General features: G+C 46.9%; 1 protein-coding gene across 2 annotated transcripts; it reads left to right on the top strand.

The window, feature by feature from the left end:
* The first annotated feature begins 42,137 nt into the window (after positions 1-42,137).
* On the top strand, positions 42,138-132,823 carry vri (nuclear factor interleukin-3-regulated vrille). Of its 2 annotated transcripts, none has more exons than XM_089588370.1 (5): positions 42,138-42,260; positions 125,721-126,050; positions 127,843-128,336; positions 129,279-129,654; positions 130,181-132,823. In XM_089588370.1, the coding sequence occupies exons 2-5, from the start codon at positions 125,737-125,739 to the stop codon at positions 130,581-130,583; spliced, it is 1,587 nt and encodes a 528-aa protein (XP_089444496.1). In that variant the 5' UTR covers positions 42,138-42,260; positions 125,721-125,736; the 3' UTR covers positions 130,584-132,823. The 2 variants fall into 2 exon arrangements, with proteins under 2 accessions (XP_089444496.1, XP_089444420.1); XM_089588294.1 differs by lacking the exon at positions 42,138-42,260 and adding an exon at positions 84,966-85,745.
* Positions 132,824-144,179: the final 11,356 nt, after the last annotated feature.

The raw sequence follows: 144,179 nt of genomic DNA, 5'->3' as shown, positions 1-144,179 counted from the left end.
AGAAGCCAAACGACCTGGTAAACCAAAGAAGGAGTACGACAGTGTTATTCAGTTTTGTAATGTTTTGTTGAATTAGATACAATTTATTGAATTAATTTTACAGGCAGGATAGAAACAGACCGCCTGGCGAGCCGAAGGTCGCCGCCGAACCCACGACCTCCACATGTCGCCTATGGATCAAAGCTGTGCGCCCGCAGCGCTCGAATTTCGATGAAGGCGAAATTCTAGAGGCCCGTGTAGTGTGCGATGTCAGTGCACGTTGAAGAACCCTGGCCGGTCGAAGTTTCCGGAGCCCTTCACTACGCCGTCCCTCATAGCCTGAGTCGCTTTGGGACGTTAAACCCAATAAACAAAACCAAAGCTGGGTGCACCGTGACAACAGAGTACCAAAGTGCCCACGCCGCCCCATAGGCAACATGCGGAAGTCGTGGGTTCGGCTTCAGGGGAAAAGGGGAGGTCCTTTCATCGCTTTTCTGGAAAATTACCTCCTACACATGTCTACGCAAACAATTTCCCTCAGTAATCAACAAAACAATTCTTTCATGCATGCCCTGTTTCACTGGACTGCTCGCTCATTTTGCATATTGTTTGCATAGCTGTTTTTTTTTTATCGAATCGCACTCAACTAGGTCGAACACGTGTTCTCCGTAACACCGCATGCGGGGGCGAACAGCGCGCTGTTAAGCGCCTCATCAATTTGCCTATCCCTTCTTCATCGTTTCTAAAGCGTACACGTGCGCTTTTTCTGCTTCTTCTTCGTCAGCTTTCTATCGCTTCGATGCCCCTCGGCGTACCGAGTGGTTTTTCGGCCGTAATCCAACTCCGCCGCTTTCCCGCTGTAGCCAACGCTTTCTACACTGTCGACATGGCATTACGAATCTTTCACTAGCCACCGCGGACCGGACGGAGCTTTGCCGCAGGGCTATCCGCCGCCGCACAGAGATGACTCTTTCATAACACTTTTGTGCGGTGGCAAGCCGGTCACAAACGTACCTCCAAAGACGTTTCGGTTTTTTTTTTTTGTTCTTTCTGACCGGGAACAGAAATCGCATTTCTGCCCGTCTGTCCGTAGGAGGCTTGAGCGCCACGAGCCAGTTTCGGTATTTTCATCTCTAATAACGTTATGTAAGCCGCTGCGACGAGCGTTGTGCAGTAACGAGGACTGTAATGGATCCATTTAATGAGACTGAACGTGGCCGTTCGGAAGCCTCTTTCGGGATTATACCGCTTATTTTTCTTTTTGTACCTTGCTCCATAAGGTAAGCAGAGCCGGAGAGAAACAAAGTTATGAATTGAAGTTGCGCGGTAACATGAATGTGGTTGTTATGACGCGCCCTGTTCGTATCGCCTTTCACGTGGAGAGATAGGGGCAAAACAACAGAGGCCATACACGTGGCGAACGTAATTTGCTTTCTTGGGGCACTTTTTATGCATTTATCGCTTCTTTTCGCATGCATGGTCCCGAGCCCCACTCGTTTGATTGGCTGATACGCTTTCGCGTAGGCTGCTTAAAAGACGTGGAAGCGCCTATCGCGTGCAGTGCTAGCGACGCCCACTTGAGCAGCAAAACAGTATTTTGTGTTGAGATTGCGTACTTCCGGTCGAAAGATGGCGCGCAGCGCGATTCACTGTTTCGCGCTTAGTAATCTTTTTTTGTTGCGGAAGCAACACTACGCTAGGTGAGAGCGATTTCGCGGAGCCCCGGAGAGCCCCAACTGCGCGTGCGCGAGGAGTGAGTGTGAGACAGTTGCTGCGCAATTTCCTTCCCTCAAATACAATATTCATTTTCTTTATTTCGGCCCCTCTTTCTTTTTCTTCTTTCACTCCCACTTCCTCCCTTCCTCTACAAACGAATGAACGGTGTGCACCGAGATATATGAGACAGTTACTGCGTAATTTCCTTTCCCCAAATATAATTTTCATTTTCTTCATTACGGCCCCTCTTTCTCTTTCTTCTTTCACTCCCACTTCCTCCCTTCCTCTTCAAACGGATGACGGATGTGCCCCGAAATGTGTGAGACAGTTATTGCGTAATTTCGTTTCCTCAAATACAATTTTCATTCTCTTCATTGCGGCCCCTCTTTCTCTTTCTTCTTTCGCTCCGACTTCCTCCCTTCCTGTACGGCTCGGTTCAGGTGTCCACCAAGATGACAGAGAATTACTGCGGCATTTCGTTTCCTCAAAAAGCGTTGCGTTCAAAGGGCAAGGCATCGCGCCGAACAGGTGGTGGCGTTCCGTGGACTCCCTGGCAGCGCTACATCACGCTGTCCCGTTCCACACCTAAAGGCGAAGCTTAAGCGCCATTAATTAACAGCTAATTAGTATTCAGTAATTAATCAATAATTAGACATAAATTAGTAATGTGTCATTACTTGTTAATTAATACTCAATTACGTGTGACGTCATCCAGTGGTGACGTCACCAGTGCCACAGAGGCAGTCACAGTGGTGCGGAAAACGCTTTCGCCTCTACGCACTTTCGACAAAGTGCCCCCTGAGATGCCGCCGCCGCTGCGATTGCCGCGCCGTTGCTTCCGCAATTCTACTCGGGATGGCCATTGGTCAAACCACTGCCAATCTTTTTTTATGGTTTGTGGAAGTTTAACGTCCCAAAGCGAATCGGGCTCTGAGGGACGCCGTAGTGAAGGGCTCCGGAAATTTCGACTGGCCGGGGTTCTTTAACGTGCACATACATCGCACAGTACATAGTCCTCTAGAATTTCGCCTCCATCGAAATTCAACCGCCGTGGTCGCGTTCGAACCCACGTTTTGAATGAATAGGTTTTTAATGAATAGGCATGGGACAACTTAGTCTATATTAAGGTGATAGTGCTAGCTAGCCATTTAATTCATGTTGAGTGCCGAGTGCTCATTGCGCCGCACTTCGGCCGAATAGAGGAGGTGCTCATACTGTTATACTTTGAGCGCCTCGAGGGTGCGCGAAACACACACACGCTAAGTTTTTACTTACTTTTCTCAAGGACTGTGAAGTGCATTGCTTATGTTTAGAAGCGTGCGGCTTTTTCACGTATCGTTACACAGCTCTTATTGCGAAAGCAATACTACTCCCAAGAACGGCCTTTAGCGCAGCGGCGGCCACTTGCCACTTTTGGCCTTTAGAATGACCCCTGATGTCATACCATGCCTAGTGACGTCACAGCGTGACGTCATTCCAGGAGCGAGAGACGGGCTACCAACTCGGCTCGTCGAGTAACGGCGGCCGCTTGTCACGGCGCGCCACGCTCCTCCCGCTAGAGGCGCTAGTGACGTTATGGCGTGACGTCATACCAGGAGCGAGAGACGGGGTACCAACTCGGCTCGTCGGGTAACGGCGGCCGCTTGTCACGGCGCGCCACGCTCTTCCCACTAGAGGCCCTGCATATGCAGTATAAAACACCTGTTTTCGCAACCTACCAGGCTTAACCAAAGCTAAGCCCCCGCCAATTGTTTTTTTGTTGCGAAAGCAACACTACTGGAGCTCAGCTCGGCTCGTCGCGTGTGCTCGTGGCGGTGCGGCTACCAAACGACCTTGAGTCGCCGTTGCCTAGCAACCGCTTCAGCTGCGCTCCAATCCGAGTTACTCCCCGAGCTCACTCGGGTAAGCTCGGTTAAGTTCGGTCAAGTTCGGAGCAGTGTCGCGCCAGTTGCGTGAGAGGTTTTTGCTTTCTTCGTGTCCTCCTACACTGTGTATGTATACTGGGAGCAAATAAAAATACAAAGCAAGTCACGGTAACAACTACGTAGCCGGTGATGTAAAATAAAACAGTATATGGCGTGCATTAAAGAGCACTAGCAAACAAAAGAACAGAAGGCAGCGTTCACTTTAAAAACGAACATGCTTGTACGGTGGTAAAAAGGGAGTAAACTGTCCTCTAGCACACTTCCTTTAATAAAAGGAACACAGCTTACTGCCTTTTACCCCTTTCTGTTAAGAGTGTAGATTGAGGAGCGAGCGCGAGACGAGGATATATTAGATGAAGTATGAAATTATTAGAACCTGGGAATGCCGTGAATATAACAGGCGGAAATGAAAACACGATGATTATTGAAGTGCCGCGGGGGATAATAAGACAAAGAAAATAAAGTCCAAGGTGTGTAGGAGTGGAATGAAATGACGAAATTGCGATATATGCTGGAATAACATAGCTGCGTCTGGCCAAAAATAGGGCTAACTAGCGGTTACTTGGAGGTAATTTTTGTTTCTGCCCAATCTCCCTCTAAAGCCTTTTTCTCCCTAAACCGCCTCTCCAGCATAAACTGATATGCCGGAGACCGTGATAGCCTGGAAAAATATTTGGAGGACACTTAAGCGCCGTCTGATGCGAAAGCTTTAATGAATCCCGCCAGCGGCTCCTCATGCCCACGCAGACACGGTCATTGTTTCCATACTATGTGAAAGACCACATGACATGCACATAGGGCCCCGCTTTAACCAATCCGTACAAATATGTCCGCGTCGCCTTTTAGTAGCGTGTCTCACTCTGAGCCCAATCGTCAGAGGTTCGACTCCCAACTCATAACCCGAACATTCTTTCTAGTTCAATTCATTTCCTTTAAGTACACATGTTCTAATGACGTCTAAGTAGTGTTAAGACCTTCTGTAGTAGGATACAACTTAAAAAACAGCAGTTGCTAACACTGGGCCGTGGTCCTCGCTGTCCTGTATTACTCCGCTGGCCAATCGCAACTGTAAACGAAATCAGCTTTTTAATGTCTGACTATGTCAAACAATCCGCGTATCAAAATTCGAGTGTTCATAATTTTTTTTCTTGTGATAAGCTTCTTGTTTCAGTAACAAGAAACGTTTAAGCAGCGGACTACTTTTCAGTCGTGGAGGAATCCTGTGCGCGGAGGCCGAATGTGGGCGGTGCTTCACGCCAGACTTAAGTTGTATCCGGCTATAATCACCAGTTTTCTAATGTTTTATCACTTTTCATTCCAAACCTCCTCATGTGACGTCACGACCCTCTCAACCAATCCAGCTTTTCCGCCAAATCGGCGACAACGCCATTTGGCTACGCCTGGTTCTCCGTTTAGCGGGATTCTTAACGATATCGCGTTAAACGTATTCTTATCCATTATAAATTCTCTCGCTTTCCCTATATTAACTATAAGCGAGGCGATCTGAGGCCAGAGTTGCTTTTTGTTATAGCTCTAATTTTACGGTTGCAGTGCTTTCGACTAGCTATTAGTAGGGGGTTGTGTCGTCAGTTCTATGCAGTTTTCTCCGACGAAGCAGAAGCAAGATTTGAATACTCTTCTCAATTTCCTATATTGCCTGGTTTGCCACGAGTAGCGGCGTTCATGATTAAGACTGAAAGTTCACTGACCCGCGGCGGGGGCTCAGTGGTTAGAGCGCTCGGCTACCGAGAAAAAGTTTTAGGTAGCTTGGGTTTCATTTGTCACCTCTAGCTGCCGTAAGCTCCTCACTAGACAGTTGAAAAGCAAACCATGGCGCCTAAAACTTTTGGGCCAGTATACAGACATAAGCCTCTCACTAGATTGTTGAGAAGTAAACCGTAGTACCTAAAACCTTACGCCCAGTATTGGTCAAATGTTTAGGGGAATCCCCCAAGGTGGAGTAGATTTGTAATAAGGGAGTAATTACTCATTGGCATCCACCCAAGCGCAGCCATACGGCTACAAAGGAAAGCTGTACAGCTTTCTCAGAAACTTCGTAGTTAAAGAAAAATTCGTCCTGGTCTGGGGTTCGAACCCGGAACCACCGCCACACCGGAGCAGTCGCTCTACCAATTGAGCTAACCGGGACGGCAAGCTTATGGTAGGGCGAGAGCGAATTGATCAGTAACTCAGTAAACACTCTTCCCACTTCGAGTTACTGATCAATTCGCTCTCGCCCTACCAAACACTCTTCCCACTTCGAGTTACTGATCAATTCGCTCTCGCCCTACCAAACACTCTTCCCACTTCGAGTTACTGATCAATTCGCTCTCGCCCTACCAACACTCTTCCCACTTCGAGTTACTGATCAATTCGCTCTCGCCCTACCATAAGCTTGCCGTCCCGGTTAGCTCAATTGGTAGAGCGACTGCTCCGGTGTGGCGGTGGTTCCGGGTTCGAACCCCAGACCAGGACGAATTTTTCTTTAACTACGAAGTTTCTGAGAAAGCTGTACAGCTTTCCTTTGTAGCCGTATGGCTGCGCTTGGGTGGATGCCAATGAGTAATTACTCCCTTATTACGCCTAGTAGACAGCCATACGCCCCTCACTAGATGGCTGAGAAGCAAACAATAGTGCCTAATACTTTTGGGTCAGTATACGCATCACGCACATCTTAGGAGCTGTGTGCGTGGATAGAGACCACCTATGCTCAAGACCGTGGTGTGGCAAGTCAGCTCACACTTGCACGCTGCAACACACCCTGTGCACATCCTAGACCTACACGATCTTCGTTGAGACATCCAATGACCTTTGGGCAAAGCTCTCGATGCTCCTTTACAACTGCCCGACAACGATGCTTGGTGGCAGTCAACTAAAACCAAACCAAACCAAACTAAACCATACCGATAGCTACCGTAACTACGACTGTGCAACACGGCCGCGCTGTTCTCAGAAGCAGCGTCACATGTACAGGGTCCTTCAAAATATGTGCGAACACGGCGAAGCGTGCCCGCGCTCCGCGGAGCGTCAGCGCATCCGGCGTGGTCGCGCATCGAAACAATGTGGCGCATGCGCACAGCAGACTGGAGGCGGTGCTTCGTGTCGTCTGCTACAGCACGGCGCGCTTCCGTGCTGTAGCAGACGACACGAAGCACCGCCTCCAGTCTGCTGTGCGCATGCGCCACATTGTTTCGATGCACGACCACGCCGGATGCGCTGACGCTCCGCGGAGCGCGGGCACGCTTCGCCGTGTTCGCACATATTTTGAAGGACCCTGTACATGTGACGTTCCTCTTATATATATGTGTATGTGTCATGTATATGTCGGTCTGACGTATACAGAGTGTTTCAGCTAAATTTTGCACATTTTTTTAAAATAAACTTTTTGAGTAAAAGGAGAGCTCTTTTCCGCATAGGATTATCAGCGGTGAAGTACGTCATAGTACAGCTCGGACGTGCTAACTAGCACACTGGTTAACTAATATGCAATATCTAACTTTTTAACTGTTACTGTTAGATTAATTAATTATTGTGGTGCGTGCAGCCCACTGTAAGTAATGTCCGTATCAGTTTTTAGAGTTTCGAAAACACGGCTACCCTCGGCGCTGTGGTCCAACAACTTTTGGCTATTTCAGCGGGTTGCGTGCACTGGAGGGGTTGTTTTCCCTGCAAGCTTCTCGAAAGCGCATGTATTTTGGGGCAATGTAGAGAAAATGTGATTGTCCACAGTGTCGAGGGTAACCGCGATTTCGAAATTCTAAAATCTGATATGCACATTACTTACGGTGGGCTACACGCCTCTCGATAATTAAGGAGCCGAACAGTAATAGTTAAAAAGCTAACTATTCAGTTATAGTTCACCAGGCTGCTAGTTAGCATATGTTAGCTGAATTTATCGGATACTTAAGCTCTGTCTTTAAAGGTTCGGTAGCGTTAACCGGTCTCTTCAGCAGTTCCTCTTCACGTACTACTCCGCTGACATTGCTGTACCGAAAAATGCGCTCTTTTAACTCAAAAAGCCAATTTTTAAAAACTTTGGAAAGAGTTAGGTGAAACACCTTGTATATGACGCTGCTCTGATTCATACATGTAGGGTTCACATCAAAAGTGCTTTACAGCCACACCCAAAAGCGTAGATTTTCCGGCTCTGTGGCGCTGGAGTAGTTGTGTCACTCTGATTTGTCAGCGTGCGGTGATGTAACGAATGACGTCACTGCATAGTGCCACGTTGAGTAGTGCGATCACTGTGCCATCACGAGTGACAGCATCTGGATGTCATACGCAGTCTGCCATTGAACAAGACAAATAATAGTGGCCAAACATCAAGATGTTCCCCACTGCAAACAGCTGCCGTTAATCCTCGCTTTACACAGCGCTTACCGCTCATTGAGCTTTTATGTTCAGTGCATGCAGTCCAAAGAATTATGATCCAAATACCAAGGCAGTTTATTGCAAAGAAATTTGACATCGGATTCCGGAGTTTTTTTCGAGTGGCTTAATGTTCAGTGCTGTGTAAATAAAGGATGATGATGGATGGTGGTATCGAAAGAGTGAAGACAAAATAAACTTGGTGAAAGAAGGTTGCCAAAATCGAAAGAAGTTGAACAGAGAAGGTTGCTAAGAACGATGCCGCATAAATACTTAAGTCTTGAATGCTAGAAAATGCTCTGCATGTCGTAAAAGCCCAAGGGGTGGAAATTGATCCGGAGGCCTCGAATGCACCATTACTCAAAGAGCACACTTCACCTTTGAAGCAAACAAACATCTAAACTCCTTTATTTTTCACGTACATCTCTTCACCGTGCGACATATGTATGCATTCCGACTACCTCAATGCCACCTAACGAGCTCCTGACAGCCCCGAATGATCTTTTTGATTTTTGAAAACGGCACGTGGATGTTCCCAGAAAAAAAAAAAAGCCGAACTCTGCTGAATCGTGAGAGCATAACTAATCGCTAGGGTCTAAGCCACCGGTACGACATTGACTTCCCTCAGCTTCCTGGCGTCGTTTTAGCCAAACCAACCAGTGGTTCTTAAAAACCACTCCTCTTCACTTGATTCCAGCATAATGGTTCTTTTTTTTTCTGTGCATGCAGAATTTCGCCCCTGGAAAAAAATTTCAACTAGAAGGAGCGGCACACTAAGCCGCACCGCGCGCAGCATGTACGCAACAGCGTCTATTCGACACGTGCGGCCAACGATCCTCTCCTCCATATCTCTCTCTCCCTCTTCCTCTCCCCCCATTTACTCCTGAGCGCTCTGTTGTCCCACTCGCACCGCGACTCGGCGCTGAGACCTTGATGCCGGTTTGGTTTGGTTTATGGAAGTTTAACGTCCCAAAGCGACTCAGGCTATGAGAGATGCCGTAGTGGAGGGCTCCGGAAATTTCGACCCCCTGGGATTCTTTAACGTGCACTGACATCGCACAGCACACGGGCCTCTAGAATTTCGCCTGCATTGAAATTGTGCCGCCGCGGTGGCTCAGTGGTTATCGTGCTCGGCTGCTGACCCGAAAGACGCGGGTTCGATCCCGACCGCGGCGGTTGAATTTTGATGGAGGCGAAATTCTAGAGGCCCGTGTACTGTGCGTTGTCAGAGCACGTTAAAGAACCCCAGGTGGTCAAAATTGCGGAAATAAGTGGTCTTTTAACCTCTGGTGAATTGGAAGATGCAATTGATTGATTGCAGCTTTCGAAAACCCTGGGACCTTAAGGCCTCTCAGGGGGATTTTACAAGATATTTAAATCTCCTTCATCCCCTCTCCTATTCCAATTTTTTTAGACCAGTATTGATGTTGGATTTTTTTCCATCTGTTTATCAAGTCATACTGCCTTAATACCAAAAACTGAGGTTAGTGAACTCCAATTTGTAGATGGCTAGAGACCTATCATGACTCCTTATTTTGATTATAAGATTTTGGCCAGAGTACTCTCAGATTGGCTAGAGCTCCATTGTATACTTTGATTGGACTTAATCACACATGTTGGTTTGGTTTCATGGGGTTTAATTTCCCAAAGCGACTCAGGCTATGAGAGACGCCGCAGTGGAGGGCACCGGAAATTTCGACCACCTGGGGTTCTTTAACGTGCACTGACATCGCACAGTACACGGGCCTCTAGAATTTCTCCTCCAAAAAAATTCGACCGCCGCGGCCGGGATCGAACCCGCGTCTTCATCAAACATGTGGCTTGAGGTGCCGGTCAGTACAGTCTAATCTGCGTGCAGCGCGTACGCTGCTGCAGTATTGCTGTTAGGCTCATGAACAATTAGCACTGCTGCAAATTGACCTGGTAAATGTATTTGATCGACCGTGCCATTCGTTCCTTTTTTTCTCCCTTTTAAATCACCTCAATCTTGGTTCAGTTCTTTCTGTTCGAAAGTACCTTTGTTACAAAAGCTTGCACGCGCTTGTTTAAAAATGGCTATCTTTCACAACCAGTCTACATTCAGTCCTCTATGACACAGGCTTCCATTGTCCCCGCTCCTCTTCGCACTATACTTGGAAACACTTTGCATACGTGTTATATATAGTAGAGCCTTCAGTCTTTTTCGTATTGTGCGTGACGAACTGAAGTTATTAGGTCATGCAAATCACCTCGCGTTTTTCGGCGCTGATATGCCAAGCATCGATGACGCTATTCGTTTAGCGGAGGAGTTTGGTCGAGTTTCAGGAGCTCCGATTAACTATTCTAAGAGCAGTGGTCTATGGTTTGAAATGTGGGTATAAACACCTGCAGAATGTGCTTGCATGGCGTAAACATGCAGGCACGCAAGTACCTTGGAAAACGTTTGAGTGCCTGCAAGCATTGTGCGTATGTTCTGGGCTACTAAGCACCCAAAAAAATCGAAGCCGCATGAGATAACAGTACAATATGCATCAGTAATTACCCAAATTAACCTTACCGTACGACACCACAGCATTCTGTACCATACTATAAAATACTGTGTCATAACATAGCTTGTCATACCATGTCTTACCATGCTTTACCGTACCATACCTAGCCGTACCATGCCATGCCATATTTTACTATACAATGCCATGCCATGTCGTACCTTACCTTGCCATACCGTGCCATACCATTCCTTGTGCTTGCCCTATCTGCGCTGCGTTTCGGTGACGAAGTCAAGCTAAAGAAAACGTCACTAACTACGTCAAAACTTGTCTTGCAAAAAAATATACCAGAAAGAGCACCAGGTTAACCCCTAGCAACAATCTAACACGCGAGCACACAAAGTTTTACGAGTAGTCACGAGGCAGGCAGTCGTGAGAGGAGAGTTGAGAGTAAGTCGAGCTGTATTAGTGGGCACGGCAGCTCGCGTAAGTTAACGTACGAGCAAACGTCGATCCCTACGCGACACACGCTATACTGCGAGCAACCACGCGAAAAGAGATGTGCGTAATTTTAGTAGTACAAGGCAAGGACAGAAGGAGAACAAAAAGAAAGAAACGAATGACAACACACGGCAACTGGAGCAGCATCGTGTTAGGCTCTCGGCAATCCCGCCTCCCTACAGACACACCACGCTCTACACTGAAGCAAATGTTTTCCATTGCTCTTCCTATCAGTTTCCGGTTCTTCCGCTGCCATGTAATGAAGATCTGTTCACATGCCCTGAGGAATATTGTTAGTGTCGCTTCAGGGTAAAAAGTAACACGTCCCATAATTCAACTATACGTGCACCTTCAGCATACGTCAAACTGTCCAAGTGCTAAATTGGGTCTACAAGAAACAAGCCATTCCTATCAGCGCTCTTTTCCTGATAAAAAAAGAAGAAAGCAAGGAGCTCAGCTTTACAGTAACTACATTGAAGGCACGATGTATTTCTGCGGCGAGAGCCGTTAATGGGAGCCCACCCAGAGCCGTCGGCGGGCTGACCAGTAGGCCGGTGAACTAGTATTGACTGGTTAAGTTTTCAAGTATTTCGGTCAGTCTCATTTATTTAGAGGCTGTAGCCCACCTTAATTAATATTAATATTTCTTAAAATTTCGAAAACGCAGTTACCTTTGGCTGCCTACATCGCGCCAAAAAACACACGCTTTCAAAAAGCTTTCAGGCAAAGCAACCCCTCCAGTGCACTAACTCGTCGCAATAACCAAAATCTGTTGGGCTTCACCACCGATGGTAACTGCGCTTTCGGAATTCTGACATGAATATTTCTTACCGTGGGCTACGCTACTGTCAAATGAATAAGGTGTCTAACGCCCACAATAAAAAGTTCACTATTCAATATTACGTGATAGCGTATACAGCTCGTTTGGTCGAAAAGCCGTCGCCGTGACCTAGGACTGACAGGAAGGCCTCAGAAACGTGACGGATACATTCCGAGAAACAAAATAGCTGGCTTTGGCGTTTGAACCCAGGGCTCCCTGCGTGGCAAGCGGGCACGCAACGCATATGCAACAAGAATATTTTTTTTTTTGTAGCGAGAGCTACACTACGCGAGCTCTTGGGGCCTTCAGCGTGGCACCCCTTGAACACCGTGGCGGCGCCGTGGCCTTGAGTCGGTTGGTCACGTGGTGCGAAGCAGCTGCTGCTGCCGGCGGCCCCGGCGCGCCGGCGAAACCAAGTTGCAACAGCTGTGCGCATGCGCTGTGTCGAGTGGGGGGGAGCGGTAGTGGAGATGGGGAGAGGTGTCGCTGCTGTATAAGAAAGCGGCTCTGCGGAGCTCTCGTGTCACTCCAGGTTTAACCAGAGCTAAACCACAGCCATTTTTTTTCAACACGGCATTTACTACACGAGGTTATGTATGAATAGTAAGAGGCTATGTACAGATTATTTACAAAGCACGCAGCTAGTGACTGCAGTGCACTAGGGTCGTTGGTTCAAGCGTGCTTGAAGGGGCACGAAAGGAACGCAGCCGCCCTTCTATCTAAAAAAAGACCATTTTTAAAAATTGCAAAACAAGTTCAGCGAAACACCCTGCATATACTGCTGCTTGTTCGGAGCCTGCGATAGCCAAAGCAAGCAATGAAGGTATGAAGAGCGGGAAACCGGTAGTGCGATGAAAGTGGGCGTAGGTAGATAGGAGGGAGCTGTTTACTGCGAAACCGGTAGCTTTAGTGCCACCGTCACTGTGTGGCTAAAGTCAGGGGTCAGCTGTGAGAGCAGCGTTCGCGAATTGTGAATGAACTCGGGAGAGGCATGTTTTTGTTGCACACTCAGGAGGTTACGTAACATCTAATTTAGCCTAGGAGATATTGAAGTTGAGACGAACCCACCTACGTCGTTTTTGTACAAAGTTTCGAAAACAGCTCTGATGAAAGAGTTAATTATTGGCTTGCCATGAATCTTCATTTTTTTGTTATTTTGTGCATAAGGACTCTTGTGGTAATTACAGAGGGGGTAATTGATCAAAGAAAAACACAAGGTATATACGTTGAATGAAACACAGAGTATTGGGAAAACAATTAGCATATAAAGAAGGCGGGTACATGGTGGATAAATAAATAAAAAAGTGCGATCAGGTTTGTGAAAAATCGAGAGGACTTTTAGCAAGCGCAACAAGGATGAAAAAAAAATTACACTGCGGCGACCCGCAGTGGGAGAAAGCGAAAGCACTGGTGCCTCATTCACACTCGTCGCCTCTCTTTGCTTCACTTTAAGCAGTTTGACTCTCCTCTCTTTTTACTTCGTCCAATTCTGACGTCTACGCTATTTTCACGTCCTCGCACTATATGCACGTCTGGGCCTATTTTGACATCTAAATGCCCTTCTGGCATCTGATTAATTACTCCAAATCAATCAAATTTGGTGTGCAACGACATTTTACCATCCTCTGTCACGTGGTTGCGTTTCTTTCCCGTAACTTTGACGTCTAATACTGTTTTTACGCCCCCGCGCTATATCGACGCCCGACACTATTTTGACGTCTATGTGGAATTTTTGCCTCTAATTATTTTTTTTTATTTTTACAATACTGCAGACCCTCATTTGCGTATAGGCAGGGAGGGCAGAAAAACACATTCACACAACAGTGTAGCACATATACAATCTAAAATAGCTCACGAAGTGCCCTGTCAAAATCAACAGCCGATATCACTTGTAGAGGCAGGGCGTTCCATTCGTCAATAGTTCTCGGGAAAAAAGAAAGTTTAAAAGCGTTAGTATGCGCGAAGTATGGTGCTAAAGTGTGATTATGATGACGTCGAGTTCGCGTTTCAGAAAATTGCACATAGGGGGCTGGAGAGATGCCTAGTTTTCCTTGGAGTTTTTTTAATTAACTAATTAGTTTTTAATTAATTAACTAATTACTCCACGTCGAACAAATTTTGACGCTCATCATTTTCACATTATCCTCTATCGCACACAATCATTCTTTTTCGCTTAACTCTCACACGAACGGTGAAATTGCTACCGACACGTTTTGCCGACACCAAGTAATTGACATAGCTAAGTAACGCTTTTGCATTTAAAAAAAACAACAGAAGTCGTGTGACACAATAAATGGGACGTATGAAAGCTCAATAACAGCTGGCACAGGAAAATAATTACCTAAGTCTAACGAAGGACGCCTTACAAGGCGCTGCGGCGCGAACAAGTAGCAGTACAGTCCAGATCCAGCTCAGCAGCAGCAGTGATGATGATGGTGGTGTCCTCAGGCTTAATGGCGCATACCCACAGCAGCGATCAGTCCAGAGCACGGACTGTTCAACGTCGGAGCGTTCAACGCTTGTCGTATTCTTCATTAAGTGCCAGCCACTGAAGGTTCCGGGTTCGAAGGCTTGTCTTACATAAGGATATATAACTCAAAAGGAAAGCATGTTAGTGAAAATTAGATGATTCAACAGACATTAATGTTGTTGCTAGAGGGTACATTAACAAGTTTCCAATCATAAATTTCTTTCAGCTAAGCAGACCGCAAGGACGCTAGGTAGCACACGCAAAAGAACGGTTCCTTAGGGGGCCTTTTATTTATTTATTTATTTATTTATTTATTTATTTATTTATTTATTTATTTATTTATTTATTTATTTATTTATTTATTTATTTATTTATTTATTTATTTATTTATTTATTTATTTATTTATTTATTCAATACTGCAGGCTGTTAAGGCCCAAGCAGGAGTGGGATAAACATACAGAGAACTCCGACGACCAGCAGAAGACGACGCCAACAGCAGAATTCAGTAGAAGCGATGTAGTAAATACGGAGCATGAAAATAAAACCAGTCGCAACAAACAACAGACAATATTTAACGGTCAAGTACTTGTTCAATGGCGGAAAGCACATTTTCGGATACAAACACATGAGGGGGTAGATTGTTCCAATCTTCTATAGTTCGAGGAAAGAAAGAATATTTAAAGTTATTGGTGCGGGCAAACAAAGGAGATAATTTATGCGGATTACAATGCCTTGTTACTCTAGTTGTTGAAGGTTTCATATACAATGAAGGGTCAAGACGGAAATGAGGATGGTAGAGTTTAAAGAAGAATTTAATTCTTGCTAGCTTTCTCCAGTAGTCTAAAGGTTTGATGTTGTTGATTCTCATTAATTCAGATGGGGAGTCACGTCGACGGTACCGGTTATATATGAAGCGAACTGCTGATCTTTGAATCTGTTCAAGTTTGCTAATGTTTTTTTTTAGTGCAAGGGTCCCAAACCTCGCATGCGTACTGCAATCTAGATTTGATCAGTGTGTTGTAGGCCAGAAGCTTCACATGGGAGGGGCAGTATTTGAGCCTGTGTCTTAACTGGCCGAGTTTTCGGCGCGCCGAGGAGCAGATATTGTCAACATGAGCGGACCAGCTTAAATGTGATGTGATCGTTACGCCCAAATATTTAAAACAGTCAGTTTGAGTTATGGGGATCTGCTTGATAGTGTACTGGTGAGCAAGAGGAGACTTTTTGTTTGTGATACGCATAAAAACACTTTTATCAGGATTCAGATTAGAGCTGGTTTTTCGTTTTCATTTCAAAGTATGTTCCAGCTTAAGTAGTTCGGTCGTGTTCTTGGACACTTTTTGTTTTTAGACACTTACGTTCTCTGTGAGTGCGTGTGCATAGGGCGACATTAGTTGCCGCAATGTATCTTTGTTTTTGTAGAGGGACGGATGTCCCTTTTTGATCGAGAGTCCAAATAAACTTCTCTTATGTGTTCACACATGAATTTTGTTCCAGTCTAGCAATGGCAACTTATGTGCCAAGAATCAAGAAACGCCTCTGGATAGAGCAAGTAGTAAAACCCTAGTAAGAACATAAAAACCAAGAAGCAAAAGCAAAAGCTAACAAACTGTGTTGTAATAATCGAACATCAGTTCGTCGGTAAAAAATAACGTGTTGCATCAAGGTTTTCACGTAGCCATTCCATTTTTAATAAATAAAAAACAGTAGTACATCTAGGTTTCACTGTCTTGAAATGTTTCAGCGTGGCGGAGCTTGTTGTTCTTCCCTTTCCTTGAGGCAAGATGCCAAAAGAACTGCAATAAAATGAAGTTAAATGCGAGCTCATATATTTTACACAATGTACAAGGATACGTACAGAAAAGGGCGAAAACTGCTTCAAATGCCGCCCATTTAGCCGCGATCGCAGGCCACAGATTAGTGTGCGCGGAGTGCATACTCAGCGCATTCTTGGAAGCCTGTTACTAAGAGCAGTTACACTCATATAACATGCGACCATAAAAAACCTCTGCCCTAATATGTTGCGAGAAAAACTTGGCAACATGCCTATGTATGTTAGTAGCGTCTGCGCCTATATGTTGCGAAGAAACAGTTCAGCAAAACAGGTCTGACGCACATAACAAGAGCCCCTTTTCACGGAAAGCCCAAGCACCTGCTCCAGTCTAACCTAACCATAAGCCGCATTACTGACTGCGTGCCGGTAACCCGCAACGTAATTACCTGTCGAGAGCAATCAGTGATAGGCGCCCCGGTGAACCCACCGCGAGAGGCGTAGTACGCGCGGCGCGAACCCTCCGCTCCAGGTATGACGAAACACGCTGTTCTGGAAGAGCGGGGAAAAAGAAAGGATAAACTGGGAGGCAGGGTGGGGTATGGGGAGAGAGAGGGATGTCTGGGTCAATGTTTTCGTCGGCAGCTCCGACGTAGGACGTGTTTACGGACGTCGGCCCCTCCGCAGTCTGCTTTGTTCTAGTTCTTGGGACACAGCTGGGGAAAAAAGCGGGTGCGAAGTTTTGGGGAACGTGGGGAAGACCAGATTGCGAGAGCTGCGTATCTTGGGGAAAGCGCTTGGGGAAATAATCGGCATGGCTGAAAAATTGGGGAAGATGGTCCTCATGTACCCGAGAACTGAGATTTGAAGAAGCGATGAAATGTTTAGTGCTTAACAATGGCAAAGATGCTGTGTTGGCACCATACGATGTTTCCGTTTCCTGCATTTGTACATAGTGCATGTTGCCACCCTACCCCTATCCTTTCTGACTATAGCTCCCCCCTTGCTTTCCGTTTACCAGTCCTCTGCCTGTCCTTTTTCTCATGCTAGCTGCAGCTCGGGTTTCGATGGCAGATGCCGCAGTTAGCGACATTTTTTCCTTCAATTTTTTTATTAATAAATAGCTGCTAACAACAACACCATACGAGCCCGATACTAATCACGGTCAATGTTTTGGACGCAGTAATTTCTTGAAAATAAGGACGGGATGGTTTGGTTTGGTTTATTGAGGTTTAACGTCCCAAAGCGACTCAGGCTATGAGAGACGCCGTAGTGCAATACGAGTTATATACGGTAAGCACTGTCAAGTTCTGAAGAGATTGCCGAAATCCCTAAAGGAAAATCTGTAATCGTGCCAGTATTCATTTGTTACCATTGGGCGCACCGAAGAAAGCTGCAGAGGTTGGTACTGAGAGGGACGCCCTAGAGATGGGCCGCAAATTAATTTCAATCATCAGAATTCCTTTAACGAGCGCTGATATCGGAGCGTGCAAAGGCGTTTTTGATTTTGGTCAAAATCAAACGCCAACATGCGAAGGACAATGTAAAGTCCAATAAAATTACCTCCAGCGAACTCGGTGTCAATATTGCATTCAGTTTTCATTTCAGCTGCTGAAATGGACGGTTGAACGTAAATCCAGAGCGACCAATTACGTGCCCTAATGAACATTTCACCTCGCGTCTTTTTACGCTCCCGCCCCATTTAATCTGCTCGCCACGGTTGCTGCGGCTTCAATTTAAAGTGCCGTTAAGAATAACAGAAAGAATGTCCCAATAAAACCTGTACGGATCATAGGACCACGAACGGCTCATTGCTAAGGACTTGAGACTACGCCAACGGACAACTACGCTACGAATCAAGAATAACAAGAAGTAATACATTGTTTGTACGGACAACTACGCTACGAATCAAGAATAACAAGAAGTAATACATTGTTTGTATATTTACGCATTTATGCTCAATCCGTTAAACTAGAAATGGGATCATAGCAGCGTGGGAAATATAACCAATGAATGACACAGAAACTGGTAGGAAAACAAAACCACTACATGATGGAACAACATGAATTTCCGATAATAAAATGCAACAAGTTGAAACCAACTTAACACGGCACAAATACAAAACAGACGGGAAAGAAACCACATCATCAAATTAAATCAGCACGTCAAGCACAAAAAAAGACGAAGTGCTACCCGCAAGCCGACAATGAGAGAAAAACGATTGTTCAAATGACTAAGCTTTAATTTTTTGCAAGATTGCTCCACATGTCCACCCTCCTTAGAACAAATCTCTTACAAAAACTATTTTGACAGTCTATAGACTTTCTATAGACAGAAGTCTATAGAAAGTCTATAGACTTCTGTTTATAAGGTCTATAGACTGTCTATAGACCAAAGTCTATAGGCAATACTAATATCATAGACAGCCTATAGATAATCTATAGGTTTATGGTCATATACTTTTAGTAGACTTTTGTCTATAGACAGTCTATAGGCTATGAATAGACAAGAAACAATATCTATAGGAAGTCCTTGGAGTGAATAAGAAGTCTATAGACTGTCTATAGACCATTTTTATAAAGGAAATGTATACTCGACATGTTTATTTCTTGTGAGAAAAGGCTAGAATAAGTTTTCGTGAAGTTTTGCGAGTTAGATTAATTAGCAGCAAGAAAAAAAGATTGAAAAAGAAAACCAAACTGTTTCTTGCGTAGTGACGACTACAGGACGAAGAGGACATTTCAAAAACGAAAAAAAAAACACTGCAGAAAGAAAAATTTAAAAAATCCAAATCGAGGTCCTAACGGCGAGCAGAAGTCAACAGTTATTGCTCAAGTAGTGCGTTTCCGTCGTCAAAGGAAGCCTAGTTTTCATGAATAGTTGATAAAAGAGTGTCCAGTCCTGAAAAGAAGTGGCGGGCAAGCATCCCGATCCGAGGTGAAGTTAAAAGATGCCCCTCTCACCAGACGTAAACAGATTATAATATATACTCTTTTCAAAAATATTTCTTTTCGTCGACGGTCTCCAAGCTTAGCCAACTATCGCTCAGATCACTGAAGGTTTATTGACGCCTCTAGCAGCGATTGGTCCGCTACTCTGAATCACGCGACGTGCTATATTGATGTTGAAGATTTGCAGCGCTATCTCCGGAACTTTGTAGGACCTATCAGAGAGTTCAAGATTGCATTGCTTAATGATATGGATGGTGCAGGTGACTATAATGCCAGCTCTCTGTCCTTGCCAGAAAGGAATAGTAAGCCCACAAGAAAACCAAGCAACCGCGTGCTCACCGTAAGCAACCAACGGCAGCGCGAAGCTGCGTGTCAGCATATGCTCATGAGCTCTGTTTGGGGATAATAGGAAAAGCCAGGGTTGCACATCCACTAAATGAGAATTAAAACAAAGAAGTGGGCCTGTTCGTGGGATCACGTGATGGCAGCGGCGACCAATGGTATTGCGGAGCAGCGGCTGCAGTTATGCGCATGCGCAGTACTTGACCAGACTAGGGAAAGGCGCGTGTGAGGGAGGGGGTGTGACTGTCCCACTTCGGATGTTTTTGTCTGCGATGTGCCCGTGACGTCGCAAGGTGTTTACGGGCGTCGACCTCGTCTTGACTCTTCTTTTTGGCGCCTTGGCAATATGGGGAAAGGGAAGATAAGAGAAAAGGACATCCGGAAAAAGATGGAAGACGTCGTGCTTTCGCCAGTGGCGCCAACTGAGGCCTTGTAGGGCTTAATTAAAGGCCACCGTGCCTTTTATAAAACTCGTTTGGTGAAAACAAGTTTTCGTGGCAGGCTAAGCAGTATTCCACTTTCAGAGAGAGGCCACGCAGGGAGAGGGTGAAACCTGTGAACAGTGAGTGGCAAAAATAGCAGTGCCAACAGCATTTCTTCAGGACTTGAGGCTTCGTTCAATTTTTTCGGGGTTTTTTTTTGCTGCATTTGCAGTTTAAAGAGCCCCAGAGCTATGACTTTTTGAACAGAGTCTCTTTTCTTCTCTAAGAAGATACACGCTACAAGCTATTGACAACATTTTGCCTGCATTGAGGGGAAAAACAGAGCTTCCCTCACTAACCTCAACCATTGACGCCATCTTTTTCAATCTGTCTGTATGTATGTATTGGTTTGGTTAGGTTTATGGGGTTTAACGTCCCAAAGCGACTAAGGCTATGAGAGACGCCGTAGTGGAGGGCTCCGGAAATTTCGACCACCTGGGGTTCTTTAACGTGCACTGACATCGCACAGTACACGGACCTCTAGAATTTCTCCTCCAAAGAAATTCTAGCCGCCGCGGCCGGGATCGAACCCACGTCTTTCAGGTCAGCAGCCGAGCACCATAACAACTGAGCCACCGCGGCGGCCGTATGTATGTATGTATGTATGCATGTATGTATGTATGTATGTATGTATGTATGTATGTATGTATGTATGTATGTATGTATGTATGTATGCATGCATGCATGCATGTATGTATGTATGTATGTATGTATGTATGTATGTATGTATGTATGTATGTATGTATGTATGTATGTATGTATGTATGTATGTATGTATGTATGTATGTATGTATGTATGTATGTGCGTGCGTGCGTGCGTTCAGACAGCAGCTGCGCGAAACACACACACACAAGTTTGTGTGTGTGTGTGTGTGTGATGTCATTCTGTCTCTTTCTCGGTGTGTCTGTCCATTTGTCTGTATATCTGTCTGTTTCTATACTATATATAGACTTCAGCTTGCAGTTGGTCATTTGGGTCCTGTACGTTTGTGCATGCATACGCCAACAGCTCATGCGCCAGCGAGTCGTCCAGCCTCTCTTAACGCGCTCCAATCGTTCGTCCATTTCCAGGAACAACAGTGCTTCGCTAATAGACACTACCGGACCGACCATTAGTACAACTACCCCGCCCCTAAGTCGCCTGTCCGGCTAATTTCTAGCGCGTGCCACTGAAGAACGTTTTCCTTTGTTCCTGCTTCCTTTGTCTTGTTTTCATCAAGCTACGCGAGAAGGCACAGGCGGACGGAGAATAATGTGAAGCAGATAGACTCAGAGTTAACAGCTACGAAGAAAAAATTCGCCGGGTTCTACTGCGCAGTTCCCTAACAGCCGCCAGACCAACAGAGGTGTTGCAACCGTCGTTAGCCGTTCGTCGAGACGGGATCTTTCCCTTTTTTTTTTCATCGACACGTCGCCGACCTCCGGAAACACTTTCGAGGTCAGATCGTGCCCACAGCGCCGATCTACAGCTGGCTCCCAGGAAAAGAGGCGTAGGGGAGGAGGCGAAGGGAAGTAGGGAGGAGAAGGAGAACGTCTGGGTTCGTGTTTACGTCGGCGGCGCGGGTGTCAAGGGCGTCGACCTCGCCGATTCGGGAACACCCGGTTTCGTGGCTGTCTGTCCTCATCGCGCCTAAGAGGGACAGATCTGGGGACGACGGGGCGGTCGAAGCAGCTATTGGGGAAATGGGGAATGATTCAGGGAGAAACGGGAATGGCGAACGGCACTTATTTTTGTATTGTAGCAAATACATGAAAATACAGTATAGCAGACGCGTTTTGATAATACAACAAATTTCCTCAATGGAAAACATCAGCTGTAGATCGGGTTAGTTGGTTCCTACAACTACAAAGCGTGTTTCTCCATGTCCGTCTTTCTTTCTTTGTGTCTATTATTAGCGCTTTTGTAATGAAAAACATGACCACAAAGAAGATAAAAAAATGAAACCCAAATCGTGTTTTTATCCTAGACCCATTGGTTAGTTGCCCGCAATACTGTGCGCGGCAGGGATGTTCACTGATAGCTTTATACGCGAAACTTTATTGCAGAAAAACTACGTTGCTATAGCTATCGTCCCAATATATCGCAACCGAACGCTGAGATTTGCTACACTTTGACCATGTGACGTTCTCGTGCCCGTTTTATTACGCTTTAACCCTTTAAAGCGGACACTGGGAGCAGTTCTATCCAATTTTTGACCGCAATAAAATTCGATTGGTCGGTTCTTTATGATCCTTGTCGCGTTCGTTCGGCTGCAAGAGAGATATTTATTTTTGGGAGGAATTTGAGGTAGTTAAATTTTTTCTCTATCAGATGATGCAGACTGGTGAAGTTGAAAATGACATCGAAGTAATCACAGACTCCGTGATTCGTGGTGAAGGGAATGTTGATGTGACCTACCGTCGCACATCCGTACTTAGTTTTTACGTCGTCGCTGCTTGCTCGCAAAATTTATTTGGCCTTTTCTAGTTTATGAAAGCTGCGGATTTCAGTAAAAGAAGCTTATTGGTGTGTTGGGAGCGGTATTCAATCGATATAGCTGAAGTTAAGTTTCCTACGCTTAAAGAGAGTCACCGCCCTTTTTTGGCCAACTGTTATGCTTCAATCATTTTTAAAATTATCCTCTCTATCTCATTACTTACACCGTTTTTCAGTGCGCTAATGTCTGTGATTTGTCTGAGAATACTGTCTGAGTATTCCTGCGCGCTTATTCAAACCACGTGACTAAGTGCGTTCTTTGTCTGGTCATCTCGGCTGGTTAATCTTGGGCCTTTACTCACTCATTGCGCACCGCTAGCTGTTATGTTTTCGTGCACTTCAGTGACGGTTCTTTCGAAATAACTATAATGCAGGAACGAAGAAGGCGCGCCGACATTAATGTCATTACTAAATTTGGCTATGCGTATCATAAACACTCCTCAGCAGCTGTGCGAAGGGTACTGTACATTGGAACTTGATGAATTATTGGCGCGCGTGTTAGGTATGCAAGACTTGCAGTCCGGGTTATCTTTCTACTTTTGTGTAACTCTTGAGCTCAAAATTAATATTAACTGACTGCCTTGCTGAGAAATTTGCTCCTGAGTCCGTGTTCAGCAGGCAAATAAGGAGAGATAGAGGATGGAACCTTTGCAAGTGGTTTTCGTTTCCCAGTTTTGGTGTTCAGATATGGTCTGAGTTTTTGTCGCCATAATTGGTCAAATGTTTAGGGGAATCCCCAAAGGTGGAGTAGACATTTGACCAACACAGTTTCTACTTCGAGTTATTGATCAATTCGCTCTCGCCCTACCATAAGCTTGCCGTCCCGAATAGCTCAATTGGTAGAGCGACTACTCCAAGGAAGCAGTGGTCCCATGTACTAACCCTGAACCAGGACGAATTTTTCTTTAACTACGAAGTTTCTGAGAAAGCTGTATAGCTTTCCTTTGTAGCCGTATGGCTGCGCTCGGGTGGATGTCAATGAGTAAATACTCCCTTACTGTCGTCATAATTAAAACACTTCTGCATGTCTTTCTCGACTCGAGTAGGAATTACTGTGTCTTATTATTTCACTTCATTTTGAGAAAAAAAGCAATAGTTGACTAGAAACTATAGCGCATTGATTTGAGAAATAAGGTACAAAATATCGCATCTGTCTATCCACTACACGATCTACACAGACAACTACGCTTCTTTATATAGGTTCGCACAAAGGCACACATTTTCGATCTAACTGCCAGTAGAGATTTTCACTTGTGAAAACGTAAAAAAAAATGGTAGAATTTGAACTTAGTTAAACCGAGTAGACGTGCGAAAGCATGTGTACAGGAGCAGTCAAAAGTAAATGGAAGCCTATATTCACGAAAAAATTTAATGATTGGCCCCCACTTTGTGCATCCTTGAATACATATGTGCAGCCTAATTGTGATTTTGCGAATTGCACTATGCACCAACAAGCATGGACCACTATGCTGTAGATTTAAAGAAATTAATTTTTTTTTGACAAAGCCGCCTTCCATTTACTTTTGACTGCACCTGTACAGTCTGATTAGCTAATGGTTTTGCTTTGCTGAGTCGTCGGCACGTCTGGCGACGATAGTAGACTCAGGTTAAGCTCCGATCGAGGTTAAGCTGTCGTGACCAGTTCACGCCGCAGATGGAAGTTGATGAAGACAACGGTCGCAGTGCACAGCGCGTGTGTGTGTCGCAGTTTAGCACGAGGTGTGGTCGGCCCCGGCGATAGCATAGTGCTCTTGTTCAGTGACCAGCGAAGCTGATCTGTTCGCTCTGCCACAGGTTCGGAAGGTAGTCGAGGCAATTTTTTTTTATTCATTCAAGGTCAAATCTTCAGCGATGGCCCTGCCTTTGCAGCGTTGGTTGGGAAGTGAAACTCTCGCTCTAAAAGGCCATTCGCAATATTTTTTTGCCACTGGTAGAAAGAGCTCCTGCAACTTCCATTTTCTGATCATTTTTAGAAGGTTTGGTTTATGGGGTTTAACGTCCCAAAGCGACTAAGGCTATGAGGGACGCCGTAGTGAAGGGCTCCGGAAATTTCGACCACCTGGGGTTCTTTATCGGGCACTGACATCGCACAGTACACGGGCCTCTAGAATTTCGCATCCATCGAAATTCGACCGCCGCGGCCGGGATCGCACTTGCGTCTGTCGGGTCAGCAGCCGAGCACCACAGCCACTGAGCCACCGCGGCGGCCCTTTTTAGAAGAGGCGAAGTCGTATACAAAATGTTTTATATCTACGCAATCTCAAAAGAATTTCAAAGAAATATTTTTATAAAGTGATATTTGTACAAATCAGTGTAGTCATTGATTCATTACATTTTGCTTTTAGAACGGGAGCTCTACCCCTCGGAGTGCAACTTCCGATTTCTATGTTGATGATACAATGACCTTCAATGCCTTACAAGGCCAAACTGAACTTAACTGTGTGGTGGTATATGGCCCAAGCTATGGTAGTATGACCACGTGATCATATGACTATGACCATTGGATGGCTGACCTTGACATTTGATTGAGACAGTGGCACCACATCTACAATGACCTTCAATGCCTCAGAAGGTCAAACTGAACTTAACTGCATGGTGGTATGGCCCAAGATATGGTAGTAGGACCACGTGATCATATGACTATGACCATTGGGGACCTTGCCTTGACCTTTGACATTTGATTGAGATAGTAGCACGTCATCGACGATGACCTTCAATGCCTCACAAGGTCAAACTGAACTTAACTACATGGTGGTATGTAGTAAGATATGGTAGTATGACCACGTGATCATATGACTATGACCATTATGTACCTGACCTTGACATTTGACATTTGATTTGCGACAGTGGAGACCATGCTTAACAGAGCTTTCGCTCGTATAACTAGGTTCAAGCCACGTTGAACCCCAGCCATTTTTTGCCCTTCATTCTTGGACCAGGTCAGCAGTATAATGTAAGAAATATCATATGAAAATAAGCGTGCTTTTTTGCGATAGAAGATCACTTGAAGTCTCATGTTACTCACTAGCCTGTACCCGCTACGAAATGACAGAGCAGAGGGATGAGTCAGACACTGGGACTGAGTTCGAGTGTTACTGCTACTGCAGGAAGCATTCCGCGCTGACATAAGCCATATCTTTGCAAGGACTAGTGCAGCTGAAGACGTAACGTGCGCAGCAAGGCGGCCAGGTAGTGTTCGTTTTACATCGTCTGCTTACATAGTCGTTTTAGGCAGACAGAAAAAAAGGGAAAAGTCGAAGGCTGCCACTTCAGAGAAGTTGGGGACCGGAAAAAAGCATCTAGGGTGACATTGCTCCTGCAAACAAGAGCGCGCATATTCCCAGTAAAAGTTACTGGCTGAAAGATGTGGTTCCAATCACGCGAGACTTTATTCTGGAGGCGCATGCCACCAAAATAATAGTTACCTTCCATGCGGGCTCACTGCCAAGATCCAACAATTCTAAAGCTCTTCTACCAGCGCCCCATTTTTCCTGCTCACCGACTCACTTTTTCCAGGTAAGAGGCTGCAAAGGAATTAACGTTCTTTCGTGGAAAATTTAGTTCTATATTTCTTGTTGCGTTACTCTAGCTCCTGAGCAATCTCGGCCGTCGAGGCCAACGCTGCCTCATAGCACAGCTCACCTGTGCGTGCACACAGGCAACGCAAAAGCAACACTACCACTACTGCACAGTGCGTTTAAACTCCGGTCTGCCCAGGAGATGCAAGTGCCGCCTCCCTGCTGGTTTGGACTAAAACTACAACCCCGAATACCGCTCATCAAACGAGGAGCTCACTCCAGGAAGTGCTATCAATTAAATGCGATTACAGGAGCGGAAGAGATTAGGAGGAAGAGCGAGGGAAGAGAGAAAACCTACGAATGAAAGATAAACTCGATACCTGGGAAGACGAAAATGGAGGCGCGGCAGTCAATCCCCCGCAAGCATCAGAGAAGAATTTGGGGAGAGGGTGGTTAGGAGGTAAGATCTAAATAAAGCACACCACAAATGCTAGGCGGGTATTCAGACGAGCAGAGGAAGGAACGAGACCGAAAGAAGTGACCGCGGCAAAAGTCCCGAACGAAGGGAAAAAAGGAGGTGCCGTGTTTTGGGGAACGCGAGCTAGGGAGTGAGGGAGAGGCGGCAGCGGGAAAGGAGGATAGGTCAGACGCGTGCCAGACCTGTTTTTGCCGCGCCAAGCCCGGAGGGCTCGCGTGCTCGCCCGGCCGCCTATTGCGTCATCGCTACCACCGTCGCTTCCTCTTCTCCATCGCTATCTTCTCCTCTCTTCGTCTCTCTCTTTCCATACTCGGAGCGAGGCCGCTTCGATCGGGCGGCGGCGGCACGCTCTTTCTCTCCTCGCTTCCCTGCTTCCCTTTCCCTAACGTTCCCCTCTGCTGTCTGGGGAATTCGGTGCAATGTCGCCGCGGGCTGGCAGCGCTACCTGTGCAACAATGAGATATACAACACGCGTCCAACTACACTGCCCCCCCCCCCCCCCCCATGCAGATGTTCAGTGTCTAAGCATCACGGCTGGGACCCATATCTTGCGTAACCAAATATAAATCTAGGCTTTTTGTCTCAGAATAGGAGACAAGACTCCCTGTTCATGTTGTCATGGATAAAATAAGAAAACAATTTTTTCTACATAGCACTGAAAGACTTTTTCTCCTTTTCTAGAGTAAAAATAGCGAAAGCGGTACCTTAACCGTGCCTGTCTCTAATTATATCTCACAAGACTAACGTGGCGCATGCCTAAATTGACCACGTGGCTACCGAGAGCACATCGTGGAGTGCTAGTCTCATTGGCCTGTGGGTGAACGCAGGAGTTTCAGGTTACGAGATATTACGATAAAGTTGGCTGCGAAGACATTCACCCTGGAAGCTTTTCGTCGCGGTGCTACTGGAAAAGAAAAATTAATCCATTTGACCTAAATATTGCAGATAAGTTCCTGTTAGGCTTAGCTCTGGGCCAAAATTTCCGGTACCGCAAGCTTACAACGGGCTTTGATTAGAGGGGATAGGATTGAAGCCATCAGGGTATTAAAAGTTTCTGGAGCATCAGCTAAGGTGAACATCAAAGGTTGCTTGTTGGAGGTTTGAGGAATGTGGGCAGTTTGATCCTTATAGACTCACGCAGAATCGCGGTTCCTACTGAAACACAGTTTATCTGGAAACATTTTCAAGACATCATGTTTCAAATTCCGTGCAACCGGAAAGAAATCAAAGAAGCAGCCACTCGAGAGACCTTGTTTGGGCGGGCAGGTTTCGTGGCGAGCACGATTTTTCAGCGCGCTCAACTTCAACTGCAATGCACGGAATTAGAGAATAAGAGGAGTGCGAATCGAGCGCACGCGTCCCCAGGCTGCGCATGCAGTTGGAAACAGTGTTGCAAGCATTCGCGGCGTCCCGCTTTGCTTCGTGCTGTTGCGTCGCTCTGCAATCGCTTCTAGCGCAGAGCATTGTCCTCCCGAAGTGCGCTCTCACTTCGGAAACTTTGTTTACTGTCTTCTTTCCTGTTTCAGTGCTCGCGTCCCTGTCTACGTCCATTTTTTTTTCCTTTCGGCACGCCACTCTCGTGTCGCACTTTCGTCCTCTCCACTTTATGCCTTTGCCGACTGCTTTGGCGGCGTCCCTAAAGGTGCCCGCATTGCTGCAGACCTGTTATCACGGGTTGCTTCCTTTTAATCGTCTCACTCACAAGGCAAACTTCATATGAACTCTTTGTAGCGTTCTTCCCTTTTTCCCTATTTTTCCCCGTCTAAAAAGGTTTGTCAGGCTTGTGACAGCCAGAGTCACGCTTTCGTGCCCACGACATCTTAAAGGGTTTTTTTCTTTTTCGCAACGTTATTAAAATGCAAGTTTTGCATCCCACTCTTTATGGTCGCGACCCTTTTTTTCTCCTTAATTTGTTTTGTATATCTTTAGGGAAGAAAATTCCGAAAACGCTTAACAAGTGTCTCTCAAGTGAAGAACGAGTCAGAACAAACTCGGAAGAGAAGAAAAGGGAAATGGAGGGATGGGGAAGAAGGGAGTAATGAGGGAAGAGGGGAAGGAACGACGGGAGAGGCTGCGGGACTAGTCGCAACGAGCCCGACCGACTGCTGCGTTTCTTTTCCCTTTCGCCTTCCCCACTTTCTGTCTAGACGGTCCTCCTTCTCCGCCTCTCCCTTCTTCGTCTCCCTCAATTCAGGTGCGCTTTCTGTGGCGCCATGCAGCGGGGCGGCCGGAAGCTCCGAACATCCGTCTCCCTGGCAAGTGCGGAACCTTTCATCGCGTGCGTGGTGCTTGTTGGGCCCAGCGCTCGCATCTCTATGGCCCACAAGTGGTTGCGCGGGAGGCTAAACGTTTCCTCAGCTTCTTTTCCATCACGTATGCTTCGAAAGCGGGGCCATGTTTTTGGTGTTTCGTGCGTTAACCCATTAGGGACCAAGAAAAATCTAACGGAGAAATTTTCTTAATTTTTTTTGCTCATAATGCTTCCTTGTAAAGAAAACCAGATTACTGAAATACCGTCACGATTCCTGGGCCCGCCGCGGTGGCTCAGTGGTAAGGCGCTCGCCTACCGAGCCGGAGTACCCGGGTTCAAACCCGACCGCGGCGGCCGCGTTTCGATGGAGGCGAAACGCCAGAGGCGCCCGTGTGCTGCGCGATGTCAGCGCACGTTAAACATCCCCAGGTGGTCGAAATTATTCCGGAGACCTCCACTACGGCACCTCTTTCCCTCTTTCCTCTTTCACTCCTCCTTTTCCTTACGGCGCGGTTCAGGTGTCCGCCGATATATGTGAGACAGATACTGCGCCATTTCCTTTCCTCAAAAACCAGTTTACCAATTTTATTTTACGATTCCTGCTATCGTTCCGAAGTTACACAGATCTGTTTTTTATAGTACGCTAGGTCCTCCCCGTAGCAGTACACGGGCCTCTAGAATTTCGCCTCCATCGAAATTCGGCCGCAGCGCCGTGTATTTACAAGTCGAGAAGATAGCCTCGCAAAATGCTTTTGTCTCTATTGGAGCGTCGTTAACACAGGTTCAACGAGAAGGTACCGACGGCCTATTGTGGTTATCCCACTGCATCACATGAAGCACGGGTAATAAAGGCGTCGCAGGAATTAGTTTTGTAAGCTTATTCCGCTGATTTTGCTTGCTTGTTAGTTGGAGTGGAAGGTAGTCGGCGTTAAAAGAGATCCCTTCTTGGTTGAAAGGTTTATTTGTTTGTTTATTGGGGTTTAACGTCCCAAAGCGACTGAGGCTATGAGAGACGCCGTAGTGAAGGGCTCCGGAAATTTCGACCATCTGGGGTTCTTTAACGTGCACTGACATCGCACAGCACACGGGCCTCTAGAATTTCGCCTTCAAGAAATCCAGCCGCCGCGGCCGGGATCGAACCCACGTCTTTCGGGCCAGCAGCCGAGCGCCGTAACCACTTAGCCACCGCGGCGGGTGTTTCCTTTTCGGAGTGCTTGGTGTTACAGCGCCAGCGCTTAGCAAGCCATATTATTTCAATTCATTTGATTTATTTGGGCCCATTTACAAGCAGCCGGAGGGGGCCGAGGTAAAATCTGCGTGTTCGCAGCTTGAGTGGTCCCTGGCGTCTTTTACACATTGGCGGAGAGGTTGTAAAGATTGCTTTAGAAATATCGACGTCAGAAGAGACAGCCGCAAGTATATGGAACACCGTACAGAAGGGATCCCGATAGCTTAGACCACATGGGATTCTGTAGTTGAAGGGAAGATGGTTGGGCCAGTTGGTTCTGGATTGATGTCGATTATCTAATATTAATATTAATGATTAGTGTACGCTCACATCACACAGCACATGCCATTTTAGTATTTCGCCTTCATCTTAACACGGCTACCGCGGCCGGGGTCGAACCCGCAACCTTAGGATCAGCAGCCGAACCCACCAGCCACCGCGACAGGTACTTTGTAGGGAGGAATAAAGCTGCCGGTTTTTCAGGGCTGGGTGCAGTGAATCGCTAAATGTTGTCACTCTATAAAGGCCGTTGTAACTGTGTCAGCATGCGCGTCCACTCCGAAGACTTTCTGAATGCTGCACCATCATGTATCTGAGAAGTTGGTCTGGTTCTGCCCACTCGCACCATAAGCCGAGCGTAGTTTCTACCTTTACATTTCTTTAATTTACCTGTTTCTCGTTCCCTTTCCCTTTTCAACCTCTCTTCGTTCTCTCCCTTTTCAGCGCGATTGAAATCTCCTCGCAATGACAGACAGTTCCCGCTCATTTGCTCTTGGTAGAATCTCACCGTTCTTCTATGCCGCTGTTATGGTTAAATGTGAAGCACGTTACAATAAAAGTGCACTGTCTGTCTGATACATTAATTTCTGCGAACAAGGTAGTCGCTGTCTGACATGTCTTCAAATTTGTGAACCGAGTTGTATGGGAGCCATCGCACCCAACTCGCCCTTTTAGCTTCGTTTTTATAATCATCATCGCCCGCACTTCAATCCACTAGCTGCAAGCTTTTATTTTTTAAGCTTGCTTCGCATGGATACACTATTACAAAGTACGCAAAGCTCACATGGTTTGCCCTTGAATGCAGTACTCTGAGAAAAGTAGTAATTAAGTACGATTCGCTGATCGCCAAGGAATCGTTAAACATAATGTGTTTAACTTAAACCTTAAACACCATTGTTTAGCCACGTAGTTACAGGGAAATGTGTTTCCATCTTCTTTTCGGGGTTGTCGCTAATTCCTGACAAATGGAATAACACTTAATAATGAAGTCCTTGCGATATAAGAAACACTGCTTTGCTGTCTTCTTTGGGTCTGCTACATTTCGCAATAAATCTTGCAGTATTTCGAAATGCGTTCCGCAGTAATCCCAGTTAGTTAGATTATATATTAACTAGTCAAGCATGCCAGCCCTTCTTAGCGGGTTTATTGTGCGTAGAAAGACTTCAGTTCTGCGGCTGCCATCTCGTCCGTTCGACTGACGCGCACTGGTTCAGTGCCAAACTCTTTAAGAATTGTTAATTTTTCTCCGAAGGAGAACATCGTGCAAAATACTTCGTTTTGTGTTTGATCTTTAGCTCTAGTTTGATTCACATCACTGAATAAAATAAGGAAAGAGTGAAGACCAGCACGAAAGGAAAACAAAAGCAGGTACTCATAACGAACATCTTTGGGGCTTGAGTTAAGCCTACTTGTCTACTGGTTTTTCCTGCTAGTTCCGATTCATCGTTTGCTTACTTTCTTGGCACAAATCGTCTGCGAGTGCGCAGACCACTGAGCGAAATCGCGAGAGCGCAGTTTCTTTGAAGTTGGTTTAATTCAACGATTTTACCGGGTCAGGTTTTTTCTTCCAAATAAAGTTCTGAGAAAAAAAAGGACGTAGATCGAAGTCGATATTTTCGTTTCGTTATAGTTTATGTCTGGCCCGCCAGTGGCGAACTGTGCTTAACTCGGCGCACGCTGTTAATTTGTCTAACAAACTGAACGATTAATTTGCCCTGCTAGACCGGCTGCCAACTGCGCCCTACTTAGAACTGCGCAGTCTTTTTCATTACGGCAAGCGCACCGGTTGGGAGCTTCGACTTAAAAGCGCAGGTACGTTAAGAACACACACATACAGACACACATGCGCGCGTGCGAGCACACACGCACACGCACGCACGCACATACGTACACGCACAAACACGCGCGCGCGCGCACGCACACACACACGCACACACAGAGGCACGCAAACCAAGAAATCAGTTTGTAGCAGTACAAGTTTGCGTTAGTGGAAGAAGGGCGACTTGAGTCATAATGTGCCAAACACGAGGCTACACATCCAAAAAAGAAAAAAAATCGAAGAAATCAAGGCTGAACGATTCGGTAAGAAAGGTTTTTAAAGGCCAACTGGAAAGAAATTTTGCTTTGGCTAGAATGCCTGTTAACATGTCGTGTATGTCATATAACTAGTCATGATAAGGTTCTACCCTCATTGGAGAACCAGTTATGTTGTTATAAGTGCTGAAACTGCTCTCTAGCAGACGACGCGTGCACCTGGTGGCGTTGTGCACTGTTAGGCAGCTTACCAGACATGACGTACGTGCTGGTCCACCAAGAAGCTTCCTCAAGCAGGACCCATTATGATTGAACGGATTAAGAAGGGCGTGCGCTAGAAGACTGGAGGCTGAAATGCGGCTTGACTGTCTTAATGTAGTTGTTACATCCTTTATTGCTGGTGGCAGGGTACAGACAGGCGGGAAAGCCGCCAACACGTGACACATGGTAGCTCAGGGTTGCTTGGCCCTAAAGATTGTCCCGCTATAACACTCCTCCCCCCTACGTCACGAAGTCCTTCAGATACGCAGGGCGGCTGCGTTGGCGCTGTGGTCGCTGGACTTGAAGGGAAGCACTCGCTTCACGGTCCTCACCACAGGAAGCAGATTCGGTACTGGGCGCTGCAGCCTCCTCCAGTCTTTCTCCTTGTTCCCGTCTTCCAGGGTCCTCTGGGCCTGAAGGAATGCCAAGCCCGGAACACCCTGCCGGGGAAGCAACCAGCGGTTCCTCCTCTTCACACATCCCAGAAGCGGAACTGTCCAATGCGTAGCTGGCAGAACGACTTCTGAGTTGGTCAACATGACGTCTCCATCGACGACCGTCCTTGGTGACGACCAAGTACGACACTGGTCCTGTGACAGCATCCACAATGCCCGGCAACCACTTGGGCCCATAGAGATAGTTGCGCACAAACACTCGATCCCCCACATCAAACAGTCGCACTGCCTGGCTACGGCGCTGCATCACCTGCTCTTGTTTCTGCTGCACACTGGACTGCAGGTCAGGATGCAGACGCTCTAACACAGTTGAAAGTTTCCTGCCCATTAGCAATTCGGCCGGGCTCTTGCCTGTTGTAGCATGAGGCAGGATATGCTGGGTCATTAAAAACCTAGCCAGACGTGTGTCGATATCGCCTCCAACCATTCGCTTGAGTACTTCCTTGGTTTCGCGCACCATGCGTTCTGCTTGACCATTCGAAGAAGGGTGATATGGGGCAACGGTCACAAGTCGGATTTGATTTCGGCACATGAAGTCTCTGAACTCCTCCGAACAAAAGGCAGTGCCATTATCAGAAACAACAGTTTCTGGAATGCCATGGGTAGCAAAAAGGAAACGAAGCTTCGCACAAATGTAGCTGTCGACATGGAATTCATCCGGTACACTTCCAACCACTTTGAGTGAGAGTCCACCACAATGAGGAAAACTTTGCCTTGGAAGGGCCCAGCAAAATCGATGTGCAGTCTTGTCCAAGGACACTTGGTGAATTCCCAAGGGTGAATCTTTGCAGCTGCTGGCGCAGACCTGGATTCCTGACAACGTGCACAGTCTCTCACCTTCTGCTCAACATCTCTGTCGATTCCTGGCCACCACACGGCTCCTCTGGCAAGCCCCTTCATCTTGACAATTCCTGGATGAGCTGTGTGAAGAATGTCCATGACATACGGTCGAGCTGGCTCTGGAATGACCACACGACTGCCCCACAGCAAACAACCTTGGTACACCGACAGTTCATGCTTGCGGCTCACAAACGCTGCAAACTCTTCTGGCAGCTTGCCCTCTGGCCACCCATGCTGCACCCAATTGCAGACTCTAGCCAACAGCTTATCCCTTGACGTGAATCTTGCCACCTTCCTAGAGTTCCATGCTACTTCCGGCGCCATTTCCAGCATCCCTACTTCTCCAAGACGCTGCTCCTCTTCCTCTGCCCTGCTGGCTCTCAGTGGTAAACGACTGAATGCATCAGCATTGGAAAGCTTCTCCGCTGGTCGATACTCAATTTCATAGTCATAAGCCGATAACATGAGAGTCCAACGCAGCATCCGTGGTGATGGCACCTGGGGAATGGGCTTGGCATGGTGCAACAGTCCTAAGAGAGGTTTGTGGTCTGTCACAATTTTGAAATGTCTCCCATATAGAAACTGATGATACTTCTTTATGCCAAAGCCGATGGCGAGCGCTTCTCGGTCTGTCTGGGCATAATTCCGTTCTGCCGCACTCATAGTTCTCGACGCATATGCAACCGGTCTCTCGCTGCCATCTTCGCACACATGACTCAACACAGCACCCAGTCCGTACGGGGATGCGTCACAGGCCAGCACTAGGGGCTTGTTGACATCATAGTGCACCAGAACATGTGATGACTGCAGCAGGTCTTTCGCCTGGCGAAATGCTTCTGCCTCAGCTTCCATCCAACGCCACTCGCGACCCTTGTCCAACAGCCGGTACAGTGGCTCCAAGGCAGGAGCTGCTCCTTTAAGAAACTTGTTATAAAAGTTCAGAGCTCCTAAAAAGGCTTGAAGTTCCTTTTTGCATGTCGGCTCTGGGGCCTTGTGAATAGCACGCACCTTGTCTTCTGTCGGCTGCACACCTGCAGAGTTCACACGGAATCCCAAGTAACACACTTCCTCAACACAAAATTGACATTTGTCAAACTTTAGTCGCAGACCGTCTTCATGAATTCTTTTGAGCACTTCTTGTAAACGAGCATTGTGCTGCACCTCATCCTTTCCACCGATCAAGATGTCATCCAAGAACACAAGAACACCATCAATTCCATGCAACAGTTCTTCCATGTACCTCTGAAAGATAGCCACTGCCACTGCCACGCCAAATTGAAGACGGGTTACGCAGAACAGTCCCCGATGTGTTGTAACCGTCAACAAGTCAGCTGTTTCTTCATCAACAGTCTTCTGTTGATACGCCTGTCCGAGGTCTAGCCTTGAAAACTTCGAGCAACCTGCCAGCCTGGCAAACAGCTGCTCCGGTGTCGGCAGGGAATACGTTTCCCACTGCACTACACGATTGACTGTGCTCTTGTAGTCCCCGCAGATCCTTATCGATCCATCTTTTTTGACAACTGGAACGACAGGTGTTGCCCACTTCGAGTGCCGCACAGGCTGGAAAATGCCTTGGCTCACCAACTTGTCCAGTGCATCGTCGACCTTCGGTCTCAATGCAAACGGTACTTGTCGTGGCTTCAGAAATCGCGGCGGAGCTGCCGGGTTCACCTCTATGCGTACAGGAGGCCCTTTACTTGTCCGAAGTCCAGGCTCAAAGACTGAAGAATACTTCTTGAGCAAGGCTGTTGTTCCCCTACTGCCAGTTCGACTCGGCTCGTACACACTGTGAACACCACTCAGACTTATTCCCAAGGACTTGAACCAGTCCCGACCGAGAAGTCCGATACTAGCACCCTTAACCACCACCAATCGCAGGCGATGTTCCTGCCCCTTGAATTCCACCTTCACGGTCAGTTCACCCAACACTCGTAGTTCCTTGTTATTGTAAGCTCGGAGATGAAGATTACTTGGGCGCAACGCCCTTTTCGATATTCGCAGCTTCTGCATAGTCCGGTCGTTGATGACTGAACACACTCCACCAGAGTCCACCTCCATCTCTAGGGGACTTCCGTTGACGCGCACTTCCACTCTCACGGCTGGCTCTTCACCAGACAGATATTAGTGTGGGCTTAAAAATAAATAAGAAAAAAGTGCCCTGACAGCACGAACACGTCGTAAACGTCCGACGCAGCATTCTTGTGACGGCCTCCACTGGCCCGTTTTTTTGTTCTGAGAGCTGGGTTCAGCCGAAGCGCGAGCTGCAGCCTTCCTCCTGCATGCTCTCACTATGTGCCCTCGTTGCTTGCAGAAGTGGCACTGCATATTCATGAATGGGCAACTGCTTGGCGAATGCGCACCCTTGCAGCGGAAACATACGCTTGTGCTCCCAGGCGAACCAGCCTGCTTATGGGTACCCTCCTTGGCTGTCACTGGCGCAGAGACCTTCGCAACACACGGGTCGAAACGCTGCCCGCTCACGCTGCCAACTTCACACGATGCGGCACTGCCGCGAATTTGCTCGGTCTGTCGCTGCGCAGATTCCATTGCAATGGCTTTCTCCAGAGCTGTAGCAAACGTAAGCTCCGGCTCCGCCAGCAACCGACGCTGAAGGGTCTCGCTTCGCACCCCGCACACTAGCCGGTCGCGCAACATGTCATCGAGCGACGCACCGAAATCGCAGTGTTCCGAGAGACGTCGCAATTCTGCGATGTAGTCGGCAATTGACTCACCGGGCTGCTGTTGACGTGTGCCAAACTTGAAACGCTGTACTGTCACCGACGGTCGCGGCGAGAAGTGGTTTGAGAGACGCCTGACGATCTCATCGTAGGCCACGGCCGACGGCGCATCCGGAGAACAAAGGGAGCGAACGATGGCATACGTTGCTGGGCCGCAAACGCTGCAGAGCGTTGCTCGCTTCTTCTCCTTACCGTCGATGTCGTTTGCTTGAAAGAAAAATTCGAGGCGCTCCAAATACAAGGGCCAAGACGTCGCCTCTGTTGGAACGAATTCCCCAATCGTGCCCAGCGCAGTTGCCATTTTTACCTCGTCGCCAATTATGTTACATCCTTTATTGCTGGTGGCAGGGTACAGACAGGCGGGAAAGTCGCCAACACGTGACACATGGTAGCTCAGGGTTGCTTGGCCCTAAAGATTGTCTCGCTATAACAGTAGTACTGTGGAAAAGCGGTTAAACATTCTAGGCGCTATTACCTTGTCGAAACCCTCTGAAGACATCCATGGCACGAATGCGCCCGCTGCTCACGAATGTTAACACTGAATTTGTTTCCAACATGTCCTACATTCTCGGACAGAAATTTTGAAAATTGAGAAATTGTAATGCACTGTTACCGAAATATTGAAGCTAATGGGTCATTATTCTGATATGTAGAACAATCTTTATTTCTAAGTGTTTTCAATCTTTATGCGATCAATCTTTATTGATCGCACAGAACAGTTAAGACTGCCATAGAAAACCAGTTGGGAACGCTTTTGACGATAGCAAAAACGTTCATAGAACAAAAAATGCAAGACTGCCGTGGGGCGATCTGCGGAAATGATTATTGTTGCAGTGAAATGTTACATTACATAAAAAAGTTGCGCTCATAAGCGGTCTCCCGCTCAGAAATGCTTTAGTCCAGACTTTGTGGGTACAAGTGCAACAAAAAGCGAACATTGTGCGGCTACGGCGACCTAGTTTCTTCAACGTGGTGTTTTAGTGGGTACCTTTACCTGATTTAGTCAAAAGAATAGAAAATCTGCATCATATGTTGCGATTCCGGACAAAAAAAAAAGAGGGTTTTGCGAAAGTTCGTCTAGCAGCGCCATCTATTGCCGCGAACCGGAGGACGAAAGCAGATGTCCTGAGCAAAACGTGTTTTTTTTTTTTGGTTTCTTGGTTTCTATTTTTTTGAGGAAAGGAAATGGCGCAGTATCTGTCTCGCATATCTCGGCGGACACCTGAACCGCGCCGTAAGGGAAGGGAGGAAGGTAGGGGTGAAAGAAGAAAGAGAGAAAGAGGTGCCGTAGTGGAGGTCTCGGGAATAATTTCGACGACCAATAATTTCGGTGAAAACATTTATTAAAAACGGACATGAGGTATGTCTGGATCAGCCCTTAAGGGACCGATCCTTACAAACACTAGGTGGAGGTCCCTAGTATGAAACCCCAGTGGCGGTGGCCGCCGGCCGGGCGCGCCCGACTAAGGCTTGTTGGTCCTGTAAGTCGTGGCAGCCCTGACCCCAGTGGCGGTGGCCGCCGGCCGGGCGCGCCCGACTAAGGCTTGTTGGTCCTGTAAGTCGTGGCAGCCGAGCAGGGTCGCCTCCCAGTCCTCCAGCCGCCGCGGTCGGGTTCCAACCCGGGCACTCCGTTCGCGTGCGTTCGTTCGCGGGGCTATAAACTCTTGCGATTGGCGTTTGCATCGCGAACAGCACACGCTTGAAACACGTGCCTGATCGCTGTGGTTTATACGGGAAGCAGTAAGCTCCAGACAGGCCATAACTACGGGGCCAAATAGTCCGTTTTTACGTCATATTCGGCAGTTAGTAACGGCAGTTTATTTTTCGAGTTCCACCTTGAAAAACGACGGTTTCTGCGAGCGATTCTGGACCCATTCACTTCTGTTACGAACGCCGCCTCTTGTTGTTGCAATCCACTGTCGACATAGTACAAGAAAAACGCCTTTTCACGAGAGAAACTATTCGTTGCATTTGACCTTCAAGGGATACCACCAGACTTCGAAACGGCTTGTTGTCGCGCGAAAACCCCATTATCCACCATGGGAAAACCGCACTGCCCCCCATTTTTTGAGGAAGAAAGCTCAAGATGTGAGTGACGCGAATGGGATAACCCCTGTCCCAGAGTCCTTGAATAATGTGTAGGGGGAAAGAGGGGGGGGGGGGGGGGGGGGGGTGTACACGCGGGCCCCGCTAAGCTCGCGAATGCAAGGACAAGAGCCGGTGGCAACTGTCGCATTGCGTCCCCTTTAGGCGCAATCAAATGGGCCCCTTTTAGAGGGGACCATAACAGGACGAAACCTCATCGCCAATCGAGATGTTGCGAAACACGCATCCGACGGTGCACCCTCTGTGAAACATTCGAGAGTATTGAAACGGACCTGCAGATTACGCAAACGCGACTGTTTCTTTCTTTGAAGTGGAAGAGTTATTGGGCAACGCTGAGGGCTTAGGCCGGAGTCGAAATTCGGTTTGGAAGGCACGCGGTTTCGTATATAGCTGGTTTGATTCCTTGTGAAGGTCGGTCGGGCTTTTTAAGGCAGAGGCCTTTAATGGCTCGTACTATCGTCCGTTAATAAAACGTGTCGCACGCGTTTAACTCGGGAACTATTATAAAAGATAGAAGAAAACCAATGGTTGCTTCAGATAAAAGGAGGAAAAAATTAACCTCGAAGCCAAGTTTGATGACTGCAGAATAATTTGTTAATTAACTATAGACAGAAATGTCGAAATGCGTCGAAATAGCGCCGACGTCGATATAGCCACGGGAAGGGTGTGACGTCACATCCACCGGAAGTCGTCACGGCACAGTGTCCTCGGATTTCGCCTCTCAACACTTTAGTTGCCAAAGCATCCTTGCAATTTTTAGAACAATTGCTGCACGTTGAGTTTTCTTTCTGGTAAACTGCCTCGGTACCGGCTTAATGGATCGTGACAGAAAACTAACACCTAAATATGTAGCTAACTTTTAAAACACCACTCGCACCACTCCCACGTTCAAATGGGGGCTACTGAGAGTACTATCCACTTGGGCCGGGAATTGAGCGTTCTAGGGAACGTATTACGTGATACTGGGAAGTGTGAGCCCTTTAGCCAAGTGCATATGTCGGACCACTTTCATCACTGCGGAGTGAGGCGAAGTACCTGAGAGTACTTTTCAGTTTCAACCCATCTTACCGCGTGCACAAAGCGCACTAGTCGAGAATGAGATTCTAAATAAATGAGTTGCCTGAAATGGGCGAAGCAGCTCGGGAAAAAAGTGCTGTTGAGGTATTCGCACTTTTCCAGGCTTAAAACAATGGCAGATATGTCAATTTTTGTGTCGTGGGCCACGCTACCACCTGATGACAGCCTCCATGTCATCAGATGGTGCCATTTCAGATCGGCCAAGTGCACCTAAACCTGAACTTGAGCTATGCGTACACCATGAAGGACATCGCTGCAAAAGCAGGGAAGACAAAGTTGAGAGGCGTAAAAGCGCCCTGGTATAGAAAACAGATGAGGCAGACAGGATGAAGTAGCAATGATGAAAATTGAAAAAAGGGGGAAGAAGGAACTGTCACAGGGGAAACCTTAGTGCCAGCAAGGTAATAGTGAATTCGTCCTTCCACGGATATATAGTATGGTACGACCTGATAAGTTAAGGGATTTTGCGGTACAGTACGATAAATTATAGTATGGTGTGGTTTAGTATCGTAATGTACGGTAAACTATAGTATGGCATGGTACAGAACGGCATGGTGTGGTATGGCACAGTTCAGTATAGTACGGTAGGTCGTGTTGAACGATTATGGACAAAACTTTGAATATCAGAAAACTGTATGGTACCGGTATTGAAATATTGAACATAATATTTCATTATTCCGATACGTAGCAAAACTTTCTTTTTTATAGCTTATATTCCTTATAAATATGGTCTATAGACAGTCTATAGACTTCTTATTCATTGTTTTGACTTCCTATAGACATTGCTTTTTGTCTATTCATAGTCTACAGAAAAAATCTACTAAAAGGTTGGTTGGTTTATGGGGTTTAACGTCCCAAAGCGACTAAGGCTATGAGAGACGCCGTAGTGGAGGGCTCCGGAAATTTCGACCACCTGGGGTTTTTTAACGTGCACTGACATCGCACAGTGCACGGGCCTCTAGAATTTCTCCTCCAAAGAAATCCAACCTCCGCGGCCGGGATCGAACCCGCGTCTTTCGGGTCAGCAGCCGAGCACCATAACCACTGAGCCACCGCGGCTAAAAGTGTACAGCCATAAATCTGTAGATAGTCTATGGACTGTCTATGACATATTCGTATTGCCTATAGACTGTTCTCTAAGATTTGTCTATAGACAGTCTATAGACTTTATAGACAAAAGTCTATAAGCACTCTATAGACTGTCTAAAACTTTTCAGTAAGGGATAGTGCTGCTGAGGCACCCCTTTTTGATGTTATTAAATAAGCCTGCACACAGGCGCTGCTGATGTGTCGAAAACGTGAAATATTCAACGCGAAAAATCCACCTATATATATAAATAAACCCCGCGACCGCCTGACTCGCTCAACTCTCGTCGCTAGTGCACTCCGCAGGCAGTTTCACTGAACCCCGGCGCGTAACTTGTTTACAGCAAACAAGTGACGCTAACCGCGGGTGACGCTCGCTCAAAGTGGCAATAAATTCGCCGCTCCGGAGGACGTACATTATTCGTTCTTTGATGCAACGCCTGCCTTGCATAAGCTTTGAGTAAGGGCGCCAGGTGGCATTGTTTCTTTTTTCGTTTAGCCCCTGCGGAGCCATTTATTGGCAATAAAAAATCTCCGCGCCGTTCGTTCCACGCCGAAGGCTACATATTGATCAAACGGGGGCGTCGTAATAATGCACGTCTCTTCATGGGCAGTGGATTGCGGTGAACGAACTGGTTAAGTCGTTCCTCCGTTATATCCGTTATATGGTATTTCAACACCTAAAGCGACCTGTACATGTGCCCGTTGTCTAGAGGTTTATTTGGGGATTGTAGGGTCATCTGGATATCAAAACGAAATTTCTTTCAGGCATAAAATTTACGTTCTCCTCAGACTTCTTTCCAGTCCGTTAGGAATCTTGCAAAAAAAAAATGCATCAAGGATTGGATTAGCAGGCTGATATGATTGGGTGCATGAGTGTAGAGCGATGAAGGCATTAAAAAGCGATACCTGAAAGATAATTGCCGTGAATAAAAGAAATACCTTAACTGGGTATCAACATTACCGCTCAAAGCACGTCTGCTTCCGGCGCTTTGCCTTCCCAACGTCTGCTTATAATGCTCCTGAACGAAATCTTCATGCTTTTACATAGCAATAAAAACCGTAGCTTCCTGCTCATTAGTTTCAGTGCTGTATTCATATATGCCTTGCGCACGTAATCCTGCAGTATACTCGTAGTTCTGCCGTGCGAACGGGTTTTGTCGTCCGCCGGAACAAATCAAGTACCGCGCTAAGCCTGGCACTTCAGCAAACATGTGGAACATGCTGGAAGCAACACTTTTGCTAGCTGTTCGCATATCTTCAAGCAGCATCGGTCTGTGCTAGCCCTTGCGGAACGTTTAAAAGGTGCAGACATAACACTTCGAACGCAAACAAGCGATATGATTAGTTTTAAGTCGTGAGGAGATGCTTTCAGCAAGTATCAGTCGCAAGCGTTGCGTGGAACATGTCATTTTGAATGTTTTCCGAGGAGGCGCTGGGCATTTCCGCCCACATCGAGTGACGTCAACGTGTACTTGCCCCAATTATTGTGACGTCACCGAATCCACTGTTTGCTCGCAGGAACAGCCAGTGTTTGCCGGCTACGCCCACGTCATCAGAATTGTGGTAGTCCAGGACGGCCCGTCGACTGTGGCGGCAAAGTAGACTTCAGCGCTGGCGCCTACCGAGACTGAAAGTGCCGGTAATTAATTGTTTTTAATTATTTATTCACGCTGCAGACTAGTGTTTTGCGTTCATTTTCATGATCACTAGGCACTAGGCATCTTCAAGGCAAAAAGAAACAGACACCCAACACTTTTCTGCCTGTACCCACTTATCCCTTTACCCTCGACGTGCTACACTCTAAAAAGAAGGCGGTAATAGGGGAGTAAGCTGCCCTCTAGCGCACTACAATTTATAAAAGGGAGTACTTACTGTATTTTGCCTCCATCTAGACGCATTCGTTTTTAGAGCATACAGACTGCACACAGTGGTATCATGCCCGCAAAGCGCTTCGTGCTATGCAACTAGTTAGTTACTGGGAACTGCCTAAAGGCGCTGTGTAAACCTGGCTCGGCTGTGACGTGACGTAAGCACATACGCCTCCCTAACTGCCAATTTCAGTCGGCGATCCAGAGCACAGCTCGGGGGGGGGGGGGGGGGGGGGGACGGAAAATTCCGCGCAGTGTCGGAATATCTAAATCGGCGAATGGAACACAAGATGCGCTCCGGTCTGCGCGGAGCAAAGCGGGGCGATCCGTCGCAGAGGGAGTTGCTACTTATACACGATTGAACCCAGGTTCTCAATGCAAATCGCCCATTGAAACGCTAGTTCTGGTTCATGGAGCAAGAAAATTTGCTCCCGAACGCCGACTGGAATTCGTCATAAAATGTTTAAGAGCCTCGCGCCAACGGCTACATGTAGAGCTCCTGGAGAGGTATAAGGCTGCTTTTCCGACTAGAGAAGAAAGTTGCGGTTGGTTAGAGCTAGTTTAACAACAACTACGGCGTGGTAACTGGCGCGCAAACACAAAAGGCGACAGAAAAGGGCTCCCAGGTTAGGATTAGCGTTGTCGCGTGAGAATGCCGTTTTATATTTGCCCCATTTTTTTTTCATGCTGCTTACCGCGTCGCAGCTCTCACTAACGGGTCAGAAAAGCACGGAGGCGCTAAAGACGACCGATAAACCGTTCTTTCTTGTTGAGGTTACGTAAGCATCGAGATTAGTTAATGGGCTTTACCAGCCGAAGCAACGGCCTGTGAGACACAGCGTACAGTGGAACACTCCGGGATAAATCCAGTTGCCGCTGCGTTCCTTGACTTACAGCCTTTGTCAGAAGTTTAGAGCCCAGGGGGTTTGCTTCTGGGCCACACTGCTTTGCCCGTAATGCGTCCTCAGCGTCCCAAATCTCCTGAAGGCAAGAACATTTTTGGTCCTGCTCCCCAAGATGCATGGGACTTACCTGAGTCCTACAGGAGCGCCACAATAGGGCTCAGAAGCAAACCCCCCGTGCTCTAAACTTTTGACAAAGGCTGTACATGTACCTCAGTAAACTTTACGTTTATACACTTCGCCTGTGTCTAAGTGTGAACGCTGCTTCCCCGACTAAAAGCTTTTTTGTCCCCGTTTGCTCTCGCGGTATCAAAGCTATCACAGAAGCATGAAGCTATACATGCACATAGCTGTTCAGCACGCAAGTACGTTCTCGTACTATTTGCTTGACAGTATGAGCGAACGCTTAACGACCGGATGGGACGTCATTGACTTCGACCGTTCCGTCGCGAGCAACAGGACGCGTCCGAAATCGGCGCACGGTCGCTCCGTTACGTGTCTCGACAGCGGGCCTCCCGCCAACCACAAACAAAGATGGGCGCTTGTTTTGACCGGCCGTCTCCGTCGCAAAGGGCCTCGGCCCGAACGCGTGTCTGTTGCCTTGGCAACCGTCGCGCGCGAAAAACGAACAAGAGCGGAGCGCTTCCTTTCCCTCTCCTTTCTTTCCCTCCTCCCTCCCCACTTTCCCGGTCGGTTCCCCGTGTTTATGGCCTGCCTTCCAGGGCATTTTTTTCCTCCCTGTTTTCTTAATCCCTTGTTTTCACTCGCCGAGCTGTACCAGTTACCTTTATTTCGGCTTCGACCGTTTCTCACGGCCGCTATTTCTTCGCTGAATATTCTTTTCCTTCATTGAAACATTCCAGCCGTCTATGTTTTTCTAGAGAAAGGAAGAAATACACTGAAACATTTCCGCGGGCCCGCTTCGTTCATCACGCGGTTTTTTTTTTCCCGTTGGCGTTCCTGTTTTCGGTTAACAGCCCCCTCACCCTCTTCAGTGTTTTTCTCCTTCTGCACGCTTCCCTTGTTTTCTTCTTTCTCACCGGATGCTTGCACCGTTTGTCCTTTCAAGCTGCTTCTGCTTTTCCAGGGCGGTCTGAAGGAACTGCACCTTCCTCGAGGGCAGTACAGGAACGAAACCGCCTACGCCCGACAACTGGCGCCCAACGTGGGGCTCATTTGTCTCCGTACATTTCGTCACTTCCCTGCTGCCTTTCTCCCTTCCTCCTGTTTTTCCCGTAGCGCTTTCTCTCCGACGAGTGTGTGTTACCTTTTTCGCCGTCTTCACTCCTTCCTTCTCTCTCACTCTCCCTATCTTTCAACCGGAATTTCTCTGTTCCTCTCCACTCTCGTCGTTTTCCCCATTCTCCCTAAACTGTGCAACTCCAGAAAACCCTCTCTCTGCACTCACGCTCCCTTTCCATCCCCAACTGGTATCCTATCCTGCGCCGAGCTTCCCTATCAACCCTTCTATTTCCTCTTGATGGGGAAACCTGTTGTCGCATCGCATCCTCTCTCTCTTTCTCGTTTCTTCTGTGTATCCCTTTTCGACGTCCCCTTCTTCCCTCCTTGCCTTTGTACCATCTCCCCGAATCAATTCTGGTTCTAGCCCAGAATGTTGTCGCTTTTGCCCTTAACTGTTGTCCCCCCCGTCTTTCTTACCGCCGATTTCAGGTAAAGGAAATGGCACGCCGTTGGATTGTTTGTACGGTCTCCCGAAAACCCTAGTATCATGACTGTTACGTATGACTCTGCCTTCTTGTCCCGCAATGTGGCGTCACATATGTCGCATTCCTGATGATTTTGTACTGTTTTCCCTCTGGGAGCTTTTTTGGGGGGAATATAGGCGAAATATAATATCCAGAACACTTGCGCCAGAACGCAAAAGGCCTCTTGCCTGCAGTCAAGGCGGTAGCGGTGGTTAACTGATTATGGCGTTCGGTGGATGAACCCGAGAAGGTCTAGAACACTTCGCGGTGTTTTGTGAGGCTTAGCAATAGTTTTCCTCCGCCAGTCTGCTTGAAGTCCAAGAATACACAAGCTCAGAACAAAAGAATTACTAGCCACCCAGAGCGTTACTATAATCTGTGGCAAAGTTGAAGTTGCTTAGGCTTACTGACTGAGACCAGGAAAGAGTATTCCGAAATGGGGTAGCAGATAGTTGTCGTTGCGCTGCTTGGTAGGTACCAAAATCTGCAATATGGATTTTTGGAAGCTCAAACTGCAAAATTGACAGCCCGGAAATTACACGTTTTTGGAAGATGCATTCTGTCAGTATAGATCGATACATGTAGATCGATACTAGTTTCAGATCTATCATTCTGTATCATAGTGGAGGAGTTGAAACGTCCGTCGCCTTGGTGCCGATTCATGCTGAGCACCCAACGAGGTGCTATTTTTTTTTTCCTTTTGGCTAATGCGATACCACAGCCATATTCGCTGTTTGATTTGTCTCCTGTAGGTTCTGTTAAACTAATAAAAAGGGTCATGACCCGATAACTGTAAACTTTGAAGTTAGTATCGAAAGTTTCTGGCAATTCTTCGGAGCTTTCGCTCCCACACAACTCGACAGCTTCAAGACCATCACTGAGCTTTTTGTACTGCATTTCACGACTCTTTGGCACCGGCGCGCGAATGTATGACCCGCTCACGTGTTCGGGACTGTTCTGAAGTGATCACCGCAAACATTCTAGCCCTTCATGTTTACTTTATTTGTTTGATTATTTGATTGATAATTTGTTTGTTTGTTTGCTTATTTTTCTTTGTTTGCTTGTTTTTGTTTGTTTGTTTGTTTGTTTGTTTGTTTGTTTGTTTGTTTGTTTGTTTGTTTGTTTGTTTGTTTGTTTGTTTGTTTGTTTGTTTGTTTGTTTGTTTGTTTGTTTGTTTGTTTGTTACGTGCCGAACAACGCTGTGACCGACGAGAGACACCATAGAGCAGGTTTTCGGACTGATTGCGAACACCTGGCGTTCCTTAACACGCACCTGGTAACGCGCTCGGGCTGTTTTGCATTACGCCTCGGCCCGTACAAGGCCACCACGGCTTCGTGCTTTCCATTGCTCTTCCTCTGACATAAAACTAAACAGACACCGCTGTAACGCCTCTTGCTACTCGTTGCGTACTGCGGGAACTGGAACCGTTCTTTAGGGCAACAAAGATGGTGGCGCTAGAAGAAATGAAAAAAGTTTATGAAACGAGATTTTCCTTTATACTGTCATCCCTCCATAACCGGCGCCCGACAGACTCACTCGTGAAGGGGGTCACACGTGGTATTCCCCAGTTTCCCCTTCACCTTACAAAAGACGGTCGCGAATAGAGCCCCCGAGTAGCGAGTGAGTCGAAAGCAGGAGGAGGAGCGTCGCCACTGCTTTCGAAACACGCGCGCACCGTAACGTCGGACGGGAAGGGATGGCAACGTGCGACACAGAGCAAGTGTTCGCCGCCGAGTCATACCTCTGAAGCCCGTCTTCGTTGAAGGTCGCTGAGCTCAACCTTCTCTCACTGTGATGTCCTAACGCGAAGCCGCGAACACGACGAACTTACCGCAGTTCCCCTCGCGTGCCGCCCAGACCCCCTGTTTTTAATGCCGCCTCGCCCTCGGCGGTGCGGACGGCTTCGCTCCGGAGACACGTGACAGCCGCCGAAGGCGGCCAGTGCCACGGCCGCTCCGAGCACACGCGTCGGAGCGCACGGGGCCCGCGATGGCACCGTAACCGTTATACAACCCTCTGCCTGTGCTGCCCCCGAGCGCTCAGGCAGCCCTCGTCGAAGGCTGGAGCTTTCTTTCGGGCTTCGTTGTGTTATACAGCGTGAATTGCGTGTGTATGGCAAGCTGACAGGCAGGTCTAGGTACGACCGACCGACCGACCGACCGACCGACCGACCGACCGACATGTCGAATGACTTGATGGCTGATTTATTGCTTGTTTATAACCAGTCTCTATCGGCTGGCTGAGCAACGGATTGAATTTTCGATCAATCGAAGAATCGTCTGATTCAACTGGCCGACCGACCTGGCAGTCGGCCAGCCAATTGATTGATTAATTGATTGATTGCATTGTTCATGCATTAATTCATTGGTCGATCCATATCCGATCAAGGCTTAGCGCTCAACGTTTGCTTGTTGACATTAACGTCTCAGCAGCTGTGCGAAGGACTTCAGGTCTAGGCGGCGACCTCGTCCGCAACGCAGTATTTCGTGACCTAATGCTCCTCGTCTGCTGCACACAGATAATGTTAGAGCCACAGTAATCATGGCATGGACACCTCCATAGGAGAAAATTCCGATGGCGTCCGGAGTCGGCTGTCATAAGATTCGCTGATTTGTCGCCGGAGTTTGTGACGTCATGAGACCACGTGACATCACCGACTTGGCAGGTGCACTTGCAGGTGAGGTGCGCCGGTCGTACGACATGGCCGATCGCTCTGGCGGGCTTGGCGTCAATTGTTAGGTGCGCTTTGTTGTTTTGGAATGCAGCGAGTCAACACCGCGTGTGTGTGCCTTAGTATGTCACTGAAGATGGAGTAACGGTGGCTGCAATAAGCTGAGCGTATGCGGCGAGCAGCAGTGACGGAGGAGGAGAAGCGGCAGTGCGGACTTCATATTTTAATGCTATGACATTCTCAATAAAATTGGCTGTGGCTTAGCTTGGTTAAGCCCGGTAATTGCGAAAGCAATACCCGTACCTACACCATGGTACAGCTGGTAGTGTAGCTGGTGGTGGTGCTTGTGGCTAGACTTGTGGTGATGCATCGGTTATACAATCCAATCCAAACCAATCCAATCCCATCCAATGCATTCCAATGTAATTCAATGCAATTCAATTCACTCCAATCCAATCCAATGTAATCTACTCTAATCTAATGTAATCCAATCCAGTCCAGTCCAATCCAGTGCAATCCAGTCTAATCTAATCCGATCTAATGCAATCAAGGTCAAATGAAGGTCAGTGGTGGTCACCGCCGCGGCACGGCAAAGGCGTGCAAGTGCAAGTAGTATTGCTTTCGCAATAATATAATGTAATTACGTGTCTCCTAAATTTCTTCTTTCATTCAGTCGTCCGTTCATTCAGTCATTCAGTCGTCCTCTGCGCACTCCCTCTGTAACAAGGAGTGCGCTAAATTACTCCCGTTTTACTCCCATATAGGCATATTCGTCTTTATAGTGTATCGACACCTTCTTAATCAACATTTCTAGTCTCGTTTATTATAGCGGACACCTGCTAAGTATCAATGGCTTTGTTAAGAGTGTTTTTTAAAATTTATTAAACTCTCCAGCCTACTCTGACAATTATGTCAGAGATGTGGGAGTTAAAGTTTCGCCCGCATTTTTGTGAGCCTGTGTCCCCCGATGTGAATTCTCGTAATCCTGCAGCCATGGCATTCTTTTGAGGTTATAGGATTACTTTTAAAGGAATAAATATCATAAAAAAACTAGTAAAAATTACTTCCGTTCTTCGGACTCCTTTTGCGTCGATTTAACCGTCGGCCGATTTATTTACACATTCATTATATTCCGCCCTGGGCGTTCATTGGTTGGAAATTTCTTCACAGGTTCGTCGATTATCCAATGAACGGGTTACAAAAAAAAAAAAGCTGAACAAAAGCAACTGCCATTACATCGCGAGCATGAGCTATTTTCTTCCCTCGCCCACGCACGGATCGACATCGCTGATGCCAAAAAAAGCCCCCGCGCAGGATGTTCCAGCAAGCTCTGCCACCCCCCCCCCCCGCACACATACACACACACACACATTTATTTCTGTGCATCACGTTTTTGTGGTGGGGAAAAGATCCCAGCCCGAACACGTGCTGCGGACCACACGTTCGCTCGCCGTGGAGCTTACAGCCTCCGTTTCCCAACAAAAAACACAGTTCGTCGCCTTCGGGGAGATTATTTCCTCGCAAGCATTCTCGCGCCCCTGTCGAGAAATAAAGAAGGAAAAGCGAAAACAAAACGAAGCAATTTCATATTTTTTTTTTTTTTATATCGCAGTTTGTGTGCTTTCTGATGGAATACGTTACGTACCACTCCTTGTTTACCTGGTTTCTGGTGATTGCCGTTCGACGTTGTTGTAAGCGTGCTGTAAGCGACTTGTTGTAAGCGTTTTTGCCGATTTCTCCTGTTATTAACAGTTGTATTACTGATATGAACCCCTTTCGTAACTCTAAGTTCTGGGGTCATACTGCATGCCAACATTGTCCTTGTAACTTCTTTTAACAATACTTTCATTCATTCATTCATTCATTCATTCATTCATTCATTCATTCATTCATTCATCCGTTCGTTCGTTCGTTCATTTGTTTGTTTGTTTGTTTGTTCGTTCGTTCGTTTGTTTGTTTGTTTGTTTGTTTGTTTGTTTGTTTGTTTGTTTGTTTGTTTGTTTGTTTGTTGGACTTCTTTGTGAAGGCAGCTGGCACGTTCGCACTTTTCCTTTGGCGGCATGCGCTATTGCTGCTCCCCCCTTACGAACTAAAAGAAAAAAAAAACTATCTTCTTACCCATTCAGCTGCAATTGACGCACCCCCGTGTAATAGTAATAACAATAAATTCGATCACAAATCAACTATTACGAAGTATATTAATCGTTCACTTTACTGAGCGCTCAGCTTTCATCGTCAATGCAAGAAGGGCGGTGTATGTAACACCGGAGGTTTTGTGGAGCTTGGCTTCGCAAGTGCGTGGGACGTAGAAATATGCACAAGTAACTGTTCAACAGAAACAGTGAATCGAACGCAGCAAAGCCTATATATTGTCTGAGTGTAAATGAAGAGTAAATATTAGACAAAAAAAACGCAGAGTACGCTACCGCAAATTCGCTTACTGATAGGAGTATTGGAGGGAAATTAATCATACTAGTTTTTATATATTTTTATTTTTATTTTTACTTCTACGGAAAGAGGCAGCCGAGATAAAAGGCTCAAAAGCCTGACGAGGCCTCGGCACCCTAACAGTTTGACACCGAAGACGAGTGAAATAATAGACGCAAAACATACATCACAGCACAATTAGTGCATACATGTGTGGAAATGTGCGCGCGCAAGAGACAAGCGCGGTGGGTTACGATGCAAAGACGCCTTGCGGCTGGCGAACGCATTCGTGACCAGTCGAATCTTGCATTCGACTCCCTATCTCCACCTGCGGAAACAGGAGGAGGATGCCCTCGAGGTCATCCTCCGCAAAATCATGAAACGAGCGCTGGACCTCCCGGTCTCTACCTCTACCAGGCGCCTTTTGGCACTGGGGATGGTTATTAACACTTTTAGGTAGCTTCGGGAGGCCCACCTCAACAACCAATACACTCGTCTCACAAAGACAGGGTCGGGTCGCCGCCTTTTAGCCCGACTTCACATCCAGCACACTCAATTCACAGAGGAGAGATGCCGCCTTCACGTACACTGGAGACGCGCCCTCCACGTGCGGCCTCTCCCCACCAATATGTCCAAAGAGGATCATAATGGCAGGCGCCTGGCGCGGGCGGAAGCCTTGGACCGCCATTTTCGGAGCAAACCAGGAGTCTTCTACGTGGACGCGTCCGGCCCGGACCCCAGGGGATGGTACACGGCCGCGGTTGTCCACGAGGGTAAAACAGTAGACGCCCTTACTTTCAAGGTCCAGTCAGCAATTCACGCAGAAGAGGTTGCCATCGCTTTGGCAGCCTCTCACACCTCCTCCAAATACATAATCACCGACTCGCGAGGGGCTTGCCGTAACGTCACGCAAGGGTGGGTTACTCCCCTAGCTTATCGCATTTACCAAAATTGTAGCCGAGACTCGGATCCCGCGCACCGATCTCTCGTTTGGGCTCCAGGTCACCAAGGCGTCCACGGAAATGAGGCAGCCGACGCCGCCGCCCGCGCGCTCTCTCTCCAGGCATTTCCCACCGGAACCGACGCCGACCAGGACACTGATTTCAATCCGATTTATACCACTTTTAAAGAAATATTCGAGTATTACAAATCCACGCACCAAACTCTTCCCACCCCGTGCAAAGGGCTGGGGAAGGTCAACGAGCGGGTACTCCTGCGCCTGCTCACCAACACGATGTTGTGCCCGGCAACTCTGCAACATTTCGATCCTCAATTCGACGGGTGGTGCTCACACTGTGGGGAGGTGTCTGACACTTACCACATGGTGTGGGCCTGCCAGCAGAACCCATCTCTACCCCCTGTCCCAAACCCCACCCGAGAGGACTGGGAGGCGACCCTGTCCGGTTGCTGCACCCTCGAGGCCCAAAGGGCCTTAACGCAGCGCGCCCGGGCTGCGGCAAACGCCAGTGGGGTACCTGACTAGGCATCCCACCTAGTGGTTGTAAGGGCGTGACCCTTCAAGTCACGACTCCCAACACCTCTCCCTATGATTTAATAAATGTTTTCACCACCACCCATGCCGGAACAGAAACTATGCAGCGAGAGTCACATGACCAACATAACCACAATTATATATACAAGCAAGATCAATTGCATGCATGCAATAATAAACTGCAGACGTGGGTGGATCGAGGCCCTACTGTCACCCACGAACAAAGTCATCCGAAGGAAGTTTTAGAGGGAACAAAATTCAACATTGTTGGCAGTTAGGTATTGTTTAATGTTTCTTTTAAATGTAGCATTGCTGACAGAAAAGTCAATGTTCTGTTTGAACCTATTGATAACAAAGGGAACTTCGTAAATTAGTGTTTGTTTGCCATAGTTTGTTCGAAGTTTAGGAATTAACTTTCTGTGGATTCGAAGGTCGTATCCTACTGAGTGGTTATCAGGAATTTCTGCATGTAATTTCTGCTGATGTATATAGTGTAGCAAACGAAAGTGATAAATCTGATTGGCTTTAAGCATACTGTGCTTCTGGAATAGCGGTGCAGTATGCAGATATTGTGGGTTTCCGTAGTATCCTTCAATATCTCTAAGCGCCCTTTTTTGTACGACAATGAGCCGGTTTAGGTTTTTATGCGTTGTCGTACCCCAGTACTAGTACTATCTAGTACTGGTACTAGATACTATACTGGTACCAGTACTAGTATACTACTAGTATACTGCTAGTATAGTACTAGATAGCACTATCTAGTTCTAGTACTATCCAGAGCGATAACAAATTTAACTTCTGATTTCTAAAAAAATTGAGCGGTTTGCTTGTGCTTTTACACGTTTCTATATTTGTCGACGTCTTTGGCCTATCCGTGACGTCAATGGGTGCGTGTGGCGCGCACCCAGGAGCTTCACACTGAAAACTCCAGGGCAAATTCTGGCTATAACATTTTTTGATTAGCGAAGAAATGCTAGGACGTACTGTCATCAACGAATGAAGCGCAGACAGGGCAGTTAAAACACAAATAGCATAATGAGATCTTCTTTGAGGAACAATAAATCCAAGGGTCGTTAATTGCCCTTTAAAGGGGCAAAAACTGGTCATTAGAACTGAAGGAGTGTACGATGGGGGGCTAGTTGGTAATCCATGAACTAAGAACGAAAACCACGCAAAGGACGATACACAGGGAAGAAGTAGACAGGACGAGCGCGGTCGTCCTGTCTACTTCTTCCCTGTGTATCGTCCTTTGCGTGGTTTTCGTTCTTGGTCATTAGAAGTTGTCATGAAACCACATTGTATGGACTGCTAATACTTTTGCGTTTTTTCGTTCACGTTTCAGTTGCCTCTACTGCATTTAATTTGGCTCTGATTGTGCATAGATGTTATCATATCAGTAGCGTCTTCCTTACTTCTAGTGTATTTCGTTGCATTCCCACTCCATAGCGTCAGGGGTTCACCTACGTATGTCTCTTACTGTTTAGTAAATGTTTTAAGGATGCTAGTAACGACGGCTGCCATTTCTTCGTCCCTTAAGCACAAGTCCATCTCCCAAGCTTTGTGAGAAAGAAAATGAATATCTTTAGCGGGAATTGAATATATTATTGGTAAACATGTATATTATGAGCACGGACACACTGATCCTAAAGAGTTAGCACACGAAGTCATAAGGGCCCTCCGGAGGGAGATTTATTAAGTTATTTTCAACTCCTATCATTCTCAATGAAAATTAGCTACAGTATGGCCACACATGAGAACCGCGCAGCCAAATTTGCTTGCGGAAATTTTAAAAGTTCATCGCTCCGTGCGACACACGAGCTAATAATAGTGCTAGTCATCATCATCATCAGCAGCAGCAGCAGCAGCAGCCGAATTGTGTATGCTGCAGGACAAGTACCTCTCCTTACAACCTTCAGTAATTGGTAACTGGCTATTTCAGAAAACCTTTCGAGCTTGTTCATGCCTCTGGCTCTCGGCTACTTCATTTTTTGCCCCGCCGCGGTGGCTCAGTGGTTACGGCGCTCGGCTGCTGACCCGAAAGACGCGGGTTCGATCCCGGCCGCGGCGGCCGAATTTCGATGAAGGCGAAATTCTAGAGGCCCGTGTGCAGTGCGATGTCAGTGCACGTTAAAGAACCCCAGGTGGTCGACATTTCCGGAGCCCTTCACTACGGCGTCTCTCATAGCCTGAGTCACTTCGGGACGTTAAACCCCAATAAACCAACCAACCAACCATTTACATTTTCTTTCACGTGCTACCCATTCTGACACTCCGGTAGGCCGCCGGTGAACGGTTGCTCACTTTCCATTCCCGGTATGAAAGCGCTCGGTGTGAACAACCTCGTCATTGGCTCACATTTTCGACCCGCGCGCCGAGGCGTCAAAGCGTATCGGGTAGTACAACGTTTCCAGCATTCGCGAGGAGAGACGCAGAAAAACGCGAGAACTTAAGGAAGGGGGGGTGGAGGGAAGAGCTGAGGGAAAAGAGCGACGGAAGAGGAGCGGAAAGAGAAAATGAGAGAGAGGGCAGTGTTTTCCCAATTGTTCCGAATGTCGGGCTTCAGCCGCAACGTCCAGGCGCTGCCTCCGCGGCCCCTGGCGGCAGCCGCTCGAACTACGTCCTCTCGCCGGCGGCGATCGCGAGCCCGGACGTTCGGCTTCTCCGCTCATTGAGTGCGCTGGCATTCACTCGGTGAGAGCGCTTCTCCGCGCGACTCCTGTGCTCTCCTCTCGGATAAACAAGCTCGCCTCCTGTAGTCGCCGGCGCTTTGAGCGCACCCCGACGCCTTCGAATTCGGTGGTGAAAGAAACACTCTTTTTCTCTCCGACGTTCTATCCGGAGGTCGGCGGACGTCTCTCATCCTGTGGACTTTGACGGTCGTCGAACTCGACGCCGGCGCAGTAGTTATTGCTTCGTCGACATCGCCGGTCGCGGTGGAGGAGGTCGACTGCAAGACTATCATCCTAGCCGCTTCGGTGAGTGCAATAGACTTGTTCCTGGCTTTCTTCTTGTTTTTAGACTTCTCCAGCTTACAGACTGCTCGTCATTAATTGAAGGACCGAGCTGTTGATTCCGACGGTAGAAATCGTGTTTCAAGAAAACAGATTTCAATCAGCAGTTTCATTTGTCAACAGAAGGATGATGGGGGAGGCTGGAAGGCGCGCAAGAAGAGCTCTGAGGTGACTCAAACCGCGTTCAAGAGGCCCCGCCCCTCCCTGCCCTATTCGATGCAAAGCGTGACAATTTTGTGGTATGACCAGCCGAATGGAAGCGCCTCTTTTATATTTCGGAAAACAGCTTTCCGAACAAAAATCGTGAAAGAGCTCTAACAGCACGCTGATATAGATCAGATAGCCTATAAAAATAGCACCACTCCTTTAAAAGCTGGTCATTGGTTTCAGAGTAAGTCTGACGCCTGTTCAAAACAGAAGTTTCATTGGTGTATCCTTACGTTATCTTAACTGTGAGGGCTAACCTGTGGACGCGCAGCATCTAAGTTCCTCTAGTCACCTTTTGAACCCCAACTGTAGCTATGAAAACTAATAAACGACATTACGACACGATTAACGTCGACACCAAACCAGACTTTTCCCAGCTGCTGGCATTATCTTATCAGTGAGTGTGATGCAAAGTGCGCAGGCCTCTTAGGTCAATGAAGTCGCTATCGAGGCACTAGTAACTGCAGTAACGTTAACCTAGTAATAACAAAGGTTAAGCGTTAGCCAACTGCTGACGCAAGCCTCTCGTGGGCATTTAACGATTACTTGGGTGGAACACTTAATGGCGTCGTGTTAGCTGACGCCGAGACACGATTTCAGTATTGCATAAACGAAGACATTTAGAATAACTGCCTCACCAGCTTGACTGCAATGTCGCCGTGGATACGTTCGGCCGTGTTTTGAACTGTCTCGAGCATTTTCATTCGTCATGACAGTGTGGTAAAATGAGTTTTAATGTTGATAGCAGTTTATATAAGGTGAAGAAAAATTATCATAACGAAGCGAATTACGTTTGTTACTTGCTTCTTTCCATAATGGCAGCTATCACCAAAGTGTACTTCAAACTTAATCCGAAGCGCTTGTAAAAGTGCGAGACAAGTTGGGAAACCTATGTTGAAGCTTTACAACACTACAGTAGAGCTATGTAGCAAACCCCACTGCTAAGGCTGAAGTGGAAGACGACACTAGTTTTGTTAAAGGGTCTCTAGCCTTCATGACTTCATGACACTGAATGAAACGGAGTGACAAGTTTCGAAGGTTTGGTAATGACATTTGAACAGTTGCGAGAACATATGCAAACTTTTTTTTTAATATAATTTTTCTACCACTTCTTTGATGATGATGATGATGATGATGATGAATGTTTATGGCGCAAGGGCCTCTGTAGCCAGAGTGTGTCGTGGCACAGGGTTGTTTTCATTGCACAAAGTGGGGTCAAAGACCCATTTCCCAAGCATTTCACCCTAGAGCAGCCGAGCACCAGACAAGGGAAAAGCTTGTACCCATTGTATCACCGGTGGGTGCCCCGGCTGCACAGGGGATCGAACCCAGCACCACACACATGCTTGTCCCACGTCTTTCATAATCAAGTTTCACAGGTGGTCTCATGTGCGCAATAGATTTTTAAAATTTATTGGCTCACAAACGGTGTTAATGTCATTCTTTAAAAGCAGAGTTCTTGCTACTCATTGACCTGCCTGTGGCACTAGCGTGCCCGTGGTCCTGGTTTCGAATCCGCGACCAAAGTGAGTTTCCTTGCAGCCGTAAACATTTTAAGAATTCGTACAGTTTCCTTTCAAACCGAGCGGCTGCGCACTGGTGGTTGTTAATTGCCGTTATGTCCTCGTTTGCCACATATTCATGCACTTCACAACAAAACTTATCCAAGCACTCAAAATGGAACAAATCAATCGCGTGAATCTGCAGGGAACGATTCTTTGTGCCCTTTCAGCGCTATGTCGGCTGCTAATAAAGCTGGAATTAACAATTCCAGCAAAATTTAACGATAAAGACCTCTACGGTCCAATGTATAAATGTATTCTTATGTCATTTTATTTTTTTGCAATCCATTGTCATATTTTAAAAAGCTTTATTGCTCTTCCATATAGTAGATGCAGGCCTACCACGATAAAAAAAAACGTAATATGGCAGCGATGACGCGTACTCCACAAGCTGTTGCATTGTCCCACCAGGTGCACATCAATCGACGAACCGCCTTCATTTCTATGCACCAGCGGAAATTTGTCTCTTAACGCTTCTCTGCAGACACCTGTGAGCACAGCAACAATAATGCAGACAAACATAGCAACAAATGTACAACTGTCGCTTCCCTTGTCAATCACAAACTAGGCACTTAACCACTCAGTATGACTCACTACGTAAATGCAGGTATCCTCATAAAAAGTCCCAAACAGTAAGTAAAAAAAAAAAATCGACTGACGCTAACATCTCCATCACTTGATGCCGCGGAGAAATAATGGCTTCCCGTTCGCAGCACTTTATTAGAGTATGTGACGGTTGGCGAAGCTGTTCGGTTCTAACGTCGTCGAAAGTTGAGCAACTTTGATCGCCCCTAATCCGCTCGAGCAAGGTTATGCAACGCCGGGAAGAGTGGCAGCACAACGTACAGTTGCCATAATCCGAGTCACACTCCTTCGGTAATGGCGTTAAAGCAACGTTAAGGCCACTAATGCACCTTCCTTTTTACTCAACTGTGACTGTCGGGTCTCTGGATATGCGCCTTCACCGAGTGGTGTTAGGTTGGTTGTCGCTAACTGCAACGAGCTGTCGATCGAAGTCGTCTCGGGGCATAGCGGCGGTGGTGCGGGATCCATGAGTATTTTTATTGCTTTTGTACTGCGTTTCGATCCAGCTTTGACAAAGGCGTTCTTAACGTTACAAAAGTAGCTGTGACGGGGAAATTTTCTGCTCATAACTGTCGCCGATTACTAGTCTGGCAGCAACACCTTTCTTTCATCTTATCACTGGTCAAAAAGGACGCGTTTATCAATAACCACGGCTCTTATTGACGTAAGAGTCGATGGTTGTCTCCCTGTCATGCCACTCGGGGTATTCAGATGAACTGCTCAGCACCGCTCGAAGCATAGTTGTGATGGAGGAAAGAAGTTGGATCGCGCCACTGTAGCTAATTTCGCCAATCATAGGCGGCGCCACCATCTAGTTTCCTCCGAAACAGGCCGCGTGCCATGTCCAGGTTCTGATTCGGAGTTTCTCAACTGAAAGCTTTCAAGAATTTTGTAGTAGCAGTCCGAACTCAATGACGTCGCTACTCTAGCAACACGTGATCCTGTCGTGGCCAATGAGAGTGGAGCATTGCCACGCCCATCAGCGCTGTCCGGAGAGACTGTGTCATGCCTTGTCATGCAATCCAAGCGTGTGCACTTTATATAAGTTGCTGTCCCTGAGGTTGGGGTGGTCAGAAACTTGTGAACCGGACTGCACGTGTGTCTGTTTCCGCTACCATGTAAGGTGCGCCTTTGTTTTTGTGTTGCATACTTCTTTTTTTTTTTTTTTTAGAGAGTTTGGAAATGACACAGATTGAAACAGAATTGACAGGAGTATCCGTCGAAGCCATGGGGCATTGCTCATTGAAGTTACGTTAACCCAAATTCCGGCTGCTAGACTAAAGAAAAACATTTCAAGAAGGCTTAAAAAACACATTACAGATGGGGATATTTACGTTCGGTCTGCTCAGTTCGTCGTACTCAACGCAAGCCTATCTGAGGGCGCTGCATTGTTTATGGTTCACTCAGTTCTGTTCGGTAAATAAGGGATTAAACGAACAGAGAGGCTGCCTTTATCGGAAAGCAAGATTTATAATATAAAAATAACAACAAAATGAGCGGCAGATCTCGCGGCCATTGGAAGTATTCATAAGAAAACTGCGATGGCGTGAAAGCACTTTTTTGGCGCGAATTTTTGAGGTGGCGCACAGTGTCACTGCAGAGATCAGGTTCGGATCCCACCGGTAACGTGTTGTCTTCCGCTTTTTGTCAGGTTATCTGCTACCTGTGTGATTGCTCAGTTCATTTCCTTCTCAATAAATAAGTAGAATAGTAATAATCCTAAAAATTACCCTGTGCTTTTTTTGGGCTCAAAGATTCTTGCCTTCTTTCCTTACCCGACCAGAGAGTTTATGGGAAATCAATATTTGTCACAGAAGTTAATATAATCGCTACCGTTGCATACAACGCGGAATAAATATATGCGAATACAAATACCGCCCCCTTCCCCCCCCCCCCCCCCTCCTGCGCCCGCTCTGCCACTCTCCACCTTTCCCATTCCTAATCTCGCCTGCATAACGACCTGCTGTCCCACCTGGTTGATAATGATGCCGATTCCGATGCTACAGTTTCACCGGCTAGCGTTTTAACGCAGTAGATCCCAGTTACGACATACTAGGACGTTCTTACTCCGGACGACGTCCTCTGTTCAATTATCTCTACGGTATAAACAAGAAGAAAAGCTAACGGAAGTGAGAAATACTCCTCCCGGAAGTGCGATGGCGTGACGCAACGCAACTGCAGGGTACAACGTCCACCAGTTACGAAATGCGGAGCTTCCCGAATGACGTCAGGCGCGGCTTTGCAGATCTCCCTAATATGCGTAACAACGCAATAGCGATGACCAAAGCAGGTCTTTACGGGAGTTCGTCACAGATATTACGGGCTGCCTGTTCATACGCTCCCTCTTGATGACGGGCCACCGAGTGCGCAAGGTTTGCAGGACACCTAAATGGGGCACCATCATCCGTACGCGCGCAATCGCGTTGGATATTCACGTTGTTTCGTAAGGGATATTTCGTAACATTTACTACGCTCATCTAAGGCGCCGATGAGGGCAAGAGAAACTGCTTCTCATGTGGCATATCTGCGTCACGAGGCGTCCACCGCCTCTTCTCAAATAGGACAGCAGAATCTCGCTTTCACGGTTCTATGATGCGAGGCACAAGATCCGTAGCCGTAAACGATAGAACATGCTGTTGAACCGTGCGCGGAATGGACACTGCGCTTTTTGCGTCTGTGTACCACCCTGTCGCGAATCCCGCAGCCCTATCTACTGCGCAATGTGCGTGGCCTTGACAGAGAGGACGCAATACAGGGAGAGGACACAATGAAATTGCTTGTTTCGCGTCTGCTAGGCTTTTGTTATGAAGATTCCTTTACCAACTCAGCCAGCAAGTTGTTTTATCCGATCTCCTCAGTCCGTATAGGGTATGTTGCCGGGCCACCTAGTGGGGATGTAGTCACAACGTTGGCACTTTGAAGCCCTGAAGGAGTGAAGAGGAAACTTCCCCTCACCTTAAGGGTAACAGACTGCATTCCGAGAGAAGTCAAGCGTAGCAGAGGGCGGAAGAAAGTTGAGTGGGCGGATGTGATTAATAAGTTTGCGGGGGCGTAGTGGCCACAGCTAGCGCAGGATAGGTTTAATTGGAGAGATATATGAGAGGCCTTTGTCCTATAGTGGGCGTAGTCAGGCTGATGATGATGACCTTGCAGGCACTCGAAGCCCTCAAAGCGCACCTTGCTACACACAGTTCGCTTAGCTGCCGTTAGCAAGCCCTGCAGGCTTAGACCTGATCAAACGACTTAAACGTCAGAATCAGTCGACTTGTTTGTTTTTTTTCTGCTTACTTGGAGCTTCTGATGATGATAGTTGTATTCGAAGCCCTGTAGGTGCTACACAAGGTGCGATCAGCCGCCATCAGCAAGCCCTGCTATCTTGGAACTCTTGTCAATCACCCCACATACTGACTCACCGATATGTTATTCATATCAAATAGCCGGCTGAACTAATGTTACTGATCTGTTCGGCAGCCCGTGTGTAGGCTGTGCGTTGATGGCGACCGTGAAGATGTGGTCGCTGGTCACTCCGCTGAAATGCAACAGAGTGAAGGAAACACGATGCTTCAAGCCTGGAAGAGGGAAGTACTAGGTTGTTCATCGCGTTCTGCCTCTGCTTTTGATTCGAATATTGCGGTCGTGTCCATGTCATCACATGAGCCATTAGCAACCCCCCCCCCCCTCCCACGTTGACCCCCTTTGATTGGCTCTCAAAACGGCCATGCGTTTCAACTGCGTGACGGTAGAGGTGGGAAGTGCGGACATCAGGGTATCACGGATCACCCTAAGAATAACTAGCGAAAACGTGCAGTCTTGGCATCAAGGCGACGAATGCTTCCCCTTCATTGTTCTTGGATGGGACATTCATGTGTCGTTGCTCCTGACATTGTGCAGTTATGTAAAGTCCATGCCTTAATGTAGGGTTTCGAAAACATATTCCTTTCTTTTCTCTCATTATCGCTCGAAAATCATGCCTTCAGTGGGCCTCGTGAACTGCGGTGGCTATAAAAGCTGGTTTCTCTTTCTGCGCCTGCCCTGTCATTACACTTTGTGCGTGCGTGCGTGCGTACGTGTGTGTGTGTGTGTGTGTGTGTGTGTGTGTGTGTGTGTGTGTGTGTGTGTGTGTGTGTGTGTGTGTGTGTGTGTGTGTGTGTGTGTGTGTGTGTGTGCGTGTGTGTGTGTGTGTGTGTGTGTGTGTGTGTGTGTGTGTGTGTGTGTGTGTGTGTGTGTGTGTGTGTGTGTGTGTGTGTGTGTGTGTGTGTGTGTGTGTGTGTGTGTGTGTGTGTGTGTGTGTGTGTGTGTGTGTGTGTGTGTGAAGTGCAAGTTTATTGCTCTTAACGTCTACAAATTTCATACAAATATGTAACACTTTAGGAGGTCCCAAAGTCAAAAAACTAGGGGGGGGGGGGGGGTACCTCCTGGTACAAAGTGAGTGGTATATATATTGGGAAATCAAAAAAGTTTCAAACACACACTCAAAAACGATGCGCGCGGCTTGTGAACAACTGCATTATCATCGGTTGCCTGCAGAAGCCCCAGTGTTCCATACAGGCTATCTTCCTCCATCTCCTTGATATTTTTCATCCGCTACTTCCCCAGTTTATTCGTTTTCAAGTTATCCCCAATATCATCTCGTTAACACGGATAACCTACTTTCGTATCAACGTGACCATGTATCCATCGAAAGTCCTCTATCATCATCACGCGAGCTTCGATGTACCTGCATTGTAATTGTTATCGACGTCACCTCTTGGAGTCCACACAGAGAAGTGACTGAGCATCTGGTGTACGATCACTACAATGCATTCTTGTATTAAAAACCGCTGCTCCAGATGTTAGAACACGTGCGTTGAATATCTGAAACCCGCAGCGCCATTAGTGAAACACCCAGGGCAGGCCCGGTACACCTTGTCGCCGGGGCACCGGTTACGAAACACGCTCGGACGTAATATTATGTCGCAAATGAGCCTTGATCGCTTCTCTTGGCTCTGCGTTTGCTGCCGTCCCCGCCTCCTTTTTTTTTTCTTTTCATCGTGATTGCGCCGATGTCGTCAAGAAAGTCGTTACGGTGTTACGTAATGCTCTGCTCGCGTTCATTTTGTTTTTTTTTTGCGCTTTATTACTTCCTTTCGGCGCCTGTGTGATGGTAGCAGAGGCTCTGTTCTCAGAAATGTGTGGTGCATTATATGGACCAGTGCAAGCTGGCTATGGCGTTCGATGCCTTACATGCGGGCTTCCGAAGCAGAAACCGGCATTGAACTGAGAAACATGCATAAGGTTTCGCCCTGTCTTCGACGGCAGACTAGACGACTAAACTATCGCAACGCCAAGCTTCCCTACTATTTCTCTGTCGCAGCGCCACATTTAAATACAGTTGAGACGCGCTATAACAAAGTTGAAAGGGCCTGGCGATTACTTCGTTATAACCGTAACTTCGTTGTATCCGTTATTGACCGGTTGCTTGGAAGGGAAATTGTCATTGTTTCGTTATGTCCATTATTTTGTTATAAATCATTTCGTTATAACGAGGTTACGACTGTATTGAGAGTATTATTTAGAGGTAACAGCGCAGAGAGAAATATATTCTAGGTAATCAGCACTCCGACTGCCATAATCACTTCCCACAACCGAAGCTGTCGCAACGGGTCCCATTGCAACAAATGTGAACGTCCGATCAAATTTTATACACGCAAACTGAACTTTCTTTTATGTTCCATAAAAGCACGTGGCCTACACACATAATAACGTTGCTGGTTTCTGCAAATTCTTGGTTTCCACATTCCGACCGCACACTACGAGCTCATCTTTCTCTCCGTCTGATCGCAGTTCCTTGTTCTTAAGCTGTTTCGTGCTGCGACCGCTATGAGGCGCTTCTGTTTTACGTTCAGGCCTCCGACGCGCATGCCCAAGGGAGTGGAACGTACAGCTATAAATGTAAAAAAAAGACGAACACAGAGCTGTGTTCTTTGTTGGCCTCTGGTCGCTGTTGGCCTTGTGTTATTTTATTTTGTTTACTTTAAAACGCGAGAACAGCTATGTACTGAGATTTTGGATCACGTCGAACAGCGTCAGCAGTCACCTGTCGGAATCCGACTAAAGTTAAACAATTACCAATAATTCTGGACAAGCGCCTCTAGTTCACATGGTTGTCACCACGTGGCTCAAAGCTTCGATCATTCACAGATAGCGCGTTGACGACATCCGGGACGTAAGAAAGAAAGAAAATGACAGAGTGGCTGCAGGAAAGACTGTGTTAGGCCGCTAGGCTTTACGGCAGTGGCTCTGCGGAGTCACAAATTACTGGTATAGTCGGATACAACTTAAGTCTGCAGTGAAGCTCCGCCCACATTCAGCCTCTGCGCACAGAATTCCTCCACGACGAAAAAGTAGTCCGCTGCTTAAACGCTTCTTGTTACGTTAACAACAAGCTTATGACAAGAAAAAAAATTATAACCTCTAGAATTCTTCTTCAAGAATTGTTTGATATAGTCAAACATTAAAAAGCTGATTTCGTTTACAGTTGCGATTGGCCAGCGGAGTAATACAAGACGCCGCGGACCGCGGCCCAGTGTTAGCAACTGCTGTTTTTATAAGTTGTATCCTACTATAGTGACTTGTTGTTAGTCTGGCGCGAAGATAAGAAACTTTTTTTTTAATGTAGTTGTACTTGAGGAGGAACCCCTGGCACTTTTGTCCTGGGATTCAGACTGAGCGCACCGCTCTCTTCCTAGTCTGAGATAGTTAGCCCCGCACGGTCAATAACCAGCGCTTTCGCAAGCATGGGGCTGTGCATGGGTTTCAGAAGCATGGGCGTGAGCGACGTCTGAAGAGGCCCATAAGAAGCACCGAGGGAGGATGGGGTATGGGCGGGGACGGGGACGGGGGAGCGCTGGTTAAGAGACATCAAAGCGCGCTGTCGGATGTTTATGGCGGGGAGCGTTGGAGACGGAACACGTCATGAAAGCTGCGAGAGCGAAAAGAAATGGCAGGTTCAACGCACACAGTGGCGGCGTCCCGCTGGCAATGCGCGCGCAGCTCGTGGAACCAGTTTTGGTTCAACATTTCCGTTGTCTGATAGTAGTGCAATGGTTTGCATGTCGTCTTTCGTGATGAAATCATGCCGTGATGCCTAACTGTGTTAAAAAGAAAATGAGGGGCTTCGCAGAGGCTGCAGCTCATACCAGGCGTCGCCTCGCTAGCCCACTGGTGCGCTTCGCCTAACAGCTTTCTTTTAACGCGATAGCGTAAGAGGTCCCGCGTCCCAGAAAACTTGGCGTCGTCGCCGCGAGCGAAAATCCTCTCTGTTAGACGTGGCATGTGGGGCCGGCATGCGGCGGTCTCCGGAAAACCCCCGCGATCTGATGTACAACATTCCCCAACACATGGCGCTCGAGCAGTATAAAGTCTTCGATTTATCAGTGCAGAACCTGCGAAGTGTGATTACTGTGTTGTGATGAATTGTGTCATTGTGAACAAAGAACAATATCTGTGTCAACATTATCACGTCATACCCTTACATATAAAGCTGGAGTGTCCCCCAAATTTTTGTTTTTTTTTTATGGGGGGGGGGGGGGGGGGGCAGCGACAGCTAATATATGACACGTTAGGCGTTTTGGGTACGTCGTTGACTCCACCAGTGGCTTAAATGTTTGAGCATCCGCTTCCTATACTGGAGGTGTGGGGTTCGATCGCCACTTCCAGGTACCCACCGGGGGATATATGTGGGCATAAGTTTTCCCCTGTCTTGGTGCTCGGCTTTTCCTGGAGGAAATGCTGGAAACCGTACCTTGAATAAAGCGAAAGACCTTGTGCGATGGCGCTATTTGTCCAAGCTGCCTTTGCTCCAATAAAATTCCTCATCATCATCATCACGTTGGGAACGTTGTGCGAACGGAAGCTCATCCATCCATGTATGCGCTCGTCCGGCGGGACAGTCGAACCGAGGAAAATAGGGAGGGAGAAGAGAAAAAGACTGAAGGGGGAGGAAAGGGGATAACGCGGACGACACCGACGGGAGCTTGATTTCGCCGAATATGCTACACACAGATCTCGCTCTAAAACGCAGCCGGAGGCGGCAGACTGCGATGGGGAGGAAAGAATGGAAATTTTGGGATGAACTTGGTACAGAGCGGCTGGCCCAAGACAGGGCTAATTGAGATTAATGGGGCACTGAGGACAGCTATATCAGTATCGAAAAACACAATTGAAAATTTTCTGTGGTCACAATAGATTTTTATAGTATTTTGGGGCACGAACTTAATTTTAAACGAGAGAAACTTTTAGTAACAATAAAATTTTTTGCAGTATTGAACTCTCTTGTAGTGACAGAACTAGGGGAAAATATTGCGGAAAAAACCGTAGAATACTCCAGCAAACTACCATAATACTACAGAAAAATCAGTATTTACGGCAGCATGGCAAAACATTTGGTGGTATTTCGATCAAAACCCTCGTTTTTTTTAGAGAAAGTACTTAATTCTCGTTCCAAGTAAAGCTCGTTCTTTGAGCTTTACTTCGAACGAGAGTTAAGTACTTTCCTTCGGAAAAACGAGGGTTGTGATCGAAGTACCACAAAATGTTTAGCTTGATCCAATGGCTTTTTATGGCTTTGTTGATGCTTGGCCGGCATTTCAGTACCATTTCAGTTTATTAAAACTAAAAATAAGCCAAAGGCGTATTTGTTTCCGAGAAATTTGGATATATAATCCCCCCCCCCCCCCCCCCTTCCTCGTTTTTAACTCATGACGTCCATACTGAAAAGGGCTCTATGATCGCCGTTTAGTGGGTAGCGGTGTAGCCTAGCTTCCGAGATCCGTGCAAAAGAAACTGTCTGGACGCACTTCAGTTATTTTCCGTCAGAGGGTAGTGTGGCGTCACCTGTGTGTCACTTTTTGTTCTTTCCTAGCTCATAAAAGCTCCGCTTTGAGTGAAAGTAGGGTCTTTGTTTTTAACGCCATGAATCGCTTCGCGCGGAGAGCCCAATGCAATGCTTGGAAGCACGATTCTCAACCGGCTTCGCCTTATCACACCGTAGCCGCATCATCCATCCATGTTGAGCAATAAAGCGGTTAGCATAAGAACTCGCAAGTGGGAACGCGATATGGAGAATGAGAAGATATTTTTGTTTTTTCTTCTTCTTAAGGCTTGTTTACCTTCTCGCCGAAGTATACACCCCCTCCGGTGCATTACAAAACCTCCAGTAGCCGAGGTTCCGGAGCCAGGGCTCCCTTCTTGCGCAATGATGTCATTCGGCGCGGCCGCCCCACGCGCGGAAGTGGCGAAAGAATTATCGCTCCTCTCGATATGAGCCTTATAAAACTGCAGAGCTGTGTTATCGACTCGCAGCCACAATACGTGGGCCAGAAAGAAAAAAAAAATGCACGCCAAAGCAACGACCGCAGTGCAATGCTAGCGGAGGTTGAAGCACAGGCTGGATTGAAAGCAAGCAAGCAAAGGAGGCGTGGGGTTACACTCACGTGGCCTGGCGTGAGATCTTGCCGACCCTTTTGCTTTGTACATTTTTTTCTCCCTTCCCGCTTTCTTTGTTACCTACCTTTTCTTCTTCTTCTTGCCTTCGACTTTACCCCGGGGTTTTCATCGGAGCCTCTGCGGGCGTTTCGCAACTGGGCTCCGGGGCTCACGTGGAGGGACACACCATCCCGCTGCGGTCACACCGCGGTCATCAAACGATCGTTCACATCGGGGGGTGGTCCCGACACGCGAAGCCGCACGCGCCGATGCCGCAGAAGATTTCTCGCACTCATATAACGCAAAGTTTCGCATTCGCTTGCGCAATGAGCACGTGTGTTGGCGCGCGAGCGGGGACGTATGCGCAATGTATCGACTTCGCCGCGACCACTTTGTTAGCGTGTCGTGAGTGCGCGACTTGTGTCGTCTGCCACGAGAAATCGTTCTCTGATTATCAGATCGCCAAATGGTCAATAAGTAACGCGGGTTTTAAAAAGTCGAATCACTCGAACGTGTTTCATTTTCACGCAGGTATCGATCGGTCGAGGTCTGCGTAGCATTTTGTCCCTGTAGCGTAGTTCACTAATGGCGCTAGCCATCCAAGCCTGGCGAATAAGGGAAGGCAGAAATCTAACAAACTATAGTTAATGACCTAACTGCCCACATGTGGTGGCTGTTTCATAATAACGACGAAATCGCGTCTCGATCGGAAGTTACCTTCCTAGTAGTTTCGGTGTCGTCATCATTTTCGCTTAATTATTACTGGCAGACGAAAAGTGTCATCAGGCTTCGGTGAGGCCGTTCGATGCAGGTATCGTATTTTCTCGTCATGGCTGTTTTCCGACTGCGCCTGACTTTCTCTCTTCTTCGTCTTTGCAAATTGTTGGACGGCAACGTAATGATTGCAATAAGGTTGATGTAACGAGATTTATTTCTATAAACATAAGAAATTGAAATTCTTTTGTTTTTCTTCCCCAAAGCGGTGTGGTGACGTCAATAACTTAACCCCCACCCCCCTCCCCAGCCCCTCCGGGTACCTGTAGAGCCACCTTAGACGGACCTACCCCAGAAATAACATGCCCACAGATAGCAGGCTGTCACTGGTATAGACAGGTCATCAAGCGATACTGGTGTGGTGACGTCATTCAGTAGTCTACCGTTACAAGCTACTATGCAGCTCCGTAGACCCCATTCGATGTGCCCAAGAACCCAGAACAAACGCAGCAGTGTGTATGGGTGGGTAAGTTGGCAGTATTTAAAAATTATTATTTAAACATTTCAACTAATTCCCCGCTGTTTCGCGTGACGCATCACACTGCTTCACGGACTGCTCTTTTCCACAACTGTCCGCGCTGCCTCTCTACAGGAAACTTCCGTAAGCCATTATGTCGGCGACAATTAAGCGCAGTGGTGATTTCGTTTAACAATATACCAGGGCGAATCGTTTCATGAAGGTCAGCGGAATAGAATCAGATAAGCACATTGATAGTTTTCTCTTGACACCATGTGCTTTCGGACGACCTACCGCGGGCTGGTCACTTGCAATGTTCTATCTGCTTCGATTCCAGTATGCGATAACTAATGCTCAATCGCCACTGCCATGCGGTCGTTTGCGTGAATCAATTACGTTGTTTTCGTAATCTTTTGGTCTAAACGGGAATTTCCTATACAGGCTGACGGCACCGTAAATTGCGGATTACGAGTAATCCACACTAACGGTAGCGAAAGCCTCCCGCTATATCGCGCTTCACTGCAGTACTCAACGTTTAAAAAACGTGTTTACAAAACAGAGCCGACGCAGTGGTCGTTTTCGCAGACGGCACGCGCGCCATTCGCTGCGAGGTCGTTCGTCGTCTGCTTTTGACCTTGCAGTGCAGCGCTTCTTTTATTACTATTCTCTCTTATCTCCCCCATCTCGGCGGGTCCGTGCACTGGCTAGGTCAGCTTTACTAATCGAAGCGCGCGGTAAACGCACAAAGCGCAAAATATCCGCTCTTGCAACAAGGTCTCCGTTTTCGCTTTCGCCGCTTTTTTCCTCCATGACCCCAACCGCAGACGGCGAGACCGCTACGCAGCGGCGGCGCTACTGTCGCTTTCCAGACAATGCGTCTGGCAGCGCCGCCCCCAGATGGCGCCAGTCATCCGGATTCACCGTTATTGCCTTACCGCTGCCGTTTGGAACCGCTGGAGCCACCGGCACGCGTCAGTTCTCTTGTACCGGTCGTGTTGCGCGCCTTCGCACGCTTAGAGGGCAACCGGTCGTTTTGTCGAGCAGCTCGTCGTTTGTTTGTGCGGTGGCACGGGGCGGCAATTGTTCGGCCGGGAAAGTGAGGCCTTGGCAGCAACTGTTGCGCTGCGCCTGTGTAAAAGCGATACGCCCCATCCCCCTCGCCTAAATAACAATCCGACACCCGTCAAAAGGTGTTTCAAGCTTGCAAGCAATCGAACTAGCTGCTGATTCTTTACCGCACAAAGGGGTTCATTTTTGGCACGCATTTACCGAGGGAACGTTGTGAGGTCGTTTATCAAAGTAGATTGAACCCTCTGAACCAAAGCCGAGGGTTTACCGCGACCATTTTCTTACGGTTACCTCAGATGATGAAAAGCCTGTGCACTGCAGGATATTTGAAGCAGTGCATGACGTATTGAGCAAAAATGTGGATTTCGGTATGCGTGGATCCCCAGCTTCAGTGTCAGAGACTTCTTTGCGCATGCGCAGTCGCCTATATTTCTGCCATCGCACCATATTGGACCGATTCCTGGCAGTATTCTTTTATTCTTGGCTTGCTGAGTGCTGGCGGGGTGAGGGATTAAATGCTACATTCACAATGGAGTAATCCTCTGGTTACCTATACTCGCAGCTGCGCTTATAACTGCGCATAGATTTATGAAACGGATTCAGCAAAGCGGCCAGTTTGGAACATTACTGCACTTTCATTTTGACACTCAAAATGACAGGCAGAAGTGAAAGTCGATCAATAAAATCATGCAAGAAAAATGTTACGCTCGGACTATTCGTGTCTGCTGATAACGTGTTTATGACAGGAGTCGCTAGTGACGATATTCCAGTAACGTCTGAACATAGGCAAAACTTGCGGCAACGTTCTTCACAGCTACCCCTCGATGTTTGTCCTATTGGCGGGTTACAGAGATATTCCCGTTACTCTAAGGGATCGTCGGACGTCTTCCCTCAACTTTATAAGCACTGCCCATGGCCATTTTAACTTCCTGTTTGGAACTAGATATTATTACTTCACGATTAACACACTCTACTAGTTTCTTTCCTCTTAGTATTTGGCCTGTCAATTTATCTTTCCTACTCCTCCACTCTTTCCTCAGTTTGTTTTCAAGCCTTTCCTTTAGCCTCCGTGTCTAAGCCTAATTGGTAAGTACTTGAAAGCTACAATTGCTACGCGCTTTCTTCCTCTGATCTCAAGTAATGGCGAACACAGAACTGGCCCCATGCCCACCCAGTCGAAAAACATAACATGAAATTTTCTATCGTCACGACAGCTTTTAATAGCAATTTTTCGTCATAATGCAGTAACGACAGAGGTTTCTGTAGTTCCTACAGAAAAATCTGTCGTTACGACGGAAGGACAAAAAGTCTTCGTTCACAAAATACGACAGAATTTCTGTCTGGTCGTAACAACAGAAGTTTCTGTAGTTCCTACAGAAAAATCTGTCGTTACGACAGAAGGAAATTTCTTTGAAGAAAATTTCTTTGTTCACAAAATACGACAGAATTTTTGTCCTGTCGTAAGAAAAGAAGTATCTGTAGTTCCTATAGAAAAATCTGTCGTTACGACGGAACGACAAAAAGTCTTCGTTCACAAAATACGACAGAATTTCTGTCCGGTCGTAACAACAAAAGTTTCTGTAGTTCCTACAGAAAAATCTGTCGTTACGACGGAAGCACAAAAAGTCTTCGTGCACAAAATACGACAGAATTTCTGTCTGGTCGTAACAACAGAAGTGTCTGTAGTTCCTACAGAAAAATCTGTCGTTACGACGGAACGACAAAAAGTCTTCGTTCACAAAATACGACAGAATTTCTGTCCGGTCGTAACAACAAAAGTTTCTGTAGTTCCTACAGAAAAATCTGTCGTTACGACAGGAGGACAAAAGTTCTGTCGTAATTGGTGAACAATTCTGTCATGGCTGTCGACTGGGCACCGATCAGCAACACAGCCTTTTCTGGGAATGAGCTAAAAGCTCTCGCAGTCGGCTACCCTCGATGCTCTCGGCGGCTGAAAAGAAAGAAAGAAAAACCGATTTCTTGCAACACTACCACCACAACCGGACGACCAGCAAGAAGAAGAACAAGTGCGCCAGAGGGTCGGGGGTGAGGAGGGTGTTGTTGTTGCGGAAGGCGGAAGGTCAACCCTGCAACCACCACCACCAGCAAGAGCGCGGTATGATGGTGGTAGGCGGCGCTTACTAGGCCTAGGTCAGAGAGACCCTGGCCGACGCAACGGCGCCGGAGCGCCTTGACCCTAAAATGCCTGCGCCGCTGCAGCCGGGGCTGCTGCGGGCGCTGACGAAGCTGAATTTGCATCGGCGAGCCCTGTTTAGGCACACGTGCGCCTGGCTGGAGACGAGGGAAGGGGTGGTGAGGGAGAGGGAAGGGGCCGTGCCGTGCTAGGGAAAGGCTCTGGATAGTATACCGAACTGGATCGATATATTAGCAGTAACTATACAGCGCTCTATCGATCGAAAGCCGCGAGCTGCGGAAAGATATCAGGGGTATACGGGAAGAGAGCCCAGTGAGACAGGGAACAGACATGAGTAATAGATATCCTAGCTGAAATCAAGAAGAAAAAATTGGCATAGGCAGGACATCTAGGCAAGATAAATGATAGTCGTTAAGGGTAACGGAGTGGATTCTATGATAAGGTAGACGCAGCAGGAGGCAGATGGCCAGGTGAGCGAAGGGTATAAGGAATGGATTCTAAGATAAGGTACAGGTAGCAGGAGGCAGACAGTCAGGTGAGCGGGCCAGGTTAAGAAGTTTTGCGAGGATAGGGTCGTACCAACTGGCGCTAGACTTGGATAATTGGAGATCATATGGTAAAATGCTTTGCACTGTAGAAGACATAGTTTGGCTCATGAATAAGAGGATGATGATGAGACATCATTTCTGCCATTCACTGTGATAGTTCACGATTGCATGTATAGTTCACTACAGATCAAAACATACAATCTACACGATGTACATAGGCACAATTTATAGCTAGTACCACAGCGTTAGTTGCAGTGGTACTAAATGAGCCTGAATTAATAGACTGAGGTCGTCATAGTCTACAAGAGTAGTATTTCTCTTCATAGAGATAGTATTTCTCCTTACGGCTGCAGAGCTTTGCGTTCAGCTCGAAGATTTTAGCAGCAACCATAACTGTGTAGTGGCGTACATTTCAACCTCGTTATAACGAAGTTGAAGGGGCCCTACGATCACTTCGTTATAGCCGTAGATTCGTTACAGCGCGGGTTGACCAAGCTTCCACGGTGAATCTTCAGTCCTTCGTTGTATCCATTATTTCGTTATAAACCATTTCGTTATAACGAGGCTCGGCTGCAGTGCCGAATGTATGGAACGCGATACTGTGTATAGCTGTCGGAGCCCTGCGGCAATGTATCCTGCTATTAGAACGTCCTTCGCCGAATAAAGCGGCAGTACTTTCGTATCCAATGAGTTTGTAATTCTTGCACGGCTTGGTAGGCAAGGGCTTTGCAATAGCCTCTGTGTTTCTTGCAGCACGTGCGTACGTGCGATTGCGGAGCCCTTTGTGGGACAAGGGCGCTCTACACGTACGCAGTCGGTGGTTAACTCAGTGGGCGCCTGCGCAGTCGGGGTTAAAACGGCCGCCAAGGCGTGAAAAGTGACTCGTCTCCGGACGACCATTTATGCAAATTGCGTTGATGCACGTGCATTGCGTGCACTGCGAGCTTTGGTCGAGGCGCGCAGTTCCGACGAGGATGTTGTTAGTGTTGCGACAGCTTCAAGCCATTTTTGGCCGCAAGAATCCGCGCGATGTAGGTGGGAACGAACGTGGAATTGAGCGCGAGCAGCGCGAGCAGATGGGCTGTTTCTTACTGCAATGGGTAGGCACCTAGTGCTTCAAAACTGGCGCTAAATATAGGCCTTTATTCATCCATCGACTGTCCTACAAACCGTGAATATCCAGTCATAAACTCATAATGACCCACTAAAAATTGAAACACCAAGAGGTAGTGCACCGTTGGCTCAAAGGAAGCCTGAACATCGCCGCTGTTCGACATGTGCTCGCTATTTTGTTGTTTGCTTCAATTTTATTAACAGGACAAACAGCATCATAACATCGTAGCTTCAAGGTTATAGCTTTTTAGGAGATAAACTGAATGTTCTGAAGGAACTTTTGTAATCCTCCAATTTTGAAAGCTGTATTATACCGTACACAGTTAGATGGCGGCGATGTTCAATCGCACCATCAGCAGAAGTACATATTGAGCCCACGTGTGAAGAACAGTCGCACTGATTGTTCTGAAATATGGCGTACGCTTAATGTTGTGTTAATTAATTGAAATGTTGCATTCGAAAGCAGTTCAGTGCAGCAAAGCTTTGAGAGTAGGTGACGGACGAGATCATAGGTGGCGCGTTCGTCTGCTGACGTCCTAAAACTAGTTGCATTAGACGCGGTTGCTTTCAGTCTTGGTTTATAAGTTTAGTATGACTGAATGTCTCTGGAAGAAGAGAAGTTACTTAAAAGCTCTGTGCGCATGCGCAATGTTTTTTTTTTTTTTCCGGAAGTCGTCTGCTCCCCCGCTCCAAAAGCTGGCCACTAGGGGGCGCGTTTTTTGTTTTTTAATAGCAGACAGTACTGTAGGAGCCTCATCACAGAACTATTTGATTACATCAGTTGCAAAACTACCCGTAGCGTCCAGGAATTGTAATCATGCGCACTCTTTGACGCAGAACTGCAAAACTCCAAGGTTAACTGACTTTCACGCCACTGCACGGGGTTCAGAACTAGTAAGCACTAGTCGCGACGTGGTCACTGTGGCGGAAAAGAGAAATTGCGGGACTCGATCCACCAATCGATGAGCAGCCAACTCATTGCTCAACTCCAGAGACCTGCCGCCAGGTTATGACTTGCAGTTTCATAAGTGACGTTAGTAACGATGCTCTGTGAACTGATTAACAATGACAGGCTATATTACGCCGCTCTCAATTTCTTCTCTTATTTTGTCGTCCATGATTTGGTCTGCGACTTAACTCGAACGGTTACCGCCGCCCCCGCGAGATGTGCACCATTCCGAAAGCGAGCTTCTTGGCAGGACACGATGGGGGCCTGCTAAATTGCGAGGAAGCCGGCTTGCAGGGAATGGTCGACCTGATCCTTTAAATACTCTACGTCAACTGCAGATCAGAACAAAGCAATGAAATTTGGAGAGTTTCATAACGTATGGAGGATGTAAACATAATAGTGTAAAAACAGTCCACTACTGCACAAGCTTCTCTGATCAGTTTCTGTAGTTTTTACAACATTTATTTAAAAATATCCAGAATAATTATTTTGTTTCCTGTAAGATGTACGTTTTCTTTCTGGACACGATCAGAATTTCGCAAGGAAAAATTATCCTTGAGAGCTTTAGCTCTAATATCATGCACGTCGTTGTAATGCGGCGGTCATTGCATTGTCAGTGTTTTTCTTTGGTGTGATTGTGAAAGCTCGTATTCTGAATGGCGAATATCCAAGACACGCCAACACGCTTATAGTACAAATACCTACCAATACGTTGCTCGCGCAAACATTCTTTGCACGTGGTAAATTTGCCTTGAAACAAAGCAGCTGCTCCTGCTGCCCCCGACCGCTTCATACATCGCCTGCTGTATTCCATCTATCATTTATCTATGAACAAACAAGTGAATGTGTAGATAAAGAAAATCTTTTTGCTTTCTTCTGAGCACTTTCCACTAGATGGATAATTTCCACGACAAACTTTAAACTTCAGTGCGCGAGAAACAGCGGAACTATGCAGACAGATTATTCATTTTCATATTGAAAATACCTGTGCGATGTCAGTGCACATTAAAAAACCCCAGGCGGTCGAAATTTCGGGAGCCCTTCACTACGGCGTTTCTCATAGCCTTAGTCCCTTTGGGACGTTAAACCCCCTAAAACCTGAACCTAAACCTACCTATTCATGCCCAAATTTTGGTTAGGAATTGCGTACCCGGCAAGGTTATAAACTCTGTGCGGCGGCGTCGTATTGCAGGCGGATCGGTACGCTTTGTCCGTTAACGCCGCGTATAGCTGTAAATCAAGCCGCACACCGTTTGAGAACCGCTTTTCAACGCCAGCGCTCACGCACGCACATACATACAACTCCCACGCCCGAACCAAAACAGCGCTGCATCACCAAGTATGTACACACGCTCCTCGCGCGAACGTGTCTTGCGTCACCGAGGGTTGCGCGCGTGATAAAAGTCTCGCTAGCAAGCAGGAGGAGCAACTTAGAGCGGCTTACAAAAATCAAGAGAAAAGAAATCAGGTGTGTGTGAGCATACATAGGCAGCGGGCGGGAAAGACCGCCTCCGGCGCCACAGTCCGAAGAGTGGAGAGAGCGTGAAGCGAGGGTGAGGAGAAAGAGGCGGTGGAAAGGGGCAACGCGTCTCCTCCTCTCCCACCTTCCTCGCTGCCGAACGGCAAAGACGTCGACGTATGACCCCATTTCTCGACTGCCGAGAGCGTTGTTGTTTACTGCAGGCAAGGTGACTTCTCCGTCGAGCGCGGCCGGGCCGAGGACAGCATTTTCCGCGCGCTCTGTTCGAGGGACACTTTCGCCTGCTCTCGCGCCGAGCCAATATCACCGCGGGGACAACTTTCGCTTTTCCCAAAGAAAGGACTCCCATCGGCGGCGAGCATTAGAAGGCATCCGCGCGCACGCTGGGCATGGTAGTTACACTACTGTTAGTACTGTAATGCTTTTACGAGTACATTATGGTGTAACATGGAACTATAGTGCGCCGCCGCGGTGGCTCAGTGGTTATGGTGCTCGGCTGCTGACCCGCAAGACGCGGGTTCGATCCCGGCTGCGGCGGTTGAATTTCTTTGGGGGAGAAATTCTAGAGGCCCGTGTACTGTGCGATGTCAGTGCACGTTAAAGAACCCCAGGTGGTCGAAATTTCCGGAGCCCTCCACTACGGCGTCTCTCATAGCCTTAGTCGCTTTGGGACGTTAAACCCCATAAACCAACCACCGGAACTATAGTGCGCGACATTGTTGTAGTTTGTAGTAGATACTAACATATCATCCTTATCAGCCGAACTAGAAACACTGCTGGATAAAGCCTTCTATCACTGATTTATTAACTTATGGGCGAGCGTGCTTGGCCTTAATTTAACTGAATGTTAACATTCCAGATTAAAATCAGTAATGAATTACGCAGCTTATGCAAACAGCAAATTAGAACCGCATAGAAAATGGCCGCATAGCAATTAAAGCGCCGCATAGCAAAGGGCCATTCGAAGGCATCCGCTCCCGGAGTGAGCGTATTCAACAATTCTGGACAAAAGCATTTTTCAACCGGAAAGATTTATGGGCGGAGTTTTTTCTTTAATATATAATATTTCACTATAACGATCAATATATCCGCAGATAGCCCGTTAACAGGCCTCCTTCATTTTTTTTTTTTTTTTTTGCTATATGACGTTTTTGCGATCATCAAAAAGTTCCCAATTTTTTTCTGTTGCATTCTTAACTGCTCCGTGCGAGCGATTGAAGAACTTTAAAAGAAGGATTTTGCTACACATTAGAAGAATGGACGACTACCTTCACAAGTGTGGCGAACTGGGCTTGCAGGGGAAGGTTCATACTTAAAACAGCGAGAAAGACGGGGCAAAAGAAGGAGACAACACAAGCGCTGCTTCTTGTCTGCTTCTTTTGTCTCGCTTTTCTTGCTGTTTTAAGTATGAACCACTACGTTCACTACTTCCATAACAGTGCCTTAGATTTTTTTCAATTTTCAAAAATTTTCGTCCAAGAATTTTGCACGTTGTGTATTTGGGAGTAGTTTTGGTTCTTTGAGTATGGAGCCTGCAAGTGCTGGCGGCGGAAGGAAACGGAATGCGGTACGCGGATTTGCGGAATGCATTCCATTGAATTTGCCCATCGTCGAAAAACTAAGAGCCAGCACGGATTCTGCCATAGTTAATTTTCGTTTGTTGATCGCTGTAGGCGTGGTCGTCCCACTTTTCGAAATCCGCCCCTATGAAGACGACATGGTTGGCACATAGTCTTCGTCTGCTCTCTCCCAGCTCTCGCGCATGCGCCGTTATTGCAGCCTACGCTATTCGTATTGTGTGTAAAGGATCTTGTGGCTGCTTCCCACGCTGCATCACGACATCTTTCGAGCTCGCTCGAAAGAATGCAGGTAGCAGACGATGAAGGCAATGATGCGTCAGCGTTCCCTTTTGGACCTGTCAATCGTGCGCGGGGGCGGACGCTGGGTGAAAAACAAAGAGAAATGTCGTCTGCTCGGCGCCAAAGACGGCGGACGTGTCTAAGCCAAGCGCTTCCGGTATATGACTTCAGGCAGGGCACTCAGTGGAGAGAACGTGAAAGTTGCGCCTCGCTGAAGAAGACAAAGCAGTTGTGAGCTGCTTATTTTGTTCTGAATTTCCCTTTGCGCCACAGTTTTCTTTTCACAGTCAGTGACGCGGCATACGAGATATGTCTGGGTGGTTTTCCGGGCTTTCTTACCTTTTAAAACAAAACATTAGCATCCACTTTTAAAGGAACGATTATACGTAATATTTTGTGAAAGTGCAACATTTTTATCTTTCTTCTTTTTGAAGTTTTCCTTTTCTACTTTGTAGTTGTCTTGTTCGCACATAACCAAGGCTGGAGGCTCCCTCCCTATTTATTTATATAATGCGTTTATAAATATATAACAGTAAATGAAATCAACCACCTAAAATTGTCAAATAGGGGATGTGACGAGTACTGTGCAGTGAATGTCAAAAGTTCTCAAGCCGATTCGCTTCAGCAAGAAATAGCCGCCGGGTCCTTACATTAGGTGCCCGCTGAATTACAGAGATTAAGAAACTGATGACAGAATCCGATTTTTACTGCCCGAAGGTCAAGGCAACAGAAGTTAAACCACTGCCTGAGTGTACTTATCGCTTACGCAGTGCCTTGAGAACTTTTGAAATCAGTTCTTACAAGGCAGACGGTCTTGCTTAGATTTCTCCCTCGGTAGGCAGCAGACAGAACTCGCATTATCTTCGCTTTAAAAAAAAAAAAGCCGATCACTTCTTTTTTGCAGATTGCAAGAAACCTCTAAAATCGATCACTTAAAAAGAAAGGGCCTGGTGCACAAAGATGATTGATTGATTGATTGATTGATTGATTGATTGATTGATTGATTGATTGATTGATTGATTGATTGATTGATTGATTGATTGATTGACTGACTGACTGATGAATGACTGACTGACTGATGGATTGACTGACTGACTAACTGACTGATTGATTGATTGATTGATTGATTGATTGATTGATTGATTGATTGACTGTTAAGGGTTGTCTGTTAAGTCAATCAATGATGAAATGCACGTCTGTACGCCACACATGGACAGCAAGCATGTGCCAGCAAGTACAGCTAAACATAACTACAGAGAAGCGCCTGAATCTGCACTACTGAAAAATTAAAAAAAAATGCAGACGATCCCACCGGACAGACCCGCAGCGCAATGTCCCTGCGTGGCAGTCGTAGCAAGGCCCCCGAACTACAAGTCCTGTTCGTGTAAGATCACACAGCTCTCAGGGTCCTTTAAACTCGTTCGTGATTGCCTTTTGAACGACACCTCTCCATTTTTATCATGGGGCATTTCAAGATGAGACTCTTGTCCATCTAGGGGCTGGTTAGTTGCGTTCAGTTCAGTTATATTACGTTCACTAGCTTACCCTGGGCAATAAAGCCTCATGGAATTGTAGACTAGCTGCGTTTTTCTAACGAACATTTAAATCTGAGAGGACGGGCATTTTGGAAGCCGGCACCGGGAATTGAAACCACGACCTCGTGCTCAGAACCCGAACGCTATCGCCACGGAGTCATCGTGGCGGTTACTAAATCAATTCCCCCCCCCCCCCCCCTTCTTTTTTTCTGCTGTAGTTGTGCGAGGTAGTTTCTCAGTGCTAGACGCACTCGGCATCCGACCAATCAGAACTCCTTCCAGGTAGGAGTGCGGCATGGTGGTCACGTGTTCTTTGAAATGGAAGCTCCTGAGAATTCGCACTCTGAAGGAATATGGTCGAGATGGGCCAGGATCATGATAGGCATTTACGGCCTCCTCGCCTTTCCATTTCAGTAAGAGACTTGTAGAAAAGTTTGGTGTTACTCAAGGCACGACTTCGGGGTCTGCGCTTTGGAAGTCTTCACAAGTCTTCGCGTGCATTAAATGTTGCCGGTCGCTTGCTGCAAATAATGGCTGACGTCGAAGGAGACGCTCTCTCGGATTCTGTTGGTTGGGTAGAACGACCCGTCGTCTTTAAAGCGAACTGAGCCGCCTGTTTCAGCCTTCGAACGCTCTATTTAAAAGGAAAGTAGTTACAGCACGAGTTTCGGAATGTGTTCGCTTTCGAACTACAATTACTGATCGTATATGGCAAGTGCATTGTGAGCCGAGATGACGTAACAGGAAGAACTGGGTCAGCTGTAGTCGTACAGCCGTCACCTCTGCATTTGGGGCTACAAATAATGAGCGCTGACGGAAGATGACATGACCGCTTACCGGACCTTTCCAGATTGCCAGCCTTGATGTAAAAGGAATACTAATGAAAGCCTTTGTTTATATTTTCTCTGTTAGCGAGTGAACAAGGCTCCCGTGGGGGAGCCGAAACGTCATCCCATCCTTTCTTTTGGTCGGCGCCTTCAATTCTGCCTCCAAATCCTATCCCACAACAGCAAGAATTCTATCCTTTCTTTTATATTCCATTAATATCGCTTAAATCACGTAAACATTTCCCGAACGTTAGCGTTTATCAGATTCGGTTTTCTGAAAAACCCTCCCTGTTATCACCCGATACCGAAAGGGGCACACACGCGCCCCATAACACCGGAAGGCTCGAAATTGTGTCAGACATGCCTGTATCCTTTCACGCGGCCCTGATAAGCGAAGTGACAGTCCTGCGTCTTATCAGCTACGGGCAAAGCCAAAAGTAGTCCACCCTACAACTCAGAGTAAACAGTGTGAGAGGGAAAGAGAACCAAAACGAAACAAAAAAAACAAAACTTTATCCACTGTACGTAATCTTCCCTTACACGTTGCTTCTTCTACCCTGCCGTTATCGCACTGATAGATGCCATGTCAGTGCAGACGAGCACGTTCGCGTTCTCTAGAGTGTCGTCTGCTTTCGATGTGGAGAGTGTAGTGAAGAAAGGGAAATCAGATAACAAAAAGGGAGGGAAGCAAGCAGAAGAAAATAGGAAGAAAAAATGTGATAAGGAGAGGAATCCATAGAGAACGCGAAAACAAAAAAAAAATCATGCAGCCGTATGAGGGTTTTTTTCGCTCCGAATCTGGGTCATCGACTCATCCGCACTGCGAAACAAAGCGCACACGAAATGAAGCATTTGTGAGCGCTTTCTACCCACGTATACGAATGCAGACGTCGCTTTCCCTTAATGGATGTGTGTGCATAAAAAATCAGTCCAGATCAATTGCGCTCCCTTGTTATGGATACAAACGAAGTACATTTGTGTGCTTTTAGTTTAGGCTTGCTTCGTTGGACTTGGTGATTTTGTTGCTCTTTGCAAGCCTAGGAAACTCGATCTCACTTGCGTTGTTGGATTACATGGAAGGATATTTAGAACATTGATTACCCTCAAGTGCAGAATGATGGGTGGCTCAATGACGTCTGCAAGTAAACATGCTTCGCTCGGGTAAACTAATAGTTGCTATTTCATTGTATATTTCGCAGCATTTAATGTAGAGGCAGGACTTGATGGTTGGTTTTGTTTAATGTCACGTTTAGAAAGTTCACCTTTGCTTTTTTTGCAAAATAATTGCAATATCGGCAGTGTTATGCAAAAAAAATTCCAAAACAGTAGGCAACAGTGACGATGGGTCTCACCATAGGAAAGTGAACAGGCGAAATATTATCTACGCTGGTATCGCTTCCACGCCGGTAGATGGCGCCACCAATTTCTGGGCGTAAAGTCCAGTGACGATGGGTGTCACCATAGGAAAGTGAACAGGCGACATATTATCTACGCTGGTATCGCTTCCACGCCGGTAGATGGCGCCACCAATTTCTGGGCATAAAGTCCGCTCTTATTTTGCTGCTGTATAATCGGCGTGCACCAGACGATATTTTGGAGTTTAGTTTAAAATCCAGACCGACTCCCAAGCATGTAAGTTAACATAAAAGGCCACCATGGTTGTTTAGGAACTTGCGCTTTTGCCAGGAGAAGTATTAACACATGTCTACCCAAGCGATGCTAACCAGTGTATCTTCCTACCAGTAAATTTACTTACAGTCTACGGAGCGCATCACATTGAGCGGAAGCTTTTGCTCACATCACGACCTACATAAATTTCAAATAATTATTTTGCTTATAACAGCCGTTTGATTTATTTGAATAAAGTTTGTTGCGTGTGGAAAAAAGACAGAAGCTTTATTTGAAAAGAGAGGCGGATAGGAATTGTTTGCTTATAATTAAATGTGCTACAAAATATTTTGACAACTTTAGGCAGACGGCTACTCCACATCGTGTTCCGTAAATAAAGAATTTTATTTACCTTCTGACTGACTTTATTTTAGATTTATTACAATTATATAAGCTGCATGTGGTAGGCCGTTTAAAACACATAACATTGACAGTTATTGCTCTCGTTCATAAATGATAGTACGTTGGCAATACTTACGTTGGCAGAAATATCGAGCCAGGTTAACTTATCAAGAAAATTTCGATCACCCTGAACGCTATGGAATTGATAATGCGGGCAACCTTGATATATCTGCATTATTGATCTATTTAGTTCTTAGAGTAGTGAAAATGAAGGTGTAAAAAAATTCACATGTTAAAATTCTGTGCAATACATGCGCAAAAACATGTCTGAATTTTTTTTTGTTCCTGAAAAGCTTAACGAGATTCTTCCTTTTGTCTGTAGATAGCAACTTATTCGCTTAGAAGGGCCGATTTATTCAGCGACTTCCTACTTTAAGGATTGTCTGCTGGGCAAAGCTCCCTCTCGGGAGGAAAGTTTTTAGTGTAGCTCGCTCGAACGTCAAACGTGTCTCTGGTATTTGTAAGCAGCTGAAGTGTTTACATGTTTATTTATTCGTAGTACCAAACGGTCTTAGACAGGCATTCAGTTAGGGTGTCGAATGAGGGCAGAAAGATACGACTGGAACAAAACAGCTACAGAAATCAAGCAATAAAGTGGAACACAGAGATAGAAAAGGGGAAAAGGCCGCCGCGGTGGCTCAGTGGTTATGGTGCTCGGCTGCTGACCCGAAAGACGCGGATTCGATCCCGGTCGCAGCCGTTGAATTTCAATGGAGGGGAAATTCTAGAGGCCCGTGTACTGCTGCGATGTCAGTTACAGAAACCCAGGCGGTCGAAATTTCCGGAGCCCTTCACTACGGCGTCTGCCATAGCCTGAGTCGCTTTGGGATGTTAAGCCCTATAAACCAAACCAAACCACACCAAACCAGAAAAGGGCAAAATAATAAATACCAAATGCGAAAATACAACCACTAAGGTAGGGCAAGAAAATAACATGAAATAAATGCCCAAGCCCTAATCACAAAGTATAAAAATAAAAAAAATTATTGCAGTAATGAACAATAGCCTCTTAAAAAAAATATCCACTAATGCTCCAACTAAATGAAGCCGAGCGGCGCTATGAGATGTTTGCCTTCCTATCCTAAAGGCTTTCAAACTAGCCGCCCCCTCAAGATCCGGCTTCAATGCCGTGCATTCGTTTAAATGTCGAGGTCGTTGTTTGGCGCGCATTGGTTGTAGGTGTTGCGCGTATATACGTGACTCACGGTTTTGAGGCAAGTTTCCTTGTAAGGTCGTTGGGTGATGTCGCGCCATGCTTACGCTGCTGCATGCAGTGGGGACTTTTAGTTGGTGTTTTTTTCTTCAGAATGAATTCTGCTTTCGAGCATGACTGACAACAAAAAACTGTTGACAGGGCTTAATGACGTAATGAACCCACAATAATGTTATATATATATATATATATATATATATATATATATATATATATATATATATATATATATATATATATATATATATATAAAACATTATTGTGGGTTCATTACGTCATTAACTTTGCTGTTACAACAGGCATGTATGCTGCAGCTCTAATACTACCACTACTACTGGTGTTAAAAATGCCTGCGGCCTCGCAAGCCCTGTCAACAGTTTTTTGTTGTCAGTCATGCTCGAAAGCAGAATGCATTCTGAAGAAAAAAACACCAACTAAAAGTCCCCACTGCATGCAGCATATATATATATATATATATATATATATATACAGAACTGAACAACGTAGGAATGAAAAAGTGTTTGGACTTTTTATTTACGTTATTCATTTTTTGGTGATTTCTATTTAAACTTCTTAATCAGTTTCCAAGTAACCAGTCCTATTATATAGCATATATGCATATTAAAGAAGCCAACAGCCACAGAAACCAAGGAGCATAGAGGAATGTTTCCATTGTTTTAATTTGCCGTGTTGGTAAATAAGAGATTAACAGTACAAATATTTTATGGCTTAACGAAGATTATAAAGCTGGCTATATATATATATATATATATATATATATATATATATATATATATATATATATATATATATATACGCGCAACCTTTTGGCCGGTCAGCCAAAAATCGGTCTAATCTCTTTGTGCCGAAAGTGAGGGGTGCTAAAAGTATTCCATCACTGTTTAGTCTCCACTTCACTGTTATGGAGAGTCCGCATTTATAATCAACTACGCTGCTGCCCCACGCATGATGGATCGAAGGGGTCGTCAAAGCGTTACTTTGCTAAATATAGCCGCCGAAGCCCCTCCCCGCTGCCTATTACTCCGAAACATAATCGATAACTTCCCTGAAGCTGTAATTTGGGGCGCTAATGTAACTCTGATGTGACCGGAGAACATATAAACTGCGCGTTGTCTGGGTACAAATAAATGTAATTTTTCGTACGGAAGCCGTAAGCATCACGACTAGAGGAATTTATTTGGCGTCTCATCGTTTTGCGTTAGCAATTGGGCGCATGCAAACATTCAGAAAGAACACAGAATTTTTAGCGAGAAAGCAACGGGGTGTCTTCTTCATATTTAGAAATATAGGCTCTTGGATTCCACTTCACTTCTCGCATTGCAGCATCGGCATTACTTCTGTGTACTGCATTGAACACATTCATCATGAGAAATAATAATCGCGTGCCTGTCCCATCGTACCCGGAAGCAGATTCCAACGACACAAACGCGGAGAAACGAATTCCCGCCCAAAGCTAAGAAAGCAGACGACGCTTTTTCCGGTACGCCCGGGTCGAACTGCTCTCTCGCAGACGATGCGAAGCGGGTCGCCACTGTTCACCGGGTCGAGGACAACGTTTTCGATCAGCGCGCAGGAATGGAAATAAAGAAAAAATAGTGCAAATCTTCCCCTGTCGTGGAGTCAGCTTCTCGTTTCCGCGACTAAAAAGCTCGGTAGCGAAAAAGAAAGCGAAAGCGACGGCTAAGACCGACGAAGGCGCGATGAAAAGCCGTTTCTCCTTAAAAAAAAAAAATAAATGGGCAGGGTTAAGAGGTTCGTAGCAGACGACGCCCCGCCGGCCGGGGATGATAATATTGCGTGATCATTGCACGGGGGGCTGGTGAGCAGACGACGGTAATCAAGAAAGCAGACGAAAGCGGGTGCGGACGCAACGCCGCGAAGCCGACCGCGGAGTCATCGCGCCGAAGCACAGACTGCGGCACCAGCGGCAGCCAGCGCGCGCCGACCAGTGACCTCTACGCGAGAGCTTTCACTTGCCGGCCGCCGGGCTCTTCGTCGTAGTCGTTCACGGCGCTCTTCTCTCTCTCACAAATTCGCTCTCTTTCTCTCGCCGGAGGCGGAGAGGGGAGCGGCGACGCGGCGTTTGTGTGTGTTTGTGCGTGCGCGGCTGCCGCCAGCGGCAACACCAACGAGCGAGGGCCTTGGCCCGCTTGCGAGCGGGCGAGCGCCGGTTCCCCTGACCTGCTTCCCTTCTCCCCGCCCAAAACTGGGTCATGGAGCACGCAGACACACACGCGCTCGCGCACGCTCCCCAAGTGAGCTCTCGCTCTCTCTGGCTGCTTGGCGGCTGCTCGCGAAACGGCCCGCTGCCAGAAAAAGATCGGCCGCGCGCCTCAGCGAAGGGCTTCTCTCTTCGATGGCGCTCGTCGTCCGCCGGCGAGATTCGGCGTGAACCCTGAATCGTTCGTGCGGGTGAAGGAAGGCGTACGTCCTGCGAAGTTGCTTTCTGCGGTGTTTGCGCTTCGTCTTCGAGTGTATTTGGCGCGAAAATTTGCTCAAAAGCGCACGCCTGACGTCTGCTAGAACTACTCTTCCGGTGTCGTCTGCAGGAGTGTGTGTCGTCTGCTCCTGCAACCGGCGTTCTGTGTCGTCTGCTACTACAGCGCGGTTCTCGCTACTGAGCGTCTCTGCAAGCATCGCTGTGGTTTTTTTTTATTTACTGGCCTCCGTGTTTCGCTGAAAAACCACATTTCGTGCAACAACTTCGTCGTGCGTCTGTGTGCAGCTAAAGGAAGTGGTTCGCCGTCGCACCGTTTCGGCGCCGAATGCCAGTTTCGAGAATCTTCCGAACGCGGTGGTGACTCTTGCTGGTGAAAAAGCTCAAAAACGTAATTTTCCGCGAGTCGCAGCGGCTCCTGCTGGGAGGCGGTGAAATGTACAGACGGTACAGTTTCGAGGGTGAACACTTTGATGTTAACGGTTGAATGCGCCAAGCCCCGTTGGGAGACTAAACGAACTCCAAAGTGTATGCGCGCGGCGAAACATGTGAAGTGCTAGAGACGGGAACAAAACCGAAACCACCTAGTCGCCAAATTGCCAAGACAAGTGGTTGCATTCCGAGTGAACGTCGTGGTCTTTCGCTTGCTTTGGATTTGAGCTCCGACATTTCACCGTACTCGTCCTCTTCGTCGAGCGTTCATCAATTTTCTTCAATTAAGGTGAGTTCGTTTGTCAAACTCTGGAATTGTTTTAAAGTTATATTTTGGGAAGTAACTGAGGCGTCGTTTCATGAAACCATACGCCGGAGAGTAAACATCAATAGTTTCTTTTTCTTTTGAAAATGATCTGGGACTGACTACATCTAAAGCTGCTGATGATGATAGTAACAGTTTGACAAAACACATTTCAGGCTGTGTGCATGGCTGCAAATTTCATCCTAGAATCAAACTCATATGGTATCTGAAGACTGCGAATAGAGCACTCTGGTGCTGTCATTGCGTAGTTATTGGGCCCGTGAAGAAAGCACCTTACAATTCCTCTGTCCGTATGCGCAATGCAATCTCATTTGCAAACAAGCAAAAACTACCGGCGCAGAAATATCTTTAATATTGGCGTTTTAGGTGGCCTACCGAGGATATACCACGACACTTTCACGACAAGCATTATACTTACTGTTATGGTAGACATTTAGAAAGAAAGCCGAATGTAGGCAATTTGGCAAAATAAAAATATGTCCCATGAATGATTTGGAAAATCGCCGAATTTGGCGCTGGTTTTATTCTGTTCGTCTGGAGCGTGATACCTCTTTAAGTTGACGAGGCAGGAAATTATTTCCTCCAGCTAATGCTCGACAACTTTCGACAAAGAAAAATAAGCAAGCAAATTACGAAGAGCCGGCGAAGTAGAGGGCGCTGCGTTGGTCTCCGTACCACGAGGTTGCCCGGCGAGCTGTCGTGACGTCACTGTTGCTTCCCAGTTGAACGACCTTCGCAATAGCAGATGCACTACTTGGCCTGTTTACACCCTATTTCAGTTTATGCGCTCAGACCGACGTACTATTTATTTCCCCATTCGCAGTTACAACGCCATTGCCTTGGACTATTTTTTTTCTACTTTTTCTCACCCAGACTCGAATTTGAGCCTGTAACACAAACGGGAGTTCCAAATTTAGGCTCGGCGCCGCACTTTCTTGTTTATCTAGATGCAATGATTGCGTTACCTGATAAGGCCTGGTGACTTTATCAGTTTTATTTGCACGTCCTTATTTCTTATTTGCAGCCTACTTTTAACATTTTCGTTTAACATTGCATCATTATTATGGTTACAGTGTTTAATGTCTCTCGTTTACCAGCCGTTCCTTTTATTTACGTATCTTATGCTTCCAATAAATTCATGTTTGTATTGATGCTAGATTTTCAGCACGGCACTTGAGCTTGGATGTTAGGCCTTTTCCCCTGGCCACGTGGTTGCCTGATCGATTTTTTTTTCGTCCGTCCTCCTAATTTTCATTGCTGTCGAATTGTAAGTTGCGTTAGTTTACCTATATCTTTTGACATAGCTTGTTGAGGACTGATTTATGATATATACCTTCTTGTTGCAAATTCACCTTTTCTCTCTGTCGCATTTTGACTCTGACATCCATTCCCTTCATCTGGCTGATAACGCATCTGACATGGCTCTGAGTCTACGGTATTCTTCTCTTTAGCGTCCAATAATTCTTTTGCTGACCTGAGATTTTTGTTTAATGTGTCGCAAAGTTCTAACTTTCCGCTAGAATATATTAATTTCCTGGTGGTAACGTTCCGGTAGAACTTGTGTAATCTTTGCTCGATAAAGAATTATCATGCGAATCTTATTGACATTCACGTTACGAATCTGTTCGTCTTCGCTGTCCCAAACTACCGCTCGATCCAACCATCGTCCCAAGCCGTCTGCTTAGTACCAAATTCTAATTTCCGTCTGCTAATGTCCTTTTAATCATCGAGCTACCTCTCAGAGATAAAACGAACCAACTGTTCAGTCGTTTCTTCCATAAACATTGACAATTTATGTTTAACCAAACTGTCACGCGCTGTTGCCCGAGAGCGCCACGTTCCGAGGCCGTCTGCTAATGCTTCCCTGATTGCTGTCGTCTGCTAACGACACGTCCGCGTAATGTCTTCTGCAATTGTTCTGTCATTCGTTGATGAGGCTGGGCGGCTCGATTCGACACGCCACCTGCCGGCTTTCCGTCCGCAAGTCTATACGTGCCCGTCGTTCCGCTAATAGCCTTTAAACATATCGCATCGTGTTAGGAGCACCCCCCCCCCCCCCCCCCCTCGAATTAGAATTGTTCCCCTGAGGTTCAATCTTTTCTTCCTTCCTTCAAGCTCGCTGTGTGTCTACTACATAACTGCTACATAGCCTACAGTTGAGTCGTTTAGCTTATGTGGCATAATAGCCCGTTCAAGCGCTACCTTTGAGAATACAAGCGCCGATTTTCCATTCTAGGCAAACACGTGATTTGTCGTTCGCTTGCTGAAAGCCTGCTTTGTCAATCGGTTTTGGTTCATTTACTCTTACGATATAATGCGCATGTTTTAATGTACGCTTCATAAATGAGTGCCTTCAGATTGGTACCCACGAAACAGGGGCCTAAACGTCATGGCCAGAAACACGATTACGTGCCTACAGTGGACGGTCACGTGGCAGAAACAACAATGGAGGAGGATTTCCCTACGAAGGTAAAGGGTTAGGGAAGTTCAGGAGGATGAAGAGAAAACAGACGTCGTACGAAAGCATCTCTAGATGAGTGTAACAATGCTTGCTTGTTCGCAGAGAGCCTCCTTGGCATTAGACCTTGCAGTGACGTTCCAGATGACGCAACTCGCTGTCTTGTTAATGCTAAGCTGAGGCGAAAATGCGGTAGAATGGGCAGCAGGTACTGGCGCACTAACGATTGAAGGGAACACCCAATTATAGCGCGGTGCAGTGCCGAACTTAGGTTGTGGAACAGCAGACATTGACGGTGCGATAAACACAGGTGGAGTCAACGGCACTCACCCCGCAGAAAAAAAAAAATCATTACAAACTGTTCATATCCAGTATGTGGAAGAGTGCATGAATCGACTGATGATATTCTGCCGATCTAGTTACGTCAGCCAAAAGCGGCTAACACAAACATCATCATCATCATCATCAGCCGTGACTAGCCCACTGCAGGGCAAAGGCTTCTCCCATGTCCCTCCAATTAGCCCTGTCCTTTGCCAGTTGCGGCCGCCGTATCCCCGCAAACTTCTTAATCTCATCCGCCCACCTAACTTTCTGCCTCCCCCTGCTACGCTTGCCTTCTCTTGGAATCCACTCTGTTACCCTTAAGGACCAGCGGTTTGCCTTCGCATTACATGCCCGGCCCAAGCCCATTCCTTCCTCTTGATTTTAACTAGGATGTCATTAATCCACGTTTGTTCCCTCACCAACTCCGCCCGCTGGCGGCCTCTTAACGTTACACCTATAATTTTTCTATCCATAGCTCGCTGCGTTCTCCTTAACTAACGCCGCCGCGGTGGCTCAGTGGCTATGGTGCTCGGCTGCTGACCCGAAAGACGCGGGTTCGATCCCGGCCGCGGTGGCTGGAATTTCTTTGGAGGAGAAATTCTAGAGGCCCGTGTACTGTGCGATGTCAGTGCACGTTAAAGAACCCCAGGTGGTCGAAATTTCCGGAGCCCTCCACTACGGCGTCTCTCATAGCCTTAGTCGCTTTGGGACGTTAAACCCCATAAACCAACCAACCTTAACTAACACAAATGTGTCCAAGTTTAGGTTCGCGCGGCTTTGAAACGAATTCCACACTGGCCAAACGGCGCGGCTTCAAAAGACGCGCCTAAGGGAAACATGATTCAGAACACAAATACAAGACAGGGCAAGGCACCGAACTATGAAGAAAGTCTCTCATACTCTACAACACTTGCTCCAATCGGGACCCCGCGAAGCCAGGCTCCATTTGCGCTCCCGTTCTAGCCCGAGCAAGGAGCCGAACTTGTCGTCGTCTGCTATTTCGCGGTGCGTAGCAGACGACGGGCTCTCGCTGCTCGCTCGGCACGTTTGCCTTGACATCGAATGTTTTTCGAATCCGAGAGCGTTCTCAGGAGGGGAGAGGACTTCACGGGCAACGAAAAGAGAACGCCGGATCGTTTTTACTTTTCCCTTATCTTTCTCTTCTCGTGAAGGTAACACGCGCGGCGTATCCACAGCGGGTGCGACGTGCCGTAATCGTCGATATGGCTTCGATCCACGTATTACCGTGCACCAGGGGCGAGATTGTCGACGGCGATTGCCTTTCCTTTTTGGCGCGCTCGAACTCTCTGGCTTTTTGCGCGAAGTGCGGCGACCTCGGGCCGGAGAGAGTTGCGTAAGAGACGCGGAGTCATCTACTGTGCTTTCTGTGGGCGTGTTATTGGCGTGCTTCGCACTCACCTCCCCCTCCCCCCCTCCCCGCCCTCTCCCTGCCCTTTACTGGTCGGCTTAGCCCTCAACCGCTTCTGTCGTTTAGTCGTCAGCCTTTCTAGCGCGACCGAGTAGTTAGTGAGAGGTTAGTTGTTGGCAAGGCTTCACTTTAGGCTTGCCCCCAACTGTTGTGACCACTCGGATCCTTATACATATATACCGGGTGTGGGGGTGAAAAGCCAAAGCGTATATTGCTTAGCCAAGAGCTGTGTTCCTCGTTCTGTTAGCGACAGCCCTGGCCCAATTGAGACGGCAAATCCGTCCTTCGACATTGAGGAAGGCCCGATTAAGTCGTTGCCACCGATTCGACGTCGGCGGCTTTGGATAGTTCGATGGACGTGAGAAGTCCTTAACTCGCATTCTGGCTCAGCGTAGTTGTGGAGCTTTGTTTTGCTTCTGTTTGTTACAGTAACACAGTTAGTATTCACAGTGTCGGATTTTGACTGAGAGTGACCTTTAACGTAACTAGTATAGAGTGCAATCAGTAAAAGAGGTACTTCAATTTCGAAACTACGTTTACAAAATTCACGCTACGTTCTGTTTCCGTTACTTTCGCCTGCTTTTCACACAATCGCTGTTATGTCCCGGCATTCTCAGTAAGCAAAACTTTCGATAGTTAGTCGAGCGTAAATGCTGTTTGTACAAAAGGGCGTGGGCATGTTATAGGTAATTAATTCACAGCTTACACGTGATGTCACACACGCACTAATGAAGCACCGGACATAGTTTTCTCAGCGCAGCTAATCCCAGCACGGATTACGAAAGTGGATTAGAAAATACGCCCAAGTTCGTGCCGTGCTCCTGGCGTCCAATATGGCGGCCGCTGCATGACGTCATTGCAATCCTCCTTGAGATTCCTTAACCACATACTCCCTGATGCCGTTTGGGCTTCCGCAAAGGGCGCTTTGAGCTCCTTATCATAACCCAGCTTAATTTATTTCGCTGATATTGATCGTTTCTGCCGAGAGCGAAGAGTTTAAAACAGAAACCACACTTGTCTACTGCTGCGACCACTGTGCGTGCCCCAACGTCGCTGCCTCGCAAACGGGGCGCTAAGCTTACGTCGTATGTTACGCCGATTACGGTTCGCGCGGCGCGGCGATTGCGGGAGACAGAAGGGTGAAATAGAAAAAAGAAAAAACAAGCGAAAGGTTTGACGCGTCCTTACCTTGGCCCCAAATGCCGGAGCCTGGCTGCTCGCTCCATTCTACCCTTTCCTGTCTTTATTATCTTTTAGCCTCGCGTTCGGCTTTCCGTCTGCGGCTGTCGTCTACTCCTTCCAACGCCTAAAGAAAGAAATGTACAAAAAAGTCGTTGAAACACCTTGCGTTATCCTTCTGTTCTGCCTCTCATTGGTTCCATTTTGTTTTGTTAGTTTTCTCTTGATTTTTACGAACGACATCGTAACTTTGCAGCGGAAAGAACAGAAAGCGTCGTCTGCAGTTTCTTGCAGACGACAAGCGACAAATCATGTGTGAAAATTGGTACCCAAAATGAGTGCGACGTTTACAGCTCACTATATACTTTGTCCATTTTTTAAAAAGGTACGGCTTTCCGGAAACTAAAGCTTCGTTCGAAAAGCCGTGAAATTCAGACACACAATGAGAACAGACTTGAACGGAGAGCGTCGAAAAAAAAAAAAAAATGGCGCTTGATTGAGTTCTTGAAATCATCGCCAAGTTCAGAAGATATAGCAGTGTTGAATACTGCGTTGTAGTACAGAGCGGCCGGCGCTTAAAAGGGGCACCCACTTAGTACCCCGAGGTCCGGATGAAATAACGACTGGATTCTCATTCTCTTTTCGTCTATTTTCTTTTTGCATTGCCAGGATTTGTGAATCGACCCTCTCGCTATAACAAAATTGAAGGGGCTCGGTGATTACTTCGTTGTAGCCGTAGCTTCGTTATAGCCCATGCTGACCGAGCTTTCAAGGGGAATAGGCATTCCTTCGTTATATCGATTATTCCGTTTTAAACAATTTCGTTGTAGCGAGTTTCGACTGTTATGTATTCGCCTAGCTCTTATTACTGCTTAGATTTTAGCCTTGGGCCCTGCAGACTGATTCGTGTTCACTGGATGTCAACCTAACGTATCGCACATCTGTGCCTTCTTAATTTCCATAATATTGTAACGAATGTTACAGTTACGGGGCTCGAATGCCAGCTACCTGTTCCCCCTATATGTGCACATCACTGTATCCCCAAAGAGGCTGCAGGCGCCCGTGAGCGCTTTTTATGGATCATCGTAACCAGAACTGCGGCGCGGCGCCAATCGGTTGCCTATTCGGATTACGATTTACAAACACCCCGTGGTTGTTGAATAGTTGCGTGTGCGCGCTCAAAGCCCGCGCGCTCTCCTCAGCGGCCTTGAGCGTCCTTGGCGTAGCGAGCGCTCTCGGCATCCGCGAGAGACCCCCCCTCGGCCGAACGAAAGCGCGAGTGTGTATAACGACCTTGGATCCATTTCTTTCTTAGCCTCCCCTCCGCTCCTCGTTCTCTCGGCGGCGCGCCGGCCGCTTTCCACATGCTCGGCTCGGCTGGCTCCGTTGCGCGCCGGCGGCGCGGCGGGAATTCCGCTTCGCTTTCCGGCCTCCAGATGTCGCTGGTTTGAGACGTCGCTTTCAGTGGGGATAAGGGGACGAGACCGAGGCTGTTATAACCTTCTGTGGCACTAACGTGGTACCGCCAAGAATGCTTGCGCAAACCAACAAAACCATGATCATCATCACTATCATCAGCCTGACTACGCCCACTGCAGAACAAAGTCATCTGCCATATCTCTCGAATTCACCCTGTCCTGTGCCAGCTGCAGCCACCCTATCCTTGCAACTTTCTTTATCTCAACCGCCCACCTAAAGCTCTGCTGCCACGTACTGCGCTTTCCTTCTCCTAGGAATCCACTCCGTTACCCTTAAGGACCAGCGGTTATCTTGCCTTCGCATTACATGCCCTGCCCAAGCCCATTTCTTGTTCTTGATTTCCACTAAGATGTCATAACCAGCGTTTGCTCCCTGAACAACTCTGCCCTTTTCCTGTCCCTTAACGCTACACATCATTTTTCCTTCCATAACTCACTGCGCTGTGACCGAATTAAGCTTAACCCTTTTCGTTAGAAGAAGTTAAAAAAAAAACTAGATGCGGCTTAACTACTGTTGAACCTAGTTAGAGAGCGAAAGCTCAGGTGGCATAGTTGATCGCGATCGTGAAAGCTTGCTCACCCAATGAACGCTGCGGCCTATTGCTGCAGTGTAGCGTGTCTGCCACAACTTTAGAACTAGCGCATGCAGCCCACATCTCTCTCTCACCACTACCACGCACTTCAAGGCGCGATTGAGGCGTCCACTGACCCAGGGAGTCAGTTACGCGCCCTTCCTCCCCTCAAGTCATTGCAGTCTATAAGGTTGCCAACGCCAATATCACAATGAACGGCCGACGGCCTATGGCTTCAGTGCCTCGTTTCTGTGACAACGTTGTCAATGCCAACGCATGCAGCGCAGATCCGTCACTACCACCTCGTAGGTGTCCACTGTCCTATAGGGTGCCAGCTACGCGCCTTTCCTTTGCTTTCGAAGCTACCGCTCTTCATCGGTTTCGGCACAGCTCCGGAGGGGCTGGAGGTCGCTGAAGGTCAAAGCGACGGAGTCGGCGAAACTCGCAGAACATGGCATAGTAAAGTCTTAGCTTTAAAATCCTACCGGAAAATAATCTGGCGACTCAGATGGCATTAGACGCGGCTGCAAGCAAGACCTGGATACTGATAGCGCTTATATTCTTTTACAGTGCAAGGCCTTATAACCTCCAGCACACGAGGTCACCGCATACTTGTATATCCGAGATGTCCAAGGTTGCCAAAAGTAGCGTGTGTTAAATTTTTGTGGAAGGTGAAACAAGTTAGAGAAGATTGGTGTAGGATAGGTTTACCCTGGCTGCAAATACAACTGCTCGAATATTTTTCGGAAAGAAAGCAGAAATTTCTAGTTTCGATGGAGGATAACTACAAAACTCAATGCATGTTGAAAGCAGCCCCATAAAATAAGAGACTACTTCTGCAGATTGAGACTGTCTTTCTAGAAGGGTTGTAGCCCGATAAGTAAAGAAATATCGAGAGGCTTGGTAACGTCTATGCGAAAGAAGACAACGGTCCTTGAAGCAGAGGAAAGCTTCCAAGAGTGTTTTTAGAGAAGTAAATAATATGTTGTTTATATAGCATAGAGTTTGGTAGAAATAAGCATAAGGAAAGACAACGTGCTGGCGATGCGAAACCCCAAAGCCCTCGAATGGTGGCGCTGATGTCTGTTTCGCTTGTTACTGCGTTCGCAAGAAAAAGTTCCCTGCTAAACGCATGCACAGGTAAAAATTGTGGTGAAGAAAATTTTAAGAAGATTAGGTTGAAGCACAAGCATATGATTCCGATTACAGACACTTCATGTTCCCTATCTACCATGGTTGATATGGGCCGAGTCAGGTGGTACAGAGTCAGGTGGCGATATGAAGGTTATCTCCGAACAATAGGGAATGGGCTATGGACTGCAGTTAAGAGATGGAAGAACCCAGGATTGGCGCTTAGTTGCAAGGAAGCTTACGTGAGCTGTGGAAAGAATTGAGAACAGTTTTTTTTTCGCAAATTTGATTACTGTTTGAAAGCGCATAACGGTTTGTCCTAGCCTCAGAGATCCATGCTAAAGTCCTACCTTAACCTCACCGGAGTTTGTCTGTGAAAACCACTCGTGGTGACGACACCCCAGTTTAGATTTTAAACTTCTTTTCTAGCTGATACAAGCTGTGTTTTGGGTGCAAGAAGCCTCATACTCATGATAACGTGCTAACCTCTAGATGCAGGCCAATTTCAATTGGTCATCAGTGTCCCGTTAATGGTTCGCGCCAACAGCATAGTTGTCTAGAAAATTCCACTGCAAGCCGTCACCTAGCTTTCTCTAACAGCGGTAATCCACCGGCTTCATCTTGCATACCCTACTACGCCGAGCGCATACGCTTGAGCGGCGAGAACACGCGGCCGCCGAGCTGTAAGGCGAAGGTCGACGCACTCGGCCGTCGAGGTCATTGACAGGGCCGACCGACAACGGTGCCGTTGAACGGGCACCCACTCTCGCGCCTAACGGAACGCCAGCGCCAGAGAGAGAGAGGAGGTGTGGAGAGGAGGTGCATGAGTGAGAAGGGCGTAAATATGGCTGCCGCGCGGAACGCCGCACCTGTTGAACCTGTTGAACGCCGCCCGTCGAGGAAGCGCAGACGACGACGAAGCCTGAGGGAAGCGCGGAGGCGAAAGTGAATTTTGCCTCCTCCTCTCCGCTTCAGCCTTCTTCTCACCTTTCTCTTCTCTAGTCATGCCTCTAGCCGTTTCTGAGGTACTTTGCAGGGGAGACTGGAGAGCTGAAAGAGGAGGGCAGTCTGTTTGTCTTCCGCTATATTCTTTTGATGCGTTTTTTGAAGATACTCATTTTTTTTTTCGTGTCTGTCCGCTTTGTTGCCGTCGCTTTTGGCTGCTTCTTTGTGTGGGGCCGGCGCCCTTAGCGCTTCGTCCCCCATTCCGCTGTTAACTGGTTTTGTAACGCCACTGGGTCAGCTGGTTTCACTGCTCCATCATTCGGCTGGCTGGTCCATTCCTCCTCTGTCTTCTTGTTTTCTCTGCCTCATCGCGGTCCTTTCTTTAGTTGTATCTTTTGTTGTTCCCGTGCATGCCGTTGAATTTTCGGGCTATGATTCGAACATACGCAGGTAACTTTAGCTTTAGCCCATCAAGGGGGCATGGAGAGTCGCAGATTAGTGCTATTGATGGGAATATTGACCATGTTTTCTGGCCTGAAACACAGTATGGTCTATTTTTCTCAAATAGTATAGTAAAATAAAAAAATTAACTTCAGGATATAAACAATGTTTCATGCGTAGAAAACTTGGTGAATTATCACCTGGGCTCTTGCATTATATGATCATGAGTCTCTGGGCATTTGACATGGCTGGAGACTTATGACAGAAGCGCTCGTAATTTATTTATTTATTTATTTATTTATTTATTTATTTATTTATTTATTTATTTATTTATTTATTTATATACCTTACAGTTTCCACACTTGGAACATTGTTTTAGGGGAGGGGTTACATTATTTTGAAGACAAGAGATGGTGCGAACTGTATAAGCACAAAAGTAAACAGTATTATACACTTTGGACTGCCAGAAATTATTGAAACATGAAAGAAAACGTCTCATATTTATACACAAACAGCAGACTCAACTTGAACATCGTGAATGCATCGTACATAAAGTAATATGTCCATCTTTCCAGATATCCTAACTAAAAAAGGAGTGTCATTCTCGTCATGTATTTTTGCTTGAGGAACATCGTCTCTGGCCATCACCCCTGTCGTTCATGTGAGTTCGCTTGGGGTTGGCGCACTTGTCTCCATATGCGTTTCTTCAGCTTCTTAAAGACTGAACTTGCAGGTCACAAACTATGACACTTTTATGCTTCTCGCTTCGAGTCCGAAGGGCTGACTGCCCGCATAAACGCCTTTCGTCTACGTCTCCCGCTCATTTCAATCATAGTAGTCCAGCTCTGACATTCAGTGCGTCAGGACGATTCAAATGCAAGCAAGGGAATTCACCCCCGAAGAGGTCGCAGACGAGTTGCCAAATTCTCTCGTGTTGTGACCGTCGTCTGCTTATTCTGCAAGAGTAGTGCCGTCGTCGTCTGAATTTCACATGACCCGGTTTTGCCGGCTGCTTTACACGGGCTTATAACCTACCTTCTAAAAGCCGGCTGTTCTTACTCAGACGTTAACTCATGTTGGCCCATACCGGTCTCATAAACTAGACATCGTCTGCCTGTTGCGCAAATGCACTTAGTTCATCTTTTCATTCATTTCCCAAACATCTGTATCTACTAGCGAACGTTGTGCAAAGATCGTCTCGCCAGATGTCCTCGGATCTTGACGCTTACTTCACTCCCGTCTGCAGACTGACTTTAGTTGCGTCATATTTTACCTGTTGAGGAGCATTTCTTATTCTGGTGTATTAAATGCACTTCTTGAATCGTTACCTTGTCAAAAGTCTGGGGCAGTTGCGACAGTCCCGCAGACGGCCTGGGCTGCCCAGCAGACGGCCTGGGCTGCCCAGCAGACGTCAGCTCCGCAGAAAAGTGACATTTTCTGACCTGTACCGATTTTTAACTGACCAGTCCTCGTATTGCTTAATACACGTGAATATAAATGCAAACAAAATTGTTTACGACATTTTGTTGCAGCTTGATGCTGCGCGAAACATGCAAAACAATGTTGCAGAAAATTATCCCGCTACAGCCAGGCTGAAGCTATCACGCAACAATTTGCCCCTACTCTTCCCTGCGATAAATTTGTGTCGTCTGGGTAACGTTCGAAAAAAAAAAGGCAGGGAAAGGCGCAAGGAAGTAGATATGAAGAAATAGAAAAGATGAAAGATGTGCAAATAGTGGCTGTTTCCTCCTATAGTCTCCCTACGGGCCTGAACGCGCATTTCAAAAATGTACAGGAGCGCAACAATATACGATACAAACCAAACATCGATTTCACTCAGTTTTTTAACCCGTTCCGTTATGGTTAAGAAGTTTGTCGTCTGCTACAGGTTCGTCGAGCAGGCGCTCGCGCGCACGGCACAGAGGCAGCGCAGAGAGCGTCGTCTGCTACTCCCTCCCGCATCCGTCGTCGTCTGCTCTCGAGGTCGTTGCACTGTGCAGCGGCGTTCGCCCGACGCTGTTGGTTCGACGACCTTTGCAAAATCCAACCGAGCGTTCTTGCTCCTCCCTCTCCCTCCCTTTCCTATCTTACTTTGTTTCTTTCTCGTCGCTCTTTCTTTTATCTAACCTTCTTCCTCTTCGCTCACCCCTTTTCCCTCCCCCCTCTTTCCGCGTTGCTCTCTCCAGACGGCCGGCTCGTGCTATCTCTCTAGCGGTCGAGAGAGGAAAGAGCCTTGCCCGAAGCCTTGAAACCGAAAGTGGGTACGCAAGGGAATGGGAGGCGCACGGTCACTGGCCTCCCGCATCACCGCTACTACAGTACTCGAGTTGTGTGCCGGCGCCATGTTTCTCATCTCTCTCTCCGGCCTCTTCTTGTTAGTGAACCTAGGCGAGGGGGGTGGGGGGAAGGAAAAACTCTTCCCACAGGTGTCCGTTCCTCTCCGTGTTATTGACTTAGTTGGACCAAGCATGCAACGGTGTCTTTAGCCTTTCTCCCTTTTTCTTTTTGCGCTTCGCGCAGTTATCTCGGTGCTTCTTTTGTCGCCTGCGACGGAGGGTTTATTTCGAGGCACACTGGCGAGCTTGCCGGCCTTGTTTTTTTTTTTCTCTTTTTTGTCCTTTGCATCTCGCTGTTCTTTTTTCCTGGAATGGGCGTTTGCACGGCCTTCAGGTGTCTGTGCCGGTCTTTTGGCCGGTTGCTAAAGCCCGTTGCGTAGGCGAGATTGCTTTTGCCACGCATGATCGACTTTTTGCCACGCAAACGCGCCTGTCTGACTGCACTGTGGAAAACTTTAACGACTTCTTTTCAGGCTTTCGCTGGCTTGCCCGTTGGCTTGCTCGCTTCCCCGTCTGTGCTATTCAACCTTCCGTTATCCTTTTTCCCCTATAACCGCTTCGATCCTGTTATGGTTCAGATAGCAGCCACTTACTTTTCATCCGTCTGCGTCGGAATTTTTGATCGGCTGCGGCAAGCAGTTACGTCTTCTTGGTGCCATTGTGTGCGGTCTTCTCGTATACCTGCAACCTACATATGTTTGACACGTCTGACTTCGGGAGAACATGACCGCATAGATCTAAGCGCTTTGACTGAAAGGTGATTGAATTTCTTTGGAGGAGAAATTCTAGAGGCCCGTGTACTGTGCGATGTCAGTGCACGTTAAAGAACCCCAGGTGGTCGAAATTTCCGGAGCCCTTCACTACGGCGTCTCTCATAGCCTGAGTCGCTTTGGGACGTTAAACCCCATAAACTAAACTAAACTGAAAATACATTGTTTAGGAAGCGCCATGGGGCATTTGGTTATAACCGGATTTCAATTACTCGTTTTCTGTCCAGAAAACTGATGCCGGTGCAGTGGTTTCACAAAACTATCTTCCAGTGTTCGACCACTTTTTATAGTCGAACAGTGGTGTTTCATAGTCTTTGCCTCTGCAGCCTTGATTTGCAGTTGTTGTGTAGTGGCACATGAGTAGTCTGCTCAAAACAAGAAACGCTTTCAAATCTCCCTGTTCCTTGTATGCTGGGCACAGAGTTCAGGATGACAGTTCATTCAGCGCTTACCGTAAGCTAAATGTATGCCTTTACAGGTCAGTGACCCTTGACCTAGTTTATAGGACGAATGAGCATGCGTAGTTCTTTTTTTTTGTAGAGTCAAGCACACAAAGTAATGAGTCACCTACGTACTCAATATGCCCTGCTACGAATGTATTAATACGAATAGATCAATGAAGAAATGAATTGTGAGCATTGTTGCAGGTCTAATGAAGTAAGGAAAGAATAAGTCTTTTAAGAGCAATAATTTGAATAACGCGTCGCCCTAATCATCATACCGATGTCGAGGGCAATCACCAACTTGGAGATGCACGCAAAGATTCCTGACGTCATCACGCCATTGGCGCGACTTACATCACCGCTAAAAACTATGTCCACACAGCCACTAAATATTGGATTAGAGATATTCTTTAGAGGCTGTACAGGGACGCGTAATAAAGAAAATAAATAGCCTGAGTCGCTGTGTGACGCTAAAAACTAATAAACCAAACCATTAACCACATGCGGCATCGAAATTATTCCGGAGCCCTCCACTACAGCACCTATTCTTACCTTTCTTCTGCACTTAATCACTTAATCAAACTTCACAAGCACTTAATCAAACTTCTTCGATTCCCCAAAATTGGTCTTGAATTATCTTACTAACAGACATTTGAGATTAAAGTAATGGCTTAGGACTCTCCTGGAAACTGCTGTACTGCAGTTTTATCTTGGTGCCAATTTTCTTCCAGCATAATTTATTTGCGCCATCTAAACTGCCCCCCCCCCCCCCCCCCCCCCCTTGGGTTGATGACTTGGATGTGTGCATGCCAGTCACTACAATCGCGCGATGAACAGTTGTCCTGTCTGGACTGGATGAGCGGACGAAGTCAGTGACCCCGTTCGCTTTGCTTGTATACGAGCACTGCCAGCCCTCTTTCAAGATCACGGCAGTGCTCGTGAGTACTAAGAGAAAGAGTGGGACGTGTCAGAAAAATGAAGCACAGAAGAAAAGAGGTAATCCAGGGCAAACCATATAGTCCGCAGACGTGAACTGGCCATGCCCACCGCACAGTCATGCTCCATCTAAAACCGCCCACCGCGTTTTCACACTGCTGCAAAGCGTGTCGAATGAACTCGTCTGCCACACGCACGCAGGGAGGTCGTCTGCTATTGCGAGCGAGCAGACGACCTTCTGTTGCAAGCAGACAACGCCCCTGCCTTTTTCGCCTGCATTATTGCTTCGCAGACGATACTCATTCGTTACGCCCGGGGACGGGTGCCGAGTTTCGTCTGTTTTGTAACTCGCGAACAACGGAGTCTTTTTGTTTTGCTTTAACCCCGCTACAGCCCGCGTGCGGCTATCTTTGTGATAATTTTTGTTTCAAGAGGACCTCATTGTTTCTGTTACGCTGCACATTTTTTTTTTTTGTCTGAAACGCAGCAACGCAACGCGTACGGGACACGCACCAACCTTGCCCCACATCTCGAGCTGAACCTGTTTCTACTAATTCCCCCCATGCGGCCTGACTGACTTTTGGACGGCCGGTTTTTTAAGATGCTCCGCCCGAACTCGCCTCTCCCTGATAACCTCCCTCTCAACCGTGGTTGTACCAGAGCTTTAGGCCTTCGCTCTTAATTCATCAGACACATAATGTATATTTTCGTAGCTCTTGTTTTTTGGGGCGCGTTTCGATCAAGGTGAAAATACAAAACATAGAAAGCGTACGGAACAATAACGACAGCATCGAGGCGGGGCGGGTAGAGGGTGGGGTTTGGCTACGTGTTTGTTTCGGGCCCGTGCGTTTGGCCATCTCAGTTATTTCTATGTACTTGGCTCTACAAAGGGCGAGTAATAAATAAAGACGCGAAGACAGCGGAGAAATAGTGGGTGATGTCACCGACCGAGTTGAACTGCACCAGCGTGCTGTGAATAACAATTGCAGCCATGCGCTAAGCCCTTAACCCCCTTCAGCCGGGACGCCCAAACGGGACTGCTGTTGTCTATGACGCTGTCAGAATCGTGGCATAATAATGCGCCCTGATGGCCCCCTGGTTTGACTATGTACTTTTTACCACCCTTGTCCGACTAGTTTCGAAATAATGGATTCACGAAACACGCCTTTGAAAATGTGATTCACGGGGCGTATGCGCTTGAGATACTATGCTGTAAGAAATTTTGAACCTTCATTTGTTGCTCTTTGGGTCAGACGAAAACCGGGTCTCTAACGTGCTTTTGGAGACAAAGAAAGAAGCGTGTGATTGAATTCAAAAGACTTCAAAAGTGTGGGGTGTATACGAAAAAACATAATCTCTGACACACCTTGTGGTTGTTCTTGGCCTTGTCTATGTGTACTGCTGTGACCACCTTTCGCTGTTCACGTTAACGGGGCCGCTCATTTTCTCTAACAGTTGGGTATTGAGACTAATTACGCCTGAAGACAGAAATACAAGAAGGATGCTCGCGATGCGAGCCGTGATAATGATTCGCGAATGCATATTCTATATCGCGTTAATAATATTCGCTTCAGTGTAGCGGAGATCTTATGTAGTGTTGATGAATGCTAATTTGCTGATTTTGGAATGTTTCCCTATCGAAATACACAGCAAATTTTTCAGTTGTCACAACAGATTTTCTTTTATTATTTTTGGCCATGAAGTTTCAACAACTAATGTTCTATAGCATTGAGATATCTCTTATCTTAGCATCTGAAGTACGTGAAAATATTATGCTACGGAAAAAAAAATACTGCAATCCTGCAGAAAAATCTGCCGCTGTGAGAAAACGAAAAAAAAAAAGACATTTGGTCGCATTTTGGGCACGATGCTACGGTTTTTCGCTTGGGCCCCGAAAAACCATAAACCATAAACAATTTCTCTTCTAGTGCGCTGCCAGTGATGACACCGAAGCACCGTCTTAGGAGAACATTTAGTTCTTTCACATTGTAGCAACTCGGTGTGCTTCGGAGGCGGGCCAAATGCACTGAAAACATTTTCCATTCACTAAAATGAGATGAACAGTTATTTGTTGCCAGAGTTTCCGTCCTCGGGTTCGGTGCCTGGTAAAGAACCGTAGGTGATCAAACATAGTACGCCTCATCTTCATAGGATTGATTTAACCATTAACCATTAAACAAGGTGTGAATGGCGACGGCGATCAGAGTTAGACCAACTTAGACCGATGGTTTAAAATGTGCATGATTTTAACAGAAAATACTTTGACTTCCATCCCGCTGTTAAGTCACATAAAGTAAGACTGCTTCTGACGGGCCATTTCAATTCCAATTTACTTTTCTGAATGAATGAATGAATGAATGAATGAATGAATGAATGAATGAATGAATGAATGAATCTTTATTCAAATGCGGTGGCGAATAATTTAATGTTACTTGCATGGCTCGTTGCATTTGCTTGTGCAGCATTCCCATGAAGATAACCTCTAAGGTAAGCGTATCTTCTTGTAAAATCGTTTTGCTGAAGTCGCTTGTGGAAGGAAAGACAGATGAGTTTCTTCCTGATATTACAGGTTACCAACTTTGCAACTAGTTTTGCTCTGAACTATGACTCGTGATGCCAGATATGCATAAAAAAACACACCGAGGCCCCTGACAGAACTTGCGCCCTTCCTGCTAACGTAACGACCGGTTAGTGAGCTTAGAGGTTAGTAAACGTGTTAGTAAGCGGTTAGGAAGCGTGCGCTGCGCGAGCAGCTCACGTGCTTAAAGGGAAACTGCATAGGTTTTAGAAATCAACGAGCTTAAGAGGGTCGAATGTGTGAAACCTGCAGGTAAAGCATGCGAAGTCTTTTTGGGCTAGCACTTGAAATAGTGAAGTAATCGCCGATTAAAATCCGGACGCCATTCCAGCTTCTCCGCAGCGCACAACGCCAAGTGGGGGGCGCATGATGACGTCATCGAAGGTATGGGTACATCTCCAACGCACAAACGCGTGCTTTGAAGGAAAAAAACCAACGCCACCGAAGGCGAACCCTGCCGAGAGTTGTTTGTCAGCGTCTAACGCGTCAGGGCAGGGTGTGGCTGACGACAGCGGTAATTTGAAATCATACCTTCCATGACGTCACGCTGAGTTTCCCTGCACTTCTCCGGTGCATTGAGGAGAAGCCCAAAATTCAATCGTCGATTACGTCACTATTTTAAATGCTAGTGAAAAAACACTTGGCATGCTTTACCTGGAGCCTATAAAGATCTGTATCCTTGAATGTCGCGAAATTCTCAAAAAAGTGCTGCAGTTGCTCTTTAACCTCGATGCTAACGCAGGCGACTACTGCATGGTGGCGCTGCTGTTCGCATCCCACCCCAACGTGTCTTCCTGTGAAAAAGTTGCAGATCCGTTGTTGCTGCTGCGCCCTAAATTACATTGCACAAACCTACCAGAGGTATCGGCTGCTCAGATAAGGATTAAACACCGAGCGTCACGAACAAAGTGTAGATGAAGCTCAGTAAAAGGAGGGAAAAAAAAACTAGAACTCTAAAAATAAAACTTACTAATGAAAACCACAAAAGGTTCACATTCTATTTTTAGAAGATAGATCGAAAATAAGCAAAGAAAAAAAAAGCACAAACCGCAGAGCGGACAGCACCTCAACTATATTCAGAGCCGTCGACGAATTTTTGAACTATAAAGCAAACAGTCCCTTAGCTTGTAGGCTGCAGTCCAGCTGAAAAGCGTCAAACGGCAGTAAATTTTCGACTGACGGCGTCAACCCCAGATGTCAGAAAAGAATGCGACAGGAAAAGAGAAAGTGATTTATCGCGCAGAGCTCGTTGTAGAAAAAACGAGATTGTGGATGAACGAGCGGGTGTAATTTGGATGAGATTTAGATGAGGAATCCTACAGTGAAACCTTGTCCCAGTCAGCCCTCACTGACGGGAAAGGCATTGACCCGGATTCCACGAGAGTTCAAGTGCCGGAAATTGTACAAGAACAAATGGAACCCGTCACCAAGCGGATGTGCAGTCCTCAGAAATATACAATGTCTAGCGCAGGCTGGAACGCTGATGCATGACCAAAATATAAGTGTTTCTCAGATGGAGAGTGGCTGAAACTAATGATCCGCCTTAAAGAGGGAAAGTTTACTTTGTACGAGTTGGCTAGCGGTTATATATGTGAAGTATAAGGTATAGGACGAAAAGTAGATGATCATATCGGCGAAGCTTACCTGTACAATTGGTCATCTTGCGTTTAGATCGTAATTTTTTGCTTTATATTCTCTCGCCTTCCATTCCTTCGAAGTAAATTTATTACACCAGCGTCAGCTGCTACTCAAGGCTTTGGGTTGATTTATTGGTGAATTCAGGGATTTACTCATAAAACGAATTTTATCTGGATGGCTCAATTGCACATCTTTGCGATGGAGCTGGGAAGACAGCTATCATCATGTCGGCGATATTAAATCTATTAGGGGATAGGGTGGCCGCAACTGGCAAAGGACAGGGCTAATTGGGGAGACATGGCAGAAGCTTTTGCCCTGCAGTGGGCGTAGTCACGCTGATGATGATGATACTGCATGAAACCACTTCCGAGATGTCAGTGTGTGAGTAAATAAACCCAGTGCTTACGAATACGTTAAGGACAATCCTCACGGTAAAACGCAATGCACAAGTTCTCATGAAAAAAAAAAGTTGCCTTTCCTGGTTCAGTGTACTGGAGCAACCATCACACAGTCCCGTATGCATCAGAGAGACGTCACGCAATTACAATGCAGTGCTGGCGCCCGCAACAACGATGTTTTATTATTATTATGTCGTCGCCTTGCCGTCGCTATAACGGACGCCGCTGCTTCTGCATACGCAAGCGAGCGGCTTGCGCGCAGCGGTCGACGGCCCCGAATCGCCTCTTCCATACAGGGTTCCTTGACTCGCGGAAGAAGGGCGACAGCAGCGAAACGCGGCAGTGGTCCACATTTGACGGCCGCCGGGGAGCCCATACCCACTAACCCCCTCTCTTTATCACCACCCCCCTCTCCTACCTCCTCACCCTCAATCCACTGCCTGCATCCGTGCACCGAGGGGGATGGGGGGAGAGGGGGGGAGGCAGCAGCAGAACAACCGCGTAACCTTCTTTTTCGTAGCCGCCCACCACCACCGGCGCATAAACGGAGCCGGTGCTAGCCGCAGCCGAAGCCAAGTGAGCGGTCGTTGAACCGCGTCCCGCTACCTTCCCGCGCGGGCGCCCGAATGCAGACGACCAAGACTGCGCGGACGGCGGGGAAAGCCGGTTGCGTCACTGGATGCAAAGCGGGAAAGAAAAAAGAAGCAAAAGAAAAGCGCGGGAACGGACCGCTACGCGTCGCACTTAGCGGGACGAGGCGAAGGCAGGTCGATGTACGCACAAACCCATTTTCGCCCCCCCCCCCCCCCCCCCACCCCACTGCTCCGCTTCTTTTGTCTTTGGTTTCCTTTTAGTCGTCGTGAACGACGGTTGTTTTGTTTATGTTTCACGCTTCATGCGCTCTTCTTTGTTTCGCTTGTTTGTTTGTTTTTTTGTTTCTCTGGCTTTTGTTTAGAGAGCGGTGGCTCTTTGTACCTTGTTAGGCGCGGTTCGTCGAGTTGACCGGCTTGCCCCGCTCGCATCTACTTGGGGCCTTAGTGCCACGCTATCTAGCTCCGTCGGTCTTGCCCTTTCGTGAATCACGTGTTCAGTCACAGCGCGCACTGGGTCATTTACCTTTCGCAGCGATGAGCTGCAGGCGGAGGTTCTTTTTGATGCTTGTTCGTTGGTGGCTTTGTGTCTTACTGAAATGAGACCCCCCGCTAGCGCCTTTTGAAATGGAAATCGGTCCCGGAGTCGGCTTGCTCTGCCCGCGACCCCGTATCGGGGGCCATTTAAATGGATGATCGTGCTTGCTTGCTTCGAGACACGCGTGCGAAACTCTGTAACAGTGCGTGAACTTCGGTCGTGTCTAGGCGGTGCATGCGGTTGCTACTATTGGAGAGGTTCGAACCAGTGAAACATTGAATGCACGCTCTTGTCTGGCATTTAGTGCAATTTAGGCTTCTCAGACCGCCTCTCTTTCAGCACCACCCCTCCCCCTGCGACCTTTCAGCTTTTCTTCGATAAATACCCTCTCTAGAACACGATGCCAAGATTGAACGAGCAGCACGCTTTAATGATAGGGGATATATCGCTCTGCTTTGAATAGCTTTTTTTTAATTGTTTTCTGGACACAGTTCGGACTGAAAAGTGAGGTGTGGCTCTGTAGCTGCGACTTTCCTCTTTCAAGTCAGTTTATGGCAGACCAACCTCGAAGTTGATATGAAGGACCGATAAGAAGCGGTTCCTGTCAGCCTTGCACGCGACAGAGTCTCAAAGCGGACGTCGTCCCGACTAGATTTCAGCAAGTTTTGGTTGGTTTTGGCTACTTTGAGCCTTTCTATAACTTTATATCGGCAAAGTTAGTTTTGAGCTTTGTGTTCTTGATAGCGATGCTGTTTGCATGGCAGACATCAGTGCACAAATAAGATTCCGCCACAGTTGGCCAAGCCCTTAGATGTATACGGTGGATTTGTGCTTCGTCAGATCAGCCTGCTCGCTACTAGTTGCCTATGCTCCATGCTTACTATTGCAATTTGTTTTCTTGTTTAGTGTTGATGAGAAGAAGGTACTAAAAAAAAGAATGCTTTAGAGTTTCCAGTGCGCACCGCTCTGCATTTGATGCAGCTTCCTATATCAACCATTTTTTTTTGCACAGTTATCAATTCACTTACTGCTGGAACGCTTCGATTATCGTTGTTTGTTATTTAAAGTCTTAGAGCGCTAAAATAGCAGCTAGAATCTTTTCCTAGGCTTAAGTTTAGATTGAACGATAAAAATCCTTACAGCGTCGTTTGAATGCTTAAACTAACGTGTGACATAAACCGGCAGTCACCCCTTCGCTGCGAACGTAACGGCGAGATGCATTGGCTTTCACCGTCGCATGCGTTCAGAAGGGCAGCAAACCAGGAAGACCACGAACACTGCGCTAGCAGAAGAAGGTCAGTGAACCTGACAGGCGGCGCCACTTCCCATTTCGCCTCCTCCCACCGTCGCGCCCCCCTTTTTTTCTCTTCTGCCTTTCCTTTTCTTCCTACTTCCTGACCTCCGCAGCAGCGCGGCGCTCTATCGTGCATAATTCGTCCCCCAAACACTAGAGGGGGGTGCCACCACTTACCTCTGAAGCGCAGCTTGGACGGACCTTGCTCGCACAACGCCATGGAAATCGCTGTAATATCGTCTGCAACGACTTCTTAGCACGAAGGCCCGGCTGTAGCAGAAGTGTGCAGAACATATCGTCTGCAAACGCGGAAGCCGGCAGCAGACGACGCTTCGATGCTGGCGGACGATTATCGTCTGCGAACTGCTTACCAGCGCACCCATGCTGCGGGTGTTTAGAGGGTATCGAGGCTCAATCAGGCGGCGCGAATATCGTCGAATATCTCTCACGCGACTAGTTCTTGATTCGATGCGTACGATTAGCCCCGTACATACCTATACAGTTGACCGCCGCTTCTGGATAGAGTGTATCGCTTTTGGAGTAGCTCCAGGAACGTCTGGCCTGTTTCCAAGGGCTTGTCTCCCCGATTAAGAAGGGCTTGCAGTTCCCTTCTCATTCAAACGCGTTATTTCCCTGGTGATACGCGGGTGCGTTGTGAGGTGTAGCTTCGGTTTTGGTCTCGCTTAATAACGAACTCGCGTCCGTGACCGAAAGTTAAAACAAAATTCCGTCGGTCATGGGAGCATGCCGTCGCATGTCACTTCTGGTTTCCTCTTGCACTGATGTCCTGCACGTTTGTTAAACTTAGGAGAAGACTGGGAACAACCATGAACTCTTGCCAATGAGTCATATTCTTGTACTTTGATGTGCCTATACAAAATAAGTTTGGCCACTGCTTCCTACCAAGAAACGAGCTGTAAGGAACAGTCGGTGGATATGCCTATACTTTCGTTTTCGAATGTTCTGAAGTTTGTGTGTCCATGATATGAATTCCATTGATCAGCACATATGTGTAGTGTATATGGGTTCTAATACATATTCATCAATTTTTACGCTAACTGAAGAACCATGAAAGACTCCCACGACACCACTTCAAGCTACCTTACTGCCAGCTTACCTTACGTTATAGGCAAACAGAAAGTCCAGGAGCCTTTGCGTTTACAATTCAAAAACAAAAATCCCCAGCATGCCAGTTGCCTTATGTACAAAGCCCTGACGATATGAGTCATCCAGAGCGCTTGCTGAACCAGCGAAGGCGCCTCGCAAGACGTTCGTGTCAGCATAGCGCCCATTTAACCGCTATGTTAAATTGAATTCAGCGCAAAAAAACAGACAAGGGACAAAGAGAGACACACTGAGACAACACGAGCGCTCGTGTTGTCTCAGTGTGTCTCTCTTTGTCCCTTGTCTGTTTTTTTGCGCTGAATTCAATTTAACATGCTTCACCAACTAGCCCGGCAGCTTGCTCTCCTGAACTGTATTTAACCGCTTTTTCCTCTGTTTATTTTTATTTCAATCAGAGGAACAACCCCCGCCACCTTACCGCATCGCCATCATCACTCTTCGTTCCCTTCCGTCTTAGGCATGTAACGCACGCGCTGTCAACACAATTAGACGCGATGCATCGTCTGCCCGCTTCGCGTCGTCGTCTGCGAGCGCCACCAAATGAGTCGTCGTCTGCAATGTTGAGCGCGCGGCGATGACGCAAGAGACCACAATGCAGGCCCAGCTTGCGTGGCTTCTTCCACCCAAAAGCACGCGCACAAACAAGCTCAGAGCCGCCATCTATAAAAAGTCCTCAGGGCCCGTTGAAGGCATGGCCACGAGCACTATTTAAAAATGGGCCCGACCTCGCGCGCGCGCTCGCACACACAGCGAAAAGAGCGGCGCCCGAATCAACGGCGGAGCAGTCTCCTTGCCCCGGATTCGGAAAGCGCTGATGAGGTCACGCCGCGCCGGCGCTAACCTTGCGCCGCGGCGGCGGCATCTTTGGCGCCATGCCGCGCGTCGCAACGCGTTCCTGCCGTTGTGAGCCCGAGAGAAACGCTTGTCACCGCTGCCCCGGCGGTTTTCTGCGTCTCCGTTCGATTAGTCGCTGCCTCTCGATTGGGTCTTAACCCTTTCAAGGTGCTGTGTACAGGTAACTTCAGTGTAAAAGGGGGATATTCAAAATTGCGCAAGTGCGCTTTCCCGCATAAGAATGGTGTCCCAAATAAGATGGCTGACCATGCGTTTCCAGCTGAAACATAGCAAGAAAGACAGTTTTTTTGTTTGATTCTTCCGAAATACGTTTCTTACATTCTATCCACACTTTTAGCGCCTGTCCTGTAGCCCACGTAGTTCCTTTATAGCGAAGTCGGCCATCTTGTTTGGGGCAACATAGTTATGTGAGAAAGCGCACTTGCGGAATTTTGAATATCCCCTTCAAGTTGAAAATGTGCAGTCTTTGTCAAAAGTAACCAGGCTCCATGGTTTGCTTCTGAATCGTATAACAGAGCCCTCACGGCTTCCCTAAAGATCAAAAAGGTTCTTTGAAGGTGAGAACAGGGGGTCTTTTTACTATACAGAGATTTAGAGCTTGAGGGCTGGCGTGCAGCCTAGTTGCATTTGACAAAGACTGTACTGAGGCGATTATTCCTTTCGAGAATATCTGCTTAGAAAACTGTAAAATAGTAGGTTTGTCATCTAAACTTATCGCACGAATGAAAGGAAATATCAGTAGAATGATCATTCTCAGCCCTCTATCATTTTGAAGTTATACCTGTACGCACTTGTGTATGTAGCGAACTCGAATGTTTTTCTAACATGCTGGACTTTCAACTCTCCAGCATCGTCTTGTGTTTTTCTAACATGCTGGACTTTACTTTCAACTGTCCAGCGTTGTGCTTTTCTAGCACGCTGGACTTTCTACTGTCCAGCCTTTTCTTGTGTTTTTCTAACATGCTGGACTTTCAACTGTCCAGCGTTTTCTTGCGTTTTTCTAACATGCTGGACTTTCAACTCTCCAGCATTGTCTTGTGTTTTTCGGACATACTGGACTTTCAACTGCCCAGCGTCGTCTTGTGTTCCCCCTGTATGCGTTCCTTCCACTGAGTCCTTTGTGTTTACGTTCTTTCTGCTGGCTTAATTGTATGTGACCATATACACCAACGGGTCAAACTATCCACCTTTCTGAGCTAGCGGTGACTTCTTTGGTTCACGCGAATTTCGTGCTCTTTATATCGCTAATGAAGTGTTTTATTTTTGGCTTTAGCCGATGAACTCGCCAAATAACACTCTTTCTAATAAGAACTAAGTGCCTTTCAGGCTTGGTCGCTATTGGGCGTTGCGTAGGATATTTTATTCTCATGTCGCCTTTATAATCTCAGTAATGACCTCGGTTCTGTGCGTGTTCAGTCTGGATAGCTGTCTATTGTAATTTTCGTCTGAATTTTGCTGCCGCCGCAGTTTCGCATCTCCGTTTTCCCTCTCGGCTGTTCATCTTCTTTTTTTATTCGCGCTTATCTTAACGTTTGCTAATTCATCCCTCGTCATGTGTCTACAAATGGTGTTGCAATGATCACAAACTTGCCAGCTTCTTGTCGGTGAGAAGTAATTTGTTTCATTGTTTAATTTACCTTTTCCATTTTTCTTAATTCGTCTTTTCCTTTACTTCCACAAATGGCGTCGGTCAGTGATGTCAGCCGAGTATTGCTGTCGTCTGCGGCGTTTATTTTGAATTATTCTATCGATATTTTTCATCTTATTTAGGACCTAGTTAAATATCACGCCTCAGCAATCTAATTCTATGCGCCTGTCTTCCCGACCATGGTTTTCATTGCTGCTTGCAACACGGCTGTTTCTTAGCAAGAACATGATGGCGTAATGTTGTCTGACAAGGAATTTGCCGTTAAATTTGCTTTGACAGGCGCGTCTAATTCTAGTGTAGTGTTATAGCCTGAAATTAACGCAAATTCATTAGTACAGCCAACATACATTCCAGTTCCATTTGGATTTCAGTACTGACAGCCGAAACAACTTAAAAATTAATTTAAGCGAATGAATATAAAACTTACCAAACATAAAGAATGATTGCATGAACGAACGAACTAATGAATGAATGAATGAATGAATGAATGAATGAACAACGAGTGAGTGAGTGAAAGAAATGCACGAAAATTTTAATGTGGGCTAAAAAATAAAGTGCCGGAATGGTGTAGGTTCCACCGGACCCATCTGCCATCACGGCGTCTGCGCAACAGAAGATGCTTAGCACCACTTAGCAACTTTCGGCAAGCGTTTCTGACCATGCCTTCCTATAGCGCTGCTCTAACATGGATTTTACCGTCCGCGCTGCTCATCACAGTGGGGGGCAAAGCCCACGTGCCTTACAATTTTTTCTTTTTTTTTTCTCCCCAGATTTCACAAAATCAATTTCACAACGACTTGCTCTTTCGTCCGTCTGCCTGGCTCGTGATTTCGCCAGTCCCGTCGCTTTGATTGTTTTGGCTGTACCTCGAGCTAAATCTGTCCAAATTTGTCAACCTGACAGCTGTCGGGAGAGAAGGCTCTAGGCATTTCCCCTCTCGGCTCTTTGCATTTTTTTTTTCATTTTCCGGGCGTTGCTTGCTGGCAACAATTATCGTCTGCTAAGCGCCTGTCAGACAGATGGCAGAGCGGCGTCTGAACGCCTTCCAACGAATCCTTGGCGGCTGGCACTTTGATCTTGCTTTGAGTTTTGACTCCCTGACTTTATCCTCAGTCTTTTAATTCCCCTTCCAATCCCTCCATCGCACTCTATTATCGAAGTTTATTTCGTATTTGAGCAATTAACTATATGACGAAATCACTGCACATTCTTGTCGATCTGCCCACTTATGTCGCCTAATGAACAGCCCTCCTAGACCGGCGCTTATTTCATCGTTGTGGTTTTTGTTCCAAAACACACGTGGCAGTCTTTCGTAACCAGTTCGAGGTTCTATCGCGTGGCGGCGCTGAATCTGTTCCAAATTTTTTCTTGGATTCTGCCCTTGCTCGCCGGAATTCTTGTTGCTGACTGATGACTTCGAAATGATTCGTCTGGATATTGATTGTCATTGAGATGAATAAAATTCCCGACTATCTAAGCTTGGCGAACGTTGGTGCGGCGCTTCAGAGCATGTCGTTATCACAATCATCATCATCAGTCCAATACGGTCACAGCAGGGCAAAGGCCGCTCTTATTGACTTTATTTTGCAGTCCCACAGGATGTGATCATAAGAGCCACCTCCGGGTGATCTAGTTACTGCTCCTTCTCTCGAGCGGTGGGAGACCATGCTGGCTAGCTCTAACCCCAGAACGCAAGTTTTGGCGGTGGAGTGGGCTGACAAAGTCGTCGAGGGCTGCGTACTCTCGACCACTTAACGCGGCCTCTTACCAAGCTCTTTCCGGCGAATAAAATGTTTTACAATCAATCTTATTGACTTCCGATTAACCCTATCCTTTTCCGGCAGCGGCAGTTCTATGTTGGAAAATTTCCTAATCGCTTACCGTGGAGAAGGTAATGTGTTTACTGTTATGAGACAATAGTACACGCAACGTTATTCAGCGCATGCGTAATTTGGGCCACGAGACGCTGTTTCTCCCTCTGTTCGCGGTTAGTACTCGATATAACTCTCCCGCTAGGCGGACAAGAGCAGAGAGGGTGCCGTCAGCCTATTTAAGTCAGCACGCTCCAAGAAGAAGAGACCATTCCGTTCGCGGCCCAAACGGAAGCACCGCAAACATCCCCTTCTTGAACCGCAGGGGTTGTGAGTCGTGTGTTTTGAACGGGTCCCCCCAGGTTGCCTTCCTCTCTGGGTCTCTGTGTGTGTGTGTCTCAAGGTTCGAGGCCTTGCTCGGGCGCCGAGTCGGCGACTATTTAGATCCTTGAAGCGCCGGTCTCCGTCGCCGCCGGTGACGGTGGCGAGGCGACGGAGGCCCGACGCCTCTTTTAAGCCTCTGCCCCTGCTGCTGAGTTGTTGCATTCCTTTCGGCGAGCTTAGCGTTCGCGGCGTTTATAACGCGACGCTCGACTCGAGTGGCGCTTCAACGCTCCGGTGGGTCTTATGTAAGTAAATTCAGAGGCGAAAAAGAGAATTGTGCCGTCTCAGGACACGTGCGGAATGCGATAACCATCCGGAGTCCTCCTCAACGGTGACTCTCTCTCTGCTTTTTTTCATTACCTGCTTACCCTTACCCTTATGGTGCGGTTGTGGTGTCCATTAAAAACCAAATTTTTTACTGCTACTTCCTCAAAAACTATTACGTTTACTATTATAGCCCGAGAACGTCTCAATGCGAGTGGTTCGGAATGACTCCGTTAACTCAGACTGAAATAGTTCTACTAAATATTGAACAAAAATAACTAAATCTCCCGATCACCTAGATGTCTATCGTCGCAAAAATATGGCAGCTAAACTGCACCACCTTATCAGGAGAAGCGAAAACTGCCGCTTTACATATCCGTTCACTAACCTCACTGAGACAAGTGACCTGTGCCTTCACACTGATACGTAGGTCGCTTATGTTTAGTTCGTTTCTTTACTACCCTTTTCTTTACTGTCATAACACGTTCATATTAACTTCACCTAGAATACATCTACGGAGCTCAGAAAAAAATACACCCATTGCCAGGCCTACTTGGACCCTGTACGGCTTAAGCCACGTGGTTCACAGACGCTTTAAGGCTCAAGCCCACCTAGACAACCTCCTCTTTTAGCAGCAGGTTAACGCGGAAGTTCTAAGTGACGACATACTACGACAAAGTAGGCCAAAGCGGGACATTGATTACTCCTTCGAGAGTGACTCGTATTGCATTGGTTGTAAAGCGAGTCGTCGACGCTAATTCTCCTCCCCACACACAGGCAGCAGCGGTGAAAGCGTTGGAACGACGGGGTATTTTCGGAAGCCCAGAGGGCCGACGGGGTCCTTGAAGCAGCAACCCGAGGATAAGGAAATAGAGGCACGCAAACACACAAACACACAGACGCAAGATGACGTCATCCGTTAAGGAGCGGGAGGGGGTTAGTTAAAGCTTGTTATTTCTCAAGACGACCTTGAGAAGGGAAGCGGTGTCGGCGGCTGCCGGCTCGGTATAAACGGTTGCTCTTCTTCGCGTTCGAAAGAACGCCAAGGGCGCCATAAGAAATAAAAGGAAGGAGAAAAAAAAATGCGAAAAGAATGCTAGGGCAACAAGAAACCAGCGCAGTTGACTGCGCGTTGTTGTTAAATTACGTGCTTAGATTTTTTTTGTCTTTATTTTGTTTCACAGTGTTTTCGATACGTCTAGCCGCATTTTATTTGTTTTTTTTTTGTACTTCTGCGTGAAAATAATGCACGAAACTCCGTCGTGGAACGATTTAAACGGGCCCGTTTTCAAGTAATACTGTTAGCTATTTTGACAGGATAAGGAAAACGTATTCAGTAATTAATGTCGGTTCATAACCCTTGTTTCGCGATCAGTAGTTGGCACCACGTGGCCCTTTCCGTAAATGGAGAAGATTTGCAACTTAAAATTGAGTTTTTGCCGTCCCTGGAACACCAAGCCGACGGAAAATGAAGGTTTTGAATGCCTTGGATTCACTAGTTTTTCTAGAGCGTTTGATGTGTGAGTTACTGTTTGCGGGGTCAGTGCTTGTACCTTTGACCGTTAGGTTCGCTCAGGTAAGATTAGGTTTGGTTAGGCTACGAGGTAAGCAGGAAATTTCACTGATAAAGCCTAAGGTCAAGCGCCGTAAGCAGAGCTTTGTCCAGGCTTGGGACTGAGTACGCGTTCACAGGAGGGAGGGGGGGGGGGGGTATGATGTCACTCTATCACTATGACTTCTTCGTACAAGGTAACGATTGGGTGGCCTGGGTTACTTTTTCTGTGCGCGCTTAACTAACACCAGGGGATGAGCACAGGGCAGATTCCATAACCAGCGAGCGGTCATTCCTGCAAAGCGTGCTTCACTGCATTATAACTAGGCGCTCGGAGAAACTAGCCCTCCAGTTTGCTTGGGGTCCGGCTTAGCTTTGCGATTCGCGCTTTTCCTTTCGTCCGTGTAGTTGAATGTAAAAAAAAAGAGATTTCGCATGGCATATACGTTGCATTGGTAGTTCTTTGCACTGTTGGTAGCCTTACTGGAGCGTACTGGATGAGATTATCTTTACAACCTCGCAAAGCAAGGTAACGTTCTTGTGTAAGTCGTGCAACCTACGGTGCACAGGTATTGCTGTGTAGCCCATTACCGTTAGCAGGACTGTTTCGTTAATAATAGGCTTAAGTTTCGCATTGGATGACTGTACACGTCTGCGCTTGACGTTATGGCGTAATTTTACTGACTGTCCTAAGGTAACGTTAATAGAAACTAGCAGCAGTAACAGCAGCAAGAAAGCTTGGCGGACGAAAAATAAACGAGAAACGACGCTCTAATGAGGTAAAGTCGTCGCAATATATTTTCATGTCATCTTTTCCTTCATCGTGAGTGACGCTTTGGTTAGCACTAACTTAAGCATTAAGTTCGAGAAACTACACCCATCGCCGACTCTCACCACGAAGGCCATAATTGGGAAGTTCCATGGGTGTTTAAATATTCGTTGTCTGTAACTGTGTGCGAATTTTTTTGTCCAAGTGGTTTCAGTACCGAATTAAGTGGTAGTGGGCGATAAAGACGCAGCGGCAAAAAGGGGTGTTTTGGCATATTTGCAACTGATGCCTCGCTGAAGCAGTTAAAGGCAACCTACAGAGCTGGCAAGAACTATAGTCCTGCGTCTTAGAACGAATAGAAGCTGCGGAAGCGCACAAAGTAGTAGAAAACAAAAAAATAAAGCGGAAGAGGGGGTATAAGGGAGGGGGGGGGGGGGAGGGGACGTCACGTAGAAGGCTAAGCGCGACAAAAACGGCCGAGAAAACAGACGAAAACATCAGAATGATCGTCTGCTTTTTTTTTCTCCCCATGGCCGCGAGCGACAACGCGTTGGGTTCGAAAGGAGCTACAACAACAACGGTGTGTGTCGTCGTCGTCTGCTTGTTTTCTGTGCGCGCTAACTGCGAGCTACCGGAGGGGAGGGCGCAGCGCGCTTCAAGGGGAACGAGAGAGAGAGAAGTCACGTGGGAGGGCTGTCAGAGGATAACGAGAGAGAAATAAAAAGTCAAAATGGCGGCTAGTAAAGCCTCCGGCCACGCTGCGCGGCGTGTGGCCTTCCGGCCGCCAAGCGAGAGAGTGAAAGTCCCAATCGGGTCGAGGCTATGCAGACGACGGCAAGCGCGCGTGCGAACGAGACAGGAAAGCGACAAGAAAAACGCAGGCAAAGCGAACTTTGGTTGCGCGCATGCGCGGCAAACTGATGGCGGACGTTGTTAGAAGATTCCCTGAGTGTCTCGATTAAGGTAATCTCTGCATGGGGCTTTTTAATCGTGCCGATTGCGAGGCATAGATGACTCTTGAAATTACCTAGACCAATTTGATAAACGTATTTCAAGTAAATATTTGGCATCAGGTGCGTGTGGATACTTAGCTAAGCATTATTAAGATGTTTCCCTCAAGAAAAGTTTTGTCCTTGCTGTTTATTCCGTATATTAAGCCAATCATTACCCAAGTCTAGTACGAAGTTCGCACTGTTCGGCATTCCTGTGGCGAATGAACGGCAGCAGTAATTTGGAGGAACACTTTTGCTGAGCTCCCAGCAGCATAGCGTTCCACGCAATTACTCACGGGGAGAGGCTATGCAGTCAGTTCAGCATCGCAGAAATGTCGGGAAGTGGGAACTTTGTACTTACCTTGGCTACTGGTCGCCAGTGATTGGCTAGTGATTCAGGCTGTTATGTATTCTGAACAATGAAAATAAAACGTATAAAGGCAGTATTTGTACCAGTCATCAAGCCTGAAGGATATTCGTGCAGGTTTCGGATTTCCTGCGGGCTACTTTCTGATGAGTTGCTTCAACATAAAGCTAGATTCCTGTAGACGAATCCAAGTTTTCGGCCCAAACACTAAGCTCTCTCTGGTTGGTTTACAACTTGCAGACAAGCTGATTGTAACGCCACTAATGGAGTTTACATGAATCCCTCTAAAACTGCTCAAAACATGGTTACAATGGAGGAGTAGCTGGGGGAGCCACCAGCCATTAGTCTTCCAGCTCATGAGCAGAACGTGCGTTTGCTCTCAACTTATGTAATTGCCCAATGGGCGTGCCTGAAAATGTTTGTTCAGAATTTCCTGACGAACGATTAAAGAACTCTGGTCGGAAGGCTTAGTGCGCATAGATCGACCTATATCTGTCTGCCTGCCGTACATCGCACGGTTTACTTAGATTACGGCATGAAAAGATTCCATTTGGAGCACGTCTCTGGGACGTCGTCAGCACGACGCTGGCGCGTCGCAGGGGCGTCCCAGAGGCGTCGCAGACGCGTTTAAAGGGCGTTTCAGGCGCGTTGTAGCAGTGCAAAGTTCTACAATCCTTTTGCGTGAGAAATGACGAAACAGTAGTTTCTCGTTGTTCCATGCGGATATTGAAGTTTTCTTTTCTGCTGTTCTATTGGCGCCTGGAATTTTTATGTTGCTTTGAAGAAACCAAGTTGCGCTATAAAAAAGACAGCCGCAGGAAAAAGCCTGTCTTTTTTATAGCGCAACTTGGTTTCTTCAAAGCAATGCACCAACTTGCCCAACAAGAAGTTCTTCTAAATTTTTATGTATGGAATATGAAGACTTGCTTTTCAATCCTACTCCAGATGTAAGCTTTGAGCCAAGTAGGCGGTTTAATAGTTACGAACCACTCTGAAAAAGTAAGGAACAGTACTCCAGATGTAAGCTTTTAGCCAAGTGCGCGGTTTAATAGTTACGAACCACGCTGAAAAAGTAATGAACAGGCTCAGAGGACCTGTAAGTAGCCAGTACCTGTATGTGGGTGCAATAATAAAAGCATTCTGAGGTCAATTTTATAAGGGAAATAAAGAAAATAAAGAATGAAACCAAAAGTAAAGAATGAAGAAAAGAAAGAGATCGAGAAGATAAAGAAAAAGGAAGGAAAGAAAGAAAAGAGAAGAAAACAAACTAAGAAAAAAAGAAAGAAAGAAAGAAAGAAAGAAAGGAAGAAAGAAAGAAAGAAAGAAAGAAAGAGAAAGAAAGAACGAAAGAAAGAAAGAAAGAAAGAAAGAAAGAAAGAAAGAAAGAAAGAAAGAAAGAAAGAAAGAAAGAAAGAAAGAGATATGCGGCGAGCTAAAAATGCACTCCACCCCCTTTCTCGTTCTCCGTTTTCAGCGAGCTCTCGCACCGCACTCACACACACGCCTTCTCCTTGACACTCCCGCTCGTGCCGCTTCCTTGAATGCGGCGAGGTCTCCCCTGTGCTGTCGAAAGCGAAACCTTCGCGGCGGCGGCGGAATATCGGAATCGATTAGCGGACCAGCCAGAGCGGCAGCAGCCCGAGACCTTGTTTACCAACACGGCGTCCTCTGGCGGCGAGGTTGGAGTGCTGTGAGACGGCGTCGCTTATTCGGGCTGTCGCCACGCGTCCTCCAGCTTCCGCACGGTGTCGCGACGCGCGTATCGCGTGCTCGGCTCTTGGGCAACGACAGCCGATGCTTTACGGCGGGAAGCAGTGTTATGAGAGGGCTGTATCGTGAGTAAGCTGCTTTGGTATAGTGCGCTCATCACCGAAAACTACTGTCGCATCCAACTGCTGGTCAGTAAGGAATGTTTTCCAGGTCGGCAGATCTACGCCAGCCAAAGAAAGAGCCCTATCTCCAGCATTCTTAGAGAAAAAGTTTGAATACTGGAATATTGTGAGGTACTGATATGGAAATATTGGAGGTAATGGTCCATTCTTTCGTCGATGCGTTGCAAATTAAACTTTTTCCATATCTCGCATCGAGCAGTCAATACTGCCATATAAAACCAATGGGGAAAGTTTCTGACTACAGCAAAAACGTTAATAGCAACAAAATGATGGCCTGCCGACGGGAGACCTGCGTCTGTATTGATTGTTATAGTGAAACCTTACAATATATGAAAAAAATTCTGTATAAAACTTTTTCCGTTGAAAAATGCTTTTTGTCTACAATCGCTTGGTATGGTGGAGAATGTGTTGTTGGTGTTCACGTGAGTAGTGAATAAGCCTGTGGTTAGCCTTGGATCGGGCATCCTCCGCTAATTGGTGACCGTAAGACCTCCAGTATCGCGTTTAAAAGACTCCTTCCATTCGCAAATGCATCAAATTACTATGCTTTGCTGTGGGAATATGCCTCCTTTGCCAAAGGCAAGCCCTCCATATAATTTAGTAAACGAACCCTACCTCGGAACTTGGGCAGCATAACCTGCCTTTAAATGGGAGAGCGCTAGGGGGCATTTTAATCCCTTTAAACTCCCTTCAAGTTTACAGTGTAGCACGAGGGGTCTTGAATGAGCAAGTAAATGCGCCCCGAGGCGTCTGAGTATAGACTAGGAGACCTAGGCAGCGCTTCCTAGTTCTCTGAGCGGTTTACACTTCTACGACCGCGGCGACAAACAGAGCTGTATATACACAGGGCGCGCTTTATCAGAGGCCGCAGTGATCGCAATCGGCAAACCGACGCCGCAGACGACCGGGGAAGATTATATCGCCTCTCGCAGTCTAGCGACGTTTCCTCGTAGGTGACACAGAAGGGCCACTTCCGAGAAAGAACTTGGACTAATCGTCCTTCTCAGGCGGCCAATAAACGGCAGCGATTGTTGTAACACGCCCATGCACTCCCCGGTCTAATGAATCACGCGACCTAAAATGGCACATTAGACTGGCACTGGAGCATTGGTAATTTGCTGTCATTCCGTCTCTTGGCGCTGGCTGGCCTATAAAGAGTTGTAGCTGGTTAAAAGGACAAGGCAGAGCTCATATCGCATTTTTTTGTGTACCTCACGTGACCTTATCTAATCTGGGACGTCATAGCTACCGTTCAGCAGTTAAATGATAAAGGTTGGCGACGTGAGGTACTAAATTGAATTCTAAATTATTTATCGGGTGTAGGCGGATTTAAAGTGGCGATTCAGGTATAGTAAGTCTAACGCACAATTCTAAAAAAAAAACACGCAACAAAATCTTTTCTCTTCATACACTTTTAAGAACTCGCTGTCTATTACCAGAATACTGAAGTAGCTGGAAAAACACTGCAAAATAGTGGTAGGGGATTAATGTAGTTAAACCGAGCAGACGTGCGAAGATGTGTTCAGCCTGGTTGGCTCATGGTTTTGCTTTGCAACGTCCTCGGCACGTCTGGCGACGGGATAAGTTTAATAGTAGTATTAGCTGATGAAGCCGACGATGGGCAATGCAGCGCGCGATAGTGTGTATTAGTTCAATAGTACTATTAGTCCAATATTAGCGAGAGTATGTTGAAGTTTAACACGAGGCGTGATCGGCTGCTACGATAGCGTAGTGCTATCGTGCAGTAGCCAGCGAAGCTTATCCATTCGCACCCCGTGGGCTCGAATCCCACTCGCGGCAGTATTTGTTTTATTTACGGTTTGACCAAGGTCACCCTCAAGGCCAAGCTTTACACAATCTCAAAGAGCCAGTTAGACCTCGTAACGCAGTGCTTTCACACTAAAAGAAGCGCATGGCGCTCTGTTCGCTTAACCGCAACAGCTCGCCGTAGCTTTTGTCTAGACGTTTGGGCGACAAAGAACAATACGGGCGTTTAACTAACGCGCTGACAGAACACGTCAGGACAGTAAGAATAAATAAATGGTGAGAATCGCAATAGCGAAGGCGGAGAGCTCTCGAAGGAACGTGACCACCATCTGCGGCCGACTTCGATTAGGCAACAAGTAAATTACCGAAGGGAAAAAAAAGTGAACACAAAAAAGAAAATACCCTTAAGTATCATCGGTGAATGTGATGAGGGAGGCTAAATAGATCTTTTGGGTAGTGTTTACCGGCCACCTCAGCCACCGCCCGGGGCAGCAAACGATGAGAAGCAGTAGCCGTCGACCGCCGTAGGGCTAATCTGCCGATCGACCACGAAGGTCCCGGCAACTAATAACTCCCCCGGACCCTCCCTGCCGCTAGCGGGAACGCCACGAAGAGGGAACGTGCGCGCGCCATGAATTGACTCACGACTGGTAGCAGCAGCAGCAGCAGCTATATAGTGGCCGTGGTCGAGAGGGAAAGTTGCGCGACCTTTACTCGGCGATGCGAACTCTATCGTTTACTTTCTGTACTCAGCCCTCGTGTTCGCTGCCATTACACGGTCGGGCTAAAGGAGGCAGGTTTAGGAGGAGGAGAAGGAGTAGAGAAGGATGGCTTTCACTGAGGCGGGCCTTCCGTTAGCCTTTTTTCTAATATTGTTATTTGATGGATTTCGCTTTCGGAGTTTTTTTTTTTGTTATTGTTCTCGCCCCCGTTCGCCTTCGTGTGAGTGCGCGGTGGCTTTTCTGTCCTGTTTGCTCCCTCCCGGTCGTAGTAGAGCCTTGTGTGTGCGTGGGTAATTGAGGAAAAGCGTACGGCCGCAAAGTACACGGGGAGCCGGTGTCCGCCGAAGACCCGGGGAGCTTGGGCAGACAAGTCAGTTCGAGTTCGATACTACGGCTGGCATTTGGATTTCCACCGCTTGAGGTTGCTGGTGTTACTGCTACTGCTGCTCCTGGTTCTACTGCTATTACTTCAGCCACTACTGATACTGCTTTGCTGGCGTTATGGCTACTACTACTACTACTACTACTACTACTACTACTACTACTACTACTACTACTACTACTACTACTACTACTAGTAGTAGTAGTAGTAGTAGTAGTAGTAGTAGTAGTAGTAGTAGTTGTAGTAGTAGTAGTAGTAGTAGTAGTAGTAGTAGTAGTAGTAGTTGTAGTAGTAGTAGTAGTAGTAGTAGTAGTAGTAGTAGTAGTACTGCTACTACTCCTGCCACTACTGCGATTACTACTGCAATGACTACTGAAACTACTGTTAGCCCCTGCTTCCCACACTGCTAATGTTTAGTACTGATGTTTCTGCTGCTTGCGCTATGCTCATCATCATCATCATCATCATCAGCCTGATTACGCCCACTTCAGGGCAAAGGCCTCTCCTATACCTTTCAAATTAACCCTGTTCTGTGCTAGCTGTCGTTACCTTATCTCCGCAGTCTTTTTAATCTCATCCAGCACCTAACTTTCTTCCGCCCCCTGCTATGCTTGCCTTCTCTTGTGATACAGTCACTTGCACTTGAGGACCATCGATTATCTTGCCTTCGCATTACATGCCCTACCCAAGCCCATTTCTTCCTCTTGATTTCGACTAGGATGTCGTTAATCCGCGGTTGTTTCTGACCCACTCTGCTGCTGCTATTCGCTGCCAGTTTTAAAACCAAGTTAGCTATACAATCACGAAACTATTAACATATGCAGACTGTAGCTTCAAACTTAATACTAATAAGTCTTGACGAGCGCTTTCGTCTATAACATTTTTGCTCCAGTGAACCCGTACGCTATCAGTACAAATGAAATCAAGGACTTCACTTGATTGAAATTAGTCTAAACTGCGAATGCGCCGCTCTTGATTGGGATGATTCAGCTGTTCTTGATATGAAGGTGACAGCTGGGCTGATAGTTGACTTTTGCTCTTTGTGGAACCGCAATATGTCGGCCAAAGTTTCACTATAAGTGGAACTTCTTTAAAAGGGTGGGTCTTCAACGCAAGCGGTAGGAGCATCCTCGAACTGCAAGACACTTTGAGCGAAGTGTTCGTTAGAACAAAACCAATCATAGAAGGTTATTAACGAAGGCTAATCGCAGTCTACGTAAGCCATTCCCTCAGAAAAATTTCTTTACACAGTCTTTAGATTGCCCATAGAATTTTGTCTGTAAAGTCTATAAACTCTCTATTAGGCAAATCTATAGACTGTGAACAGACAGAAGGAAATATTTATAGTAAGTCAATAGGGACTATGAGAAGTCTATAGATTGTCATAGACCACTTTTATAAGGGTTCAACACTAATGAGGCTCGTTTGAGGTTTGAATGCAGGTGACGTCATTGACTACGCAATTGCCACCTGCCAGCACCTGCAATTTTTCTTGCTAAAATAAAAAAAAAATGCGCAGCTGCATTCGAAAAGTCAAGTTCACTCCCCACTGTGCGCAGCAATCCTGGCTGCAGAATTTGGCAACGCCAGGCTGTATTGCGAAGTCGAGGGAATCTCCGCACCTGCTTCGATAGTCATTCCAACGCACCCGATCCCGCGCTGGAATAGAAAGCGCCAATCGCATTCTTTTCTGCGTGTTCCTTATATTGGTTCTCGCGTGATGCGCGCTCCGGGGCGGCCTGTTTTTCTGCGTTCCAAATTACCTGGCACTCCAGAAATCGGGCCCGCGGTTGCCGTATGTGTAACACGGGGGGAAGAAAAAATTGAACAATAAAAACGAGGTGAAACAGTTTTTTCTGCCCACAAGTTTTGTCCTCGCTGTTACGTATAATGGCAATACTTCGTCGGTTTTGTGTTTCGTAACAGAATACGGCCAGTGGTGAAAAAGTTTTCTCGTTGGAACTGCTGCGCGGCGCCCTCAACATGTTCAGCGCGGTTGAGCCTAGCTCTCTGTCAGATATATGTTTTTTTTCCTAGTGAACCAATAATTGTTAAGAAGAGAGAGCTTAGACTTTTCACGCTTTCTACACGCGAAGGAGGGGCAGCGATAAATCAATTGAAGGGATCAATCGCAAGTGCAGAGCAGTATCAATGAAAGCTTTATAGCTCTTTCGTATCGGTAATTCAAGAGTTCGTTCGTGACTGGATTTGGAAACAGGCAATCGTCTAGGAAAGTCTTATCTGTGTATCTGTGACCATCGTCATCACTATCGTCATCATGCGTGGTAATGAAAAACGCAGCCACTCACCATGCCTTGATCTTATCAATCACAGTCATGAAATCACTGCTGATAATTCCAGAATACTGCTTTCGGGACCATAATTCCCGTCTTAGGAATCGCTGGGGATTTTAGAACACGAAGCGGTACCGAAACGTTAATGACTTCCCGAATTTGTCAGTGACAACATTTTTCAGCATCGTTCAGGACCAGAAGAATTTTGAGTGAAGCCATGGTTGTCATCATCAGTGCAGCTTAGTCATGGTCCCGAAGAAAACGGCACACAACCGATGCGTTGTTACATTGTTCCATCGTCGTTTAAAGAGTGGACAGGTGTAAGCAATATGGAAAGGGCCACCTTTGTTGCATAGAGCCGATGGTGATGATGTTCCCTTAAAAATGAGCGAAAGGCCTGCAAACCATTCGCTGAATTCTAAGCGGCTCCCGTCTGGGTGAATAAACTTCAAACGACTTTAGTGAAGTTCGACGCAGTAATAAACACAAACCGTCCTCTTGATTCCAAAATTCAGTGTTCCCTTTCAGGTTGCTTGTACACGTACACCCTTGAGTAAAAGTGAGAGACCTCCCCCTTCCCATTTACATTCTCACCAAACTGTCTATTATTTTCTCTTCACTGTAGCGCGAGTTGTTGGTGCTAAATTGAATTAATTCGAAATAAATTAATTTAACGTGGTAGCGCTGTTTTTCTCCTAGGACTGCCGTGGTTATTTTGATCGCTGCATTGAAACGTCGACATATCTGTTACTGCGAACGCCTCGTAAATGTGCACAACCGAGCCCCGTATTCAACTTTTTGGACGTGTTTCGTCTCAACTTTGCAATCATGCAGAAAAATGTCGAATTAAAAAAAAAACTGCAAGCAACGAATACTTTCCGCAGCTTCAGCAGGTGGGCATCTATTGCACCTCCGCCAGCCATCAAGTAGATTATTGCAGTTCAGGAAAGCGGTAGGGTTTTAGCATAGTTTAACCGAGTAGACGTGCGAAAGCAAGGGACCTTGAGGACGCCAAGGTCACTCTCAAGGTCACCCTCCCATTGGCTACAGCTGGCGCACGCTCCTCCGAACTTAACCGAGCTTCCTCCCATTGGCTGCAGCTTGCGCGGTGCTCCTACGAACTCACCCGAACTTACCCGAGTTAGTCCGAGTCTCCGCCAGCCGTCAAACAGATTATTGCAGTTCAGAAAAGCGGTAGGGTTTTAACATAATTAAGCCGAGTAGACGTGCGAAAGCAAGGGACCTTGAGGAGGCCAAGGTCACCCTCAAGGTCACTCTCCCATTGGCTACAGCTTGCGCCACGCTCCTCCGAACTGTCCCGATCTTCCTCCCATTGGCTGCAGCTTGCGCGGTGCTCCTCCGAACTAACCCGAACTTACCCGAGTTAGTCCGAGTCCTCACGCAAGATTTCTGGTTGTAACCGTGTTAAGAAGTGTTTTTCGCACTAAAAGTCTTTGGTTGAGTGTGGGGAGTTCATTTTGCCTTTGCTCACGGGTGTGTACGTCTGTCGCGAGCATACGCAGTCCATCTCAGTGACGTTTCCCGCGTTCCCTTTCCCCCCTCTTTCTTCTTCTATCGTTCCCGGTCCACGCTTCGGCCAACCCCCCCTCAACTACCACCGTGTCCTGTCCCGGCAGCCCATGGGCGTCTGCCATGATGGTCACTGAGGGAGAGCCCATCGCCAAGCAGCCCAGGCCGGGCGAGTGGCTCTGCTCCATGGCGGCGGTGGCGGCGTCGGCAGCCGTCGACCTGCGCGCCCGCGAGCCACTCTTCCCGACGCGCAAGCAGCGCGAGTTCATCCCGGACAACAAGAAGGACGACACGTACTGGGACCGGCGGCGACGCAACAACGAGGCCGCCAAGCGGTCGCGCGAGAAGCGCCGCCTCAACGACATGGTGCTCGAGACGCGAGTGCTCGAGCTGGCCAAGGAGAACGCCGTGCTTCGGGCAGAGCTCGCCGCGCTGAGGTGAGGACGTCTTGCAGTGTTGATTGTTATAAGGGCTCGTTGTTGAGCCAGTTGGTACGCACAGCCTTTTTCAGAAGTAAAGAGCCCAGGGTGTTTGCTTCTAAGTCGTGTAGGGGGACTCTGTTAGCATTCATGGAAGTGACATATGAGAGGATCCATCCCTTATAAAAATGGTCTATAGACTTCTTATAGACTCTATTGACTTCCTACAGATATTGCTTTTTGTCTATTCATAGTCTATAGACTGTCTATAGACAAAAGTCTACTAAAAGTGTATGGTCATAAATCTATGGATTGTCTGTAGACTGTCTATGACATTTGTATTGCCTATAGACTTTTGTCTAGAGACAGCCTATAGATATTATAGACAGAAGTCTATAGACACTCTATAGACTGTCTAAAACTTTTTTGTAAGGGCGCGACCCGAATTCTCACCTTCAAGTGATTTGGAACGCTACGGATACGTTACGAGCCACACAGTGTGGCTTGTAAGCTAACCTCCTGGGCTTTAAACTTTTGACAAAGGGTGCACGTGCTTAGGAGGAGAATTGTACTTCAGAGAGGGCGCGGAGTCAGCAAAGATAGCATGGGTTGGTTGTTGGTCCATTTGTTACATGCTTAGGAAGGGAACAGTGCTACAAAGATGACTCAGAGTCAGTACAGAGGATACAAGTTCGTCGTTGGGCCATTCGGTACATGCTTAGGAAGGGAACAGTGCCACAGAAAGGACTCAGAGTTAGTACAGCGGTCACGGGTTCGTTATAGGGGCATTTGGTACATACTTAGGAAGAGAATTGTGTTACAAAGAGGACTCGAAATCAATACAGACGACATGGAGCAACCTTATTGAAAACTCTTCCTAGGTCTGGTCCTCACGTACGTTGTTAGCTAACGCAAAAAGGCCAATGTAGAAAAAATACGCCTTAGAAAGACTTCTTGTTGGCCTAGTTATTATTGATCAGCAATAGTATTCCGGCATCGAGTAAGTCCTGTGTTCTCTGTTCTCGGTGTGGGTTCCTCTTTGAGCCATAGTCCTATTCCTAAACTAGTGGAATATATTTTATGCCGAATTATACTAGGCGCCATATTCACTAGCGAAGACGTCCAGAATAACTTCGGCGGTCATGCTGGTCCCGAGCCTACGTCTTGCCTGAGCTACGGTCTGAACATACAGGCGGTGTTTCCAGTTGAAGTTGGCAGTGCTGTCGCCGCTGTGATTCGAAACTATGACCTTTCACGCACTAGCTTAAAGGCTCAAAGCGTGCACTGCTTACAATAAGTATGCCGACCTGAGGCAATTGAACATTGATAGAAGCTCCTAAGCTCTACCAAAAGAGGCAGATTCCTGACATATAATACATCTAGTACGCCTAAAGCTTCCAGCACAAGAGTAACAGGTAATCATTTCCTAGAACCGGTGATGAGAGCAAGGACTGGGTCACTGTGCAGCGTCTCCTTTATAAAAAATGTGTAACAAATTTCTATGCATTCCTCGTATACCCTATTGCCTCCCTTGATATTTCCTGTTGTCTACTCATAGTCTATTGACTGTCTATAGACAAAAGTCTAGCGAAAGTGCATGACCATAAATCTATATATTGTCTTTAGACTGTCTTGAGGATTTGTATTGTCTGTAGGCTAGTCTAAAAGATTTCCCTACAGACAGTCTGTGTACTTTTTGACAAAAGTCTATGGACAGTGTATATAGACTTTCTGAATAAATTTTTGCAAGGGCTGTTCGCTGTTCACCGTCTGCCGCTACAACGTTTTTTTCCTCCTTGCTTCTTTCCAGCGCTCAAAATCCTCCCAAAATTAACGTCTCTCCCCTCAGGGACAAATTCGGAATCCGCGGTTCGCTCGTGGTCGAACAAGGCCCTCAGCAGCACCCGGCCGACATAGCGGCAGCCACCCACGTTCCGGTACCGGTTCCTGTTCCGGCCGCGGGCCTTACCGACCTACGAGGACGCCGGAACAAGCTGCTATCCGCGCTACTTCCGGCCCTGGTTCCGCAGTCTCCCGCTTCGGCGTCGGCCCCTCAAGCTCTGACCACATCACCGACACCGTACGTGACGTCCCTGGCGCAGCAGCAGCAGCAACAGCAGCAGCACCAGCAACACCAGCCACACCACAATCACCACCATCAGAACCAAAACCATCACCACCAGCAGCTGACTCAGCAGCTGAATGGCCAGCACCAGCCAGCCCTGCTCTGCGCAGCACCTCCCCCGGCCCTGGACGACCACAGGACGGCGGCCACGGACCAGGAGTCATCGCCGTTGTCCTCAGGTGAGCAGAAGTTTGCGGATTAGTCGAAATTCGCTCGAGTTTCTCTCAAGTTTCGCTCGGGTGCGAATTTTCAAATATTGGAAGCGACGCGACCATAGGTATTAGTAGGGTTTACTTTCGCGCATGAACCTGAGCAGGCATCGAGAGTTATTGCCTTTTATCATTCACCTGAAGAGAGGCTCTTCTCTAGAGATCTTTAGTCCGACTTCCTGTAGTATCCTGGTACTTAAAGCCTTCGTTCTTGCGGACGTTTAGAGCATGTGGGCGTGCGCTGGACCAAAACTCTCGAGGACCAGTATAAGGTAGGAAGTTGGATTTGTGGGATGTAATTCATCCCTTCGTAAGACCACAGCCACCTCTTTCTTTCGCGAGTGGAAGTTTGCCCAGACACTTATTTTGTTGTTTTCGTTCTATGCGCCTGCATACTGTGCAGCTGTAGTCGAGCAAAATTATATATTCTTAAACGCCACCCCTCCTTCTAATATCAGGGCTTCTCGGCTCGTTTATACACGCCCACCATTGTGAAAAGGCAGGGAAGGCATTGATCTATTCATTAATGAATCAAAGCGAACGTTATTTCAACTATGAGCCATGGATGTGAGAATTCATGTTTGATGCGGAACAGAGCAAGTATTCTCCTCTTTCTGTGTGTCCTTACCGTTCGCTGCATCAACTGGTCCGTGTCGCGGTGAGAGCGGGAGCGAGCCTCCGCTTGGATCATCTAGAAAAGAAGGGAGAAATCGAATTAGAATGTAATTGGCATAGAATCGTTATTGGTATTGTGGAGTGGCAGAAAATCAGCTTGGGAGATTAAACAAGGCAATAGGAGGGGAGGAGGGGTGGGCACCGAGGTAGGTTCTCTATCCCGCACTGAATCTAGCCAAGCTGATGACGATGATAGCGATGGTAGTTGTTATACACATATCTGTCCTCCTCTTGCAGGGTCGTGGTCCTCGGCAGAGGACAGTCCCCCGGCGCACCACTTCAGCCTTCCGCACAAGCTCAGGCACAAGTGGCACATCAGTGGCTCGGAGGGCGGAGTGGTGGCTCCGCCGGGAGGTGGCGCGGCCGTCGTCATCACTGCCTCCGCCATGGTGTCCGGCAATGGCACCGCCAACGGCAGCAACGGCAGCAGCGGCGGCTTGTCGTCGCCCGAGCTGCGCTCCTCCTCGTCGTCGTTCCACGGCCGCGAGGATACGGCCTCGTCGGACGGCGACAGCGGCGCCTCGAGCACGGACGCACCCTCGCCGCGCCGGGACGACTCCTCGCGGAAGAGCCGCAACGGCTCGGCCGCCGGACACCACCACCACCACCACAGGTGCGGACCCCTTACCGCCACTGTTACGAGGGTGTTTTCGGCTTGACGCACGCGGTTGGTGAGGCCTCTGGTGGACGTCTGATAATTAATAAAGTAGGAAGGGCGCACACATTTGAATAGTTTCTTTTGAAAGGAGCAGCTTGTTAGGCTTAGACAAGTGGATTGAGCTCAATGTTCATGGTACGTCCATCCCGCATGGTCAGTCAGTCTAGCTGCTGTACTCACTCTCTGAAGGCCAGTTCGAGAAAGGGCTGCACCACGGCTTTGTCTAATATGGCTGGTTGTAGTGCTAAAGGTCAGGTTAAAATTTAACGCTGCGCTGTGTATTTAAGTTTTGTACGCAGGATGGCAGTGGAAATTTCGGATACTACATTTCCTTCAATAATTGGTTTGCGTCATGGCAGGTGTTACGTACGACAGACAGCGGCGGTGTCACATTGCGTTCAGTAGTGTGAAGCTCGTGTGCGATTCATCGTTTTCTTCGACCCGTAGTGATAACGTCGCTACGCGCCCGCCTTTCATGCAGGTCGGCCCACTCGCGGTTAGACCTGCAGACGGAGAACTTCCAGCTTCGCTCCGAGATGCAGCGGCTGGCGGCCGAGGTGGCCAACCTGCGCGACATGATGATGAGCGGAGGTCCGTCGCCTCACAACGGGGCGCCTCCTCCGCCGCACCTGCACCCGCTACAGGCCGGACCCGGCGGAGAGCTGCACGCTCCCGACCACCCGCCGCACCTGCAGCCGCCGCCGCACCTACAGCACCTGCAGGCGATGCAGCAGCTGACCTCGCAGTCGCACATGCACCACCACAACGGCGGAAGCAGCAATGGTCGCGGCAGGGCCGACGAAAACCGCTCGCCACCCGTCGTCGGCAACGGAACGTCGGCGCCCTCTATGAACGGTAGTCGGGAAGACAACCCCAGCCACTGACGGAACTGTACCGCCTCCCCGTTTGCTCGTCTTTAAAAGCCAAGGTGCTCTCACGCTTTTGTCTTGCGCGCCGCCGACTTGTGAAAGGAAGAGGCACTAGAACGAACTGCGCATGCGCGGCGGAGCCGTTGAGCGTACGTCACTTCCCTTCCATCGCACGACCGGAAGCAGCGGCACGCGTGCGCTGCAGCGCTGCTCGCTCCTTTCCGGTTTGACGTCATCCTTCTTTGCAAGCGCCAGAATGACGCCACTGGTGTCCCTACGCCATTTTAAAGAGACTGAAACGCGCATGCGCAGTGGCGCTGGTCACGTGATGCCATCCAGTCCGGGCGCGCATTGCTCGTCGCGGGTGAAGAAATGAATGAGCGCGTATGTATGTGCGTGTGAACATGCAAGCTTTCTGCCACTGACTAAACACCTGGCACCACCACCCGAAGTTTGCTGCCAGAACCACCGGCTCCGGCTGCAGTCTTCACAGAAATGGACAAATTGTGCAAACCGGATACGTCATATTTTGTGCTTGACGCTCGTCAAATGAGTGGGCGCCCGTGCTCCGTGCACTCTTTCCTTGACCTGGCTGTCTTGCCGGCCTTCGTCGTCATACCAGGACCCGTGGGCAGCCTACAGGCAGTACATGTCCGCTACCATCTTCACATGTCCTCTAGACATGTGCGTGTCCACGTCCTGCTGTGACCTGGCTCGCGCGGCTGTCGGCGTCTACGAGAAGCGAGCAGTTGAACAACTAAGCTGCTGGTCCTTCAGCCAGTGAAAAACCAGCCCTGTCGTAACCTAGTACTGAGCCTACCGGCGGCGGACACCATTGTGTCCCCTGGCGCCATCCAGAAGACAGCTAAACCCTGCCGGCGCTGTCACCTCGCTTGTTCTTGGTTCGTCCGCGTCGTGATCGTCAAAGTGACTGACAAGTCGGTGCTGCAATAACCAGCCAGCGAGACCTTCCTGCCATCTGCGTCAGTGTCGCTGTCTTGTGCAATCCAGTCAAGCGGTCGTTCAAGTCACCCCTGCGTGTCGTCAGTGACGGATGACTACCTACTGTCCTCATAGTCGCATTGAATGGTTTGCCTTGGAGCAAACAGGGTTTTGAAGATTTCTTTTTTGGGGGTCCCATTCTGGGGTGTCCCTTTCTGGGATCTCAGTGTAGGTCCTCATGTCGCGGCGAAGTTCTTACATTTTTGTGCAGCAAGCCTCTGCACCATGGAAGAAGCACGTGGAGACACATCGTGTAAAGAGACAGTTATTGCCCTAATAAGGCGGTTGTATGTCACCAGCGATGAAACATTACCAAATACGGCGACTATTGTCGTGCAAGACGTTCCACGTCACTGTGCTTTTTTTCCTTCCATGGCGCAGCGGCCAGCTTCGGTGAACTTCTTTTGTGAACGCATGGTTGATCTTGATGCCGTGAACAGTGTTTATCTATGCGGTACCAGTTTGTCACTGCCTTCTTTTATATTTTTTCTCACTTTACGATCATGTTTCATGTTCATTCTAGTTTTATCAACCTTTAGCATGAAGTTACCACGAATTTTCGGCACTCCGACGTCAGCACCGGGTCCAAAAGAATCGCTGTTATAAAAAGTCTCGTCGTGATTCTCCGCTGAGCGTCGCCACGTCCGCGCTGTGCTTTTATTTATTGTGTCGAGAGGTCAGCGGAGAGCCGCGGACGACAGCTTTGGGCGCGTATTCAGAAATTAACACATAGATCACGACGTGGGCGGAACAGGAGCACCTAGAACAAGAACTGATATGCGGGGATGGTACTACTGGAAAAGTTGTCAGATGTCCGCCAGTACTTGTCGAACAACTTGCAGACACCCGATCCACGAATCCCTAAGTCGATGAAACTTGTCACGGCAACTGAGAACCACATCTTGCATTAAAGACAGGAACACAGGTGACTGTCATAGAACAAGCATTTTCCAGTGTCTTCAAGTGGCGTGACTGTGGCGTGACCATAGTGAGGTTTCCAGCCAGGAATGAAAAGAAAGAGCTTTTTCAAAAACTTGTGCGCATTCACCGGCTTTTGTCATTGCAATATCTAAAACGCACCAGCTGGTGTAGACTGTGACCCTCACGGTAATTAAAAACGGTTGTAACATAAACTCACGCCCGAGGTACACAGGGCACAACATTACATCAGGGCTTTGAGCTTGCCGTGAGGCTTGGGCCTACCGTTAAGAGCTACTTTGTCTATCTCCGCAAATCATGATGATATATAACGAATGAATTTCTGACCTATGTTTTTATTTTTTTTTCGTTGGGGGGAGGGGGGGGGTGCTATGTAAAAAATATCAGTTAAGAATCAAGCTCCCAAACGACATCGCAAGTCAGATGACTTCGCAGTGCCTGTTGTGACCCTCAACATCTCTTGTGACGGCAGCCTTGGCAAGATCTCACTGCAGTCACCTCATGACCACCTCGCTGGGACTGGGACAGTGCTACTGAATCTTGCCACATTGTGAGCTAGCACGTCACCTTAGCGGCGTCGCTTACAAAGGTGACATCTACAGAAGTCCACTCTTCTTGCCAAGAACTTCCAAGAGTAGTTATGCCAGCCACTGGCCTCTGTCTTCTAAGTGCTCGGAGCCAGCAACAACGGTTGCTCTTAACGTGCACATGCATCGAAATGGGAATTCGAAAGAAACACGTAATGCGACACTGGAAGCTCCACAGTTATTCTCAATCTTGTCTGAAAGAGCATTTCATGAACATGCTGACTCACTACGGACTGGACATCAGAGCAAAACGGAATAAAGTACAGCCCCGTAGTAGAAACTCTCGATACCAGAAGGCCAAGGCATAGCCGTTTTCTTGCCGACGAAGTTCCGGAATGGCAAAAGGTTCCAATACCTGCCAGGTTCATGACGTCACTGAAAACGCGTCATGTCTATTGATCAGCGTGTCAGTCAGAATATGGGCGTCCGGCCGAGCTTGACAACAGTGAGACTTCTTCGTGTGACGGAAATGCAAACAGGGTGGTTTTGTCGTGCAAAGAGGCGTGCAGGGGGAACGCGTGATGGCACGTATGCGTTGTTTTTACTTTTTTTTTTCAAACGTGTTGTGCAAAGACAGAGACATTGACGAACGCTGTGTATCGATACTGTTCTCTGACTCTTCGAATTTTTTTTTTCCTGTTGAAGGATAAAGAAGCCGATCATTTGTGGTGGTTTTCTTCTGATGACTATGAAGGTGACGCGAGTGTTCTTGTGCATGTGTGCGTGTGTACGAGTGACCACTGGGTGGAGAACTGTGCCACTACTGTAAAGAAATATGACGTGGACACTGCACGAAACAGTGCTGGTGCTGCTGTAACGCCCTTTTTGCCTGTTTATAGCGAGTTTTTCTTCATCATCTCAAACTTCTGCACATTTTCGTTGTTCTTTTACGACTGCATTTCTACGCTGTAAGAAGGCTGCTGATATTATTATTTCAGTTTTTTTTTTGCTCCTGAGGTGAATTTTCCTCTGGTTGTCTTTGTATGCACGAGACCTTGAGAAGTCTTCGGAAGCGAAAAACAATTCAGTTTCATGTTTAGTTTCATGTTTAAGAACAATACTTTCTTTTTATCATGGCGACGAATGCAAGAAGGGGTAATTGCTTATCACTATGTGCAGGTACAAGCACTATTAAAGGGAACATTTCCGCCTCAGAATTGCACTCAGATTTCAGAATAGCAATTCTCACCAAAGAATCCAATTCACTTTCACATTTTCATCGGACTTTACGAAAACAAAATGAACACTCATTTAAAGGAAGACCACTTCAAAATTCAAATTGACAATTTCAAGCCCATACTTGAATGTAGGTGTTAATGACCTGTTCCCTTTAGTTCTGTTTGTAGCTGTACGTCTTTGTAATCAAAGTTGTGCCTATCGCTTCCTGTAAGCCCACCTGAGCAAATGTGTTCGTGTTATAACGGCTTACGTTTTTCAACCTACCGATTACAGCTTCAGTTCTCTATGAGCCCTCTTTTTAGAAAGAGTACATTATTTGCAATCTGTACAACTTGGGTGATTAGCCAAATTTAATCCGCTGCAGCTGGCTAAGCGGCCAACAAGTGCCCTTTCATGCGGTTATTTTATATGGCGGTTAATTTTTCTTGATGTTTGATGACATTGCGTTAAATCTGCATAGAATGAATTGCCAGCAATGACCAGAGGCGGTATCCTTAAAAATAAATAGTTTTGGTTGGTTTCTTACTTGCTAGAACCAAACATTGAGCTCACTCGTTTAGTAGTTACCAAATCTGATTTCCTTCATTTGCCTGTTTCACTGAGACCAAAACCAGCGAGGCCTGCACGTTGTGGTTAACTAACTAGTAACGCGTTTGGCTTTTCATGCTACAATCCGAGTTCATCTTGCTTATCAGCAGTGTTGACTTTCCTTTACTTTGCCTGTGTAGTTGACGTGCCGCGGTCGCAGTGAAAACCGACATCATAAGACGAGGAATTTGTGCCCATCCAGGGGTCTGCAATTGGATGGTATGTGTATTCGCAAGCGTTGCTCAAGCACGCGAATGACACATAAGGCCAGTTGAGAAGACCGGTTAAGAAACACACTGAGGGCAGGTGAGCTTACAATTGAGTTGATCTCAGCTTTCTAACTGCGCTGCACTAAGCAATTTTTCTGTTTTTTTCCTGTCCTAATGTCATTTGTTAGTGCCGCTTGTTCAATATTTCAATTTCTACAGTGGTGACTGATTCGCTGATTCCTTTTCATGCCTGTTTTCTGCAAACGTGACAGACTTTTAATCAGGTTAGAAGTGCCTGAAATAACCAGTTTTGGTCATCAAGTGATGTCACTTCGTTCTCTACTTAGTTTTGTCTCAAATATCGAGATATAATGACTAAAAGGATATCATTAGCCGTTTTAAGCTGTTCTTAAACACGAATCAAGCAAGTTAGGCTTAACTGTACACTGAAAGCAGTTATTCTGTCGTTTAATGCACAGTTTCAAATTTCGCAGCCTCCTGTTCAATTTCTGCAAATGGGTAGTGGAAGCATGCTTACGTTTGTCCTTTCACGACTGAAATTCTTGACACAGTCCTCAAGATTTCACTTTGACAACAGCGTCACCGCCAAATATGCGGGGTCAGGATTTTTTAGGACCGGCAACCGCCATCTTAACGGCTGAAATGCCTGCGTTCGTAACAGACGTATAACGGACAGTGTTGTCTGAATTGTACAGATATGCTTTAGTAGCACCTCTCAAACAATATTTATTTTGATCGCCTGCTCACACTGTAAGCAGACGAACGCAGTCGAGCATCTTCGTGCGCTCGAAGGCTAGATGCGAGCCGGTTTGTGACGTCATGAACGTCAAGTATCTGAGCTTAGACGAGCAGCTCGGTCTATAAAATGTCGAATTCCAAACTCATCGTATGCGGACGATGATACGGCAATATCTCTTCTTAGCATAGTTTTCTGTCTTGTGTTCGCATGAAACGTCGCTGATGTGCCTTTCTGTAATTAATTGCGCATCTTTTCTTATTCAGCACTGTCACATAAACCATTTCAGGAGTGTCTGTTTATTTTTATAGCTTCACCTATCTTTCCATGTTCTTTGATCAAAATCTTTGTTTCTAACTGTAGCTCCCAAGCAAAAAGAAATTCCAACAAGCTCTGTGCGGATTATACTGCCATCACAGTCACAGAAAAGGTGTATTTTTATTCTGTGTTTGTTATGTTAGTCCAGGTCACGAAAAAATCGAGGTGCTGATTTGGTCTTACTTGCAGCCTAACGCAACGCTAAATGCCTAGTTATCATTCAGCGAAAATTTCTATCCAATTGTAGGCATTGTCACTGTTTGGCACTTTCAGTTTAAAATTTTATTAGCAGACGAGATAAGTTCGGACAACGCCCCATCTCGCAGGTCTAGCTCGGTGTTCCCGGTCGCGTCGGACTGCAGTGTAAACAACTATTTTCGGTTTTCAAAAAAAAAAAAAATGTTCTTCACTTCCGATAAGCTCTTAACCGGAAGTGACGCATTGAGTTTTGGAAGCACCCAGACAAGCTCAAATTACTCGCATTGAGCGATAGGACAGCAGATGACTCGTAACTCACACAGGAAACACTGCTGCTTTTGTCGTCTGCAACGCTTTCGGTAACAGACACATGGATACCGTCTGCAACAAAATTTGTGAGCTACTTTAATGGCACGAAGCACAATTGCGTGGGTAGTGTTTTGTGTTCTTTTTTTTACATTTGTGGCATTATGTTGTAAACATTTGGCAACAGATCAACAAATTATTGTTTTTAATTGCAGCCTGTCATTCGCGCGAGCATTTGTTGGGATTTTGTTTTGCTCCGGTGAAGCTCGTAAATCTCATCATCACCAATGTGTGTTCTAATCTTGTCGCCTCGCACAGAAAGCGTTATTAATTTTTCGCCCTGCCAATATTGTGGGAAAGTGTTGTTGTGGAGCGAAGGTTGTTGACAATTTCCTTGCCTATCCGTCGCACATGTCACCTTTTCCTTCCGTCTCTCTTTCTCTCTCTCTCTCCGTGAAAACCAGAGACACGTTCTGCATGCGGTTCATGCCCCATATATGAATAACCGTTCGTCCAAACCTGTATTGTACACAGTCTGTCAGCGTGGTTTTTTTCGCGTTCACGGCGGATCGACAATAAAGAGAAGTAAAAAAAAATTATATGTGTACAGAAAACTTGGTCTTGTCTGCTCCTTGCTGGTGTGGTGAAGGTGCCCCCTGGCAAATATGGCGTACGAAACGTTGCTTTATTTTACATCAAAACATGTTTCGTGCACATACTCAGTAATTTTGTACAAAAACATTTTAGTGTGCTAGTACTTAACAGGCCGCTCCCCGCATTCAGCCGTTGTGTGTTTGTCGGAAGCCTGATATATATATATATATATATATATATATATATATATATATATATATATATATATATATATATATATATAAGAAATAAGAAAATCTTCAAGGCAACTGACTAAATATATAATAAGTTGGGGAAGTCACATTGAAAAACTTAACAGATTTATTCAACGTTTCGACCAGGGACTGGTCTTTTTCAAGAGTGATCATACAGTGCACGGACGCATCTTCTTATAACAGTGAACATGGCACACAGAGGGCTTGAAAAGAAAAAAATCACAGGGAAAAGAGGAACACAGCCGAGAAAGGAAACCCAAACGCCAAGATGGTCCAGCAAAGGCGCCGCTTGAAAGCGGTGAAAGAGGGAGGCGGCCTGGGCGGGCACGCGACTAGTTCGGAAGAGGGAAAAAACGTGGGGGTGATTAACAAAAGAAGGTAAGTGCCTGCCAATTGTGTGCGTCAGTATGGTTTCTAGCCGCGTCTGTGTGGCCCCGCGCGACTTTAGGAGATAGCACGAGCACGCACAGGTTGCGGCTGCGCTTAAGTGTCTGCGCTTAAGTGTCCGTGTGGTTCGCATATGGTGACCACATGGAAAGGTTCCTCGCTTGCAGGAGTGAAAAAAAAAAAACGAATAAAAGAATAAATAAATACAGAAAATGGCACTGCGATGGCCAAAAGAAACAAAAAAACAAAAAAAAACACAAAAAACAACACACACACACGCAGAGGTGACATGAATGCACAGAATACACAGAATACACACAAAATTGTGTCACTGTTGTAGCATTTTTCAGGAGGAGATATGTGGGGAAATGTATATAAGCCCAAAAATGAAGTTAAAGACAGCGGCAGAGTGTTAGAAAGTGTACCAAAAAGACAAATTTCATCCCAGGGAACACTGCTTAGACTTAACACAACAATATTAGAATAAATACAAATACCACGCGAAATAATAGAGGCGCACAAAAATACAGTTCAAGAGTAGAAAAATGTCCTAAGAAACAAAGTTTACCCAAACGCAGTGATCAGCAACAACCAAACGATAATAATGCGATGAATACACATGAGAGACGAGCGTCACAAAATTCGTGCTTAACCACAACAAGAATAATGTCAGTACCTCGACCAGAATGGAAAGTGTTCGATACAGAACAAATCGTTACGCAACTGTCATCGTAATGGATTTCACACACAATATTTTGGATGCAAAATAGTCCACAAGGAAAAGAAAAAAGAAACAAAACATTGCAGGAAGATTTAGCCGGAAAGGCAGGAGAGTTTGCCAGGGCTCTCATTAATACCAGCAGACAAGGTGTTAAATTTAAATATTAGATATGATTCACACGCTTCCCTGTCGTAATGTGTCTGGAAGCCAGATTGCAATATGGTGGCCTTGAACCTTCCAAATGGATGGCCTTTTGTCGTTACGTGTTTTGAAAGCGGCAGATCTGGCAGAGATCGTATATGTGCTCTGTGGTTATTTATTCTCAATCGGAAAGGAGTTTCAGTTTGCCCAATATACTGAGCACGGCACATACCGCACTCGAGAAGGTAGACTACGTTGCTGGTGTCACAGTTGAAATCTCCTCGAATTTTGAATGAGAAAGACGACGCTGTGCTGTGAGCTTCTGTGATCTTATTTATCATTGGACAGAGTTTGCAGCGCGGTTTATTGCAAGGTGTGCACCCTGAGACTACACCGTTGTCTAGTTTCGAGGAGGTTACGGCATCTTTGATATTTTTTGCCCTCCGATATACGACACGGGGGGCTTCGGGAAGCAAGCGCTTCATTTTATGTCATTATGTCATTGTGTCATTATGTCATTATGTCATTGTGTCATTATGTCATTGTGTCATTGTGTCATTGTGTCATTATGTCATTATGTCAGAAAGAAAATGAGTCAGAAAGAAAATTTCTTTCTGACATAATTGATATGTTCATTCCAGAAAACAGCATACTCGTTACCCTCGATGTCGTGTCCCTATACACCAACATACCTCATTCGGATGGGATCAGGGCAGTCGCTAATGCTTACAGAGGTTCCAAAGTGGAAAGACCAGTGGATGGCACGACCCTTGAAACACTTCTGCATCTGGTGCTGGAAATGAATAACTTTGAATTTGATGGCGACCACTATGTGCAAATAAGTGGCACATCAATGGGCACAAGAGTAGGTCCTAATTATGCCAATATATTTATGGGCATTCTGGAAACTGAATACCTGGAGAGCTGTCTCTTCAGACCCCTTTTTTATAGGAGGTTTATAGATGACATATTTCTTATATGGTGCCATGGTGAAGAAGAGCTACTGAAATTCATTGCTAACTTTAATAATGCTCACAGAAGCATCTCTTTTTCTCACACCTACTCGACATCTACGATCAGCTTTCTGGACGTCAAACTTCAGATCTCGCAAAACAAGCTTGTCACCTCCGTGTTCAGGAAGCCAACGGACAGGCACCAGTACTTGCACTTTGAAAGTAGCCACGTTAAACATTGCAAGAAAGGAATACCATATAGCCAGGCTCTGAGATTTAAGCGTATCTGCTCGCGTGAAGAGGACTTCGCTTCTAACTGTGAGATACTCCGCAAGGATTTAGTCCGACAACGCTACCCGAGGTCTATCATTGACGATGCCTTGGAAAAAGCTGCAGCACATGATCGCCGTACAATGCTAAATAGCACCAAGACTGCGCAGACGAACTACCCAACTAATCTGATATTAACGTACTCTCCATCAGCACCGAATGTTAATCCTATTCTCAGAAAGCATCACAACATTCTCCTTCAGAGCGACAAAATGAAGCGCTTGCTTCCCGAAGCCCCCCGTGTCGTATATCGGAGGGCAAAAAATATCAAAGATGCCGTAACCTCCTCGAAACTAGACAACGGTGTAGTCTCAGGGTGCACACCTTGCAATAAACCGCGCTGCAAACTCTGTCCAATGATAAATAAGGTCACAGAAGCTCACAGCACAGCGTCGTCTTTCTCATTCAAAATTCGAGGAGATTTCAACTGTGACACCAGCAACGTAGTCTACCTTCTCGAGTGCGGTATGTGCCGTGCTCAGTATATTGGGCAAACTGAAACTCCTTTCCGATTGAGAATAAATAACCACAGAGCACATATACGATCTCTGCCAGATCTGCCGCTTTCAAAACACGTAACGACAAAAGGCCATCCATTTGGAAGGTTCAAGGCCACCATATTGCAATCTGGCTTCCAGACACATTACGACAGGGAAGCGTGTGAATCATATCTAATATTTAAATTTAACACCTTGTCTGCTGGTATTAATGAGAGCCCTGGCAAACTCTCCTGCCTTTCCGGCTAAATCTTCCTGCAATGTTTTGTTTCTTTTTTCTTTTCCTTGTGGACTATTTTGCATCCAAAATATTGTGTGTGAAATCCATTACGATGACAGTTGCGTAACGATTTGTTCTGTATCGAACACTTTCCATTCTGGTCGAGGTACTGACATTATTCTTGTTGTGGTTAAGCACGAATTTTGTGACGCTCGTCTCTCATGTGTATTCATCGCATTATTATCGTTTGGTTGTTGCTGATCACTGCGTTTGGGTAAACTTTGTTTCTTAGGACATTTTTCTACTCTTGAACTGTATTTTTGTGCGCCTCTATTATTTCGCGTGGTATTTGTATTTATTCTAATATTGTTGTGTTAAGTCTAAGCAGTGTTCCCTGGGATGAAATTTGTCTTTTTGGTACACTTTCTAACACTCTGCCGCTGTCTTTAACTTCATTTTTGGGCTTATATACATTTCCCCACATATCTCCTCCTGAAAAATGCTACAACAGTGACACAATTTTGTGTGTATTCTGTGTATTCTGTGCATTCATGTCACCTCTGCGTGTGTGTGTGTTGTTTTTTGTGTTTTTTTTTGTTTTTTTTGTTTCTTTTGGCCATCGCAGTGCCATTTTCTGTATTTATTTATTCTTTTATTCGTTTTTTTTTTTTTTCACTCCTGCAAGCGAGGAACCTTTCCATGTGGTCACCATATGCGAACCACACGGACACTTAAGCGCAGACACTTAAGCGCAGCCGCAACCTGTGCGTGCTCGTGCTATCTCCTAAAGTTGCGCGGGGCCACACAGACGCGGCTAGAAACCATACTGACGCACACAATTGGCAGGCACTTACCTTCTTTTGTTAATCACCCCCACGTTTTTTCCCTCTTCCGAACTAGTCGCGTGCCCGCCCAGGCCGCCTCCCTCTTTCACCGCTTTCAAGCGGCGCCTTTGCTGGACCATCTTGGCGTTTGGGTTTCCTTTCTCGGCTGTGTTCCTCTTTTCCCTGTGATTTTTTTCTTTTCAAGCCCTCTGTGTGCCATGTTCACTGTTATAAGAAGATGCGTCCGTGCACTGTATGATCACTCTTGAAAAAGACCAGTCCCTGGTCGAAACGTTGAATAAATCTGTTAAGTTTTTCAATGTGACTTCCCCAACTTATTATATATATATATATATATATATATATATATATATATATATATATATATATATATATATATATATATATATATATATATATATATATATATATATATATATATATATATATATGGGAAGGGGATTGAGGGGCTCGTTATAAATATGAAAGAAGCCAACAGCCACAGAAACCAAGGGGCACAGGGGATTTTTTAATTAATTTATTTATATTGTGGTGTTGATCAATTTAGAATATTACTGAACATGTTATCGCTTAAAGCTAATTGATTAGAAAAGCAGAAGAAAAAACAACCACTGCCGCCGGTGGGATCCGAACCCACGACCTCCGAATTACGCGTCCGGAGGTCGTGGGTTCGGATCCCACCGGCGGCAGTGGTTGTTTTTTCTTCTGCTTTTCTAATCAATTAGCTTTAAGCGATAACATGTTCAGTAATATTCTAAATTGATCAACACCACAATATACATAAATTAATTAAAAAATCCCCTGTGCCCCTTGGTTTCTGTGGCTGTTCTTTCATATATATATATATATATATATATATATATATATATATATATATATATATATATATATATATATATATAGAAACATTAACCTATTATCGCTATCCGAACAACTGCCATCCGCGAACACTGGATCTGAACACTGGAATCGAAGGGAAAACAGAATTGCTAGCGTGCCTAGCTACGCAAAATCGACCATCAATTTTCTCTCAACGGCAAATAGTTTATAAACGCACTATTTTCATATATCGTAACATTTCACTATAGCAATCTACATAACTGCAGTTCTACCCTCGGCAGGGAGGATTGCATTTTTCTGTTATTTACGTTCTTGCTCTCGTCAACAACACTCCCCATTGTTTTCTATGGCAGTCTTAACTAATCAGTCCTAGCGATAGAAAAAAACTTAAGGTTTTGCAATGCATCGCAAGAATGGACCATTACTTTCTTTACTTCCGTAAGAGTATTGTGTAATACTTCAACATTAAATTTTTTTGTCAAAGATTGCTGGACTTGGGTGGACCCCAAGGCATGCTATAGTTTCTATTAATGCCCTTCACACGTTTCATACCGATTTTACAAAATTCGGTAGATTTTTATTATGCTCGCAAAATATGAAAAACTGAGAACTACACAAATCGTAATTCTGAAACGCATTTGTCAACGCAAAGTGAAAGTATAAATAGCAAGCTGGAGAGCGAAAGGTGAGATGTAAAATAACTGATCACAAAAGCTAACCGTTTGTGAGAAATGACCTAAAATTTGAACGGGCACATTGCTGCCAAGAAACTGATGGGATGATTATGACTTTGCTATTTATTTGCTAAGTGTTCCCGAGAAAGTGTGTCTGTTTATCGGTCTTTAAACGTTCGTAAATAGGCTTAGCTTGGCCATTTAAATTTCGCAATAGTATTTGTCGCGGTAAATCTGCCAACTGTCATTATTTCACATTTATGGACGAAAGACGGCTCATTACCAGGAGCGTATCGATCTCGCCTTTTTTTTCTTCGATCTTTACAGCGCTAATCGGAGGTAACTTGTCCTCATTACAGGCAGTTGGAGGAAAAGGAATACCTGATACAACGTATCCTTGCATTTCCTTGTGAGCCAGTTGCGTATGAATAGGAGCTTTTGGCTATACCGACAGTTCCCATCAGACCTGTCAGTCACTTTTGGTAGTCTGTATTTCAGAAAAAAAAAAATGAAACAATATTATCATTACCGAAGGACAGGCGGAGTTACATTCCTGGCTGAACCCGTGATGAAGTTCTGGAAGAAAATGCAATGATTACGATGCTCAGTAATACGAAGCGTACCTGTGTGGGGATGTCGGTCATCGACAAGTACGGTATGTTGCTTTTGGTACTCGATCTCAAGCACGACGCACATAGGCGGCAGTGGCTCTAGTCTGCCTCAGCGAATACTACTTGCAGAGTGCAATCTGTCCAATCATAGCCACTCCCCCATCACGCTTCCTCGTTTCTCATCCTCTGCCATTTCCTCGCTCGCTTTGCTCATTCTCTTCGAGGCTTCAACCATGGTCACCTCTCAACCCTTAGAATGGACTATAAACAGCTGCACTGAGAAATGAAGTTAATACATATTCTAGCCATGGCTCATCGGATTCCTCACCTTCTCAAAAGACCATGAGCTTAAAGAGCATATGCACATTAACAAGCCAAACAGAGGCTTCTAACACTTAGATACTGCTAAACCGGTCTCAATACAAAGGACGGGATGTAGGCAAACATTAGTTCACTGGGGT

The sequence above is a fragment of the Amblyomma mixtum genome, chromosome 1 (assembly GCF_055824585.1).
Source record: "Amblyomma mixtum isolate Tamu chromosome 1, ASM5582458v1, whole genome shotgun sequence".
NCBI classification, from domain to species: Eukaryota; Metazoa; Arthropoda; class Arachnida; order Ixodida; family Ixodidae; genus Amblyomma; species Amblyomma mixtum.
Note: the sequence above shows the minus strand (reverse complement) of the source record. Positions and strands in the feature narration are given on the sequence as shown.

What these genes read in the sequence shown, in the direction of transcription:
- vri (XM_089588370.1), top strand. Translation starts at nt 125,737, where the DNA reads ATGATGGTCACTGAGGGAGAGCCCATCGCCAAGCAGCCCAGGCCGGGC. An exon ending in GTCATCGCCGTTGTCCTCAG is followed by an intron (nt 128,337 to 129,278) that starts GTGAGCAGAAGT and finishes CTCCTCTTGCAG; the next exon opens with GGTCGTGGTCCTCGGCAGAG. An exon ending in CACCACCACCACCACCACAG is followed by an intron (nt 129,655 to 130,180) that starts GTGCGGACCCCT and finishes CCTTTCATGCAG; the next exon opens with GTCGGCCCACTCGCGGTTAG.